Source organism: Cetorhinus maximus, chromosome 21, assembly GCF_964194155.1.
Source record: "Cetorhinus maximus chromosome 21, sCetMax3.hap1.1, whole genome shotgun sequence".
Classification (NCBI taxonomy): domain Eukaryota; kingdom Metazoa; phylum Chordata; class Chondrichthyes; order Lamniformes; family Cetorhinidae; genus Cetorhinus; species Cetorhinus maximus.
Window position 1 is genome coordinate 75,811,940 of NC_135899.1, and position 144,179 is coordinate 75,956,118.

General features: G+C 42.7%; 3 protein-coding genes and 1 long non-coding RNA gene across 4 annotated transcripts in view; all 4 read right to left on the minus strand.

Moving 5' to 3' along the window:
- Nucleotides 1-19,938: 19,938 nt before the first annotated feature.
- On the minus strand, nucleotides 19,939-33,493 carry LOC144696008 (uncharacterized). Its single transcript, XR_013580055.1, has 4 exons — nucleotides 33,230-33,493; nucleotides 32,927-33,042; nucleotides 25,979-26,132; nucleotides 19,939-23,224 (listed from the first exon to the last, which is right to left on the minus strand). It is a non-coding gene; the product is annotated as an uncharacterized LOC144696008 (long non-coding RNA).
- An 11,227-nt stretch (nucleotides 33,494-44,720) lies between these two features.
- pdik1l (PDLIM1 interacting kinase 1 like) lies at nucleotides 44,721-66,049 on the minus strand. Its single transcript, XM_078567176.1, has 3 exons — nucleotides 65,968-66,049; nucleotides 48,614-48,919; nucleotides 44,721-47,135 (listed from the first exon to the last, which is right to left on the minus strand). The coding sequence occupies exons 2-3, from the start codon at nucleotides 48,896-48,898 to the stop codon at nucleotides 46,395-46,397; spliced, it is 1,026 nt and encodes a 341-aa protein (XP_078423302.1). The 5' UTR covers nucleotides 48,899-48,919; nucleotides 65,968-66,049; the 3' UTR covers nucleotides 44,721-46,394.
- Nucleotides 66,050-84,628: 18,579 nt separating this feature from the next.
- On the minus strand, nucleotides 84,629-115,224 carry LOC144696013 (uncharacterized). The gene is made up of 5 exons (XM_078567184.1): nucleotides 114,880-115,224; nucleotides 97,042-97,213; nucleotides 93,878-93,941; nucleotides 90,922-91,000; nucleotides 84,629-87,202 (listed from the first exon to the last, which is right to left on the minus strand). Exons 2-5 carry the CDS (start codon nucleotides 97,170-97,172, stop codon nucleotides 86,799-86,801), a joined length of 678 nt encoding a protein of 225 aa, XP_078423310.1. The 5' UTR covers nucleotides 97,173-97,213; nucleotides 114,880-115,224; the 3' UTR covers nucleotides 84,629-86,798.
- Nucleotides 115,225-135,114: 19,890 nt separating this feature from the next.
- paqr7b (progestin and adipoQ receptor family member VII, b) overlaps nucleotides 135,115-144,179 on the minus strand; it is a 9,793-nt gene continuing 728 nt past the window's right edge. Inside the window, exon 3 of the mRNA XM_078567177.1 lies at nucleotides 135,115-137,374. Within this exon, the coding sequence (XP_078423303.1) occupies nucleotides 136,284-137,342 (1,059 nt within the window). The 5' untranslated portion in view covers nucleotides 137,343-137,374 and the 3' untranslated portion in view covers nucleotides 135,115-136,283. The remainder of the gene's footprint in view (nucleotides 137,375-144,179) is intronic.

The following is a 144,179-nucleotide window of genomic DNA, read 5'->3' on the forward strand; positions in this document are numbered from 1 at the left end:
TTAAAAAAAAGTGTCATGTGGGAATTTTCAAGTGTGATACTAGGGCGAGAAAGATCTGAGCACAAACGAGCAATGGGAAAGTTTGCTCACCGGCCACAGGTATTAGGTGGCATTTTCGATGCCCACCGGCATCAGGCATGCTCGGCGGCAGGAACGGATAATATGCCGAGAAGGCCAAAAATCGGTTTCACGACGTCGTGAAACCAGCTTGCAATCGCCCGCTCAGCCCATCGATGAGGGGCTGCTTTTCCCGCCACCGGACGTTGGGCACCTCAATGTAATACATCTGCATATCATTAAGGCTAACCCACCGGACTCATCCCCCCACACTGGATCATCCTCCCACATCAGCATGATTGCATGCCAACGTGTTTCACAACTGCACATAAGCGACGTGCACCTGACAAGCTGCACTTCGCTCGGGACTTTGAGGTTTGTTTGCCTACCTTGCTTCGGGCAGCACTCGTAGTCATCAGTGCCAGGCTTCACAGGCAGCACCACAGCGCTTTTAGTGGGGTTCATGGGCAGGTCTCTACCTACCAGACCAGCCACAAAGCAGGGGTGGCTTTGTATGACTGCAGGGCTCGGGCTTGCTTGGGGAAGGGGGGAAAGTGGTCTCAGCCAAGGGGAGAGGCTGGTGGGTGATGGCCTGACTGAGGAAGGGAGGTATCCCAGGGTTTGTGGGGGGGCACAGGTTGATCTGTGCAAGTGGCCTCAAGATGGTGACGGCTGAGGAGGCAATCTCCAGAGGAGATGAGGCCAGATAGAGATGTGAGGGTATGTGTGAAAGAGAGTGAATGGTGATGCCCCTTGAGCGGGCAGTGAGTGAGATGCCAGTGAATGTATGATGGGCTTGAGTGTGTGAGTTTAGAGTGATGAGATGGTTGCCATACTCAGGCGGCATCTCAGGGTGAGATCATTCATCCTCTATCTGCATTGGATGGCCAACCTCTTCTGTGCAGCATTGGCACTGATCACCGCTGTCATCGCCTACCAAGCCGGAGTGGTAATGTAGCTGCCCCTCCTGCGGCCATAGCAGAGGTAAAGGCCATCACAGCAAGTGTCCAAAAGGCACTCAAGGGGCACTTCACTAAACTTGGGATCTGCAGTCTTCATGCCTTTCAGGGCCATGACTTATTTGCAGCCGTTCTGGGCTGGAAACACTGAGAGGTGCGCACGCGGCTGTACTTTAAATATGGCGCCCAGCGTGATGAAGTGACGAGGTGACAGCATGGCTGGCGAATCAGAGCCCGCCTGCCATCGAAATGGCATGTTTCCTGGGAAATGCATAAGAAATGCGGCGGCTTTGGGGCGGTACAGCTTGGGAAGCCGTCATTGCGGTCGGCAGGTAAAACGTCGTTTTACCCGCCTGCTACGGCACTTACTGAAAATCTGGGACAATTCCACCCATTGATCTTTCCTGCACTTACGGCAGCTGTACGCAAATGTGATATGTTTTTGAATCCTTAGTTTAAACAAAACCTGAAGATCTGTGTCCCTGAATGTGTTTTTTGAGCATTTTCAAGTGAAATGTCCCCTTCAAGAAGCTACTCATTCCAGTTTCCCACTTCTTTTCAAATCATTTGGAAAAACAAACAGAAATGTGGGATTAGTGTGAACATGCTGTTACTTTTTTTTTGCTAAGAAAAGTAAGTACGTCTTCAATAATTAATCATTGTTCTCAAATTTTCATATAAACAAGGTGAGTTTAAGTACTGTAATCACCTTACTGCTTCTGTCTTTTACACTTTATTGCTCTCATTTTCTCTGCCTATCTTTGCTTTCTGTAAACTAGCTTCTGTCTTGAAAGTAAAAAAAAATATTAAGGCAAATGGTTTAAATGTGAAATTTTACCTAAGCAAGAGTAACATCCTCTGACAGCTTATTTTCAAGTTAGTTGGAAAAGCAAAGAAACTCAGAAAAACCTGTAGCTGCAATGAGCTAAAACACAAAACACACTTGTAAAAATATATTTAGTAATGCATGCTAAGAAATTCTCCACACTACAAACACTCAGACTGTGGCACAGGAGTAGTTGACTCACTGAGCTACTGCTCTGGGAAAATAATATTTTGTTATGACCAACATCTTATTATGAACCCTGGATATTTGCACTTGTGAGAAAAGCGAAACGGAATGGGAAAGATGAGATCGGTGTAGAGGTAGGGGTTAGATAACACCAAAATCGGACTTTAAAACACCACAGATTGAGAAAAAGATCATTGGTGGAAGTAAGACATTGCACAGCTTAGAGGTCTAGGAGTGTGATGGTAGAAGATGGTGCCGTGAGTCTTGATTTGAACAAAGCCAAGTTGCAGGGAGAAGGAAGCTTCAAAGGATCGGAATGAAAGCAAAGTACCCCAGACGCTGGAAATCTGAAATAAAAGCAGAAAATGCTGGATATACCCAGCAGGTCAGATAGCAAGCTGAGTTAATGTTTCCGGTCGATGACCTCTTGTCAGATGACAGCTCATCAATGCAAAATGGTAACTCTGTTTTATTGTATCTCTCCACAGGGGTTGCCCTACCTGCTGCGTGTTTCCCGGCATTTTCTGTTTCTATAATACATTGAAATTTCATTAGTATAACTTTTAAATGGGGAGTGGGACTAGCTGAGTTGCTCTTGAAGAGGCAGTATGGATGCGACAGGCCAAATGGCCTCCTTCTGTGTTGTAATCACTCTATAGTTCTAGTCTATAAAATCCAATCAAGAGATGTCAGCCTGTTTATGAGAGATCTACTCAGAGAAGATGGGTTTCATAACTGGGAAGGCTCATCCCCAATCACAATCAATATAAACATAATCTAACTTGAACAAAGCCCACTGTTTGGAGTTAAAAGCTCTAGCATTTATAATTGATGATTTCTTTCCTTTCCTGATACGCGGTTTCAGTTACATGTGGTCTATTAAGCTGGGTCAGATCTGCTAATCTCAGTATCTACACAGGGAGAGCAGGCATTTGACTGCTCAAATAACACACATAATTGGATTGTGTAACAACTCCACCCCCCACCCCCCCATCACATATCAGGAATTCTGCTTGTGTATTTTTCTGCTTTATTTCTTGCACATGGACAGCATGGAAACATACAATAAAAAGCATACTTAAAGATATCACAAGGTCAGGCTGCTGTGGGGTCTCAGAGATCATAGTATCGACCACCTTTGCGCATGACATCTGGCCTTGTAATTGAAGACTTCGGCTGAGGAGGAAACCTGCACTTACACAACCCGATATAAATGGAGGCATCTGTCTCACAACGTAGTGACATTCAAACAACTGTAGCAGAGGACACTTCAATTACTGTGAGCCTTGTACTTAAAAACAATGTTGTTTTATCTGGTACAGTGGTGTTACAGTCTTGTTACTGGACGAATGTGATCCAAAGGCCTGGACTAATAATCCAGAGAGTTCAAATCCCACTGCTGGAGTTTGAGAATTTTGATTCAGTTTAAAACATCTAGAAATAAAAAGCTGCATCAGTAAAAGCGAGCAGGAATTATAGAATCATCCAGCAGAGGAGGAAAACATTGGGCCCAACATCCCTGTATCAGCTTCTTATAAGAGCTATCCAATTAGTCTCACTCCTCTTGCTCTTTCCCCATAGCCCTGCACTTTTCCTCCTTCAAGTATTTATTTAATTCCCTTTTAGAAGTTACTACTGTGTCTGCTTCCACCACTCTTCCATGCAGTGCATATTCCAGATTACAATAACTCACTGCATTAAAAAAAAACCTTTTTTTCATTTTGATTTTTGCAAATTACTTTAAATCTGTGTCCTCTGGTTATTGACCCTTCTTCACTAATCTCCTTTAAGCGTGGGAAATCTGCTGGCCTTACCCAGCCTGCTCCATAAGTGACTCCAGTCCCACACCAACATGGCTGAATCTTAATTGGCTTGGCAACTCATTCAGTTGCATTAAACCATTACCAGCAGTTTAGGAAGAACACCATCACTTTCTTTTCAGGACAACTAGGATTAGGACTAAATGTCAGCCTTGTCAGTGGTATAAATAAAATTTTTAAATCCATTCAGGTGTCAAATTGACCGGATCAGTTTGGGCTGGTAAACGGCCTGGCACTGATTTTTAACTGATAAAGCAAACAGAATACTGAGCTGTATTGTTAAATCAGTGGTGTCAGACTCTGAGGCCATCACCCTCAAAGGCCACACCTTGAACAGGCTCCTCCATGATCAGAACTGAACCAAAGTAAACAGATGCAGGAAAAGGGAACCAAGGCTGATCCCTCATTCAGAAGGCTAAGCTTGAAAATGTGGGCATGACCAGAACTAGTGGCCATAAATATAAAATTGTCATTAATAAATCCAACAGGGAATTTAGGAGAATCTTTACCTAGACAGTGCTGCGAATGAAGGAGTAGTTGAGGCAAATCGTTAGATGTTTAAGGAGATGCTAGATAAACACCCGAGGGAGAAGGGAATAGAAGAGTATGTTGATGGGATTTGATGAAGAAGGTATGGGAGGAGACTCATATGGATCATAAATAACAACATGGACTTGCTGGGTTGAATGTCCTGGCTCTGTGCTTTAAATTCTATGTAGGACTTTGTAGTCTAGGATAGGTTTGAAAAAGATGCTTCAGTTGTGAAAAGTGGGGAGTTGACAAGGGATTTTATAGAGGCATACAAGATACTAAATAGAATAGAAAATGTTAATCCTAAGCAATGTTTCAAATTAAACCATAACTACAGGACAAATGGGCATAGGTACAAACTGGTAATAGTCAGGTTCAGTACTGATGTCTGGATTGCTAAATGCAAGTTGTTTTTAAACATGTTTGATAGTTATTTTTGAAGAAGTGAACAATTAGGGTAATGAAGGGAATGCAGTAGATGTAGTCAATGCAGAATGTGGATTTTCAGAAGGCTTCCAATAATGTGTCTGAGGATAAGTCTTTCCTTTCTGGGTGCTATGTCAAACTGTGATTCCATTTTGTTTTGGTCTTAAAGCATCCGAGCTAATGAATATAGAAAGCAGAAGAAGATTACTGGCCTCACCCCAATTAAATTGTTTCATATTACAAAGTCCCAGAGCTGCACTGAACCAGTGAGTGTGGAAATGTTTATGTTATCCAGGAGGGACATCAGACCTCATTCATATTCAGGTCAGGAGAATTGTGGGATCAAAGGCCTCCCCCTCCCCCTGAAACATAGCTGCCCATATGTTTTTATGGCTTTTCAATTCAGGGGATCTCATAGTTGGTGTTTATTGCAAACTATCTCAAAATCCATATAAATTGCCATGGATGCTAGAGCAGGTCAGAAGCTGGGAATTCTGCAGCAAGTGGCTCATTTCCTGATTCCACCTACAAGGCACAAGCCAGGAATGTGATGGGACGCACTCCAGGGCCAGGATTTTATGTCCTGTGGCTGGGCACGTGCCCAACCCACCTGGCCACGAAGTAGCACAAAATGACGTCGGGCGAGCGTCCTGACGTCATCGCGCACTCGCGCAATATCTCGCTCGTCGGGCAGTAGGAAGCGCACCCGTTGACAATTAAGTGGGCAATTAAGCCCATTAAGGAGGCAATTGAAAGTGAAAATTTTCATGGCCAGTCAACTTTTACAGTTGGCGGACGGGCCAATTGGCCAGGCGGCCTTTACATTTTTGCTCAAGCCTCGATCCAGGGCGGGATGTAATCTCTGTGGGGAAATAAAATAAAAAGAGATATCTGGGGACTGTTTTTTTATGAGGGTATGCTTTCAGGTACTTGATTGTGCTGCATGGACATATTTTGCAGCATTTTTGTTGTTTTGTTTATTCTGTGAGGGTCTGCAGCTGCCTGGAGCAGCTGTCTGCTTTCCGGGAGCTCACTGGAAGCACTCACCAGCACCCGCGGTGACCACTCTCTTCCTGCCCCCACTGGCAGCCCTGAGCCTTTCTCAGCACGTGTTTCGTGCTGGCTGGATGTTAATCGGCCAGCCAGCGTGAAATTCGCAGTCGGGGGTCAATCGTGGTCAGGGGCCCATTTCGGGCCTGCTCCCGGGCCTGCCGATTGCGTGCGCCCAGCAAGCGAAAAATTCAGGCCCATGTGTCTGGTTGCATACAGCTGCAACAACACTAGAAACACAACACTATCCAGATAAAGCATCCCACTTGATCATCACCCCGCCCACCACCTTAAACATCCACCAACTCCGCCAACAGAACATCATAGCTGCTCTTTGTACTATCTACAGGTAGCACCTCCCTGACCTGCAAACTTCATCACTTAGAAGAACCAGGTGCAGCAGGCATGCAGGAACACCATCGCCCCCTAGTTTCCTTCCAAATCTCACACCATCCTGATTGGACAGAAATCAGCTATTCCTTCATATCTTCCTACCTAACAACATTGCAGTATTATATTTGGCACACTGACTGCAGCGGTTTAAGAAGGCAGCTCACCACTACTTTCTCGAGGGAAAGTAGGGATGGGCAATAATTTTCAGCAACTCCCACATTCCAGGAATGATAATTTTTTTTTAAAAAATCCCTGTTGGCCAAAATCTTCTTCAAAGCACAAGAAAACTTGGAAAAATGGGAAGGTCTTCAACCCATTGAGACTGACCTGTCAACACAGCATGTTCATTTTGTGATATCATAGACTCTCTATAGTTAATTGACTATCACAATGAAAAGGGTAATAATAGCATAATACTTCCTGAAGAAAATTACGATCTCTTTTTCCCATTCTGCTCATGGGGTCATCTAAGTAAAGCACCAGGATATCAAATTAAGCATTACAATCTACATATTCAAAACTGTGCTGCACAGATGATAATCCATATTCTCAGTTGGGCACTAGCCATGGTGCTCCTTAGACTACTTGAATCTCTTTACGCTTATCAGAGTAATGAAGGAACCTCGGATAAATCCTAAAGGCTGTCAATGCCTAGTTTTCAATTTGAGGTTGACTGGTGAAAGGATCTTTCACTGACGTTTTCAAAACTTCCATCTGTCTTTGCTGAGGATTCCTTTATTGAATTAGAGCATTGATACATGAAGATGAGGGCAATAAGAGAACTAAAGAAAACAGAACCCAAGATATCAAGGGGCTTGGGCCACCATGTTATGGTTGTTCTGATCAGGAGAACCTGTTGAGTTTAAGGTAGGTGATATTTTGTTTATCGTTTATCGGATGTGATTGAGAGTCGGGTCTGGAACATAAAAAATTCACAGCAGAGGAGGAGGCTATTTGGCCCCTCGTGTCTCTGCTAGACAAAAGATAGCTATCCAGCTTAATCCCACTTTCTAGTTCATGCTTGTAGTACTTCAGATGCATTTCCAAGTTTGTTTTTTTAAGTGTGGTGATGGTTTCTGTCTCTACCACCCTTTCAGGCAGAGTTCCAGACCTCCACTACACTCTGGGTGAAAAGTTACTCCTCAAATCCTATCTAATCTTCCTGCTATTTACTTTAAATCTATGTCCTGATTGCTGACCTACCTGCTAAGGGAAATAGATCCTTCATGGAGTGTTAATCAGAACTGGTCAAAAGTTTGGCATACTAGGAGCAAAAGTGTGTGTGGAAGAGAGGAAAGGACATATCTGACAAGTTTTCAAAATATATTTGTAAATGATGGGCGGAAATTTCCCAGAATTACACTAAGTGCGGTAGTGGGCGGGTAAAATGGAGTCCTACCAACCGATGAAAATGGCGGGTTTTCACACCATAGCATCCCGAGTCTGCCTCATTATTTATTCACTCCCACGAAACACACCATTTCCATGGTGAGCGGGCTCTCATTCGCCTGTCTGCCATCACATTGCTGCTGCATCACGCCGGCCGCCATCTTTAAAAGCCAGCAAAGCTCTCAATGTCACCAATTCACCACCACTGCCCCGGAGACATATCCAGCAAAGGAAAAAAGACTGCAGCCTTTCGCTTCAATGACAGGTCCCTCAAGCGACTGCTGGATGCCGTGGAGGCCCGCTGGTATGTGCTCTACCCCCGTTCTGACCGCAAGATGGGCAGCAAATTCACCAATCCAGCTTGGGAGGCGGTAGCAGCGGTGGTCAGTGCAAACGCCCTGCAGAGGAGGACAGCCACCCAGTGCCGCAAAAGGGTGAATGATCTCCTCCATTCTGCCAGGGTAAGTCACTCTTTTCATCACTCCCAACTCATACACTCACAAACCCATCACACATCCTCAGGGCCCTCACTCGCTGCCAGTTCAAGGGACATCACCATTCAGTCTTTGACACTCACTGTCATTGTCCCCATCCAATTCATGGGACCACTCACCACCCACACAGACCAGGCATACTTATCTGGCCTGGCAGGCGTCCTGCTTACACTTTTTCCATCTCTATCCATGCAGGACGAATGGGCACACAACAGAAGGGAAGATCGCAGGCCAGGTGAAGGGATGCCGGAGATCAAAGTTCTGACAGAATTCAAAAACAGAGCCATCCAGCTGGCTGGCGATGACCGGGACCGGTCCTGTGCTGACTGTGAGGTCAGCGCTGCTCTACCAAGTGAGGATCCAGCAGTGCAACAACCATCAGACAACCATTCCGTGAGTGATGTGTCCTCTTTCACGGGCCACTGTCATGCACTAATTATCTCCCCTTGCTTTCGCAGGCACATCTACCAAACAGCTGATAGAGTCCATGACCCAATCAAGCTCCAATGAAACCTCTGAAGAGGAATCTGAAGGCACCCTCCCAGAAGTCCCGTCACAGCACTCACCCACACCCTCCGCCAGCGCAGAGACACACACCTCAGTGGGACCTAGCTTTAGAGTAGCCTTGGGATCACAATCTGGTGAGCACATCGCACTGTCTGATCCACAGCAGGTGGAGGCAGGGACTTCCCAGGTGTCCAGCACTCGGAGGGTGGTTGGAGGCCAGACATTGCTGAGTCTGAGTCAGATGACGAGCCTCTGGACTTGGTCATGTCACAGTTGCTGGAGCTGCAAAGGCAAGCTCAGGAATATCAGGAAGGGATGTCCGCCGCACTCCTCAGATTGCAAGGCATGATGGAGGAGTCCGTCCATCTTCAGGCTGAGGTGATAGCGCCGGTATGCCAACGCACCGAGGTCAACACTGGCAGAATGGCGGCCACCATGGAGACCTTGGTCCAGGATGTCACTCCTGCACTGCTGCGCAGGCTTAACTCCATCGCTCATGCCACTGTTGACCTCCAACAGTATGTACGCGAGAGGGGTGCTGGGAAGCTCGATCTCACTCCAGCTACCCCTTCTGCTCAAGGAGTCAGCCAGGGGCCCTTGGGCCCTCATAGGGGGGAAGGATCAGCAGGTGCACACTCTGGGGCCATCCACCCAGGTGACTCTGGGAGTGAGCGGCCGATCTGAATCCCCTCTTCCTATGACCTCCGCAGCTCCAGCTTCACAGGCCGAGGAGGGTGCCACTGCCACACAGCAGGACCCCGAAAGCAGGCCTGGGCCCTCCAAGGCTCGGCCTTCCAGAGAATGCCCACCAAAGTCATCACACTCAGCAGGCTGCCTCCACCTCTGCTGTGGATATCTGGGGAGCGCCAAGATGTAGAGGCAGGGTTAGGAAAGTTAGGTAAAAGTAATTGCACAGCCTGGGCACAGGTGTTGATCACTTGTACATACTGTTCACTATTGTCAATAAACTCCTAAGAATGTCTCCCTGCCTGTGGCTCCTTGTTCTGAATAGCAGTGCTCGTGTCACTCAGATGTGAAACCTTTCTGTATAAGATAAAAGGCAGGTGTCTCAGTCCAGGGCCTCTTCCCTGTGCTCTGTGCAGCCTTCAGACCACAGTGATGGTCCAGCCTCACACTCCCTGGAAACATTACTGATGCCTGCACCTCAGCATTGCTATCATTGCTGCCAGAATGTAGTGAGCAGGCGCTACAGAGTTCTCTCATTCTCTCTGTGTGCTCTCAGCAGCTTTAAGGTGGGGCTGGCCCCCATCTCACCAGCATCTGTGATCAGTGATGCTGTGCACCAGCTCCTGAAGGGCTGAGATGCTGAAGGCAGACACAGCATCAGGTGCATCTAAAGTTTCTTAGCTGCTTCTTTGAGATGGCCCTGATCATGGAGCGCAAGCAAGCTGCCCTCAGCCAGAGAGGAGTCAGACATTCTCAGAGGCTATGTGAAGATTTATGGAGTGTCCTCACTGCATGCCATCATCATCCTCCTGTGATCGAGCGACTATTAGGGCCTCCACTGCATCGCCATGACAGGAGCATTCTCACAGAAGCCAGACTGGAGTCAAAGGTTCACAAATGTGATGTGAGAAACCATAGGGACACCCCACTGCATGTCCTCATCATCCTCCTCAAATCTGGCAGCCATGAGGGCATCCCGAGTGCGCCTGCCTTGCCTAGCCAGTGCGAGACCCTCATCCTCGTCACCGTCACCACCAGGAACCCCCCTCACCCTCATCCCCATCGGCGTCCACCTCATCTGAGGAGACATGTAGCTCCTCTAACTCCTCCTCAGCCAGCTTCTCTCCTCGTTGCAGCGCCAGGTTGTGAAGGGCGCAGCAGACGACAACGACGATGCGTGACACCCTTGTGCAGACTGTATTGCAGGAGCCCAGAACCACATCTTCAGCAACCCGATGGTCTACTCCATGAGCAGCGAGCTACTGCATGAGCTTCATTATAGCGTCGCTATGCTGCAGTCTGAGGCCACCGCACGGGTGTCATCAGCCATGGCCTCTGCGAGTAGCCGTTGCCCCCAAGGAGACAACCCTGCAGCCTCTGTGGACCCTTGAAGACTGCAGAGATATGCGAGCGACTCAGGATGTAGGGGTCGTGCACACTCCCTGGAAACCGTGTGCACACCTGCAGGATGCGTTTCTGGTGGTCGCATACCAGCTGCACGTTCAGGGAGTGGAAGCCCTTGTGGTTGATGAAGTCCACCATGTGTAGCGACAGAGAACTGAGTGCCACATGAGTGCAGTCAATCACACTCTGCACCTATGGAAATCCTGAAAACAGGACAAATCCAATAGCCCTTGCATCCTGGCTGTCCCAGTCCCGGGCAAAATGCACAAAGTTGTGTGCCAAGGAGAAGATGCATCCGTGACCTCATGGATGCATTTGTGGGTGGCGGATTGTGAACTCCCACAGAGGTCACCTGTGGAGCACTGAAGGGAGCCACTGGCATAGAAATTGAGCACCGCGGTCACTTTCACAGCCGCTGGCAGTGGATGCCCTCCATGTCTCCTTGGCGCCAATTCCTGGAGTAAGTAGCAGATGTGAGCCACCAGGTCCCTAGACATGTGCAGTCATCGGCGACGCTGGTTCTCAGTCATCTGCAAGAATGGCAGGTGACGTCTATAGACCCTGGGTGCCACGAGGTGCTGACCAGCCACGGCTCACTGTCGCTCCTGGGCAGTGTGTGTGGGAGCCCCTGCTGCCCTTCTTCATGAGGTTTCTGCTCCTGCCTTTGTGCAGCCAGGCGCCTCAGTCGCTCTGTTCTCCATCGTCTATGGCCTCTGTTGGCCATCAGGCATACAGCTAAGTTACCAGGATCCATGACCCTGATGTGGTCCTACTGCAGCAAGATAGAGAGAGAGAGACGTGGCTATCATGGGTGAACTTAGCACCTTTCCTGGCCCTGTGTGACCACCCATTAATGCTTCCCAGAGAGTGCTGGTCACCCCTCGGATGCCAGAGATGAGTGCGCTGCATGGCTGCCTTGTCAACACTGGTCCAAACTGGGATGCTGAGGCTGCAAGGGGCTGTGAGTACCTCCAGCAGTGACTGCTACATGGCCAGCATTGGAGAGGAGATTGTACAACATGTGCAGCCCAACTGTTCAGCGGTCCAACCAAGTGGTGGCAGACTCAAAGTCCGTGCTGGGGGTGGGGTAAGGTATGGAGCGCTTGGTGGCACTTTGGTGCCACCATGTTGCTTGCATGGGCGGGCAGGCTAGGAGCCCGACCCCAATCATATCACTGTGGCTGCGCCTGATCTATCTCAGTTGCAGAGGCATGGTCAGTTTATACAGGTGTCCCTAATGCGTGGCCACTTCCCTCGCCTACCCTGACTCCCACCTCAATTGCCTGTGTGCAGGATGCAGCACCAGGGCAGCACTTGACCACCACCGACAATGGTCACCTCCAAGGCTTGTGAGCACTTGCCCCTGGACAACTCCATCCCCCCCTCAGCAGTCGACTCTGGGGCCAGGCATCAGTTGCCCCCCACTCCCGGCGCCCCTGAGGCCTGCAAACAACAGGCGAGCTGCTGCTCACTCACCCCAGTTCCCCCAAAGTGAAGGCTGCCAAGTGCACGTCGCCTGTGTGCTGTTGTGAAACACGTGGGCGTGCTTTCCCTCTGACATGGACGGACGATATGGCGGGGGTTCCAAGAGCCTGCAGGGATGGCCTTTTAATTATATGCTGATGTATTACAATTAGCTCCCCGCCAATCGCCATCGTGAAGCAGCTCGCACCATATTTCCCGCGCACGCCACCTATCACTCCTGCCACCAGCGGGCGCGGGAAATTCCGCCCAATGTCTCAATTCTAGAAGATGCAAATAGGTTGAACTTTATCAAATACTTCAGGGGAACTTGGTGATTTGCATCTGATTTTGATGCTGAATTAGTGGCAAGCCATCAGTGCGCTTATAAAGGAGAGGGTATACCAGCACCGATAGGGATATACCCTCACATGGTCTACTGAAGTATAGACTTTCCATTATCCATGGTATTCTAGTAAATTGTTCATCGCTCTCAGGATAATATCCATCTCCTCCAACCATCACAACATCCCACTTCATCATCTGGAAACTTAAGCTTTTCTATTTATACAATTTTCCTCAATGAATAAATTTCCTCAATAAAAACAGAAAATGTTGGAAAAACTCAGCAGGTCCATCAGCATCTGTGGGGAGAGAAACAGAGTTAACATTTCAAGTCCGTATGGCTTCCTGGATTAATATTTTTTCAGTACAAATTCTTTCTGGTTCCTTTTATCATGATTGCTTAATGCCATAATTGCCTTCTGCTTTCTTCTTTCTGGCCAATTAGTAATCCAATTCACAACTTCCATTTCACATCCTAGGAGCTTTCATTTAGTGATACTAGTCTCCTGAGGGGGAGTATACAGCAACTATTAGGAGCTGTGCAAGAGATTAGGCATCAATGTTTTGGACTGACTAGGTGCGATGAGAAGAGAGTGTTCATTAGGGTCTGTAACAGTTGGTAGTGATATAAAACAGCAGTCACTAGAGATTAAAAACAAAAACAAAAATACCTGGAAAAACTCAGCAGGTCTGGCAGCATCTGCGGAGAGGAACACAGTTAACGTTTCGAGTCCGTATGACTCTTAAACTGGTTTAAGGGTGGGGGGTGGGGGTGGGGTGGGGGGGGGGGGGGGGGGGGGGGGTGGGCTGTGGGGGGTAGAGCTGGATAGAGGGTCAGTGATGCGTGGAAATAACCAAAAGATGTCACAGACAAAAGGTCAAAGAGGTGTTGAAGGTGGTGATATTATCTGAGGAATGTGCTAATTAAGGGTAGAAAGCAGGACAAGCAAGGTACAGATAGCCCTAGTGGGGGTGGGGTCGGGTGAAGGAATCGAAAAAATCTAAAAGGTAGAGATAAAACAATGGATGGAAATACATTTAAAAATAATGCAAATAGGTGGGAAAAGAAAACTCTAAATAAATTATTGGAAAAAAAGGGTGGGCGGGGGAATCGGAAAGGGGGTGGGGATGGAGGAGAGAGTTCATGATCTAAAATTGTTGAACTCAATATTCAGTCTGGAAGGCTGTAAAGTGCCTAGTCGGAAGATGAGGTGCTGTTCCTCCAGTTTGCGTTGAGCTTCACTGGAACAATGCAACAAGCCACGGACGGACATGTGGACATGAGAGCAGGGTGGAGTGTTGAAAAGGCAAGTGACAGGGAGGTCTGGGTCATGCTTGCGGACAGACCGAAGATGTTCTGCAAAGCAGTCACCCAGTCTGCGTTTGGTCTCTCCAATGTATAGGAAACCGCATTGGGAGCAACGAATGCAGTAGACTAAATTGAGGGAAGTGCAAGTGAAATGCTGCTTCACTTGAAAGGAGTGTTTGGGCCCTTGGACGGTGAGGAGAGGGGAAGTAAAGGGGCAGGTGTTGCACCTTCTGCGGTTGCATGGGAAGGTGCTGTGGGAGGGGGTTGAGGTGTAGGGGGTGATGGAGGAGTGGACCAGGGTGTCCCGGAGGGAACAATCCCTGCTGAATGCCGCCGGGGGGGTGAAGGGAAGATGTGTTTGGTGGTGGCATCATGCTGGAGTAGGCGGAAATGGCGGAGGATGATCCTTTGAATGCGGAGGCTGGTGGGGTGATAAGTGAGGACAAGGGAGACCCTATCATGTTTCTGGGAGGGAGAAGAAGGTGTGAGGGCGGATGTGTGGGAGATGGGCCGGACACGGTTAAGGGCCCTGTCAACCACCGTGGGTGGAAAACTTCGGTTAAGGAAAAAGGAGGTACATGTCAGAGGAACTGTTTTTGAAAGTGGCATCATCAGAACAGATGCGAAGGAGGCGAAGGAACTGAGAGAATGGGATGGACTCCTTACAGGAAGCGGGGTGTGAGGAGCTGTAGTCGAGGTAGCTGTGGGAGTCGGTAGGCTTGTAATGGATATTGGTGGACAGTCTATCACCAGAAATTGAGGCAGAGAGGTCAAGGAAGGGAAGGGAACTGTCAGAGATGGACCATGTGAAAATGACGGAGGGGTGGAAATTGGAAGCAAAATTAATGAATTTTTCCAGGTTCAGAGGAGAGCATGAAGCAGCACCAAAGTAATCATCGATGTACTGGAGAAAGAGTTGTGGGAGGGGGTCGGAGTAGGACTGGAACAAGGAATGTTCCACATACCCCATAAAGAGACAAGCATAGCTGGGGCCCATGCGGGTACCCATAGCCACACCTTTTATTTGGAGGAAGTGAGAGGAATTTAAGGAGAAATTGTTCAGTGTGAGAACAAGTTCAGCCAGATGGAGGAGAGTAGTGGTGGATGGGGATTGGTCGGGCCTCTGTTCGAGGAAGAAGCGGAGAGCCATCAGACCATCCCGGTGGGGGATGGAGGTGTAGAGGGATTGGACGTCCATGGTGAAGAGGCGGCGGTTGGGGCCAGGGAACTGGAAATTATTGATATGATGTAGGGTGTCAGAGAAATCACGGATGTAGGTGGGAAGGGACTGGACAAGGGGAGAGAGAATGGAGTCAAGATAGCAAGAAATGAGTTCCGTGGGGCAGGAACAGGTTGACACGATCGGTCTGCCGGGACAGTCCTGTTTGTGGATTTTGGGTAGGAGGTAGAAGCGGGCCGTCCGAGGTTGGGAGACTATCAGGTTGGAAGCTGTGGCAGTGCAAAACAAGACACAGGTATCGATGGTACGTTCAGTGATGGGCAAGAAAAGTGAATAATGATCATTGGGTTGGCATGCAGGAGCAGTTTCAGTGAGGTTGCAGCCATCAGTTGTGTAGCGGTAATAATTGTAGCAATCACGAGTTTCTGTGGTGACTGTGGGTAGCAAAGGGGAATGAAAATCACTAGGGAGTGTGCAACTGTGAATAATTGTTTTCTTTTTAAACTTATCAGTTCTTGGGATCTGGGTGTCACTGGCAACGGCAGTGTTTATCATCCATCCCTGTGCTCCCCATTTGTTCTCCTTAAGGAACATCAAACATTACTAAATAGGCGAGATGGGATTTGTGGCCATTTTGATGACTTGTATATGAATATTCCCTTGCCTTCGCCATAATAATTGCTATCTTGCAATTAAAAGTTACTGTTATTTAGCAGTTGAGAGAAATAGGAAATGGTGTTCCATTAAGCCTGTATAGCAGGTGGCAGTGATAGAAACGGCTGTCATTAGGGACTGTGTAACAACAGATAGGGAAACAAGATGGTTGTCATTGGGGAAGCTGGAACTCCATCCAGGGAGAAAACATGGCTGTCATAAGGGCCAGAGGTGACAGACAGCAGCGAGATAGTACTGAGGATAGCTATCTTAATTAATAGTGAGACTAGAGTTTTATATTGCACATTTGATTTTGGGGGAAAATGGGGAGATATTTTGAAATGTTTACAGTAAATGCAACCAAAGGTTAAGTAACCTACTTCAGAAAAATCTTTCTTGTTCCCAAAAATTCATTGTGGTAGAGATTTGTAGCCTCACAAGGACTGGTGCAGTGTCATAGTAGAAGCACATGTGTACACACATACACCACATACACACATCTGCTTAATGCCTAATCAGGAAAGACAAATATCTACCCCACAGTGTCTTATGCTGGGATCCAATTCTATATCGTAGTAAAATGTCCCTACATGCTTCACAGAGTTGTCAACTTAAAATTTCAAAACTTGAGATTTGGCAGGTTCTTGTTAGGCAAAATCATGAAAGGATGAGAAACAAAAAGGATGGAAATCAGCCATGATCTAATTAAATGGCTGCATACACTTAGTCATAGAGGTCTACAGCACAGGTAAAGGTCCTTCAATCCATCGAATCTGCGCCGGTCAAACAAGTACCTAACTACTCTAATCCCATTTTCCAGTACTAGGCCCATAGCCTTGTATTCCATGGCATCACAAGTGCACATCCAAATACTTCTTAAATGTTATGAGGGTTTCTGCCTCTATCACCCTTTCAGGCAGTGAGTTCCAGATTCCCACCACCCTCTGGGTGAAAAGATTCTTCCTCACATCCCCTCTAAACCTCCTGCCCCTTACCTTAAATCTATGCCCCCTGGTTATTGATTCCTCCACCAAGGGGAAAAGTTCCTTCCTGTCTACCCTATCTATGCCCCTCATAATTTTATACACCTCAATCATGTCCCCCCTCAATCTCCTCTGCTCCAAGGAAAATAACCCCAGTCTATCCAATCTCTCCTCATAACTAAAACTCTCCAGTCCAGGCAACATCCTGGTAAATCTCTCTGCACTCTCTCTAGTGCAATCACATCCTTCCTATAGTGCAGATTCCAGAGCTGCACACAATACAATAGCTGTGGCCTAACCAGCATTTTATACAGTTCCAGCATAACTTCCCTGCTCTTATATTCTGTGCCTCGGCTAATAAAGGCAAGTATCTCATATGCCTTCTTAACCACCTTATCTACCTGCCCTGCTACCTTAAGGGACCAGTGAACATGCACACCAAGGTCCCTCTGATCCTCGGTACTTCCCAGGGTCCTACCATTCATCGTGTATTCCCGTGCCTTGTTTGTCCTGCCCAAGTGCATCACCTCACACTTATCCAGATTAAATTCCATTTACCACTGATCAGCCCATCTGACCAGCCCGTCAATATCCTCCTGTAATCTAAGGCTATCTTCCTCACTATTTACCACTGCACCAATTTTCGTGTCTTCCGTGAACTTACTGATCAACCCTCCTACATTCAAGTCTAAATTGTTTATATATACCACAAACAGCAAGGGACCCAACACCAATCCTTGTGGAACCCCACTGGACACAGGCATCCAGTCACAAAAACACCTCACGACCATCGCCATCATTGCCACTCAGCCAATTCTGGATCCAATTTGCCAAATTGCCTTGGATCTCATGGGCCCTTACCTTCGTTATCAGTCTCCCATGCGGGACCTTACCAAAAGCCTTGCTGAAGTCCAAGTAGACTATATCAAATGCATTGCCCTCATCTACACACCTGGTCTCCTCTTCGAAAAATTCAATCAAATTGGTCAGACATGACCTCCCCTTAACAAAACCATGCCGACTGTCCTTGATTAACCCCTGCATCTCCAAGCGTAGATTAATTCTGTCCCTCAGAATTGCTTCCAATAGTTTCCCCACCACTGAGGTTGGACTGACTGGTCTGTAGTTCCCTGGTTTATCCCTGATTCTGCTGAAGGGTCATGAGGACTCGAAACGTCAACTCTTTTCTTCTCCGCCGATGCTGCCAGAACTGCTGAGTTTTTCCAGGTAATTCTGTTTTTATATCAATGAACAGGTTGTTTCTGAGTAAGTGCCACTTGATAGTGCTGTCGAAAACCTCTTCCATCACCCCTTCCTAACACCAGCTTGGATGTTTCCGCTGCACTACAATCTGGGCTTATTTCCCTCCCTTCCATCATAGTAACCAGAGCTGTGGTGAGGCGGAGATTAAATTGGTTTGGTGGGACGATTAGTTGAAAACTGCTTCCTTAGTTTTACTTAATCGGCATATTGATTAAAACTGTACTCAAGCAATGAAACTCTCTTTAATATTAAAGGATGTAGGAACTGACTTTTAAACCAGGCCAAATAACATTTCCTGCTGAAAGTGGCCATAAGGAGAGCTCTCTCTGGTCATAAATGGTCATAAGTCTGAGCTCTCCACAATCGTCACATAGATGATACCACCAGAGTTGGCCTCTCCATATTTTTCCTTTTTCTGGTTATGTTCCTGTATTGCTGCAGTTCTTCTGCCAATACCATGTACAGGATGCTACCGCTAAACACAGACTGCTTGAGGTACCACCCACCTCCATCCTTCTAGACTTCACATGAAACTAGGGCTTACTAACTCTCCAGGACTTCCCTGGTGTCTCCAGGGCACTACTGCAATATCCAGGAGAAAAATCATAGTGGCAATAAAAAATTGTTTTAATTTTACACTTTTTTTGAACACGAGTTATAAAAATATCAGATGTGGGATAAAAAGACTTTGACTGACAGTAATGGATCATCCAATCTGGTAATGCGATTTACTTTATGATTGGTGCAGGAAGACAGGGCACAGGTAATGGGCTTGTTGGGTAACCAATGGTGAAAGCGCTGGGGTAGGGTGGTGGGAGGTGAGAGATTGTGATGATATGACCAGGAATGTTGCCGATCCTAAAATGTAAGTGATGACATTCTTTTTTACTAAATGGCTACCAATTCAAAGAACAAAGAAAAGTACAGCACAGGAACAGGCCCTTCGGCCCTCCAAGCCTGCGCCGATCATATTGCCCGTCAACTAAAACATTCATTCAGTTTATGAGATGAAGTGAGAGAGAGATTGGTTGTACATCTCAGGGGGTTTGTTGAAATTTTCACTAATTGCCTGATAATGCCTTCAAATTCTGCCCAGGATTTACTATCCAAAATTCCACCTTCATTATTCATTGTAAGTAGAGCTGATCTTTCCACTGTTTTAATAGAACATTCTGCAACAGCGTTTGCACAGTAACCTATGCAACAGTGACCTATGGGTCACAACCTCAACTAAAACCCAGTTTAAGCAGCACCTTGGAATGGAATGAGAGAATATGAATTTATGCTGCAGTTTCCCGCAGTAAGCTCTTAACTTCAATCGTGTCACTGGAGGTCAGGCATTGCCCCAAAAAGAATTAATAGTTCTATTTCATTGGGGCATTTATTATAACAGAAGTTAGGTTAATCTCACAGTCTAAATAACAATAAGTTGCCTTTGTTGGCCAAAGACCATGAAAAGGAAGCAATGGCATAGGAATTCCAGCATGGTCAACATCCCATTGGCAAGTATGCTGTACATTCAAAGAGGAATTGGTAAATAGTTGAAGGGGAAACATTTACACGGCAATGGAGAAAAAGAAATGGCAAAGTGGGTTTAATTGGATAGCTCTTCAAAGAGTCAGCAAAGGCACAATGGGCCAAATTGCCTATTTTGTGACATTTCGTTCTGATTCTGTGAAATAACAATTCTGCCAAGGTCCACATAATACAGAGATAAAAACAAAAAACTACTGCAGATGCTGGAAATCCAAAACAAAAACAGAATTACGTGGAAAAACTCAGCAGGTCTGGCAGCATCGGTGGAGAAGAAAAGAGTCGACGTTTCGAGTCCACATGCATAATACAGAGGAGATATGAGCTGCTAATGGACACTGATCCATTAAGTTTGAAAGGCTACATACCTCAGTGTTCCAGCATTGTGAATTGTGCAGGAGCTGGTACACAGCACCAGACACTCCCATAGTAAACAGCACAGAGAAAGTACCTTAACAGAGCATAGCAAATAATTATGCAGTTTGGTTAAAGATGGCTTTATTCATAAGCAATATTACAATGACATTAAATTAGAGAGACTTCATCCCCGCAGGTGGGCTGTTAGGTCCATTCTTCAAGCAGTGAACATATTCCACACACAAATTATTGAAGAGTAGATTTTCCACATGGTTATCAATAGAAAAGCTTCTTGCTTGGGTGTGAACAATTGGTTTACAAAAGATTAACAATTTATCAGTCTTGATGTGGCTGGCAAAGAAAGATTGCAATTGGTGTAGCATTGATGAGAGGTGGATAAGAGGGGGCAGCCCACGTAGTCTCTATCTGCAATATATATATGTATATTATGTTATAATTCCATATAGTACAGATGTTATGCCCCAGTATATCAAATACTAAAATTCTTAAATTAACTTCACATTCCATAAGTGACCGATGCAAACATGTCTTATTCAAATTCCATCTAAAGTTTTCACACTTGTCTCTCATTGTATTCGTCATAAGACTTACTTGACAAATTGGTAATGCCACCACGCAGTGCAGTTATATTTTTTCCCGCACAAATAATCATGCTTTCTGAAAAACAATTGCTCACCAATTTTCCTCTAACTGAAATTTTTCCAAAATAGGATTCTAAAAAAATAAATGTAAATATTACATATTTCACAGTAACATGTTTATATTCAGATTTAAAGGTTTTTAAGTTGAAGGCCTCAGCCTCACGAAAATAGCCTGGGCTTCAATTTTGGGCAGAGCTGTGATCCTATCAGCTGAAAATGGATTGTGTAGACAAGCATGTGAAGCACAATCAATGTAAATATTTCACTGTCACACCTTGCTAATTAATTCAAAGTAAAACAGCAGCAAATCAAATCTAGAGGTCAGGAACTTATGAATCATAAACAGGGTAAGCAACCATAAAACTAGAATGGGAAATACCAACTGCCTGCATGATCAGCGCCACATATCCACCATCTTAAACATTCACTCCCTCCACCACCAACAGTGGCAGCAATGTATCCCTTTATAAGATGCGTTGCAGCAACTTACCAAGGCTCCTTCGACAGCATCTTCCAAACCCGTGACCTCTGCCACCTAGAAGGACAAGGGCAGCAGACGCATGGGAACACCAACACCTGCAGGTTCCTCTCCAAGCCACACCATCTTGACATGGAACTATATCACTTTTCATTCACTGTCGCTGGGTCAAAATCCTGGAACTTCCTAACAGCACTGGACCGCAGTGGTTCCAGGTGGCAGTTCTCAAGAGGTGGCAGTTCTCAAGGGCAATTAGGGTTGAGAAATAAATGCAGGCCTTGTTGGTGAAACTCAAATCACATGAAAAAAATAAAGCTGCAATGTGAAATCCCAAGTGCCAATATGATCGGCACCCCATATCCACCACCTTCAACATTCACTCCCTCCACCACCAACAGTGGCAGCAGTGTCCCCCTTATACAAGATGTGCTGCAGCAACAAAAACAAGCAATCCTGAATGACTATTTAGGGGAATCTACTAATAGGTTTTCTTTTAAAATAGTGAACCAGTTGAATGACAAAGCATTTGAAAAACTGTCTACAAAGTTTTCCTCAGTGTCTGAAATTTCTAATCTCTAAAATAAATAAATAAAATGGAAGACTGCACATTTCATATTTATCCAATGAACAGTTTAGGTGTCTTTGTCATATCTTCCTTAATGTCTTTAAGACCTCAGAAGACTCAGAACTCTAGGTTTTGATGGAATATTTTCTCTAAAACATTAGGAGAACTTTGAACACGTACAGTTTACAGGACCTCCTCGCTATCATGAATCTTTCATGACATTGGAATGTCTCAAAGCACTTTACCAGTGAAATGCTTCAGAAGTGTGATCACTGTTGTAATATCGGAACTATGACAGTAAACTTCTACAAACAGCATGAGATAATGATGAGATAATCCTTATGTGCTGCTGGTAAAAGGATAAACATTGATCAGGACACTGGGGAGAACTCCCCTGCTCTTCCATGAAATAGTGCCACGGGAGGTATTACATCCACCAGAGGGAGCAGACAGGGCCTTAGTTTAATGTTCCATTCAAAAGATGCCACTTCCAACTATACAACACTCCCTCGGTACTGCACAGAAGCGTCAGCCCAGATAATGTACCCCAAGTTCCTGGAGTGGGGCTTGAATTCATGAGCATTTCACTCAGAGGGAGGGTGCTATCTGCTGAATCGTGGCTGAGATTTATAGAGTTTGTAGAAATTTCCATAGTGAATCATTTCCAACTTGGATCACCCCAAGGAAATGTCTACTTCGTCTTTAGTAAGGATTTATGAGTTCCTTTGACTTATCCCAAAAGACCTTGAAATAATCTAGAGATTGAATTCTTAATGTTTTGTCTCAGTAAAAGAGTTTTGAACACACATCTTAGGCCAGCACTTTCTGTGCAGAACTAAGAGAGTGCAGCACCTTTTGGATGAGATGTTAAACTGAGACCCTGTCTGCCCTCTCATCCCATGGCGCTCTCCCAAAACAATTAAGGGAGTTATCCGCAGTGTCCCAGCCAACGTTGATCCTTCAACCAACATCACTAAAACAGATGATCTGGTGATTAGCACATTGCTGTTTGTGGGAGTTTGCTGTGTACAAATTGGCTACCATGTTTCCTACATTACATCAGCGACAACGCTCAAAAGCATTTAATTGACTGAAGTGATTTTGGATGTCCTGTGGTAAAAGGCAATATATAAATGCAACTCTGTTTTCAAGCGCCACAAGGAAGGATCATCAAGAAAGTAATACACTGATGAGGACAGCAGTCTGGAGTGCCCTTCAGTGGATGGGTAGGGAAATTGACAGGGAAGAACTTGTTTAGGGTGAGGCCCGTCAACTCTTGGCCCGAAAAGACCAAGGGTATTTCATGTCCCATTCCATAGGTCCTAACCTCCACCCTCAATCCTGTCACATCCAAACCTTTATCATTCATTCTCCTTGACAAGGAAGAATTTTTGTCTAGTTCTGGCTTTGACAGTTGTTCATTTAAACCCAATCACAGTAGATATGCAGTTGAAAAGTTCAGTTTCCCACATCAGGCTTATTTCCGCACAATGCCACAAGTTTGAACAGCAAGACAAATAAATTCAAATTAAATGAATGGAGTGTAATTAGATCAGTTAGTGTATCACTGCTTTTTCCTTTTCAAATTTGAGCAGTAGGGTTATTCGAAATCCAGGCAGTCTTTTCCAAAGTATATATAACTTAACATTCTGCTCAAATCAAAGAGTCCATTTGAAAATCTCAGAAGGAACCGATCACTGAAATCCTGCAAGAGAGAAAAATCGGTTTGAATTACCAAGAAACATTTCAGATTAATTAGGCTTCCAGCTGCAGTAAGCAATTAAAGGAAAACAAACACTATTTTTTTTTAACACGGTATTTTGAAAGCATTGGTTTGCTCTTAAGAGTTACGATCTTTGAATTTTTTTATACGTTGAAGTTAGATGAAAGGATGTTCGCTGTATAATATTGCTGTTATTTAGGTGCTTATTCCATCTTTTGTAAAGTAAACTCATTATTTTCAAGTTAAAACATGTGATGCTTTTGAACACAAGGAGTACAAGTGTATTAACAAAAAGTCTATCTGGATCTCAAGGTCTCAAAAGGTACAAGGTTTAGGACTCAACAGTGAGTGATACATAAGCACTGAAATCATATAATATAATAGGGTATAAAAGACCAGAAAGGTAATGCTCCCTATAAATTCACATCTCAGTCCTATTTGACTCCAGAAGTGGCCTCGCATTCCAAAACCGCCAGATGTCACATTCCCAATACTCTCTGCCCTCAGACCAAACCCCATTGTTGAGACAATGGGGTCTTCCTCCCAGTACTTCTCAGACCCAGAAACCTCATCCCAATGTATGCAGTCAACAAAACCTCCCCCTCACCACCACCTGTGCCCACCGCGCCCCCCCCCCCCCCCCACCCACTAAAAAACCCCCTTTAAAGTTTTGGAAGAGCTGTGACCTTATTCCAACACACTTAAGACCCGAGATCCTCTTCACAGACGTTCCAGATCCAAGAACCACTCATAATGCTGATAAATCTGTGTTCCTGATGGTTTAACACCACTGTTCTATAACCTCTAATTCACCACATGCAAAATCACAGAAGGTGCATTATTATATGAGGAGTCATATGTACATCCACAACCCTTGCCAAATAACACTTATTTTCCCCAGGACATCATAACATGCCTTGTCATGTGTCAGGGCTAAAGTCGGATCACAGGCACGGGGATGCGGAGTTGGGGTAGGTGAGGGAGCGCGGAAACGGGCAAGGAATAGTTTGGCACTGCTCAGGTATTCCTTCCAGCATTCTTCCCTTGTGCCTTGAGCATTTGTAACCTTCCCTCCATTTTGGGCTGTGGCCTTGCACCTCTGCCCTTCCTCTGCCACAATGTGAATAATTGTGTTTTTCTTCTCACAACTAACCCAAAGCCAGGAAAATTACCACATTTTACAAACATACGAAATTGGCAGACAGGAAAAGACCAGCCAGCCCATCAAGCTTGCTCCACACCATGATGGTTGGAGCATTGCCAAATTAATTCTTCCCTGCCCATCTCCTCTTCCCCCAGAATTTGGGCAACATCAACACTTTCAAGTAAAGTCTTCACCAAGGAGAAATGTGCAATCAGTATTGAATAGGGGATGTGCCAGGTGAAGAATAAAAATGTTAGAGGGAAAAAAGTAACCCCACCATCTCCCTCCTAAAATGAATTGTACACTGAGCACAAATTATTGTTACCCTCACCTTTCCCCCTACCCCACCCCTCCACCCTCAGTTTTTGGGTGAGTTTTCTGCTCACTAATACCAGAGATGTTAGCACTTAAAATTGGAAGTGTGTTCCATTTCTGTCTGTCAGAATCAAGCCCAACCTAGGTCTATCAGGAGCTGAGTTTGAGACTGCCAAAATCTGTTCACATAAAAACCTGCAGACAGCAGACAGGGAAGACATTAATCTCATCAGTCTGGGCTGGAAAAAAATCTCAGATCTCAAGGAGTGAAAGGCCAGTATATTTCTCACTGTACTGCTCATGTCCCCAATCCCCCTCTGAAAATTACACAGGATCATTTAAGATTTTTAAAATTCTGGAGTATTTCTAAAGTTGATAATAAGTAACTCTGCTGCAGTTGTGAAATCCCTCACAAAGGTTTATAATTGCCATGCAAAAAAACAGGTTTTCGAACGTGACATTGGCAGTTTTATCTCCCTTCTATCCTGCCGTGAAAAGTGTAATAACTAAGCTTGAAGTTATTCTTGCAAAATGTGCCTATGCTGACTAAGCAATATATCCCAAGATCCATTCACCTCAGGTGGAATGGCCACTCCTTATACAATCACACCAACTTTCAAATGGGGAACTATTGCTACAAGCCAACAGTGTCTGAGTAGCCTAGGCAACAAGACTCCCATTCTCCCTGCCCCCTCTCCCCCACCCCAGCACCACCCACCACCAAAAACAAAAAAAGTGGGGGGTTTATGGGAGGGAGTGGCGTTGGGAGAGGGGGAAGTACTTTAAATCTGAAGTACTCCCCTCAAAATATTGAAGTGGAAGACACAAAAGGATGTCTCTTTTTAGAGGAAATATTCTCCACTTTCGATTTGAGACAGCCTCAGACCCTGACAGCTGTTCAGTTTTACAGTTCTGTTCCAACATCAAGATTGGCTGCACATTCAGGAAGGATTAGAATGGGGCCAATCTAGTTTGAAAATGCCAAATGCAGATCTGCCATTAAGTCGTTCATTTCCAACACAACACAATCTCCTCTGTAAATGAAGACATTCTCCAAGAATTTCCCTCAGATTATTTCTTAATTTCCTTTCTCCATCCCTACACGCACTCCCCCACCCAAAGTATTTTATGTGCTTCACTGGGTTCTTAACTCTGTGATGCATCTTTAATCCCCAAATTTAGATTTTAAGAAAATCCAGCATCAGTAATGCAAGACAACAGGTTGTCCCAAAGTTGGAACAATATCGCAAAGTAATTCAGTCTCTCAAATCCCTCACCCCTTTATCTGCCAGCTAGCCAGTTTCCCTTTAGTTGCTGATCTAATTTCCACCTTGGCCAGCAAACTTTCTCAAATACAAAAACTGGCTCAGTAGTTTACACTGAGTGAGATTCAAATTGCTTTAAATGTTGAATCAACAAGTGGCGTGTGATCTACAGAAAGAAATTTGGTAATTAAATAGTTAACATTTTAGCACAATCATGCCCGACATTGACAATACTACAGTGATAAACGCTGATAACACTAGTTTAACAGAACATAAACATTGTGCTGTTATTTTTGAAAAAGGAGCATTAGTACTGCAGCCAACTGTCCTCAGTTTGTTATTTTTTTTTTAAATGTTGTAGTTTCACTTTGTGTGTGTGTGTGATTGGGCAGGAGTGAAAAAAATGCAACATTTAAAATGCCTTGGGTTCAGTAACTCCACCTATCCCCAAACTTCAGTTTACAGAAGTTTCACTATCACAGTAACAGGGAGCTGTGGTTTGAGCAGATTAAATTGAGGTGCAGCCAATATTTCCACCTACTGCCTTCGGGGTCCTTGGTGTAGCCAGAAAAGTTTTATATAAGAGATAAAAACAAAAAAACTACTGCGGATGCTGGAAATCCAAAACAAAAACAGAATTACCTGGAAAAACTCAGCAGGCCTGGCAGCATCGGTGGAGAAGAAAAGAGCCGACGTTTCGAGTCCTCATGACCCTTCAACAGAGTTCTGTTGAAGGGTCATGAGGACTCGAAACGTCGGCTCTTTTCTTCTCCACCGATGCTGCCAGGCCTGCTGAGTTTTTCCAGGTAATCCTGTTTTTGTTTTAAGTTTTATATAAGGTTGTGCTACATTCTACACTTCATGGAGCGACATTGCATCTCCAGCACAAAAACAGGCTGTTTGACCCAACAGGTCTATGCCAGTGTTTATGCTCCACACGAGCCTCCTCACTTCATCTAATCTTATCAGCACATCCTTCCATTCCTTCTTTTTTGTGTACTTATCTAGCTTTCCCTTACATGTATCTGTGCTATTTGTCTATTTAGATAACTCCCTGTTGTAGCATGTTCCATATTCTGAATAAAGAAGTTTCTGCTGAATTCCCTAGTGGATTTAGTGACTTTTATACTTACGACCCATAGGTTTGAACCTACCGTCCCCATCCCCCATTCCAACCCAATATCTTGCATTGCTCAATCATTGTTCCTGTTCTGTGGACTCTCAATAAAAATAAGTGTTCCGAGTGCACTTCAAATGCAGCCTTAGGCAGTTCTTTTAAACAAAAACAAGTCATTGAATTGCATTCAAACAGGACTTTGAATTAATTGCTTTACCAGAAGCTGTCATTGATCAATAAAACTCAACTTGATATAGAACCTGCATAAACTTCCCCCAGCTCTTTTTGTAATACTGGACTGAAAATCAACTCTGAAAGCAGGTTAACCTGAGTAGATTACATTCAGTTAACTTGGCATTAATAGACACATTATAACATGGCTATCCAACTGAATCCTTCAAATCTAACTATCCAATCAAATCAATTTCAGTTATCATATCAAGTTAACCTTTTACATAGTGCAAACAAATGCTTGTTTATTTTTTGTTTTTACACAGGAACATTTTGTCAGAATTGTAACCTGACAAACGGTATCACCAGTGAACTATTTCTTCCTGTCTAATTAAGGCTTTGCATTTAATCTGCCTTTTGTTAAATCTCCTCGTCCAGATCAGGTTGCATTGTAAATGGCTTTGAAAAAAAACTTGCAAAATTGCCAGTGCTTTCAGCCTTAAAATTACCTTGCAACTCATCCTGCTGACATGAAACATATTTTATTTAGCCTCTATCCACTAATTTAGTTACTCACTAACAAATAGACACAATAGGAGTTGTTAAATATTTACCTTGGTCAACAGAACTGAAAATATTGTTAACAAGAATATTCCATTATTAAAGGAAACAGTTTACCAGTTCTTACTAGATCAGATTAATACTGTTGCCAACTGCACAAACACTTGGCATGGTATTCCACAGATATACACACTGATGAGATGGTCTGATCAACTACAATCAGTGATTTTGACTCTTTTAGATATGGGTAGGGCAATGTGATGAAAGAAAATGGGGTTATCATTAGCATTATATTGTTTATTATTGTATTTTTCTAATCTAGAGCAAGCTTGGGGGACATTTAATTTGTCTGGTTGAAATTGCAGAACATTCACCCCAAGTAAGAAGTAGGATGTCAAGACTACTAGACTCTTAATTATTGATAGTAATTCTAGAATTTGACAGTGGAGCACAGAATCATTGAGTGATAAAGCATGGAAGGCCATTCAGTTCACTTTTTTTCATTCTTTCATGGGATGTGGGCATTGCTGACAGGCCAGCACTTAAAGCCCATCACCAATTGCCCTTGAGAAGGTAGCGGTGAGCTGCTTTCTTGAACCGCTGCATACCACATAGGTACATCCACAGTGCTATTAGGAATGGAATTCCAGGATTTTGACCTAGTGACAGTAAAGGAACGATGGCATAGTTCCAAATCAAGATTGGAGGAACTTGCAGGCGGTGGTGTTCCCATGCAATGCTGCCTTTGTCCTTCTTGGTGGTAGAGGTCGCAGGTTTGGAAGATGTTGTCGAAGGAGCTCGAGAATTGCTGCCTGTTCTGGCTCTTTGAAATAGCTATCTAAGTATTTGCTTCCCTGCACTTTCTCCATTGAACTGCAATTTTACCCCCTTCAATCATTTATTCAATTTGAAATGGAGAATCTCATCCACTATGTTAAAGTTGCTTACTAATCCTCAGAGATTTGAAGTATCAAGTCTCAGTAAGAAATTTCAGTATTTGTGTCCAAAGTTTGATATGTTATCTATCATGAAGACATGCTGTGTGCCAAATAATTATTTTTAATCCAGACTTTTTAAAAACACAGAGACTAAAGTGATTTGAACTCTTAGCCCAAGAAGGCTAACCTCAATTTGCATTACAATACATTCCATATTTCAATTCATTGGAGTGGAGTCTGTCTGCAAAACCCATCAAAAGAAATGACTTCAGGGGAGTGTGATGGACTCACATCTCCTATCTCATTAGCAAGCGTCTAGGGCAATCACCAGAGGTATTCAACTGTTAGAGATGGGCCATCAAGACTAATCACTTGGATAATGGGACGCTGACTAAGTTGGCTTCCAGACATAAACTAATCAAGTCACCTTTGGAATATTCAGACAATCTCTTTTGCTTCAATCCCCCGGCAATTGAAGGAGGAAGGTCATGTGACAAGCAAACCCTTTGTATGTTTTAAGCACATATTTCTTCAGCAGAACTGAGGACAAGCAATTTAGTGGAGAAGCCCTAAGTAGGGCTCACTCCTGCCTCCTTTTTCTGATAACCAACCTGGTAAGCTTTGAGCCCTGTTTGATGACTATGATCATCCAGGGACACCCTACTGTTGACAAGAGATTTCTTAAAAAACCCAAATCCAGCACAACCGTTTTCCGAAGAACAACCAACTCAGTCAACCAACATCTTAAAATCGGAAGAATTGAGACCAGTGAATTCAACTTAAAAGCAGCCAAGTCACCTAACTACAGACTATATGCTCTTACTTTTTATTATGGACTCTACACATTGCCACTCTAATCTGTGTGTGTGCTCGTATGTAGAACTTGTTGCATATTTTATTATTTAACTTAGATTGGTTTAAGTGTAATAAAGCTAACCTGCTTCTTTGTTAAATTCAAGAAAACTTGTCCTATTGGTTTTTTTAAGATCACAATGCGTAAATAGTTAAGTACTCAGTGAATTAACAAGAATAACCATTTCAAACAAAAAAAAAGCTTGTGGTCAAACAAGGAGAGGGCAAAAAGAGGGGAGCCATTCGATCCCTCCTCATCTGGTTATAACATTTTGTTTTATTCATTCATGGGATGTGAGCGTCACTGGCTAGGCCAGCATTTATTGCCCACCCCCAACTACTCATGAGGTGGTGGTGAGCTGCCTTCTTGAACTGCTGCAGTCCACATGGTATAGGTACACCCACAGTGCTGTTCGGGAGAGAGTTCCAGGATTTTGACCCAGCAACATTGAAGGAACAGCGATGTATTTCCAAGTCAGGATGGTGTGTGGCTTGGAAGGGAACTTCCAGGTAGTGGTGTTCCCATGCATCTGCTGCCCTTGTCCTTCTAGATGGTAGTGGTCGTGGGTTTGGCAGGTGCTGTCTAAGGAGCCATGGTGAGTTCCTGCAATGCATCTTGAAGATGGTACACACTGCTGCCATTGTGTGTCATTGGTGGAGGGAGTGAATGTTTGTGGAAGGGGTGCCAATCAAGCAGGCTGCTTTGTCCTGGATGGTGTCAAGCTTCTTGAGTGTTGTAGCTGCACTCATCCAGGCAAGTGGAGAGTATTCCATCAAACTTCTGACTTGTGTCTTGTAGATGGTGGATGGTCTTTCGGGGAGTCAGGTGGTGAGTTACTCGCTGCAGGATTCCTAGCTTCTGACCTGCTCTTGTAGCCACAATATTTAAATGGCTGCTCCAGTTCAATTTCTGGTCAATGGTAACCCCCAGGATGTTGATAGTGGAGGATTCAGCAATGGTAATGCCATTGAATGTCAAGGGGCGATGGTTAGATTCTCTCTTGTTGGAGATGGTCTTTGCTTGGCACTTGTGTGGCGTGAATGTTACTTGCCCCTGTCAGCCTAAGCCTGGATATTATCCTAGTCTTGCTGCATTTGGCCATGAACTGCTTCAGTATCTGAGGAAACATGAATGGTGCTCAACATTGTGCAATCATCAGTGAACATCCCCATCTCTGACCTTATGATGGAAGGAAGTGCGAAGCAGCTGAAGATGGTTGGGTCTAGGACACTACCCTGAGGAACATCAGCAATGATGTCCTGGAACTGAAATGAATGACCTCCAACAACCACAACCATCTTCATAGGTATGGCTCCACCCAGTGGAGAGTTTCTCTGATATCCATTGACCCGTTAGGCTAGGGCTCCCTGATGCCACACTCAAATATTGCCTTGATGTCAACCTCGCCTCGGATATCAGCTCTTTTGTCCTTGTTTAACCAAGGCTGTAATGAGATCAGGAGCAGAGTGTCAGCGAGATTATTGTTAAGCAAGTGCAGCTTGATAGCACTGTTGATGACCCTTTTCATCACTTTAGTGATGATCAATAGTAGACTGATGGGACAGTAATTAGCCAGGTTGAATTTGTCCTGCTTTTTGTGTAAAGAACATACCTGGGCAATTTTCCACATTTCCAGGTAGATGCCAGTGCTGTAGCTAGGGGCATGGAAAGTTCTGGAACACAAGTCTTCAGTACTATTGCTGGAATATTGTCAGGGCCCATAGCTAATTCCAGATGCCCACAGCAAATTCCAGATGCCCACCACCCCCTGGGTGAAAAAGATTTTCCTCATTTTGTCACAGACAGAATGTGTGCATTTTCTTACTGCCCATAAAGTATGCTTTGTATGTGAGGAGTGTGTATTTTTCTTACCCTCGGAGATTGTTCCAATTTAAATAATTCCAGCGGTCAGCTTTTTATGAAGTTTTAAAAATGGTTAGTATCACACACTTGCCCCAGAGGGTTAAAACTTGATATGTCTCAGTCAACTCATGCAAACTATCACTCGTACAAAGATTAGATATAGGTGAGCAAATGAAACAACACAATTACAATTTATGATCATCTCAGTCTCTCTTTCATAGCAGGCCTGTAGTTTCTTAGATGAGTTAATGCTTTGGTTAAAGTGAAGGTCGCGTAAAACAGAGGATTTTCAGTAAGCCGTGAGGTCTCTTGTGCTCGACTTTCCAGGAAGTCGGTTCTCAGGTGAACTTGAAGTTGGAACAGGTTGGGGAGAGCCTTCTCTCACCTTCAAGGTGTGGTCACTTATTACCGTGGCTGCTTAGTTGATGCAGCTGGTTCAATGGTTGTCAGATGGATTTTTTTCCCCCCCAGAATAGCTTCTTGCTGTTTTAAGAACAGGTGACAAACATGGCTGTCTCATCGTATGACCTGTTACAAGCCTAAAGCCCTTTCCCAAATGAAGTGGGTGGCTAAGGTCAATTATACATCCTGTGAGATGACTTTCACGCCTTGAGAGTTTGAGACAGTTAGTTTCTTTCTATATGAAAGACCCTTTCGATTTGAAATTACCTTTTTGAATTAGTTTCAGAAAAGCAATTGAGTCAACATCAGTCTAGAAAGTTCCTCTTGTTCCCTCTTGAGACAGGGAAGTATTTCAATCCACAAGATAAGTCATGTGATCTTCAGGCATCCATATTTTTGTGGTTTTTAAAAATATAAGTTATTGACAAAGTTTCTAATATACTGGAACAACATCATGTTTCTTTCATGAATATTTTAACATCTTGTCTACTTTCTCTTCTTACCAATGTCATATCAACTTTAGCTATTGATGCTGATTGTACTCTCTTATTTCACCCAAGGGTTATTTCTGTATTTATGAACTTACAGTAACCTTTCTTCTAACAAAGAAAGAACTGTGCATGGTGTGATTTTATTTACCTTTATTCATTGGTACAGGTAGCACATCCTAACTTTCCAATTTCTTTCCCCTTTCCTCAAAAATCCCTTCAGCTGAATTCAACGGAATTCATCAAAAATTAGCTGGATTAGCAGCTGGTAAATAAATTTTAAATTATATTTAGAAGCAGCATTTTAAAAAGTAAAACCTATCTTCAAGTACCACGTAGAGCAAAGCTAAGAAATGAACCTTTGAGAAGCAGTTGTGCCACCCAACATTGGGAGGTCTGAAAAGGTAAGTATGGTGGTAAGTATATACCAATCAATTAAAAGTAATACTCAGCCATTAATCCACTGCTAAAGTTGTGGCACAGGTGTGACAAAATTATGATACAGAAAGGGTATATTAGATACAGGACAGATATATAAGAGTACATGAAACTAAGTTTAGATCTTACCAGATCTCCAATTTCAAGTTATGCACATCAGCATGAGTGTCACAAATACAGAATATTTCTGTTCAGAAATTAAATCAAGTTTTCTTCTCTTGACCACAAGTAAAGGTTCCTGTTCTCTTTTAAACAAAGGAGATCAGATCAAAACCACTTAACGCATCTCTCACAAAGTTATCTTAAGAGTGTCAGAGATCAATGTCAGCTATTATCAGGAGACAGCAGGATTCATTTTTCAGGAAAGCTTCAACAAAAGATAAAATATTTAATTGCATATTTTCAATTGCTTGTAAAAGAGAGGTTACCTACCTATAGAGTCATCTTTGATTTTCAAGTAGAATCATAAAGCATAGTAGGAGGCTCTTTGACCCATCATGACTGCGTTAACTCTTTGAAACTGCTATCTAATTAGACCAGGGGACTGACACTTTCTCCCACAGTCCTGCAAATTTTCCCCTTTAAAGATTTCTCCAATTCCCCTTTGAAAGTTGCTATCAATTCTGTTTCTACCACCTTTCAGGCAGTGCGTTCCAGATCACAGCAACTCATTTCATAAAACAAATTCCCCTCTTCTTCACTCTGGAGCATATGGAAGTACCGAGTCAAGATCACCAATAAGGATGGGTACATTGCATGATATAACTGGCATTGAGCCTATCTCCTTCACCCAGGGAGGGAGGGCAGGAAAACAGACATTTGCCTTTTTATAACATCTTTCACATCCTCAAATCATTCCCTTCAAAAAATGTCTGGCGACTATTTTTAAGTGCAGGAGAGTTTTTTGCACAGTTTTGGCCAATATTTGTCCCTCAAACAGATTATCTGGTCATTATCGTTTGCAGAAACTTGCTGTGTGCAAATTGGCTGACACAGTTATGTGAAAGACATCTGCAGTAAGAAGAGGTTCTTCTTAGTGCCTCAGGACAGAATGCAAAAGGAATTAGCCTATTTAAGTCAAAAAAGACTACCCAGTTAAGTGGGCTGCTGAAGTGTCTTCATTATTTTTGTTAAATGGAGATAAGCTGCAACAAAGTGAAACTGATCAACACTATTGCTCTGTACATTCACCACACTGTGGAGTAAAGCAGCTTAACAATTTGAACCAAGCCTCACGTCAGCTAGTGTTTACTCAGCTATGGAGGTTGGAGAGATAAAAATGCAAAAGATCGATATCTTGTCAAATGACAAATTGTTACATCTCCAGGTCCCACTAACGTACAAATAGATATAGGACAGTCGGGGAGGGATCAATGCCCATAATAGTAGGGCATTTAATTCACTTACGAGAGGGACTAATGCCACTGAACTTAAAAGGTATCTATACCAGATAGCAAAGTCAACTCTGGCTGAGTGCGTTCTTGGCAGCTTTATTGCATGATCTCCCATTTCAACTTCCATTTGACAATTTTGAACCAGTGTCTTGGTCCTAATCTCCAATTCCTGAGGATGCCAGGAGAATTGTGGAGGGCTGGCAACACTAACGCCCGATTAGAATTCCTAAATACTTTATCTATGGCATCTTTCAAAAAAAGGACAGGGTTGGTCTGGTTGACAAGAAAATATGATATGGAGGGTGCTGTCATTTAAAGAATAAACCCTTACAAGGTAGGTCATCTTAGGTCACTTAAATGGGTTTTTATTTCAATATTAACCTTCATAAAGCAGGTCAGAGTTGTGTTAGCAACTAAGTAGAATTAATCTTTAGCATTTCTTAAAAGCTTTCTGCCAGCTAACTCATTACAGCATAGATTTTGGAATCACCCAGACCAAAAACCTCCAGATAATTAAAGATGTTTTATATACTAGTTGTTCTGCTGTAGCATTGCTCATAGGTAGTGTAGGACTGCTGCATGGTTATAACATTCAGTTACTAACCTATGGCTTGTGCCATTAAGGCCTCTGCTTCTGTAAAAGTGGTCAAAATGGGGCATCCTAAAAGGTCAATTGGAGGCTAATATTTTTTCCTGTTGATAATTGATTGGTAGTTATTTAGCTCCTCTCCTTTGAAAGCAGTCATATTGTTCAACTGTCTGGAGGTTTAGAAAAAAACTATATTTAATGTTGGATAAATCTGAAATCATCAAGATCAGTTGGTATCAGCAAGGTGACAGATGCAGATTAATGTAGTGTTAATTAATACCATTGATGCTATCCAAATGCAGATAGCTAATTGTAATTTCACACGTGGTTTCCCAATCAGGAAACTCTTCATCAGCTATGTGCCCCACCCCTTCATCCCTAAATAGCTGTTCTTTCTAAAAATAGCCTCTATCACCATCCAAGTATGCCCTGATCCATCAGCAGGACAGACCAACCAGAGGTGGTACCACTCCTGGAGTGCTCAAGTCCTCAACATTGAGTCTGAGCCCCATAAAGTCTCACAGGTCAAACATATGCAAGGAAACCTCCTGTTGATTACCATCTATCGCCCTCCCTCAGTTGATCTGTAATCTTCCATGCTGAACAAGGTAGCAAGAGCACAGAATGTTATCAGGAATATATAATAATTTTCATAATGTTATTGGAAATTATAGAGTAATAGTGGGATCTGTGTCTATGTCTGTGTATGTATGTGTGTGTGTGTGACTTAATTGAATTAAAGGCAGCTGGTCTGAAGGCTTTGATGTATCAAAAGATAAGCTAGGTTTGAAATGTTAAGTAGGTAGACATAGGTGTAAAGGGAACATTTGCATTTTAAATAAACCAGACTATCTTGAATTCAAAAGAGGGTGTGAAATGTTTCACCTAGCTAGGAGAAGTTAAGAAACTGTGTGTTTATTTTTCCCAAAGATTACTGGTAAGATTGGTACGAGATATTTTTATTATTATTATTTATTATTATTAGAGAGGTAAAGTCCAAAGACATAGTGAAACAATGGGAATTTGCATTCAAAGTGGAAAATATGTATAAAGAAGAGAAGGCTGTGTGTAAGGCCAGGCATTCTAAGATCAAAAACAAGTGTTAAAAACAGCCAGCATCTAAGCTTCAAGCTGCTGCCTACAAAGAACTGAAGTTAAGAAAACTCACTTTGAATTGGATTGTTCAGGGTATCGTGTTTCTTTGCCTGTGTCTTTTACAATCTATGTGCCTTAACAAAGGTGTCACTGGGAGTTAGATTACCTAGGGGATTTAGAAGTTATCATGGTAGTACTTTGTAGATCTATGTACTTAAAATAATTTCTTCTATTAATAAGGGTTTAATTTAGTTTTGTAAGAAACCTTATGACTTGGTGAACTTATTACTATTGAATTGAAGGCATAGCATCTCGAAATATCTACAAACTGCGAAACAGTTGTGGCAGTTGTTTCAAGTTTCCCTCTAGGATTTGAGCAGCTCAGCATTTACCATCAGCTGTGCCATATCAATGTATTCTGTGCAGGGATTTCAATGTCTATTACCAAGAGTGGCTTGGTAGCACCACAACTGACCAAGTCTTGAAGAACACAACTACCAGACTGAGCCTGCAGGAGGTGCTGAAAGAACTAACACAAAGGATAAAACTATTTGACCTCGTTCTCACCAATCTACCTATTGTAGATGCATCTAACCAGGTAGTAATGGCAGAAGTTACCTCCACAAGGGCAATGAAGTGGTCAATTCCTGTTTTCACACTAAGGACATGCTCTGTTGTATTGTGTGGCACTACCACCATGCTAAATGGGACAGATTCAGAACAGAACTAGCAACTCAAATTGGATATCTATGAGGCACTGTAGTCCATCACCAGCAAGCAGCAGAACTGCATTCCACCATAATTTGTAAACTCATGGTCCATCATATCTCTCACTTCTACCATTACCACAAGCCAGAGGACCAACCCTGGTAAAATGCAGAGTGTAGACTAAGCGTACCTCAAAACAAGCTGCCAACGTGTTGAAGTTACAACACAGGACTACATGTATGCTAAACAGCAGAACCAATAGATCAGGTCAAACCTCTGCAGTCCTGCCACATCCAATCATGAATGGTGATGGGTATGTAAACTAACAGGAGGAAGTTCAATGAATATCCCCATCCTCAATGATGGGAAGACCAGCACATCAGTGCATAAGTCAAGGCTGAAGCATTTGCAGCCATCTTCAGCCACAAGTGCCATGTGAACAATCCATCTCTGCCTCCTCCCGAGGTCTCTACTATCACAGGAGCCAGCCAGCCTTCAGCCAATTCGGTTCACTGCACATGATAAAGAATCAGCTGAGTGCACTGGACACAGCAAAGGTCATCAACCCAATAACATCCCAACTGTAGTGAAGATTTATGCTTCTAAACTAGCTGTGCCTCTGGCCAACCTGTTCCAGTACAGATACAACGTTAGCATCTACCAGACAATGTGGAAATTTGTCCAGGTAGGTCCTGCCTTAGAAAAGTGGGACAAATCCAATTTGTTTAACGACTGATACATCAGTCTGCTGACAATCAAAGTGATGGAAGGTGTTGTCGACGTTTAAAGCATCAAACATGCACACTTTTTGCAATGGCTTTTCTTCTTCTCCACTCCCCAACCCCTTCCAGGTCAAGGAATATTCAGCCAATTGCTGCATCCACAACTGCCATCCAGCTGAGATTACCTACCTCACTGGAGTTCATGAAATTTTTAGCTCTATTTCTTTCAGTTATAAGATGGCTTTAAAACTGCTCTGGGAGAATTTCCACTGTGTATAATTTAAATAGAAGTCAGAATCAAAATTAGAACTGCAACAACTGGGATGACAACAACAAAGACAAGCAGCTTTAACAGAAAAATCCCAAAGCACTTCAGAGACATAATCAGGCAACAATTGACTCCATGACAAAGAGATATTAGGAGGAGCTTGGTCAAAGACAAGTTTTAAAGGCGGGTCTTAAAAAGGAACATAGGGAGATGAAGAACTGCAAAACTCAAGGGACAGAATCCCAGAGTTGAGCACCTAGATAGTTGAAGACTCAGCTGCCAACGTGGGACAAAGAGAGTGATGGGGATGTGTAAGAGGTCAGAGTTAAAGGAACACAAGTTCTCAGAGAATTGTGTGTCTGGTGAACTTCAACATAGGAGTGAGGGCACAGTGAAGTTTAGACATGAGGATGAGTTTTAAATTTGACGCTTTGGGGAGGGGGGAATTGAGAGTCAACATAGATAGATCAGCAAGCACAGGGTTGTGGGTGAGCAAGACAAGATATAGGCAGCAGGGGTTTGGATGAGCTGAAGTTATGAGTGGTTGAGGATGGGAGGACAACCAGGAGTACTTCGGAATGAGAGAGTCTGGAGGTGAAAAGGCCATGGATGAGGGTTTCAGGAACAGATGGGCTGCAGCAATGGCAGAGCAGATGATGTTTTAGAGGTGGACATAGGCAGTCATTGTGTTCTAGAAAGAGAGTCAGAAGCTCAATTTGGGTCAATGTACCAATAAAAGAAAGGAATCCCCATGAAGCCAATGGAAAGAAAACCAATAGACAAGTTTTCATTTTACTGTAACAAACCAACTAAAATCAATTAAATCCAAACATTAACAGGCGAAGGATATTTCAAAAGATAAATTTTACTTTAAATATTAAATTCAAAGATATGCCTCATGTAGTTATAAGCTTTGTATTACTTTCCAGACAATGTGGGACTGTGTGCAATCTCTCAATCTTTTCAACTCGGCCTCCACCATGCAGGATCTCTCACTTCCCACTCAGTCGTTTCAGTAATCGAGCAGCCGTATTCCATCTGAGTTCCTGAACATGGTTACCATGGACAAAGCACATGTCTACAGACACTCTCTCACTCAAGTCACAACAGTCCTGAAGGCACAGAATCCCCAGAGATTCCCTTCTCTGATCCATTTAAAACAGTCTGGTGGACTCTAGCGACACTGAAGCAGCAGCAGTGGGTCTTGTCCAATCCACAATCACTTGCCCTTCCTGTCTTCCACTCCCTCCTCTTTCCAACTGTATAACACACATAGCATTATTTCTGCTCTATTCTCAGAGACCTGCTTCAAAAGGATCTGTTCAAAGACTGCCAAAGAGAAAACTGTTCCATTCTGGGAGAACTTTGTCTGTTTCCTCTTTACATTAGTTCTCAGTATGTTCCGAACCACCAAACAGGCTGGCCAACCCCACTGCAATTAGCTTATTTACCCTTTGCTTCTTAGCTGTTCACCCCCATGGCAACCCAAGGGTCACAAGGGCATTTCTTAGAACCTAATGATGTTGTAATCAGGAAAACAATAAACTCTCTTTCAGAATTGCCCCGAGCCCACTTTGGTTTTAAAGGGACATCAATAAAAAACAAGTGTTTCCCAAAGCACATGGGTCATACATTAAAACGTGACCATATTTCAAAGAGAAGTTTATTGACTGTAAAATGCTTTGGGATATCCTTATATTATGAGAGAGACTATATAAATGCAAGTCTTAATCTTTCAAATAAATTGCCAAGGTTGTAAACAGTCTGATTCAACCAAAAAGTGGCCATGGGGGGTGGGGGGTGGGAAGAAAATCAAAGCAGGAGATCGAAAGATCATCTCTGGCTTCAATCTCTTGTGAAGTAAACTCCATATGCAGATACTTTATGTATGAATGGAAATTTAAAGACAGTCCAGCCTTAGAGTGTGGTCGCCCAGAACAGATCATGATGATTAACGACTCCAGTGCCTGATTCCAGGTGAAGTGCCATCACAACAATATACGGTGCTATGTTAGAATCCCCATAGAGACCAATAACTTATAAAAAGATATTGGAATTTCCAGTGACTGACTGGAAGGATCACATGACAAGATTGCAAGTTTTAAGACTTTCACTGTAACAAAGGAGGTAAAAGCAACATTGTCTCAGCGGGTAAAATATAGTTTAAATTATAAAAAAAATCACCCATTTAACTTTTAAAATGAATAAAAATCCCACTCCATGTTATACTTTGCTCCGTCCCTTAAGTGGATAATTCCTTCTCCAGGAACTAGCCCAGAGCTATTTTCAGCTCCTAATGGCTTACTCCCTTTTTGCTTTACAAGCTGGAAAACTTCTAATCCAAGAACTGACTTTCATGGTGAGGGTTACCCTGGAGATTCCACCCTCTACCCAAAGCTAGACAAATTTTCCGGTCTCTTAAATCCTCACAAGCTTGGTCTCCTCAATCAGAATGTGAGCTCCAACCTGCATTCTGAGTGGTAAACAACAGAGGCTGGCTACCTCGATACCTCTGCGCTCTCTCACAGATTTTTGCAGGTTGACTTGTCTGTAAGGTTTAGGCATATCTGAAGAAAACTTTGTAAGCCTATAGCACACTGACATCCTATGGCTGGTTTCCTCCTCAAAGCCCATCTCCATGACAATGTGAATCACATGGGCCTTGTATCCAGGTGGAAATGCTGATTAGCTATCTTCTAAACCCCCAACTCCATTCTGTTTTGGAATAGACAGTTTAAATTATAACTGTTTAAAAAACCTGACATTCCTAATACCTGCCTGAGAGACTTGGAGACTAACAAACAGTCTACCCACAATCATCACAGATACCCTCACCTCACCTTCGTCCACAGGTGTTAGCATTTTGCACCTTTTTCTCCAATAAAACAACCTGACCACCACCCTTTAATCTTTAAGGAGCAAGCCACCCCAGCATTTTGTCAGGCAGAATTCAGTTCACTTGAACCCTTCATTCCACCATTTAATCCTAAATTAAAGACGGTCCCAAAACATCAATTTTATAAACTTTGTTTTTGTAACAGCTACTCCTGCCAGTATCTGGCTCAACCTGAATGTGATTCTTTCATGAAATGTCAGTGTTGCTGGCAGGGCCAGCATTTATTACCCATCTTCACTTGCCTTTGAGAAAATGGTGATGAGCCATCTTCTTGAATTGCTGCAGTCTATCTGGTGTAGGTACACCTACAGTGCTGTTAGGAAGGAAGTTCCAGGGCTTTGACCAGCAACAGTGAAGGAACAGCGATATAGTTCCAATTCAGGATGGTGTGTGGGCTTTAAGGGAACTTGCAGACAGTGGTGTCCCCACAAGTGTGCTACCCTTCCTCCTCTAGGTCATAGAGGTCATGGTTTTGGAAGGTGGTGTTACAGGAGGCTTGGCAAGTTGCTGCAGCGCATCTTGTATATAGTACTCACTGCTGTCACATTGTCGATAGTGGAGTGAATGGGGTGCCAATCAAGCAGGCTGCTTTGCCATGGATGTTGTTGAGATTTAGTGTCGTTGGAGCCTCACGCATCTAGGCAAACAGAGAGTATTCCATCACTCTGACTTACACTTTGTGGATGTTGGACAGGATTTGGGGAGTCAGGGGAATTACTCACCGTAGAGTTCTAGCCTCTGACCTGCTCTTATAGCCACAGTATTTATATGTCTGTCCCAGTTGAGTTTCTGGTCAATGGTAAACCCCAAGGATGTTGATAGTGGGGGATTCAGTCATGGTAATGCCACTGAATGTCAAGGGGAGATGGTTCGATTCTCTCTTGTTTCAGATTGTCATTCATGTCACACAAGGGCCAGGCAATGTTACTTACCAGCCCAAGTCAGAATGCTGTCCAGGTCTTGCTGCATGCAAGCATGTACTGTTTTAGTATGTAAAATTATGGCTGATGTAGAGCAATAACTACACGTGTGCGAGAGAACAAGCAGGGCCAGTTGCAAACATCATGAAAAATATGCAGAACTGAAATTACCACTTATATTATAACCTACAAATGTTGTTCTCTGAAATTTTGCAGCCACCTATCAGAATAAGCAACTCCAATTGCCCTGGATTAATTCAATGGCAGAAAATAAACCTTAAAGGGGGATAGGTTTATTGATGCCTATGCCAGTATGATGCTAAGTATGTAGGCCATACATCCTTAAGACTGGCGAATTGTATCCAACAGCATGTCCCTTTCGCTGTTCACAATGGGTAAGGTACCTAACCAGCTGTGCTTACAAAACTCAAATCAGTGTCCAATATTAGATGGGATTCCTTGATCGGACAACATTTGCTAAGTAATCCTCAGTGTGCTAAGAATTACGCTGATAACCAATTTAAGATTGTCAGTCGGACACATAGTTAGGTGCATTTGCGTGTACTGGAAGCTACATATATTAATGCACAGGGTCCTGTTCTTTGCAGACAGAAAGAACATGTACACACATTGCACCTGTTTCAGCTAAGCAAAATAAGTGACAGCCATTGGCAGGTTCACTCCTCAGGGCATTGCCTTGACCACAGTTAAGCCGCCTGGTTTAAATTTCAAACAACGCTTGGTAGTTAACAGTCAGTCATCACCAATTAGTGCATTCTCCATGGCAACACCTTTACCAGAGTCCACTTGCCAACCAATCAGCACTCATCTCATATAGTATAAATTGTTGTTCCCTTTACATTTGGTATTCTTGCTAATGATCCTGATGAGTTCAAGATGAAAAGCTTCAACCAAAAAAAATCCCTTTTTTTCAGCAATATGCATTTATCATTCTTGACAACTCAATTCCAAGACCTACTAAGTCACTTTGCTTATGACTTTTGTTTCAAGACTCATCCCTAGTATGCAGAGGGCATTAGTTCAACAGTGCTACCTTGGCCTCAAAAATGATTTAGGAGTATTGAGCAACTGCAGTATGTTGCCCTCTTCAAAAGGTATGGAATGGAGAAACCAAGATGAAGTGCTAGTGGCCAAAGTGCAGAGTACAATGATTGGAAGTATTAGGGTTGCTTCTGGTCAGTAAAATCCGAAAGATGAGGGTCCTGCTGTCAAAGCTCGAGGGTTTAAACATGACAAGGGCAAGATCAAATAGCTCCAAAGGAAAGAGAAAAATGCTAAAAATACAACCAGAGCACCACACTATAGAATACATTCTGCAAATTTTAAAAAAACAACTATGCTCAATAGAGGATGGAACTTGGCTAAAAATCCTTCACAAGACAGAGTCATTATACTTTCCTATGAATTCAAAAATGGGCCCATGTGACACACACACACAACTGAACCATGGATTAAGCATAAGAAATGTAAGATTTTTCAACAGAGGCCACCAAAAGTAATATCTCCACCTCCTCCCCACATCATCACACCCTTACAAGAGGGCAACTAATTCAGAACAGATCAGGGGTCAAACCTCACACTTCCCCAATTTACATGCCTTTTTTTATTATTCATTCAAAGGCTGTGGGCATCACTGGCTAGGCCAGCATTTATTGCCCATCCCCAATTGCTCTTGTCAGAGGGCAGATGCTCAGAGGGCATCTAAGAGTCAACCACATTGCTGTGGGTCTGGAGTCACATGTAGGCCAGACCAGGTAAGGTCAGATTTCCTTCCTTTAGTTTTTACAATCAGACTTTTAATTCCAGATTTTTATTGAATTCAAATTTCACCATTTGCCATGGTGGGATTTGAACTCAGGTCCCCAGAGCATTACCCTGGGTCTCTGGAATACTAGTGATAATACCACTGTGCCACCACCTCCCCCATAAGGTGGACTGATCAAGAAAGCTCCGAACAGCAACTTCATATGCAATTTCTCTAGCACCCAAACGTTAACTTATCATTGCTGAAAAAAGAAACATATCAAAGCTTTTCGTCTTGCACTCATCAGGACACTTCACAAGAACACCAGTATAAAGGAGGGAACAACAGTTTATACCATATGAGAAGAGGCGTTCTGCCTATCACACAAATGGGTAATGGAGTTTATGAATTTCAGTGCCGGTGAGAGGCTAGGTGTGTAGGCCATACTTCCCAAAGACTCGTGGATCATATCTAACAGCATATCCCTTCCACATGACAGGATACAGGCTGTACGCAACCTGTCTATGCTTGCAAAACTCACAACAGTGCCCAACATTCAACGTGATTCCACGATTGGACAACATTTGCTAATTAATCCTCAGCGTGCTAAGAATTACGCTGACAGCCAATTTAAGATGGTCAGTCGGGCTTGTAGTGGGGTGCATTTGCGTGTACTGAAAGCTACATATATTAATACACAGAGAGAGTTCTTTGCAGAGAGAGAACATGTACACGCATTGCGCCTGTTTCAGCTAAGCAAAATAAATGAGTGATTTGCTGACTCATTCCTCAGGACAATGCTTTGACCAATCAGGGTCAAGCTGCCAGTTTTAAATTTCAAGAAATGCTTGGCAGTTAACTGCCAGTCACCATCAATTGGTGCATTCTCCATGCAATGCCTCTACCAGAGTCCACTTGCCAACTAATCAGCACTCTTCTCATATAGTTTAAATTGTTGCTTTCCCTTTGTATTGGTATTCGAAGTGTCTTGATGAGTGCAAGATGAAAAGCTTCAACGTCTTTTTTTCCAAGCAATACTCAAATTCTGTACTACCAAAAATCTATTAACGCCCTGCCCCACCAAATGCACAAAGCTCCCTTTTAATTTAACAATTTTCAGCATCTCTTGTCCGAAAACTGTACATTGCAAAAAAAAAAATGCAGCAAAAGGAACTTTACCATCTGGGCTTATATTGATTGGAAAATCCCTTGAAATGACAGTACTTTGTTTTAAAAAGGAGAAAAAAGTACTTAAAATTTAAAGTACTTAAAATTAATCCTGTGTATTACGACACCTATCCTGATTTTTGTATATATTTTGTATGTAAAATTTATATATCGCTGATAACCAATGTATTACTTGAGCATGATGGACATAATCTGGAAAATTAGACAACAATCTCCTCGGTGTTTCTTTCCCATCATTAGCGATTGGGGATGCCATGAATAAGCTGATTAAATGCAAGCAATGTTTTAGAAACCAAGCTCTTACTAAAACTTTACCCAGCCAAAAACTTCTCAATCAAAAACCTGCACATGTTGATTAGCAAAAATTAAATACAGAAATAGGTTTTCATATAATTTTAATTATACATATTACATTTAAAATAAATTACACAATCTTACAAATTTCACAGTAAAGTTTACATATAGTTTAATACATTTTCTTGTTTCAGTAGAAAGGTAACCCACTTAACAAGGTAGTGCCTTGAATTTTTTTTAAAACAAGTTTTCCTACATTTTGTAGCTTTGTAATATTGCATTACATTACCACCACTTCCACCTTTTCTTTTGTAAATAGCTTCCATTTGATCTCATGGATTTTAGATGTGCAATACTCTTGATACAGCAACATGGCAATGACAGTAGTCAAAAAGGCATTGACTGAGTAGTCAGATGGTCTACAAAACACCTTTCATTCTCACAATCCATTCTAAATTTCATCTCCAAAAGGACACAAATATGGGATTACCCATCTGTACACTCTTCTCCTTCCCCACCAAGTTATGTTAATCCAAATAAAGTCAAACATGTCACGGTAAAGAAAGCCTCCATTTTAAAATACAGCCAAAGTAAAACCAATCTACCCAAAATTCACTTGAAAAGTTTTACACTTTTCTCCACGTTCAGGCAGGTGAAACCTACTTTTAAGTTAATTTCCCTGTTAACAATTACCTCAAAAATAATTGAAAGATGAGGGCAGATGTTTCATTTATATGTCCAAAAGGACAGGTATCACTACTAGCCTCTACTCCACAGAATTAGAATGTCAATTTCAGTAAACACATCCACAGAGAAAAGCAGCATTTAAAGCTCTTCAATCTAATTTCTAAGAATGGGATGGCAGGAAGGAAGAAATTATTTGTTTTCAAAAATTTTATATACTGTATAAAAAGTCACTCAAGAATCACACAAAGTTCAGGCACCATCTTGAAGTCACGTTTGTTTACATATTTTACTATTAAATAACATCCAATTTCAAAGTTACATTTGCCTTTACTAAAAGTGTCAGAACACAGCTCAATACAAGATCAAATTTGGTGGACTTCTCAATCAGGGTCAATTATTAACTTACCATCATTCTGCTCACTGCCAAAACATTACGCATGATAACATACAAAGTTGCATTAATGGCAATAAATTATGGTAAAGTTAATTGCTTGGTATTTCCAATAAAAATAAATTTTGGTGACTCAGGTGGCATCAAGCTTCAAATGTTTCTGAAAAGTTGAGAGGGCGAGGAAGAAATCAATAAGACATATTGGGTTGAGAGTTCTTTTGAGGTGGGGGTGGGCAAGGAGGGAGGAAGAAGAGAATGTGAACTTGCGAAAAAGTAATTAATGGATGATTAAACAAGTTCCACAAAAACCCAACAAATGCATTCCATCAGAACCATACAACAGATTATGCCTTTCAGCACCAAAAGAAATGTTTAACTACAGTCACAGTCAATAAAGGATATGCAAGCTACAGGATAAAAGGCTCAAAATTTGTCAACTGGGATCTGGTTAAGAACAGTACTGGATTTGGTTTCTGAGTTAGGATGTGGGTACCAATAAACAGCAGCACCTTAGAACTGCAGGTTAAATTTTGGGCTATGGATTTTAAAATTTACATCTTGGGAGACAAGGGTGGCACAAAAAAAAAAGGCTTGTCTGCAAATTAAAACCTTTGGCAAGCCTCAAAATTGGTCAGAGCCAGCCTGTATAACATTTCGTATTTTCACACACAAACTTAGACTTACGCAGTCCGGCTGCACTCTCTGCATGTTATTTTACATATCCTCAGTTCTAGTTCAAAAGCATCAGGCCTGTCCTGTGGATTTGCTGCTAACATTTCCTTAATTAGCTGTCTCATTCCTGCATTCATGGACTTTTTCTTAACAGGAATGTTAAGTTCCATCTTGGGGTTTTCCAAAAGTGCCTCACCGAGAGGCACAATCACTGTCCCCTGACGCACGTAGCTGCCCAATAGTTCTTTCTTAGTCTGCGAATCTATGAAAGTAATCCTTTCCAACATGGCCCAAATGATGACTCCCAGTGCAAAGATGTCTGCTTTAGCTGTATAATGGCCTTCCCAAACTTCAGGTGCCATGTAAAAATCTGACCCACAAGCTGTAGAAAGCCAGCATCTGTTCACATTAACTGGTTCCTTCTGGTCTGCTCCCAGCCCAGAGCAGACTTTACTCAGGCCAAAGTCTGCCACTTTTAGAACAGGACCTCCTCCTCCAGCTTCCGATCCAGTCTCGGTAATCAATATATTATCTGGCTTCAGGTCCCTGTGCACAATTTGGTTTTTGTGTAGAAAAGCCAAGGCACTACTGAGCTGCAGCATGAAACTAGTGTTGGTCCGACGGTTGGGTTTTCTCGATAGCAGATACTCATTCATGTCTCCACCATCACAGAAATCCATTACAAGCCAAAGGTAGTATGAGCTCCTAGAATCAAAGCTGAGTTCCCCTTTCAGTGAAGTTTCCACCAGCTTTAAAAGGAAATACAAATAAAAGTTTGGTGCTGTTAACATATAGAAACTGCAGCTTTCTAGCTGATGAACCAGTACTTTTCTCAGATTTAGACATTACTATCTTAGAATGTTGCATCTGATTTACTCATTATACATCAAAAATTACACATGTAATTATTATTTATTGAAGCTTGCACTTGCCCAGTGATCAGATAGTTCAAAGAAAAAGTTCTCAATATGTTTTAAAATTAATATATTTCCAGTAAGACACAAGTTAACAATAGCAGCAACTACCTGACCGCTATGGATCAAAACGTGACACCCAAAACACAAAATCCGCGGGGAGAGAGGCAGGAATGGGGATGAGGTTGCATTCAGAATTTGAAGTGACTGGTATTCTAGGGGGACTCTTTGTAGGTTGGGGCTAACACAACATGAACAGCCACATCTAATCCACATCTCCAAATTGATTTTAATTTGCCAGGCCACATTTTATTGGAGCACACAACTTTTTTGTTAAAATTGCCAGCACTATTTGGTGTCTCATTCAGTATGTGAAGCGGGCATCACCTAGTGACTATCTCAAAAAGCTAAACAAAAGTAGAGACAGAATATATATTGCCCAAACCAGCAACCAAACCCTTGCTAATCTCACTGTCTATGCACAAAATTCAGCTTGTAAAGAAAGCATTCTCTCCCACCCCGTTAGCTAAGCATTTATTACCTTCAAGTTTTTCAATAAAGATTAATCGAACAGAAAATTACTAAAGGATTTACAAAATATTGCTGCAATCAAGTACTTTGCATCAATTTTCCAGTAAAACTGTTTCAAGGAAGTGAAACATCTCAGCATAAATCCACACCACAAAGCTGCCCATCACTTGACTCTGAATTAGCAATCTCACTTTACAGTCACAATAAAAGATGGATCAAAAGAAAATCTATGCCAGTTGAGCTGAAAGTACATGTTGGCAAGGATGTAATCTGCATCTTACTCATGCTATCTACATATGACCTGGAAGTTCCTGATGCTGACATAAAATGTTCATTCTGCAGTATTAACATCCTTCACCATAATAAGTGTCAAATACAAAATAAGTTGGGGTATCCAGATTTCCTCAGAGCAGGCAATACAGTCATCACTATATTAACTAGACGAGATCATTTTAAAACATCATTGGATGTTAAGAAACTGCCTGCCATTTAACTTTGGTTATCTCATTATAGCAATATCATATGCAAATGTTTTACCCAACAAATAGATCTAAATAAAAAATGCTTCTCTTACCCTTCTACATTCAAAACACTATCTTAATTATGGGATTTTGCAACCTTTGAAGTTGAGATACATAAAATCAACCATTTTTGTAAAAAAATAGACAAACATGAAAAGCTAGGGTTATGTCAACAACTCTATTTGACCTTTATTTCCCCACCCATGTCAAAGAGAGTAACTATCAGTGATCTTTTGAAACAAAAAAAAGCTAAATGTTTACCTTTAAGTAATGGGAAGAGGATGATCCATGAGTCATCTTTTGCAGCATCCCATCTTTCTGCAGGATGCACTCCTCAAGGTGGATCACATTAGGATGAAGGCTCTTGATACTGCTTAATGCCCAAAACTCCCGCAAAGCCAGTTCCACATTCTCAGGTGCATGGCACCGAATCTTCTTCACTGCTACCCGTGCTCCAGTCTTTCTTACCATAGCTTCATATACTACACCATAACTGCCACGTCCCAACTCACGCACCAAGTTGTACTTCGGCTCCCTACTCGCCATGGACAATATTTTTTTTAAAAGCTGCAGGGAAAGACACAAAAAAAAATCAAGAAATACGGCTTCATAAAATATTAAAAAAAGCATCAAGAAATACAGCTGTGCTTCTAACACCCAGTAAAAAAGTATGCTAATGAAATATTAGAGATCCAAGCCATGAGTCTTTTTGAAAGCAGTTTTTAAAAAAAATAGATTTAAACAACTTTTGTTTAAACAGAATTACTTTGCATTAAGACTACAGGTTTTGGAATTTCTTCAGAGGGAAAACGAACTTGCATTAGTAACATGGTGTAGACATACAGCAATAAAATAAAATTCCTTCAGGATGCTAGTAAATTTTACATCTTTGTGACTACTCTAATTATTGAATGTTAAATTCTAATGTACATATATCAGTCGTTTAACTGCTCTAACTTATTTTGTTAGGCAATAAAATCTAAGGCTGAGCACTATGTACAGCTGGTTAATAGAAAGTGAATCTACAGAACAAAAAATATTCAGTAAGCGTACTTAAACCCATTTTGATGAATGCATTAAAGATCTAGTTCTGGGATCTTTCAAGTAACACGAGGCATTCTCATTGATATTTACATTACTTCAGAACAGTGAGTTTTAAAAAAATATATAAAGCAGTAGTGAGAAAATGCCAGTTGGTCACCAACAAATCCAAATATTAATCATCATGATTTTCATATCAAGTGTGCACTATCTGGTACAGTTAGAAAGGTTTATCGACCAGCTTCAATTGTTAGATTACAAATCATAACCAAAGTTCACATTTTGAATTTTAGGTTACAAGGAGCCTGTGCATTCTCTTTTCCTTTCGCCTCAGACTCAAGTGCACAGAGCAGAGTGCCTTCATCTACATAAAAGGAACCATACACATTTGCAGCACAAGTGCCTTTAAATTCATCAAGCCTGTGCTTTCTTTTTGCTAGGGGGATCTCAAACTAATCCAAGCCCAACTACATTTTTCATTACTTCAAAATATTTAAATAGAACCTGGTAAGTCTGATTTGCTGACCTACTTAAAAGTGAAAGGAGCACAAAATTGGAAATACTTCAGCATTAATAACAGTAATTGACTCCATTTCTAGCAAAGAAAAAAGGTTATATGACATATTAGATGTGGAACTCTACATGCCAGAACCTGTCACTCTAAAGCTGCTGACTGACTTGCTGTGTACTTACGCCTGAGTATTTACATCATTTTGCTTTTATTTCAGATTTTTCTGTTTTTATATTACTTTGTGCAAAGATTAAAGCTACAAGTAGTCACTACTGGGGTATTGAAAAAAAAATATTGAATTCAAATGAAAACAATGGTTCATAAGAATCAGAAATGTCAAAAGTCATATTCTCCCATTCTTTGAGTTGAAGTTGCGTTATTACTGTTGAATACTACAATACTTCCAGAAGAGTGAAGTAAGAATTTTTAAAGTTCAAAAAATTGGACTAAGACTAAAAATATGAGCCTAATGTATTACACATTGCCACCCGATGCAATATTCAATTCTGCAGAGCACTGATTACATTTAGTTAACTTTGCACAACTGTCAAAAAGTTTTTGGCAAGATACAACTATTACCTGTTCCCCAGGTTTGCTGATGTAACAATCTGAATTTGCCCATAATGTTATTGTACTTAAATGTACTTAATGTTAATGTACTTAAAAACTGAAGTCATTTTTTTTGCACAGGGCCAATTTAATCAAACAGCCCAATAATGTGCAAACATATACAAAATTGACTGTGGTACAGTAGTCTGCAAACACAATGGTCTCAAGGTTTCCCAAGATTGTGAAATTGTCAATGTGTATAACAATTTTTAAATTTACCAACTATACTGGAAGCAATATGAAAATTCCATATTCAAGACTGGTTCTATCAAACTAGAACTGGCCATGAGATCTATACAAACTAAACCACACATCAAATAGGATACTAAGTGCACAAATACAGAGCTTAAACAGCATATAGGCTATTGTAGCCAAAATAGTTACAGAAATCAGACCTCACTTATACAATACAGACTAAATGCACCACCAAGCTTTGGAACCCAAGCAATTACTTTTCTTTTAGTTAATACAAACATCTGGTACAGAGGGGTTGGGGGTGGGGATGTGAGGGAAATATAAAAACTCTTTGGTATAAAACTTTTGCTGCAATATTTTTAAACTCACATATTTGCATAAGCATTATAGCTGTTCAAATTACCACCAGGTTCATCACATGCTAAGACATTCTTGATTTATAAATCAGAACTAATGAAACTACTCGTACTACAACCAGGAAAATATTCTAAATTTCTATTTTCCATTTGCAGACTTCTGCGAATCATTGCTCATCTGCAAACTGACTGGAATAGAATATATTGAATACAATGGTAATACTAAAATATGGCACTTAAAAATGCATTCACATAATTAACATTTGTGCAGTGAAGAACAGGATTTTTGACTCAAATTAGGTAGTGGCTGTACACAAATAGCAAATACATGCCCATATTAAAATACCACTTAAGCAAAACCCTTTGTAATACCATTACAGGATTTGTCAGCAAGCCGCTAAAATAAACTACACAAACCTGTATCTTCTGGTCCAGTGTGCCAATCAATGGCACCAGATAGGAACACAATACAATAGGCCATTTTGCCCCTCAAGCCAGTTATGCCATTCAACGAGATCAATGCTGAAATGTAAACCAACTCCTGCCACTGTCCCATATCCCAACAACAAAAATATTTTAACATCAGATTTAAAATTTATAATTAATCCAGCATCAATTGTTGGTGGCGGAAGAGAGTTCCAAGCTTCTACCATTCTTTGTATGCAGAACTGTTACCTATTTTCAATCCCGAAAAGTCTGGTTCTAATTTTTAGACTACGATCACTAGCCTTAGTCAGCTCCAACCAGCAGAAATAGTTCCTCCCTATCTGCTCCCCTCAATGTCTTGAAAAAGAATAAGAGCACCTGCACCAGATGAAAAATGGCAAAAATTACCAGAGGGAAGAAATATACTTTGATTTAAAACCAAGTGGGGAAAATCGCAACAAATCATCCTGTCAAAGGATCACAAACGTTTGAGCTCCCTATGCTGTTGAATTCACAATTTCAGACTTTTACAAGTTCATTGCTATGACTACATACTCACTTAAAAAAATCCATTGTGCTGATCCACACAAATAAATGTAATGCAATAGAATAATAGGTTATTCCCACCACACTACGAATCCCAAATTGGACTATGATGAGGTGCCTAATAGTGTAACTATCACAAAATGGTAACAAATTACACGAATTTCATTTCTTTTAATTACCGTATATACTTGAACAATGGTTGAACTCGTATAAAAAGTCGACCCCCGACATTTGGCCAAAAAAATACCAAACTCTTTGTATTTACCACCTGCTCGCTGAAGTCAAACTCACCCTGGTGAAAACCTAATCATGGACAGAATCATAGTATAGCACAGCATCAAAAGCAGCTGTTCAGCTCCTCATGACTGAATACATCAACACACACTGTTAAGGCTACCACCTCACTAGTGCACGCTACATTCCCACAAGTCCCACCCTCTAATATGGCAACATGGTATCAAGGAGGAACGGCAGATACGCAGCCCAGTTCAAACTTAGAAGTTGCTGAAATTGCAGAGCAGACAAATAATTGTGCAGCAGCTAGAGAATTCAAGATATCAGAGAAGGACATGAAAGACTGGAAGAAGCTCTCTACACAGCTTAGGCAGATGCCCAAAAAAAATGTGCAAACAGAGGAAAGCCTAACATGTGGCTGCAGGTGGGAAACGAAGTTGCAAAATATGTCAACAAAAATCGCCTGAATAGACCCTCAGACTTCACAGCATCTCCAAGCATAACTTGTTGACAAAATATTGGATTTTAATGGTTCATAATCAAACATTGACAAAAGAATGGGTCCAGATTGGCCTGTGTTGGGAACATGGATGAGTCCCATGAATTTTGACATGCCAGCCAGTCAAACAGTGAGCAAAGTTGGAGAGAAAACAGCGCTAGTGAAGGCAAAAAAACCATGAAAAAAATTGAATGAAATTGTATAAGTTTGTATATATTTTATATTTGTTAAATTTAGTAAACACAAATTAATGCTGGTCTCCATGGATGTTATTTATATAGAAATTTTTTTAAAAATAATTAAAATACTTTTTGGTTCCTTTTATGCTACTTTTGGGGAAAAGGTTGGCAGGGACAGTCTCTGACCTGGCAACTCAGATCGCAAGATGATGGGAGTGTGTAGATTTCAAGGTCACCAACTCTGAGGCCCTGGAGCCAGCTAATTCCATCAGTATACAGTCATTACTAAATCAACATCTGCTCCAGTTCAGCTTTATTCATCTGATGGATGACAGGCCACATATATCCAAAGACCTTTCATATGGTGAACTGGCCATTGGATCACAGCCTGCTGGATGTCTATACCTCAGCTACACGGCCAGGTGCAAGCAAGATATGAAGATGAAGGATATCAATATAGACAACTGGCAGACAGTTGCTAATGGTCATGACCTCTGGAGCCTGATTGTTTGGAGGGCCATTGGAAAAGGCAAGAAGAAACAGCAAACTCAGCTGGCCAAAAAGAGGGCCCAGAGAAAACAGAGGCCAGCACAACCTATTCAGCCCACTATCTTCGTCTGCAGAAAATGCACAGCGGGGCTCCTGAGCCACACCAGGTGATGTTTAACACAGGTTTGACCATCAAGTTGCACACCATCATTTCAAGATGGAAGACTGCCAAAGAGAAATAGATTGTAATTTGGCCATTTAAATTATTTTCCCTGAAATGCAGTGTTTTAAAGCCACAAACAACAGAAAACATTAGAAAATAGAGGGTGGTTATCAAAAGAGGTGTTTTGAATAGGACAATAGGTTTCAATCTGTTCCTTATGATTGTGGTTCAATTATTTGCACACTCCCATTTTTGATTTTTGAATTTGGAGATTCCCAATTGGTTTTTCTTTCAACAAAAGTGGTAATGTCACATGTTAACCACAAAAAGAGGAAAAGTGGGGGTTGGAAATTTTCCCAGACTAATTATACAACATTACAGGGTCTAGTATACAGAAACTGAACAAGACTTTCCCTCATCTAACACTTTTTACGCATCATTGTAGATACCATTTTACCTTATTCTACCTACAACACAGGAATTATCCTACAGATACTCAAATTGTACTGCTCCAAGAGACAGAAACGTTTAACATTGTGCCTATACCTTACCTTTTAGCATCCACTCAAGTAAAAGGTAAACTAATGGATTACAGGTTTTCACTGCTGCAGTGTGTCTATCAGTGTTGTTATATTACTCTGGACATTGAAGTCCTTACAGCAATTTTACTTCATCACCTTTAAGTAGTGTATAGGCTACTGCACTAAAACATCAAAATTTGCAGTACCAAAAGTGGCACTGTTAATCCTGAGCAGCCACTAGCTGCATTTCAATCTAGTATGACATCACTTCATTATGACCATCAACCTGGCTCAAATTTAGTCAAAATCATCTAGAAAAGTACTGGTTAATTTTCATCAACAAATTTACAACCATTAGTAATATTTTATTAACAAAACTAAGGTTCCCATGTCCAACTTACCCAATTCTCTAGTGACTTCCAGTCAGATTATTGCAAATATTGGTCCAGATTTTGCAGTAGCAACGATGCCAAAAATGTCAGCAATAGCTATCGTTATTCTACTGGAACCAATAGCAACTGAGTCTGCACATGCACAGAATAACATGAAAATCCAGAAGTTGCTGTCACTGATTCTATCCTTCACCAGAGGATGCATTGAGGGGCCCTACCCACCCCAAATGCAATCATTGAAATGAATGGAGTCGATCAGAACTTCCAATCATACCGTTCACTTTTTTAAGGGTTTTTACCAGCTACATCACGTTGAACAAGCTGCAACTGGGGTTTTAACTGCATACTAGCTTCATGATTACTGTTAAGCTCCTTCACCAGTCCTGAAAATTTAATTTTACATTTGTGGAATGTCAAATTTCTACATAATGATGTACTTAAAAATGCAGAATTTTTATATTTTTGATAGAAGTTTCCTTATTTAGCTTTTCTCTTAATCCAATCATCTTTTCATAACCTGAAAATTTAAATTAAAACTGAAGGATTAAAGTGCTTCCTGGTTTGTTGTGTGTGAGTACTTTAAATGCAACTGGCTGTTTGCTGACATCACTATTGCCACACACCAAGAAATCTCCTTGACTTGCTAGATTTAAACTGCCATCGGAAGGTGGGGGCCATTATTCTGGTTTTCCAGCCAAAGACAAAATTCAGGTCACTACTAAAGTGACTTGCAAATTAGCACTATGTATTTACAAGTTGTTAAGCTATTGCCTTTTTACTAGTCTTGCTTTTGGGATTTCATTTTCTTTTGTCAGAGCTCTGTAACTGCTCTCCACACTTCTTCATTCATCGTGCATTTGGACAGTCCATAGTTGCTCTTGCATTGACTTATGTAGTGCTGCATCATAGCTTGCAGATTGTGGATGTTGCTGGCTTATTTGAAGATAAGCCTTTTCCATTAAGATTCCATTACCCTCCTTCAGACACTCAGTGGTATATTCTGGAGATACTTTAAATATTTCAGTTAAGTGCAACTGCAAGTGAGACTTTCGTCATATACTGAAACTGCAAAAATGCAGTCCATTATTTTTCACTCTGGAAAAGGTGTCCCAAAACACTCATTTGCTATCAGTCTGACCTGACATTACAACACTGATATCTGATCAACATTATCCCTAATTGATTTAATTTCATCATTGCCACTTGCATCCCTTCAGATCCTTCATTTCCCACCGCTACAATTTCCTCAGTAAACATCACTTTCGCTGCAAATCAACATGCTGCAGCTCAATCATACTTTGCATTCATCTGGTCTAGCTGTCAAGCAGCAGTTTTGTCTTGATCATCTTAAGTTGTAATGTCACTTCTCTTTAATCACAACACATACCATTCCAGAACATTACAGGCCACTAACAATTCCAAAATTAATTTCTCCACAATAATCATTCTTCAGAGATCGAGCCCTTGAAAAGACTCAAAATGCAAGGACCTCAAGGATTGGTACCCAAATTGAAATCCCTCCAATGATGCATCCACTGAGATCTGACCAAGCATGCCAATCTACCCACCAACAATTCTGCCAAACTCCAAGGGCATCCCATCTGCTCTCTGCTTAAATGTACCCCAACTTTCCTGTTCTCTTCAACAATCTCAGCTCACTCATCCTTGATAATTCCATCTAATTTCTAACAACCCCATTCCTCCAGACTTTCTCTCCAAGGCTCCACTACAATCCAAATACTATCATATCTCAAAATAAGTATCTTCAAAATAATGGACTATGTCACGTTACAGCAACACTTCCACCTCATCTTTAATTAATTCTGTGCTATTTAGTTTTCACTCAACCCACCATTAGCAGGATGACATTTGTGATTCTGACCAATGATAGTTTGCAGGGTGTCATGGAGCTGTTACATGCCAATTCTATGACAATTCTTGGCCTACAGGAAATGCAGTTCAACTTTTGGATTTAATTACTGCGTTTTACCTTCATGCAATCTGTGCATACACATGCAGATTTGCCGAACCTTTCACATTTCCCATAACTATACCAGACGTCAGACCTATTGGAGTTAGGAAGTGTAAAGCATCGAAAGCCATAAAGTGGGCCACATTTGATTACACAGCCATGTACAGCAGTGGCTCAGTTGGTAGCACTCCACCAACTGGTTGCAAGTTCCACTCCAGAAACTTGAGCACAAAAATCTAGGCCGAGACTCAAGTTCAGTACTGACGAGAGTACTGCACTGTTGGAGGTGCCTTTTGTTTGGATGAGACATTAAAATGGGGTCCCATCTTCTCTCTTGTACGAACGTAAAAGATCCCACAGCACTTTCAAAGTACAGCAAAGAGTTATTCTCAGTATCCTGGCAAACATTTATCCAACCCATCAAGATCACTGAACAAAAAGCGATTGTGATAACCACATTAGTGTTTATGGGAGTTTGCTTTGTACAAATTGGCAGCCACATTTTCCCACAATACAGCAGCAACTAAATTTCAAAAAGTATTTTATAAGTTTCAAGGTGCTTCGGGGTGCCATGGTCATGGAAGGCACTATATAAATGAAATTTGTTGCAAACAAGCCTCCAAACAGAATGCCAGCACCATACAAAAAATTCCCAAAACAAAAAGCTAGATCATGCAAGTTCCCCTTATCCTTCCCCCACCACTCTCCAACACCTCCCAAATTATGCTGCTGATCCCATATTTAGTTCTGTCATTTTTCTTTGCTGTCCTAAATACCTGACTATGAAAATTCACTTGAGAAGGGAATGACACACTGGTAGTGCAGGCTAAAAAAAATTCTTGGTTGCTTCATATTCAACTCGAGTTGAATTTGCCATTAACAGATTCTCTCTCTGCAGTTCTGCCTGCAATATCTTTCCTAATCTTCAAGTAAATTAGATCTTGCAGAATTCATCACTTTCAAAACTATTTTTGCTGCAGAGATTAAAAACCTTCAGAGTACTGTACAGATGATTCAAGATCATTTTGACATCAATGAATCCTGCACTCTATGTTCATCTGAATGCTCAAATCAAGTACAAAAGAGAAGAAAATGATTCAGCTCTGAAATTACTAGGGTTGATGCATTTAACGGTCAAGATCCTCTAGGACCATGAATCCTTTTAAAAATACCAGGATCCTTTAAGATAAATAGTTGCCAATAGGTTATGATAGAGTTAAAAATGAGGATATAGAATTACACTATTACAATTTTATATTAGTCATGTGATTAAGCATACGTGGCATTCAGACCATCTAACCGGTCAAATTATAAGCGTGTAACATAACTCCTGTGGCATTACAAATATAATAACAAACAGCAAAAAAAAAAGGCTTTCAAATGAAACGAAACAGGAAATGCTGGAAACACTAGCTGGTCAATCCACATCTGTACAGAACAGACAACATTTCAGTATTAAACCCCTGCCATAACAAGTCTAACATCTGGTGCTTCCAACATTCCCTGTTTTAGCTTTGATAAGATATACAAATCACTACAAGTGGTGATATAGATTAATAAAAAAGTAAACAAAACACTAGGGTTAATTTCTTGAAGGATAGAAGTGATTTTTTTTTTAAAATATAGAATCTAGGTAACAACACACTTGGACTCCTGTGAACAGTCCTGTCTCTATATTATTAAAAAGCTACAGGCACCAAGTTGCAAAATAGATTTACAAGGATGATATCAGAACTAAAGTGCTTTTACTTAATCAGGAAAGGCTGAACAGGTTGGGGTTCCTTTCTCTAGAAAAGAGAAGAACAAGGGGTGACCCAACAGCAGTTAAGATTATGAAAGGGTTTGATAGGATAGAGGTAGAGGATGTTTCCATTTGCATGCAAGACCAGAACTAGGAGGCCATAAATACAGTCATCAAAAAATCCAATAAAGGAATTCAGAAGAAACTTCTTTACTCAAGAGAGTGGTATAATGTGGAACCTGCTACCGCAGGTAGTTGAGGCAAATAATAGTGATGCATTAAGGGGAATCTAGATTATTCTTTTTGCTGTCATGCTAGCGTGATATGCTGATGGGGTTAAAAGTGTGGGAAGAGTCTCATGTGAAGCACAAACACTAGTATGGATCTACTAGGTCGAATGCTCTGCTGCTATGCTGTAAATACTCTGCAAGGTGACATACTGCTATAAATTTTGGGTATGCTGTAGATATCCTCTTGGGTCCAATATCATTGGTTCCTTTCATTGGCATTCTGCATAGCCCTTACAAACAGAAGTTTTCTATACCGTTCATTAACTAGTCACACAATAGCATAATGCTAGGGCTGTAACAATGAAAAATCCTTACAGAATCTACCTGTTGTAATCCTGCACGTGCCATACTTACTTTATTTTATTTCTCAAAAGATGGACTGGCAAACTTCAATGAGACAAGGCCAATTCAAAATTAATATTAAATTCCTATATATATGTGATTAGAATAGAACTGTGTAGATAATTTCAAATTATTTTGTAATGCTCTTTGAGTGAAAATGAAGTACAGTACACTAACCCCCAGTAACAGACCAAACACACCATTCAGACTTGCAATCGCCCCAAATCCAAGCACTAAGGATACAGCTAATCTCAAATCTAACTTCCTTACCTGCTCACCATGTGTGGGAATTGGTCAGCTAAGTTACTGATCAAAACACCTATGGCCCACTATGCTAAAAAATTGGTTTCTGTCTTTTAACTCGAGTTCACACGGATGTAGTCATTTCAACACATCGTGTGAATGTTTACCAAAATGCTTTTAACATTTCAAACTGATGTGGCTTGTCGGAAACACTATTTGCCCAACCAGTTGATCTAGTGCTAAACTTTAATCTCTATCCCAATAGCTGTTATAGGTTTAACCTCTAGAGCCAAGTTTAATTCAATAGCATTGTATTAATGCAACTTCATCCAAAATTATAAATAAAAACAGTATACCACATAATACACTATGAATTACTCAAATGAATCTGTGCCATTCTTGTACAGTATCAGACCAAGTACTCAACACTCTGCGATCATAGTCCTTAAATGGTCTGTACAGAGCAACTGTCAATCCTCTTCCAAACCTTGATTTCTCAAGTTAACTGCAAACAATTTCAGCAATCATATTCCAATAGTTATCAAATGAGAGTTCTTTTTCATGTTAACAGATTTAGCAATTAAATACATCTGCAAGCTCAAACTCTCAAATCACATGAACATTGTATTCTTCAGGTTACCCCATTGAATCCAATATTCTACATTCCTCCAAGTGTTGGCACATCAATTTATTCCCCTTTTTCAATTGAGAAAATATTAGTTCACTAAATATAAAATTTTTAAAAGTCAGATAAAGTTTCATCAGAAATATCCACTATTACTAAATTTAAACTGCTTCAGCAACCACCTCTCCTCTCCTCCCACCGTCCAAGTCTTTATGTAGCAGCTTTCAACTTTCCTTCTCAAAAATAGTGCTCAAGAAATCGTGTGCCAGGAAAGTAAAACTTTCAAACAACCACCAGGCTTTTAGGAAAACCCCAAGTAATTTTAGCACTAGAAATTTAATAGAATTACACAATTTATTCAGGGTTTTCCTCTCTGTCCATTTGACCATAACAAGAAATTACAGTTCTAAACAATCTATATTAACGACTTGGACGAAGGGACTGACTTGTGGTAGCCAAATTTGCTGGCGATTCGAAGATAGGTGGGAAAGCAAGTTGCAAGGAGGATGGAAGAGTCTGCAAAAGAGATATAGATAGGTTAATTAAATGGGCAAAAAATTGGCAGATGGGAAAAAGTGAGCTTGTCCACTTTGACAGAAAGAATAGAAAAGCAGAAGATTATGTAAATGGAGAGACTGCAGAATGTTGCAGTATAGAGGGATCTGGGTGTCCTTGTACATGAATCACAGGAAGTTAGCATGCAGGCACAGCAAGAATTAGGAAGACAAATGGAATGTTGGTTTTTATTACAAGGAAGATGGAGTATAAAAGTAGGGAAGCCTTGCTACAACTGTATAGGACACTGGCGACACTGCACCTAGACTGTGTTCATTTTTGATCACCTTACTTGAGGGACATACTTGCAATGGAAACAGTTCATAGAAGGTTCTCTAGGCTAATTCCTGGGGCGCGGGTTTGTCTGAAAAGGAAATTAAAGCAATTGGGGCCTAAACTCCCTGAAGTTTAGAAGGATGAGAGGTGATCTTATTGAAACAAAGATTCTGAGGGGGTTTGACAGGATAGATGCTCAGAGGATGTTTCCCCTCATTGGGGGAATCTAGAATCGGGGACAGTTCCAAATCAGGGTCAACAATTAATCGGGGACAGTTCCAAATCGGGGTCAACAATTTAATCAGAGATAAGGAGGAATTTCTTCTCTTAGGAGGATTAATCATCTTTGGAATTCTCTGCCCCAGAGAGCAGTGGCGGCCAGGTCATTGAATATATAATGCCGAGTTAGACAGATTTTTGATTAATAAGGGGGTCAAGGGTTATGCGGGGGTGGGAGCAGACAGGAAATTGAAGTTAAAGCCACCACAATGAGATAAGCCATCTTTGTATTGGATGACGAGCAGGTGCAAGGGGCATATTCTGCTCCTATTTCTTATGCTATGTACAGCACAATGCCCAAAATGGTACACTAGGCTTAAAAAAATTAAATAATTCACTTCAAAATATCACTCGGGTCATAAATTGTTTATAAACTGGGGAGGGATGAATTCATCGGCATTGAATATGGCGAGTCAATTCTCAAAGTTTTACTTACATATCTGTTGCAATACAGCATAGACACATACCAAAGTTGCAGTACCAGATAAAACAGAATCAATGAAAGGAAAGGTCTTTGTTTTCCCTTAAAGGGTGGCCATGGAGATGGAAGAGAGTTGGACAGATGGAAAACAATTAAACAAAATTTTCACTGCCCACAGCAAAGCAGCTAGAATAGGAACAACCGTATCCATTTAGCCCCTTAAATGTTCCAAATTTATTGAAAGTGCTGAAAAGGAAAAAGCTAATAATTAATCTATGGCCAGTTGATTTTTTTTTAAAGATTGTTTAAAAGCTGGCAATAGATTTAAGAGGGAGGCTTCATCAATTTGCTCCTGAAAACCATCTGCTATGTAGCAAAACTGAATGGGAAATATTGACATAACAACTTACAATGGTAAACAATGGAAAGACCAAAAATCACAACGGGGAAGGCTCAAAGTCAGGAAGTATTTACCTTGCACGAGGTTTTTTTTAATGTGCACACAAGTTTTAAAAATTTAGGGTTTTACTAAACTGAAAAGAAAAAGGTTATTTGCCCTGGTTGACTAAATCAGTGATGAGGAGCCATCAATTTAAAATCGTCATCAAGAGTGAGGGGTTAAGAGAAATGAATTCATACTGAATTGCCAAAGACGGTATAGATACATTCAAGTTTTCAAAGTTTAAAATAACTTTACAAACAAGGAATATATAATTTTAACCATTTAACGACTTAAAATCAATAATTTACCATTGGTCCCAATATCTGCCATTACCTAAGAAAATACAACCAGAAAAAATGTTTATTGCACAAGATATAGCTTCATGTGCTTTTTGAGGATGCATTACATTCCAGCAATTAGATCACACCAATATGTTACATGAGCTTTGTCATTGTACCTTATGACGCTATCTTAAATTGGAACAACATGCTTTGAGACTCTCAGGGGTTGAATAAGGCTTTGTAAGTACCAGTCTTTCTTCTTTGTAATTAAAAAACAGAAAATGCTGGAAAAACTCAGCAGGTCCGACAGCATCTGTGGAGAGAGAAACAGGGTTAACATTTTGAGTCGGTGTGACTCTTCTTCAGAGCTTTTCTTCTTTGTATTTGCTTTTACAGAACTTTCTCCCCAGGGGCACGTACACAACTTGACTAAAACCAAAGTGCTCTAATAAGAGATACACTTAAGTACTGTGGAAAATCCTGTCCGTTCTGCCATTAAAAAGATAAAAACATGGAAACAATCATGCTTACATGAAAGAATAAATGAATGATTGCAAGGCAATAATTTTGAAGGATATTAAACTACTCATGCTTTATTTTCATCGTTCATGATGTTTTCAGTTCAATGCCAGTTCTTTCCTTAATGCAAAGTAATCTGAAGCATTAGGGTCAATTACAATCACTGATTCTTCATAAAGTACTTCTGGTATATAACAAATACGTTATGGGAAGCTGTTAAGTGCAGAACATAAATCAACTTCACTTGAAACTAAAAAATCCATATCCAATACTGGAAAGTCAATTAACCCATATTTTATTTAGAATGCCAGCAGGCATAGTACTAACAGTACAAACATTTCAGATCTAGACTTGCATTAAAATTGTGAAACTAAAACCAAACCCTTCTAAAGCTGACGGGCAGCTACTTAAGAGGAAGATGAATTCAAATCTCAATTAGTATATTTCACTGGAATCAACACATTGATTAATAAAATGACTCACTTGGGTACACAATGTCCAAAAACTAAACATAGCTTCATTATTTACATCAATAAAAACAATTTATAATGTTAGTCTTGCTAATCAGTTTCATTCCTTACAGCTCCCTGAAGTTTTAGAAAAAAATATACATGCTGGAAACTAAAATAAAATATTACACTTGTTTTTGCTGGGAACCATCCTTTTCAGACTGAGATGTATTTTCAGAATTTCCCTACTATTGACAGATCTGATTTGGCAAAACTTAAATGCATCTCTAACTCAAGTGGGATCATTAGAAAAAAGCAAAATCCTGCAGATGCTGGAATTTTAAAGTAAAAGCAGAAAATGTTTTGTTGCAAGATCACTGACCTGAAACGTTAACTCTTTTTTCTGCTTCCACAGATGCTGCCTGATCTGCTGAGTACTTACAGCATTTTCTGTTTTTATTTCAGAATTGTTATAAGCTTATTTAGCATATTAATACCAATACACTACGGAGTGATGGGGGTAATCACTCGAGCCAAAGCACATGATCATTTAGTTGCAACTAATTTGAGGTACTGAATTATCACTAGTTTACCCTATTATACAATTCAAATGGTTTTTGAGCACAACCCAGTTATTCACAATTTAAATGGCTACAGGAGTTTACACATACATGTCAATATTAATAATGTATAGGAATCAAGCTCAGCTGCAAATACCCTCAGGCCTGTAAAGCCTGTCAACATTCAGAGTTCAATGAAAAAAAAATGGGCATTTGGGTGAGGTAACATGTAGCCATGTCCCAACAAGAGTCAGCATCTTCTGCAAAGGGGAGAAACCTCATTACAGCCTTGGTCCAAACATGGACAAAGGAGCTGAATTCCAGAAGTAAGTTGAGAGCGACAGCCCTTGACATCAAGGCAGCATTTGAGGCAGTGTGGCATCAAAGAGCCCTAGCAAAATTGAAGTCAATGGAAATCTGGGGAAAAACTGGCTGAGTGATACCTAGCACAAAAAGAAGCTGTTTGTTGCAGGCCAATCATCTCAGGCCTGGGACATCGTTGCGAGGGTTGGGTCTGATAACCTTCAGCTGCTTCGTCAACAACCATCCCGCTCATCATAAGGTCAGAAATGGAAATTCTCACAGATGATTGCAGTGTTCGGCACCATTCGCAATTCCTCAGATAGTGAAGCAGTCTGTGCTTACATGCAGCAAGACCTGGACAACATTCTGGCTTGGGCTGAAAGGTGGCAAGTAACATGTGCGCCACAGAAATACCAGGCAAAGACTATCTGCAACAAGAGAGAATCTATCCATCTCTCCTTGACATTCAATGGTATCACCATTACTAAATACCCCACCATCAACATTCTGGGGATTACCATTGGCCAGAAACTTGACTGGACCAGCCATATAGATTCAATAGGTACAAGTGCAGGTCAGAGGTTAGGAATCCTGCAGCAAGTAACTTACCTCTCGACTTCCCAAAGCCTGTCCACCATCTACAAGCCAGGAACATGACAGTTTACTGTGCAGTTGCCTGAATGAGTGCAATTCAAGCCATAACAAGAAGCGCAACAATATCCAAGGCAAAAGCCTGCTTGCTCAGTACCCCATCCACCACCTTAAACATTCACTCCCTCCACCGCCAGTGCACAATGGCAATCGTTTGTACTACCATCTACAAGATGCACTACAGCAACTTGTCAAAGCCCCTTTGACACACCTTCCAAACCTACAAGCTCTACCATCGAGAAGAACAAGGACAGCAGACACATGGGAACACCACCATCTCCAAATTCCCTTCCAAGTCACACATCATGGAACTACATTGTTACCGCTTCACTATTTGAGTTAACAACCTGGAACTCACTTTCTAACAGCACTGTGGCAGTTGAAGGAGGCAGCTCACCACCACCTTCAAGGGGATTATGGTGTAGGCAATAAATGCAGGCCTTGCTAACAATGTTTACATCCCATGAATGAATATAAAAAAATGGAGGCAGGGATGACAGGTATAGGAACTGGGGGCAGGGGGTGTCACACATCCACCATTACACGGTAGCAAAAGCCCAGTTGACAACAGCAAATGAGGTGTCAACTGTGTCTCAGTTGGTAGACCTCTCACCTCTGAATCAGGTTGTGGATTCACAGTACCACTCCAGAAACTTGAGCACATAATCCAAGTTGACACCAATGGAGTACTGAGGGAGTGCCACACTGTCGGGGGTGCCATCTTTCAAACAGTGTTAAACCGAGAGCCCATCTGTCCGCTGACAAACGATCCCATAGCGCTTTTCAAAGAGCAGGGGAGTTGTGTGTGCTGGCTTATCTCTCAAACAATACCTAAAACAGATATTATATGGTCATTTGTTTCATTGCAGCCTGAAGGACCTGGCTGTCACATTTCCTACAAAAATGACCACAATTCCAAAAGTACTTCATTGGCTATAAAGTGCCTTGAGACACCATGAGGCTGTGAAAGGAGCTATACAAATGCAAGACCTTTCGCTTAACAGTGCCAAGCAGATCTGCTTAGTACATTATCAACAGTTCAGGAGAACTGCTGGGGGGCGGGGGGTTGTGCAATATAGCTAGGTAGGAAAACAGCAACCGGGGAGATCTTTTCAACACCTTAGAAACACAAGAAGGGAAAGTGTGGCCTGGCTCCTCCTCCCCACCCTGCATCTCCCTCCTGTAAAGCGCCTGCAGATGGAAATGCGGCCAGAGGCTTGCGAACCGGCCCGAATCCACCCTGGGCCCGGACTGGGGACATGGAGGAACTCAAATCGTATACCATTAACAGACGACACAGGAGCTTGCAGGCCGCACCGAGACTTCAATCCCCCCTCCCCCGCCGATTGGGATTCACCTCAGGGATGAGCGGCCTGTGAGGGGGGCGGGGAGGCAGGCGACTCATTCCGACTGTCCGCCGCTCCCCGCACACCGGCTATTATTATTTATCAGTGTGTGTTATAATCTTTGTGGATGGACACATGTGTCCAGTATTTTTTTTCTACCTCAGTCGGTTGGTGCTCGCTGCTCTCCCACTCTGCTCTCGGCCATTGCCTCTCTGTTCCACTCCCGCGTTCCCGCTCGCTCACGCGAGCCGCCAATGCGCGAGCGCCGGCTTCAAATAACTGCCACTCACGCACGTGCTCCCGCCCCTTTCTCCACCGCGCCCCCTTCTGCTCCAGGGCCAATCGGGACCTTCGCTGCCCGTCACCGTTCCCTGTCAATCACCCTACAGCCCCGCCCTCCTCCCCCATACCCACTCAACCACCGCCAGCCATTTTCAACTAGTTGGGCGTGACGTTCCCTCCCGCCCTTCCACCCAGTTGCCTGTCAATCAGGTTTAAGCCCCGTCCAACCGCCCCGCCTCCCCGGCAAGCCCTTCTGACACGGGTTGTCGCATAGGCTCCGTCCTCCGCCAGCTACCCGGCCACGCTCCCGCCTCCCAGGCAAGCCCCGCCCCCTGATAGTCGTCATGGACACGCGCACGCGCGCGCCCTGCCTCAACGCGAGGGCAAATTCAAATGAGGTACGGCAACTGGAGGCGATTCAGTCACCCAGTCAGGTTTAGGGGAGAGAGGGGGTAGGGGATTATTCATTTAAAAACAAAGCCAAAATGTGGTGGTGGGTGGTTGTTTTTCACACTGGAGGAAGGTGGGGGGTGAGGGTTCCCTGGGGTCGGTACTAAGCTGCTTTTCCTGATTATATAAAAATGGCCAAGACTTGGTGTTCAGGGCACAATTTCCAGATTTGCAAATGATGCCAAACTTGTAACTGTTGTGAACTGTGAGGAGGATAGTTATAGACCTAAGAGGGCATAGGTTGGTGGAAGTTAATGAAACTTAATGCAGTGGGACGGGAAGTGATACCTTTTGGTCGGAAGAATGAGGAAAGTCAATATTAACTAAAGGGTACATTTCTAAATGGGGGGGGGGGGCTACAGGAACAGTGAAATCTGGGGTATATGTGCACAAGTCATTGCAGGTTGAGAAACTGGTTGAAAGACCATATGGGGATCTTGAACTTTATGAATAGAGGCATAAATACAAAAGCAAGGAAGTTATGGCGAAACTTTATAAAACACTGGTTCGGCCCCAACTGAAGTATTGTATTCAATTCTGGGCACTGCACCTTGCAAAGAATGTGAAGGATTTAGAGAGGGCGTAGAAAAGATTTGCAAGAATAGTTCCAAGGATGAGTGGCTTCAGTTAAGTGTACGAATTGGAGAAGCTGGGGTTGTTCTCCTCCGAGAATGTAAGGTTGAGAAGTGATTTGATAGAAGTGCTCAAAATCATGAGGGGTCTCTCGACAGAGTACAGAGAAATTGCTCCCTTTGGCAGAAGGAACAAAAACCAGAGGACACTGATTTAAGGTGAATTGCTAAAGAACCAACAATATGAGGTAAAACCATTTGATACAGTGATTGTTTAGGACCTGGAATCAACATGTGGTGGAAGCAAATACAATCAGGGCTTTCATAGGTGAATTGAATAAGCACCTGAAGAGGAAAAAATTGCAGGGACATGAAAAAGGGTGAGGGAGTGGGACTAGCTGAGTTGCTCTTGCAGAGTGCTGGCATGGTTATGACATAGCAACTGGCCTCCTGTGCTGTAATTTATTCAAGGCTGAGTTAGATAGAGTTTTAATAGACAAGGGAGTCAAGGGTTATGGGGGGCAGAAAGGAAAGTGGAGTTGAGACCACAACCAGATCAGCCATCTACTTATCAAATGGCGAGCAGACTCAAAGGGCCAAATGGCCTTATCCTGTTCCTAAGTCCTACGTTCCTAACCATTTTATGAGCATGCTGGAAATACTAAGCAGCTCTGACAGCATCTGAAACGTTAACTCTGTTTCTTTCTCCACAGATGCTGTCTATCCTGTTGCATCTTTCCAGCATTTTCTGTTTTTATTTTACAATTTATTGAATTGCTTTACTACTTAAAGCATTTATATCAGCAATACTTGATGATAAATTTAACAGACATGGCACTATGTTATGTTTTATCGGCCTCATTTTACTTTGAGGTTCATCAAAGGGGCACAAAGTTCACTCTAATTCCTCACCCACAGTGGTAAGACCCAGTTCAGAAGAGTAACCACTGGCAACAGATGTATACCTGGCAGCACCAGTTGGGTAAATGCCAATACTAGTTTTGTAACTGCCAGGCATAACCATCAGAACCAAGTGTGGAACAGCCATCAGCGTGTAACCACTAGCTCCAGGTATGTAGCTGCCAGCTGTAATTTGGCATGTGTAGGCACCAGCTTCAGACTTGTGCTCCAGAACTAGCTACTCCTCTAGCCAAGCATTTCCAGCACAGCCACAACATTGGTATCTAACTGACAAAGTGGATAATTGTCCAGATGTGTCCTATCCGCAACAAAAGGGACAGATCAAATCCAATCAATCACTACCCCATCAGCCTTTAATCATCAGCAAGTCATAACCAGTGCTATTAAGCAGCACTTAGCATCAGTGAGCAGGTTATTAATGACTAAATTTAAGTTCATGAGAACACCACCACCACCAAGTTCCCCTCCAAGTTGCACATCAACCTGACTTCATTCCTTTATCATCGTTGAGTCAAAATCCTGGAAACTTCCTCCCCAACAGCATTGTGTGAATAACATGGACTGTAGCGGTTCTAGAAGATAGTTCACCACCACCTTCACTCTGACAAAAGGGGTTGGGCAGTAAATGCAGGCTTTGGCAGTGATGCCCAAATCCCGTGGGTGAATAAATCAGTTTTTTTAAATGGTTCCCAAAGCTTTCCACCACGAGAGAGCATATTCATTAGATGGATCATTCACTGGTTCTGTGACTAAATTCTTTTTCTTACTTTCATGTACCATTTTATGTTGAGTCAGTAGCTCAAACCCAAATTCTAAGTTATACAAAAAGATTATAAATGACTTTTTCCACATAAAACATGGCTGCAAAGTGAGCACCAGGGTGACATGTATCTTATATGAGAATTTTGCTACATTAAAGGTGCTATATAAATGCAAGTTAATGCTAATGTTGTTATACTTTGGCATATGTGTTTAATTACCCAAATTTCAAATCTCCGAAAGTGATTATGAAAGTAGTAATTTGTTTGAAATAAATTAATTTCAAATGTTCAGATTTGTTACTGTAGGATTAAGTGACCAAATGTAATGATTGTTTCACAAAGGTGCAATAGCCAGAGACAAAGTAATGAGCTCCATCACAACAACAAAACCATTTTATAAAGTCCTCCCAGTTAATGTATTCATATCTTTGTACTTTTACTGTTGCCAAATCACCATTACCCAAAACAGCTGCCATCTTCTGTAGGTAAATCTGATCCAAATAAAGATTTTGAGATAAAAACAGAAAATGCTGGAAATACTCAGCAGGTCTGACAGCATCTGTGGAGAGAGAAACAGAGTTAATGTTTTGAGTCTGTATGTCCTTTCTTCAGAGCTAAAGAAAAGTAGAAATGGGTCATATGGACTCGAAACGTTAACTCTTGTTTCTCTCTCCGAGATGCTATCAGACCTGCTGAGTTTTTCCAGCATTTTCTGTTTTTATTTCAGATTTCCAACATCTGTAGTATTTTGCTTTTATGGTAAAGATTTTGAGATATTGAAAAAGATTCTTCAATCCCCCCACCCACTTCTAAATGACATGAAGATATGCTAAGAATAATCAGTCCTCTAATTGGTAAAGGAATACATCAAATTAAACACAGATACATTTTAGCAGACATTGATATGCTGCACATTAATGACAAAATGTCTTGCATTTATATCGCACCTTTCATAAACTCAGGATGTTCCAAAGTGCTTCTAGTATAGGAAACACAGTAACCAATTTGCACACAGCAAGATCCCATGAGCAGTAAAGTGATTTATTTAGTGAATGCAAATCCCCAAAGCCAAGCAATAGCGTCCTCCTTTGCTGGGTTTAAGTTGATTGGTCTGCCACTTAGTCTATAGAGGAGACACTCTTCGGTATTGTGCAGCATTGTTTGTGTCTCTCCATAAGTGCATAAGGGGTTTGTACAGAGGGTTCAGCAGTGAAGGTTTGCTGTACAGGGGCCTTGGCTTGACCTGTTTAGCAAGGACCACTCTTGCCATGGTCGTTCAAAGCCTGCCATTCGATAGATGGAGTTCGTCACAACTTGTTAGTGACTTCCCATGGTTCCTATTCTTTGATACAAAGGATGTCTGCTGCTAAATCTTGCTTAGGAAGTTTGCTGCATTTGGGCTGCTGAGATGGGAGGCTTGCAGTAGGTGGGTTGAACAGATCATCCTGGACTAATAAGTGAGGTGCAGCACAGATGGTTTCAACCAACTTGTGGGCTTTTGTTAGTCAGCAGATGTGTGGGGAGTATTGTTTGCGAGGACAGGAAGCCAGAGGAGGGTTGTTGAGCAGAGGGTTCCAGTTATAGTGCGCATTGCTGCATTTAACTGAATGTTCAAGAGATGTGCATGTGTGATGACCTTTGCCAGTTGTCTGCTGCAGTGTATGATAGGGCCAGTGCTGAGGTCAGAAGTGTTGTGGCAGCAGCACCCCATGTAGATCCAGCAAGTTTGTTTAATAGATTGTTTCTGATTTTGACCTTTGCTGCTGTTTCCTCCAGATATCCCAGAAGGATAAGATCCTAATTAAAATCACTCCCAAGTATGTTGGGTTGGGATCTTGTTTTAGTCGCTGACCATCCATGTAGATATGCAATTCTTTTTTGGCACTAGGATTGTGGAGATGGAATGTACTGGGTATGGTTTTAGAGGGATTCAGCATGAGTAATGTGATAACGTGATAAAATTGGCGGTACTCCAAACAGTGATGTGATAATGATCAGATCATTTATCTTTCTTTAGGGGGGAGGTGATGGCATACTGGAATTATCCAGAGAGCCAGGGTAATGCTCTGGGGATCTGAGTTTGAATCCCACCACGGCAGATGGTAGAATTTGAATTCAGGATCTAATGATGACCATGAAACCATTGTTGATTGTTGTAAAAACCCATCTGGTTCACTAATGTCCTTTGGGGAAGGAAATCTGTCGTGCTTACCTGGTCTTGCCTACATGTGGCTCTCAGCAAAGTGATTGACTCTTAAATGCCTCTGAAATGGCCTAGGAAGCCACTCAGTTGTAACAAACCACTACAAAGTCACAAAAAAGGAATGAAACCAACGGACCACCCAGCATCGACCTAGGCACCGGAAACGACAACGGCAGTCACAACCTGTCGACCCTGCAAAGTCCTCCTTACTAACATCGAGGGCTAGTGCCAAAATTGGGAGAGCTGTCTCACAGACTAGTCAAACAACAGCCTGACATAGTCATTCTCATGGCATCATATCTTACAGATAATGTCCTAGACTCCACCATCATCATCCCTGGGTATGTCCTGTCCCATTGGCAGGTCAGACCCAGCAGAGGTGGCGTACAGTGGTATACAGTCAGGAGGGATTTGCCCTCAACATCGGACCCCATGAAGTCTCATGGCATCAGGTCAAACATAGGCAAGGAAACTTCCTGCTGATTACCACGTACCGCCCTCCCTCAGCTGATGAATCAGTGCTCCTCATGTTGAAAATCACTTGGAGGAAACACTGAAGGTGGCAAGGGTGCAGAATGTACTCTGGGTGGGAGACTTCAATGTCCATCACCAAGAGTGACTCGGTCGCACCACTACTGACCAAGCTGGCTGAGTCCTAAATGACATAGCTGCTAGACTGGGTCTGTGGCAGGTGGTGAGGGAACCAACAAAAGGGTAAAACAAACTCATCCTCACCAAACTGCCTGCCGCAGATACATCTGTCCAGGACAGTATCGGTAGGAGTGACCACCACACAGTCATTATGGAGACAAAGTCCCGCCTTCACTTTGAGGATACCCTTCATTGTACTGTGTGGCACTATCGTCGTGCTAAATGGGATAGATTTCAAACAGATCTAGCAACTCAAGACTGGGCATCCATGAGGTGCTGTGAGCCATCAGCAGCAGCAGAATTGTACTCGAACACAATCTGTAACCTCATAGCCCGGCATATCCCCCACTCTACCATTACCATCAAGCCAGGGGATCAACCTTCGTTCAATGAAGAGTGCAGGAGGGCATGCCAGGAGCAGCACCAGGCATACCTAAAAATGAAGTGTCAACCTGGTGAAGCTATAACACAGGACTACTTGCGTGCCAAACAGCATAAGCAGCAAGTGATAGACAGAGATAAGCGACTCCACAACCAATGGATCAGATCTAAGCTCTGCAGTATTGCCACATCCAGTCATGAATGGTGGTGGACAATTAAACAACTCACTGGAGGAGGAGGCTCCACAAATATCCCTGTCCTCAATGATGGAGGAGCCCAGCACAGCAGTACAAAAGATAAGGCTGAAGCATTTGTAACAATCATCAGTCAGAAGTGCCGAGTGAATGATCCATCTCGGCCTCTTCCGGAGGTCTCCAGCATCACAGATGCCAGTCTTCAGCCAATTTGATTCACTCCACGTGATATCAAGAAACGGCACTTGATATTGCAAAGGCTAAAGGCCCTGACAATATTCCAGCAATAGTACTGAAGATTTGTGCTCCAGAACTTGCTGCGCCCCTAGCCAAGCTGTTCCGCTACAGCTACAACACTGGCATCTACCTGGCTATGTGGAAAATTGCCCAGGTATGTCCTGCACACAAAAAGCAGGACAAATCCAACCCGGCCAATTACCATCCCACCAGTCTACTCTCGATCATCAGTAAAATAACGGAAGGGGTCATCAACAGTGCTATTACGCGGCACTTGCTTAGCAATAACCTGCTCACTGATGCCCAGTTTGGGTTCTGACAGGGCCACTCAGCTCCTGACCTCATTTCAGCCTTGGTTCAAACATGGACAAAAGAGCTGAACTCCCGAGGTGAGGTGAGAGTGACTGCCCTTGACATCAAGGCCACATTTGACCATGTGTGGCATCAAGGATTCCTAGCAAAACTGGAGTCAATGGGAATCAGAGGAAAACTCTCTGCTGGTTAGAGTCATAGCTAGCATAAAGGAAGATGGTTGTGGTTGTTGGAGGTCTGTCATCTCAGCTCCAGGACATCACTGCAGGAGTTCCTCAGGGTAGTGTTCTAGGCCCAACCATCTTCAGCTGCTTCATCAATGACCTTCCTTCCATCATAAGGTCAGAAGTGTGGATGTTTGCTGAAGATTGCATAATGTCCAGCACCGTTCGCGACTCCTCAGATACTGAAGCAGTCCATGTCCAAATGTAGCAAGACCTGGACAATATCCAGGCTTGGGCTGACAAGTGGCCAGTAACATCCATGCCACACAAGTGCTAGGTATGACCATCACCAACAAGAGAGAATCTAACCACTGCTCCTTGACATTCAATGGCATAACCATCACTGAATCCCCCGCTATCAACATCCTTGGGATTACTATTGAGCAGAAATTGAACTGGACTAGCCATATAAATACTGTGGCTACAAGAGCAGGTCAGAGGCTAGGAATCGTGTGACAAATAACCCACCACCTGACTCCCCAAAGCCTGTCCACCATCTACAAGGCACAAGTCGGGAATGTGATGGAATACTCCCCACTTGCCTGAATGAGTGCAGCTCCCAGAACACTGAAGAAGCTGGACATCGTCCAGGACAAAGCAGCCCACTTGATTGGCACCACATCCAGAAACATTCACTCCCTCCACCACCGATGCACTGTAGCAGCAGTGTGTACCCTTTAGTGCAGGAATTCACCAAGGCTCCTTAGACAGGACCTTCCAAACCCATGACCACTATCTCCTAGAAGGAGAAGGGCAGCAGATAGATGGGAACACCACCACCACCTGTAGATTACCCCCCCACCCCCCAAATAACTCACCATCCTGACTTGGAAATATATCGCCGTTCCTTCGCTGTCGCTGGGTCAAAATCCTGGAACTCCCTTTCTAACAGCACTGTGGGCGTACCTACACCACATGGACTGCAGTGGTTCAAGAAGGCAACTCACCACCACTTTCTCAAGGGCAACTAGGGATGGGCAATAAATGCTGGCCCAGCCAGCAAAGCCTACATCCCATGAATGAATTTAAAAAAATCAACATCTCAAAAAACAGATTATCTGGTCATAATCACATTGCTGTTTGTGGAAGCTTGCTGTGCACATATTGGTTGCCGCATTTCCTAAATTACAACATTGATTACACTTTAAAAGTACTTCATCGGTAGTTAAGCATTTTGAGACATCTGGTGGTCATGAAAGGTGCTATATAAACGCAAGTTTTTCCTTAAATTTTTACACAATATTGCTTAAGAGATAAATATTGGCCAGGACACCAAGGAGAATTCCCATGTTCTGTTTCAAAATAGTGTATGGATTGACTACATAACCTGAGAGGGCGAAATGCACACCTGGTTTGACATCTCATTTGAAAGACAGCACTACTGACAGTGTAACACTCCCTTAGCATGAGTGTGCTATTCACTGAACCATGCTTGGCCTTCCATGGTATAATGTTTATGCCATTAAAAAAACTATTGCTTCATCTACATAGAATATGATGGGAATGCCATCAGTTTTATGGGAAGAACTGATTTCTGTAAGGTTATAGGCAATTTATGAAGTATAACTTTACATATAATATCAATATCATGTTCTAGGCAAGCAAGACTATTGGTACATTGAGCCTCCCTCTATATTATTAATGTGTAACTTTCTTACCTTTTTCACTTATTGTCTTTGATTACCAAGAAGTATGAGAGCAATTAATTCCACACAGCTCAGTCGAGAGATTCTCTTAAGCTAAACAAAAACAGTAATTATATTCAGAAACCAGAAGGGGTGTGAGAAAAGATTTTATAATTGTGTTTGAGGTACATTCACGCTGGGTTAGTTATTGGAGGAAGCAGTTTGGGAGACATAGTGTGTAAATTGAACATTAAGGCTCAGACTGACTCCCACAGGGAGCGTCATTCCATTTCTCTCCATTGGCAGCTTGTGCTCTGACTCAAGATTCAGGCAATGCTTATTCCATAACTGCACTTCTTCAGTTGTAGTATAAGTGTAGTATTCTTTCATAATCTGCAGTGAAATTGAAATTAGCATTACGGTTGTTTGAATTACGTCGTACAGCCCAAGCTCCATCATGCAGAAAGAGAAATTGCCACATGGAAGTGAATCTGTCATAACCAAAGCAAATTTCAAGTGATTTTTGGACAGCATCTTCAGCTTCTCAGTTTTCAAGTGGCTTAATGAGCGAAGGCACTTACCGTGTGTTCCTGAGCCATGCATGCTTGTAAGTCCCAGGTTCAATTCCCAGCCTTTCCATCAGCGTGACTCAGTAGCTAGTACACCCATCTCTGAGTTAGAAGTTGTAAATTCAAGTTCCATTCCAGAGATTTGAGCACATAAACTAGCACTCCAGTGTAGTACTGAGGGAGCACTGCACTCTTGGAGGCACCGTCTTTCAGTTGAGATATTAAACCGAGGTCCCATCTGCCCTCAAGTAAATGATCACATGGCAGGGGAGTTCTCCCTGCTGTCCAAGCTAACATCTCTCTCTCAATCAACATAATTAAAACAGATTATCTGGTCATTATCACATTGTTTTACTGGAACTTTGCCATGTGCAAATTGGCTCCATTGTTTCCTTTATTACAACAGTGACCACACCTCAAAAATACATTATTGGCTGTGAAGTGCTTTGGGATGACCTGTGGTTGTGAAAAATGCTATAGAAATGCAAGCCGTTCTTTCTTTACTGGTGCTACAATTGTCTTCACATATCACTGGAAGGAGAGAATAAATCAGCCAAAGTAACCACTAATCATTAGTGACGCCTGCTGGAAAGTGTTTTTCTGTGGCCTTCAGGATAGAACAGGCGCAACAACAACATCTTGCATTTATATAGTGCATTTAATGTAGTAAAATATTTTCACTGCAGTATTATTAAACAAATTTTAACACCAAGCAGCATAAGAGATTATCAGGACAGTTGATCAAAAGCTCCATAGAGGTAGGTTTTAAGGAGTATTAACAAGGAGCACAGAGAGGCTGAGAAGTGGAGATATTTATGGAGGGAATTCCAGAGCTTCGGGCCTTGGTTGCTAATGGTGGAGCAATGAAAATCGGGGATACACAAGAGGCCAGAACTGAGGCGTGCACAAATCTCAGCGGGTGGTAGAGTTAGGGAGGGGTGAGGCTATGGAAGGATTTGAAAATGAGGATAAGAATTTTAAAATGCTACCAGACTGGAAGTCAAAGTAGGTCAATGAGCACATGTGTGTCAGGAAATGATACATCGTGTGTGTCAGGATACAGGCAGCAGAATTATGAAGGGTGCAAGTAGGGAGGTCAGCCAGGAGAACATATTGAGTTTAACAAAAACATGGATAAGGGTTTCACCTGTGGATGTGCTGAGGCAGGAGCAGAGATGGGTTCATGCTCAGTTCATGTGTGTACCCAATTAATTATAGCCTGCCAGCATTCAGCATCTAAGCTCACATGAGCAGTGTGGTTCCTTGGACTGAGAACAGAAAGGTTGGCGGTTCGTGTGAAACCAGCATTAGTCAGTGTCTTCATGAAATGGTGTGGTTGAGGAAACAGAAAACAAACCCGTTACACTTTCCTACTTGGAAACAGTGCCTTTATAATATCGAGAAAAGAGACTTACCATTTGTTAGCGAATTAAACTTAGAGCCAACAGTAAAATGCTTAACCTGAACCAATACAAAATTGTGCATTAACCACATCCCCACATTGCTTGTGTGGATGAAAGAAAATAAAAATCGTTTCTCCACAGCAATGACATAACAGTGACAATACAACATCACAAAGCGGTTCTAACTGATCTTCTAGAACATTAAACTACAAAATTAATGTTCAGTCTAGAAACTATACCTATAGAATGCATTAACAGCCTGTTACTGCTGCATACTAGGAACATAGGGCCAGAGTAGGCCATTCATCCTCTACCCTATTCCAATATTCATAACTGATCTGTATCTTAATTCTAATTTGTGTCATGGATCTATAGCCTTGAATACCCTGAATCTGACAGTGATTGTACGGTGCATTCCAAGGATGCACAATATCCCCTTGTGAGTGAGAGTCCCTTGCAGCGTCTCTTTTAGGCTCGGAGCCGTACTCTGGACATAATAGGAATGAATGACTCAGTACCAAGTAATGTGTGAAAACAACAGCTTTTATTAAACAATTATTAATGATAAAAAGGAAAGATTACTTTATTTTAAAAAAGGAAAATATATACGAATATCATATATATTAAAAGAAAGGAAGAAAGACAACTTCATTGTAGCACAAATGGTAACCCCAAATTGGTCTGTTCAAGAAATTTCCCTAAAGTGGTACAGTTCCGCATGGTGTACACATCACCAAGTCTCCGAATAACCTTGCACAGGGATGGACTCTCTGGCCAGTCATTCTGTTGAAGCCCCTTCCTCCATATTCTTCAGTGGTTGACTATTCCACTCTGGCTGGAGCCCTGAACGCTGGACGCTGTGCCCCTTTATTCCAATTTCCATTCCAGCCTTCTGAGGCCTCCATCTGGACTTTCTCAAAACAACCTGACAACCATGAATCCTTATCATATTCTTCTCACAGGCACTCCGAGGCTTGCAGGACTTAGGCTGTTTGCACACCTTTTTGATAGTGTCTTCCATCTGCCATAAACCAAATTATTCTGTTCATCAATCTCCTGATTTCACACCATAGTTGATCACCCCACATGCAAGGTTGTCCATTGTTCTGGCTCATAGAATGCAGTAAGAATTGATACCTGTTAAACAATAGAAAACAACTTTTATTTTAGCAAATCTAGCCAGAAGAGGAAAAACAGTAGTTTAGACAAAACAATTATTGTGAACATGGCCTATTTTGACCAGCATGAAAACAAGCGAAGGAATCCTTGGGGGAAAAAAAGAACAAGTCCGCAGTTAATAATCACTACTGATTACTGTTGATTACAAAATTGCTTAGTTACTTCATTTATTCAAATCAAAATCACAATTTTAAATCAAGGTCTCCAAAGTGACTTTTAAGAATTCAATACAGGCTTAACACAAATTCTCTTAAAATCAAGAGCAAAGCAGAAATAAAATGCAAAAATATCAAATTGCAAAAATTAGTGATTGCAGGCTTTAGGCCTACTACAGGTCAGTATCGGAATTTCGAGTGGTCCAAAAATCTAGCTCCTATTACAATCAATAGACTAGCTTCAAACTCTAACCCCTAACCCCAAAGCCCAATTAGCATTCCAGCAAAAGGCAAATCTCCCTGACTGCCGCGAGGTAGGAGTTGGGGCCTGAGCAGGTCCCACATACCTCAGAGGGCAAAACCTCTATTATCGTCACAAGCATCACACTCCAACCACACAGCCTGTTCTCATGCTGTAGCCATTTACAAGATGTCCCAGATGCTGCTTTGGAACACAGTGGTGGCTATATCAATAGTGGGGTGATTCAATTTTGGGATGTGCAAGTATGTGCAACGATCAAGATAAATGTCTCAGAATGGTGTAGGGCTGGAGGAGGTTATAGGCATAGAGTGGAACAAGACTATGGAGGGATTTGAAAACCAGGAGGAGAATTTTGAAATTGAGGGGTTTCTTAATAGGTCAGCAAGCACAGAGCTGTCACCCAGTGCCAGTTAGGATGTGGATAACAGAATTTTGGATGCTCTTAAATTTATTGGGGGGAGGGGAGGGGATGGAAGTTGGGAAGCCAGCCAAGTCAGCATTGAAATAGTCAAATCTAGAGGTAATAAAGGCATGGATGAGGATTTCAGCTGCGGATGAGCTGAGGCAGGAGTGATTGTACAGAGATGAAAATAGGCGGTCTTACTATTGGCGCAGATATATGGTTGGAAGCTCATCTCAAGAGTCAAAGACGACACCGAAGTTGTGAACAATCTGGTTCAACCTGAGATAGTTGCCAGGGGAGGGATGGAATTGGTGGCTAGAGAATGGAGTTTATGGCATGGACCAAAGACAATGGCTTCGGCCTTCCTAATATTTAGTTGGAGGAAATTTCTGCTCATCCAGCACTGACACATAGGAATTGCTAGACAACAAAGACCAAAATTCATCTAGTTCACCTCTACCATTCTGGTAGTTGCATGGTACAGTACAATAATAATGGAGTTATTGATCAATTACGGCAATCAATCTCTCTCAATTAACCTACAAAATATACAAATAACCAAGAAAATATTTTCAAAGTGTAGCCACTGTTGTAATATAGGGAAACTACATATCGTTATTGCTCTGTGATGCTACTTCCTTCCCTAAATAGGTGTCATCTGATGAACTACTCTCCCTTGTGGCCAAGAATACAATTGCAGCTATGCCGATAACTGTCTCCTGCCAAATGTAAGCCTGTGCACAATGGAGGCACAGAGATTATCCAAACATAATGTGAGGAAAACACCTAGTGTTAAGAGAGCTTTAGGAACTGAAGGCCTAAAGTCGACATTTCCTCACAAGCACACCACACTTACCACATCATGTCTCAAATTACTGACAGTGTATTCCTAAAATGTTATTTTTAAAACAATATGCCATCAAATCCTCTCTCTCTCTCTCTCCCCCCCCCCCCCTCCACTTTCCTTCTATCCAAGCTGTGTAAGAATCCCTATTGTCTTTCACATGTTTGGTTATACACCTTTCTGTAAAACTGCAATTTTTGCGAGAAACCCCTAGAGGAAATTCAGTACTCTGCCATATTGATAAAAGAATAACACACAATATCAGCAATAAACACTAAAAGGATTTTCCCCAAAGAATAATGCTCCTGTTCCATTCAACAATATCTATTCTGATCTGTGACTTTGTGGAGTTTAGAAGTTTTGTGCTATTATTGACTTGTAAAGAAAGAATTTATATAATCTATATATAATTTATATTTCACAGTCTCAGGATGTCTGAAAGAAAACACTTTAAAGCCAAGAAAGTATTTTTGAAGTGTAGTCACAGTTGTAATATAGGGAAACTACACAGTTATTGCTCTGTAATGCTACTTCCTTCCCTAAATAGCTGTCATCTGATGAAGTACTCTCCCTTGTGGCCAAGAATATAATTACAGCTACGCCCATAACAGTCTCCTACCAAATGTAAGCCTGTGCACAATGGAGGTTCAGAGATTATCTAATTATCACTTTTTGTAGACCCTCCATGCCACCTCAATGAAGAGACACCTGATCGGTTGCCTTTCGTTTAACATCTCCCCAATGTACCAGTTGTGATTAGGGATTCAGCACATCCAGTTCCAAAGCAGTAGGGTTGGCATGTGTGTTGCCACTCCTTACAACTCCAATACACTACAACCCTGCTCATGATTGATTATGTGGATCTTTAAGACATTCAATCCCCCTAACACACAAAGGACTGTTCCACCTCATACGTTTAGTACTAATGATGTATTAAGCACAAATCACAATGAGCAGGGTACAAGTCATGCAGCACCATGATAAAAGCATCAGGGGGAAGGATTACAACAATGGAGGCTAATGAGTTCATGATAATCCGTAACTTTTAGTCTTAATACAGGCTAATGGACTCAAGCGATGGAGATTCTTGGATTCTCTGGATGAGTGGTCAGCAAGCAGAATAGTTGTTCACCATCTGGATTGGTGTTGCCTCATATGTGATGTTAAACCAAATCTCAGTTTGCAAATCTGATTGCAAATATTACATATGAAGTCAGTGTTGGAGGGGTGGATGAAAGCACTGGCTTTGTGATGTGCTCACTTGTCCTGTAGAGATCTGACTCTTCTCCCCAAATGCTGAAATAGAGAAACGTCTGATTTATAACCTTTATTGATAAACACACTAATACAGTAGCAGGTATATTCACATGAATGCAATTTGCCAATTATACACAATGGGTAGTATAATGGGGTGAAGTTATTTCAGCAAAAATAATATTCCTTCAGCGTAGCAGTATTTAAGCTATAAAGTCAATTTACAAACTGCAAGCCCACACCGATTAGAACGGTTTTAAGTGCACAATAGAGAAATTAACATTAACATTTAACAACATTTTGCATTCAGTGAACCCTAATGAGACGCATACTGGTGAGTCAGCACAGCAGTCTCTGCCCGAAATACTCGGAGCCCTTAAGATCCAATAACTGGCAACTTTGAAATTGAAGTTTATGCAAATGAATAATGGATAATTGCTTTTTGGCTGATATAAGTGACTGCTAGTTTTAAACATTAACATTGTAAGTGGTGAAGACTTTCCTATCCATTACATGCAGTGCTCAGGAGATCAATGCAAATTAAGCTCACGTGCAGATTACTCATCGGAGGTTCGCAAGCTCTGCCCTCACACTGGCCCTATACAAGACTAGGTAGAGTTCCAACAGTGCACTGGTGTGAGGTACTTTCATCATACAGGCAAGCATGAGATTAGTACGTAAGTGCATTCCCATTAAGCATGGTTAGTGTGTAAGTACATAGGAGAAAAAGTAGTCGAGTTAGTAAGTATTGTAAAGCACCTCCAACTCTCAAGTAAATGCATTCGTGTAACCTGCTGTTTATTGTTCTCCAGACATTTATCATAGGCGAATGATACAAATATGTCTAGCGGATTTCACTTCCTTAACTTCTTTAAATATTTGTTAGAGAGAGACATGTTCCCCTTTCGCATTCCCCACCTATTGCCAGCCATTCGTCTAGCAATTTTCACCTACTGAAAGGAATAAAATAGACAAGAAAGATTGTATAGAAGCAGACACTGGAATATCTTCTCTAAATTTACAAAAGGCTTTATTAATATGTTGCATAATCCTGTTACAAACTGACTGGCTGCACCAGTGAACAATATATTTATATACAGGACAACAAATGAATGGATTCAACCACACCATTCAGCAAAACACTCACCATTCCCCCATACTCTTTCCTAGATGTTTGAATTCCTGCTGGGGTACCATTTCACATGCATTGCCCAGAGATCATATTCCCAAGCCTCAGCCTGGGCAATGAACATTGGTAGACAATTCAAGCATGAAAGGCATTACATCTGATCCTGTCCATATCCAGTTTCCATACACATTATCAGGAGCAAGAGCTCTGTTCCCTTTAAACCAGAGATAGTGAGGCCATGGGTGGCACTCCTACTTCTGATCAGCCAACCAAACACAGGCCAGGGAGCAAATCCAGAATAATCCGAATCTTCACCAGTTGATATACACATAACAGAATATGAGTTTGTGTATGTTATCTTCCATTCGCATACATACATGTATGCACACACTCTGCAGTTAAGCATATAAAGTATTTTCATTCAAATAGCACACATTTCCAACATATATACAACAAATTACATTAAAATGCAATGACTTTAGTATGTAAGCAAATACAGCAACCATTTCGCATGCAGCTAGATCTCAAACAGCATTGATTTGAAGAATAAGACACTTCTTTCTTGTATAGGTGAGGAAGGAACATTGATATCAGTAGAACTCCCAGCTCTTTTTTAAATCTGGACATACAACCTTCAAAATCCGAAGCAAGGTGCCTCCAACAATGCAGCACTCCTTGGAGAATCAGCCTGGATTATTTTATCGAGTCCTTCTGACTCAAGAGTGAGTGTCCACCAAACTGAGCCATGTTGTGATGGAAAGTATATGCAAAAAGCCTGTACAGTGACTCACTATCAGCCTATGAAACAGTGCTCAAAATATTGTTTATAGTGAACCATAGAGCGGAGTTTACTGTGATTTACTCCAGTAGTGAAATGTTCTGATTGTTCAGTGTCACAGTATTTTCATTATGAGGTTGCAATGCTCTCAACTAAAAGTAACTACAAGCAGTTTTATCCATTCTTCAGTTGGGAGTGTGACTCTGGAAAAAGCAGAAAGCACAATTAGTTTCACAAGGCCTACACGGAAGGATGTGGTAGCAATCACAGCATTTCTCCCCAATTCCCCAGCTTTGATACCACATCAAGGTTAGGGTTGCCACCTTCCCAGGATTACCCTGGGTTCTCCATGAATTTGCAAGCCGGGGAAAATTCATTGGGGCATTAAAAGAAAGTGCTCCCCCCCCCACCACTTTTTCTTTGGATATTTTCTTTTTTTTATTCATTCACGGGATGTGGGCTTTGTTGGTTGGGCCAGCATTTATTGCCCATCCCTAGTTGCCCTTGAGAAGGTGGTGGTGAGCTGTCTTCTTGAACCGCTGCAGTCCATGTGGTGTAGATACACCCACAGTGCTGTTAGGAAGGGAGTTCCAGAATTTTGACCCAGCGTCAGTGAAGGAACGGCGATATATTTCCAAGTCAGGATGGTGAGTGACTTGGAGGGGAACTTCCAGCTGGTGGTGTTCCCATCTATTTGCTGCCCTTCTAGGTGGTAGTGGTTGTGGGTTTGGAACGTCCTGTCTAAGGAGCCTTGGTAAATTCCTGCAGTGCACCTTGTAGATGGTACACACTGCTGCTGCTGTGTGTCGGTGGTGGAAGGAATGAATGTTTGTTGATGTGGTGCCAATCAAGCGGACTGCCTTGTCCTGGACGGTGTCCAGCTTCTTCAGTGGTGCAGGGGCTGCACTCATCCAGGCAAGTGGGGAGTATTCCATCACATTCCTGACTTGTGCCTTGTAGATGGTGGACAGGCTTTGGGGAGTCAGGAGGTGAGTTACTCGTCACACGATTTTTAGCCTCTGACCTGCTCTTGTAGCCACAGTATTTATATGGCTAGTCCAGTTCAATTTCTGATCAATGGTAACCCCCAGGATGTTGATAGTGGGGTATTCAGTGATGGTAATGCCATTGAACATCAAGTGGCGATGGTTGGATTCTCTCTTGTTGGAGATGGTCATTATCTGACACTTGTGTGGCGTGAATGTTACTTGCCACTTGACAGCCCAAGCTTGGATATTGTCCAGGTCTTGCTACATGTGGACATGAACTGCTTCAGTATCTGAGGAGTTGCAAATGGTGCTGAACATTGTGTAATCATCAGCGAACATCCCCACTTCTGACCTTATGATGAAAGGAAGGTCATTGATGAAGCAGCTGAAGACATTTGGGCCTAGGACACTACCCTGAGGAACTCCTGCAGTTTATAAAAATGTTGGAGATGAGGCAGAAGTGGAAACGTGGGACAATGCAAGGATAGATGTGTCAGACAACCAATGGCAGAATTGAGGGGGTGGAGTGATTGAAGGCAGGAGGTCATGTGATAGAATCCCCAGGAACACATCCAACCAGAGTTGGCAGTACCAACACATCACGAGATTCCTCTTCCCAATCCATCCCTAGCTACAAAACCAAAGGTTTTGAGATTGCAAACTCAAGCCAAAGAGTTGCTCAAAAAGTTGAACTTTCTTAAAATGTTATATAGTGAGTGCAAATTTTCAGTGCAACACACCCTTCATCTCCTGTGTGTTACACCTCTCAACCCCAGTCATGTTTTGTGCCTTTCTATTCCAAGCTGCTAAAAACAGATAATATATTCACTTACTTTTTTTTATATTCGTTCATGGGATGTGGGCATCATTGGCTAGGCCAGCATTTATTTCCCATACCTAATTGCCCTTGTTCAGAGGGCATTTTAAGAGTTAACCACATTGCTGTGGGTCTGGAGTCACATGTGGCCAGACCAAGTAGAGACAGCAGATTTCCTTCCCTAAAGGGCAATAGTGAACCAATGGGTTTTTACAACAATCAACGTGGTTATCATCAGTCTTTAATATCTGGATGTAACATCTTCAGAAATTTCTTAATAGCAAAAGTACAATGTCTGAATCAAGCTGAAGCTGTGGATTTGGCCACTGCATCTCAGGAAGGATATGTTTCCTCTGACAGATGTTAAGCTAAGTGCCTGGAGTTTCTTTCTTTCTGTCCCCCCCTTCCTTTCTTAAATAGAGGAGTCACATTCACTATTTTTTAATCCGATGGGACCTTTCCAGAATTTAGGGAATTTTGTAAAATTAAAACCAATGTCACTACTATCTCAGCTGCCACTTCTTTTAAGACTCTAGGGTGAAGTCCAACAGGACCTGGAACTTATCGGCTTTTAGTTCTAATAATTTTCTCACTACTCCTTCCCTGGTGATTCTAATTGTTTTAAGTTCCTCCCTCCTTTTCACCTCTTGATGCACAATTATTTCTGGGATGTTATTTGTATCCTCCAATGTGAAGACAGATGAAAAATATCTATTCAATGCATCCGCCATTTCCTTATTTCCAACATTAACTCCCCAGACTCACTCTGCAGAAGACCAAAATTCGCTTTATTCTTTTCCTTTTTAGATAACTGTAGAAATTCTTACTATATGTTTTTCTTTATTTCTAGCTAGTTTTCTCTCATACTCTAATTTCTTCCTCCTTTTTTTAGTCATTCTTTGCAGTTTTTCATATTCTATCCAATCTTCCAACTTGCCATTAATCTTCGTGGAATTGTAAGCTTTTTCTTTCAATTTGGTACTTTTCCTTCTCATTGGAATGTATCTTTGCTGAGTGTCTCAAAACATCTCCTTAAATGTCTGCCTTAACCAAATTTCCCTGTTTACTTTAGCATTCCAATTCGGACATAAATCATTGTTCATTGTTACTGGGTCTAAATCCTGGATCACCCTACCTAACAACACAGAGTATCTTCACCACGTGGACTGCAACAATTAAAGAAGGCAGCCCACAACTCCTTCTATATGGGCAACTATTGATTTTACAAATATTAGGTTTATGAGATTATTATATTTTGGCACTGTAGCTTTAAATTTAGGGTAAATGAAGGAGGTCCTGTTACCTGTTCTGCAGTCTGTCTGACAGTAAGCATGGGTGATTTGATTGTTAGGGATCAATGGAAGGCTTAGATTGTTTTACTGAGAAGAAGGTGCAAGGAATTGACGCTTGGAGACAATGACAGCGGTTTTTGAGTTTACAATCAGTAGGCCCTGAGTCTTCCAAAGTCCCAAGAGGTGTGGAAAGTACCAAGTTGTAAACAGTTGTGCCGTAAGCTGTCCATTTACTTCTAAAATGAAGGAGAATTGGGGTCAAGCTTAGCTAATCAGCATTTCAACCTAGATACAAGGCTAATGTGTTTCACATTGCACTGGAGATGAGTGCAAAGGAAGCCATTTTTGAGATCGCATTACAGGCTTCCTTACAAATCAATGAATATCTCAGAAGGGCAGCAGTTTCTGTGTGGTCTGCAGAGAGAAGAGGCTGCTTGGCTTTGAGAGCTACCACAGACGGATGCGGGAGGAAGACGGTCTCTAGTCAAAGAGACACATTCTGCAACCTTCTAGGGATTCTGGGATATTTTTCCTGGTCTGGCCAGGGGAAAGAAGAATCACTGGAACAGGCTTTACTGCTGTTGGTGGTTTTAAAGAACTCTCCAAAAACTGAGAGAAGTGCCTGGATACACTTAAAAGTTACTACTTGGTGAAACAGGGATATGGGAACCCATTGGAAGCTGGGTGTAACTATGGACTGTTTGCACTTCCCACAGAATTAGTCCTTTTAGCAATGTGTAATAAGCATAAAAGGGGAATGTCTCGGTAGTTTAAAATATAAGTTGCCTACTAAAAGAAAATAGCATTCAGTCGCTAATGTTTTTAGACATTTATACAGTAAAAGTTTTAAAACGTGAAATCTTGCCATTTCATTCTTTCAGCTAGTAACTAGAAGTTTGAATCTCTTTTTAAAAGTTATCGGTCTTTACGGAGATTGCAACAATGGGCAAAAAATGCCAGCCTTGGAGGGAAATTTGGAAGTACTGGTGTTCCCATGCACCTGTTGCCTTTGTTCCACTGGGTGGTAGATATAACAGTTAATAAACTGACTTCCATCTGTGTAGTTTCTTTATCTGATATCTTCAGCACTGTGCTGAATCTTCTTAATCTAAGTGCTTGTCTGGGACAGGTGGGGGCTTTTCCTCTTCCACTTCATTTTTAGCTTCAAGTTTCTCCTGAACCAGAGATTGGTATTCTCTGTTTCTCGGTTTTACTATTTTTGCATAAATTGATGCTGGTGTCTGTCCTTCTACTGGATCCATGTTCTCGTTGCCACACCCATCTATCTGCCTTGGGTCTGTTGAAGACATTTCCTTGCATGGTGTCATGTACTTCAGGCTCTGTGGCCCTGGACATGCCTGCTCTGGCTGCCATGCATCTAGCTGGATGTCTCTCACAACTTCATACAAACTGTCATCATTGCTTTCTTCAATCTGTGCAAGACTGGTCAAAGGAATACTTGGGATAGGTTGGAGAGATATTTTGTCCACATTTCCTGTCTGCTGATCTGTGGGAGCAGAGGGTCAGTATTCAGTCAATAGTCATTCACATGATTCAGAAATGGACACATACAAGTTATGAGAATGGTTACCAAGGTTGTTGTTCCTTTGGTGCTGGAAATCATTTCCCTGACCTTTGTCATCAGCACACATACAGCCATCAGGGGAATCTTTGGGAGGCATTCTAGATGCCTTTAAATGCAGAAGGTACCAGGAGAATATTTGTAATCTAGATGTAACATCTTCAGAAATTTCTTAATAGCAAAAGTACAATGTCTGAATCAAAGTTAAGCTGTGGATTTGGCCACTGCATCTCAGGAAGGATATGTTAGCCTTGGAGGTGACATAGCTCTGATTTACGAGTGATACCTGAGCTAAAGGGTTAACTTGCAAAGACAGGGCTTATGCTCCCTTGAGCATAGAAGATTATGGGGTAATCTAATTGAGTTGGTTAAGATGATTGAAGGATTTGATTGAGTGAACAGCGAGAAACTATTTCTGCTGATAGGGAGCCCAGAACAAGGGGCATGATATTAAAATTAGAGCTAGGTTCATTCAGGGGTGGTCATGAAGCACTTCTTTGCACAAAGGGTAGCGGATATGAAACACTCTCCTTAAAAAACTGTTGAGGTTGGCCAGGGTGGGGCGGGGTGGCCAATTGATAATTTCAAAATTAAGATTTATGGATTTTTATTAGGTAAGGGATATGGAACTAAGTAGATAAATGGAATTAAGGTAGAGATCAGCCATGATCTAATTGAATGGTGGAGCAGATTTGATGTGTGAAATGACATACTCCTGTTCCTATGAATCAAATTTAACATTAGACGGAGTAGTGCATAGCCTTCAAAGTCAGATGTCTCAAGGTAACCTTTCCTCCACTGAAAGACTTGCTTGCAACTGTTAGGAAAGATTGAGGTTGTTTCTCTGGAACAAAGAAGACTAAAAGGTTAGAGGTCTTAAGAATTATGAAGGAGTTCAGCAGCATGCTGGTTCCACTTGTGTCTGAGTCCAGAACCAGAAAACATAAATATAAAATAGTTAATAATAGATCAAAAATAATTTGAGAAATTTCTTTACTCTTTATTGGTGAGAATGTCGAACTCACTGCAACATAGGGTGGTTAAAGAAAAGAGTTTTGTATGCATCAAAACTCCCCTAAATACAAGAGGTAAAAGATAAGGGACAGTGTGGGTAGAGGTAGTTGAGAGTGGTTGGAGGTTCATGTGGAGTATAGATACTGGCATAGATCTGTTGGATCAAATGGCCTGTTTCTGCACCACGAACATTTCTTTTCCCCGAGGACACCAGTCCTTGCCAGGATACAATTTCGGTGGCCCCTGCCTCGCCCAAGTTGTTGATTTACACATGAGCCAAGGTGTGAATGACAAGCTTTCTGATCACGGAGGGAGTTATAGCCAATCTCTAGTCCTCTGCGCACCCAATATCCATACTTCCCAACAGGATTCCCTGGATAGATATCAGGCATGAGAATAATGGCTGATCTTTTTTTCCTTCCGTGTCTCAGACACAGGAGTAGCAAGACCCCTCATTGTACTGTTGAATGCTGCTGTTGCTCAGCATGGACTGTATTGCCCAGTGTTCTACATTGAGAGACAGACTTGACTCAGTGAATAGCAACTCCAGAAATTTGAGCACAAATTCCAGTCAGTGCTGCATTATCAGAGATGCCGTCTTTCACATGAGGCCCTCTATGCCCCCTCAGGAAGACATAAATGATCCCATAGCACCATTAAAAGATAATGCGATGGGTCGTGTCTCAATCCTAGGCCAATATTTATCACTGAACCAACATTACTAGAACAGATTGTCATTTATCACATGGCTGTTTGGGGGAGCTTGCTGTGCACAAATTGGCTGCTGCATTTCCTACATTACAACAGTTAGCTACACTTCAAAAGTATTCTGAATGGACTGTTCCCTCTGCGACACCCTGGTCCACTCTTCAATCATCCCTCAGCACCTTCCTGTTTCAGTTCAAATGATGTAACACTTGTCTTTTTACCTCCTGCCTTTCCACCATCCAGGACCCCAGGTGACACAGCAATTTACTTATACTTCTCTCAATTTGGTATACTGTATTAGCTGCCCACTATGGGGTCTTTTCTACATTGGGGAGACCAAATGCGGACCAATGACCACTTTACAGAACACTTCCATTCCGTCCGCAAGCATGACCTCGAGTTTCTGTCATTCTAATTCTCCACTTTGCTCCCATGCTGACCTTCCTGCCCCTGGCCTGCTACAGTGTTCCAGTGAAGCTCAACACTCCCTCGAGGAACAGCACCTCATCTTTCGACTCAGCACTGTACAGTCTTCTGGACTCAACAACCTCTGCCTCTCGAAATGTGATTTTTGTTTTTTGTTTTGCTGGGTTGATCTTGACTTGTTTCTTTCTTTATCTTTTCATGTTGCATTAAGATGGTTTTTATGTAGCAATTCACTACATTGCTTTACATACAATCCTGTACATTGGGGAGACCAAACACAGATTTGGTGATTACTTTGCTAGACACCTCCATTCAGTTTTCAAGCAAGACCCCAAGCCTCTGGTCATTTGTCTTTTGACTTCTGTGCCCTTTGCGGGAAGTCCAAATCTCCCTCTGATCTCTTTCCTGGGTCTCCTACACTGCTCTAATGAAGCTGGGTGGAAGCTCAAGGAACAGCACTTTAAGGCTTTCCTTAAGTCTCAGGATATGGGGCAGGCCATTTAGGACTGAGATGAGGAAAAATTTCGTCACTCAGAGGGTGGTCAACCTATGGAATTCTCTACCACAGAAGGCTAGGTCACTGAGTATAGTCAAGAAAGAAATTGATAAATTTTTGGGATACTAGGGGCATCAAGGGGTATGGAGAGAAAGCGGAAATATGGCGATGAGATAAGAGGATCAGCCATGATCATATTGAATGGCGGAGCATGCTTGAAGGACCAAATGGCCTACTCCCACTCCTAGTTTCTATGTTCCTGACCCAACATTGAGTTCAACAATTTCAGGTCATAATCATTGTTCCCACTTTTTCAGCAGTTGCTGGTAATGATTCTGCTTTTATCATTTTCAGCACGGCTGGACTCATCTTTTGTTTCTTTTATTTTTCCAATACTATTCTCTTTTGACTTACACTATCATTGCTTTTGTCAATTAATCTCTACTGCCTCTCACTCTAAAACAGACTTTTCCTCTTGTTCTCTCCCTCCTTCCACTTTGCCTGCTTCGAAACTTGTTTAATATCTATTACATCTCTAACATTTCCAGTTCTGATGAAAGCTCATCATCCTGAAACGTAAACTCTGTTTCTCATTCCACAGATGCTGCCAGACATATTGAGTATTTCCAGCATTTTCTGTTTTTATTTCATATTTCCAGCACCCAGAATATTTTGCTTTAAAAGTAATTTATTGGCTCTAAAGCATTTTGGGACGTCCTGAAGTTGTGAAAGGCACTATATAAATGCAAGTTTTCTATTTCTTTATTCAGTGAGCCAGCAGAGGGCACTGCAACTAAAGCTTATGGCAAAAGCAACTGCACACAGATGTACTTAGAGACTGAACTAATATTTAAGTGAATACCTAATACCAGCGGTGAATACCGCTGACCTTCCCCATTGTGTCTGCTGCAGTTCAGTACCTTTATCAAGATACAAGTGACTCTTTAGCCAGCAGCAGCAAGAGATTTTAATTCTTTAAAACACTACAGCCATTACATACCAATTATTGTTGGAATCACTTCATTAGCATTTGTAAGTTTTAGTTCATCTTTGGGTTGAACAGGAACATTACCCTCCTTCTGCAGAGTAAACAGAATGATATACAGGATGAGAGTGTTATATCAGATTTTATCTGTCAATGATCAACATCGCTCTGGTCTTTACTCATTCTTCCCCACCAGGTCAAAATTGTCAACGCCCGACTTCCCTCAGCACTGTGGGTGTACCTGCATCACATGAACTCCAGTGGTTCAAAGGCGTGGCTCACCACCACCTTCCAAAGGGCAATTAGGGAATGGGCAATAAATGCTGGCTTAGCCAGCGACTCCCACACCCTGTAGACAAATACATCTTTTAAAAGTTCTCATATCCTCCAACAATTCAATGATTTTCAGAAGTTCTAATCACTACTTCCTGATTTACTTCATTCACGATAATCTTAAATTTTTTGCACTTTAAGCTTAGAACTGTCATCTATATTTCTCAATTCAGAAAAGCCAAATAACTAAATTAATCCAACTGTTGAAATTGGCCATTAGATCTCAAGAAATGCACAAAGTCAATTACTTTTAAAAATTAACATAAATGGTGTCAGTCATGGCTCAATGGTAGCACTCTTGCATCTGGGTTAGAAAGTTGAGTTTACTAGCACCGGTTCTTGGGATATTACACTTCAGTACATTTATCCCAGCAGTGATTCCTAGGATCCTTCATTCAATCCATCTCACTATCACCAATTGCTGAGTCAGTGCATCTCCCCCCAGTACTGATAGCGGAATGCGGAGTGAAATTTCCAAAATGTTACCAATCTTGGAGGTGTGGCAGACAGTAAGAATGATACCAACTGACTGCACCAAGCCGTAAATAGGCTAGCAGAAAGGGGAGACAATTGACAGATGGAATTTAATACATAAAAGTGTGAGATTATGCATTTTGGGAGGAGGGATAAGGAGAGGCGATACAGACTTAATGGCATAGTTCTAAACAATGTGTAGGGACGGAGGTACCTGGCAGTTCATGTGCATGGATCTTTGAAGGTGGCAGGACATATTGAGAGAGTAATTAGCAAAGCATATGGGATCTTAGGCTTCCTAAATAGAAGAATTGAGAACAAAAGCAGCAAAGCTATGTTGGATTTTTATAAAGCTCTGGCTAGGCCTAGAGTATTGTGTCCTGCTCCCGTATCACACTGAGAAGGATGTGACGGTCCTTGAGAGCGTTCAGAAGAGATTCACCAGAATGGTTCCAGGGATGAGGGAATTTAGCGATTAAGTTAGGTTGGAGCAGCTGGGGTTGTTCTCCTTGGAGCAAAGGAGGTTGAGAAGAGATAGAGTTGTACATGATTGTGACAGGTTTAGATAAGGTAGACAAAGAAAAGCTGTTCTTATTGGTTGATGGTACAAGAACTAGGGACATACTAAAGGTTTGGGCAAGAGATATAGGCAGATGTGAGGAAGAACCATTTTACACAGCAAATGGTAATGAGGGTGGCAGAAGCAGAGATAATCCATTTCAAAAGGAAATTAGATGGGCACTCAAGAGAAATAAACTTGCAGTGCTACAGGAATAGAGCATGGTAATGAGACTAACAGGATTGCTCTACAGAGAGAGAGTATAGACTCAAAGATCCAAATGGCCTCCTCTGTGTCATTATGTCTGGGTCTATGGGCTAGATTTTCACACAGTAGGGAAGAATCTGCGAGCCTTTAAAAATGGCAGGTGGGACCCAGATGTGGAAGTCCTGCCCCCATTTCTAACAGATCCAATTTTTACCAGGAGGAGAAAGAGAGCAGGGTGCAATTCACACAGGCGGAGAACCCTGAACTCAGCACAGCCATTTGAACTCAGTGCTGAGTTCAAACTGACCTCATTTTGGCTATAGCTAGGGCCTTAACCAGCAATGTGGGAGTCACGGGTTAATGGAGTAGATGTAAACAATCTAAGTGGGAGGATGATGTCTGTTTAAGAATCATTATCTGATGATTTTTAAATCCCTGGCTCTTAAAACATGAAAAACAGGCTGAAGCTGTTAGTAAATGTTAAAAAATAGCTGGAAAAACTCAGCAGGTCTGACAGCATCTGCGGAGAGGAACACAGTTAACGTTTCCAGTCCATATGACTCTTCATCAGAACCTGCGGTCTGCCCATGGTGGACACTGGGTGACTGGCTATTGAGGTGGCATGAGAATATGAGGGGGTTTTTGGGGGTGGGTGGGGGAGATGAGGGGGTGTTATTGGTGAGTGCCATAGGGCCTATGGCTTCTAAAATATCTGGAACAAAGTTCCAGAGAACTGAGGCAGGCTTTCTAACCAGCCTGCCTCAGCACTTGGCTGCCTCCATGGTCATCTAGGATCTAATTCTGAGGTTGGCAGGCCCAATTCAATCCTGCCTCCCCAGAGTGAAAGTGGGTCTAATGGGGCTTTTTCAACCAAGGTGTGTCTGTTGAGTTGGGAAATCTCCAGACCCTAGTTACCTACCTTGCTAGCAAAAATCTGACCCTATGACTCCAGAGACTTGAGCACATAATCTAGTCTGATACTTCCACCATAGCACCAAGGGAGTGCAGGAAAGTCGAAAGTGCCATATTTTCGATGAAGTGTTAAATGGAGGTCCTGTCTGCTCTTGGGTGATTGCAAAAGATCCCCAACACTATTCGGAGATGAGCAAAGGAATTTTCCCTGGTGCCTCGGCCAAGGGATCTCTCTTAACCACAAATTATCTGTTCATTGCTTCCTGTTTGTTTGTAGGAGCTTGCTGTGCGCAAACTGGTTGCTGTGTTTCCTAGTGATACTTCAAAACTACTTTGTTTACTATAGAGCAGTTTGGGACACCCTGGGATTATGAAAGGTGCTACATGTATGCAAGTCCTTTCTTTCTCAACCCCAGATAATCTACTGAATCAAAGGTCTGAATGCAATTGCACTGGGCATGTGTGCTTGAAGTGTGTTTTACTCACCATAGACACCGCTTTATGTTGTCCTTCACGACTTCTAATTCCTTTTCTTATTCTTTCAGGAAGGCTAGTAAGCAAAAAAAGAGAGTGGATGCTATGTTAATACAAAGTAGCAGCACCACCATTAAGCTGCAATCTTTAGTGGCAGGCCAATGCACTGTGTGTGGGGCTCAATTCACTGTTACCCACCAACCGGGAGCTATTGGGAGCTACAAGCCCAACTGATCTTTTACTTGAGGCCCCAGTTAGGATTGCCAATCCTCCAGGAATTAAAGGTTAATCTCTAGAACACTGTTGCAAGCAAAATCCTGGGAGAAAAAAAATCATTGGGGTATTAAAAAAACAATTTCTTGTGATTTTCAATTTATAAAATATATTGGAGATGGAATGAAAAAATGTCTATGTCTGACAGTTAAATATCATCCTATTGGTAATGAAGAGTTGGTTTGCTTTCTGATTGGCTATGGGAAAGCGGAGGACCATGGGAATAGACATCTGGGGCAACTAATAGCAGAGTATGTGGGGGATGGGGTGGTTGAAGTAGGCAAAGGTCATGTGCTAAAACCTCCAGGAATACGCCCAATCAGCACTGGAAACCTCATCCATGATGTGCTGCTTTGGGGAATGATGGAACACAGTTTGCCATACAGCAAACCCCTCTTGTGGGTAGTTGCTAGTGTAGACCAGACACTCCCCACACCTCTTTATACTCAATTACCAGCCATTTACAGCCGGTTTCCATCCCTCTCCCCCATCAACCTGTGGAGCTCATATCTATCGAGGGAGGTGAGTCGCACTCTGCAGGTAAAATCCCGCACACACAGGAGTCCAGTGACATCTGAGAGCCCGGTAGGTTCTGACACAAGTATCAATGCTACAAATGTGACAGCTGTTGGTGTAAAATGAAGAGTACTGTGATCAGTTCTGGTGTCCATGTTATGAAAATGATAGTGAGGCACTGGAGAAGGTGCAAGAAAGAGTTACTAGGATGATACCAGGACTGATAAGTAATGACCATCAGGAAAAATTGAACAAACTGGGTGACTCTTTTCTCTAGAAAAAGGACTGAGGAGTGACCTGATAGAGATCTTCACAATTATGAAAGGATATGACAGGGTGGACATAGTGTACGTGTTTCCATTTGAAGGAGGATCCTAAATTAGGGGCCATAAATCCAGTAAGGAATTTAGGAAAAACCTCTCTATCCAGAAAGTGGTTAGAATGTGGCAGTCGCTATGACATTGAGGTGAATAGCCTAGAGGCTTTTAAGAGGAAACTAGATAAATGCATAAATGTGAAAGGAATGGAAGAATATGCTGTTAGGGTGAAATGAAGGAGGTTGGAAGGAGGCTCATGTGGCTCAAAAACCATGGACCAGTTAGGCCAAAAGGCCGATTTCTATGTTGTACATCCAAGGTAATTCTATGTAAATTCTCAGGATTCCTGTCAGACACTGTGGGACTGGCCATGCACTGTTTAGATTGAATTTAGAAATTATAGTTGGACAATCGGCGTGGTGCCAAGACTCATCTGCCTGCACAGTGAAGCTGCCAGAAGGAAAAAGCAGCAAGCCATTTTGTGGCAATGCTTGGGGCTGGAGTGAGTTTTGGGGCCAAAGGCTGCCAGTTGTGCCAATTTGAGTGGGACTCAGTTGCTTACCCATCAGGTCTAGAGATCTAAATATAGAAAGGTTTCCAGGAGGGGTTGAGTTTGAGTACAGGAAGGATCAAGTTTTTCTCCCAGTTCAGTTCCACAGCCATCAACAACCCTGTACAAAGCTGTAACTCAGTGGTAGATAGCACCCTTGCCTCTGAGTTAGGAGTTTGTGGGTTCAAGTCCCTCTCCAGAAATTTGAGCACAAAATCTCAATTGTCATTCCAGTGCAGTACTGAGGGGATGCTGCACTGTTGGAGATGCTCACTCAGACTTTGGAAAGAGCATGCAGTTTGTCTCAGAACAAAGGCAGTTGTTCTTACATCACTTCTTTATGGATGCGAGGTTTGGACAACCTACCGGCATCACATAAATCAACTAGAAATATTCTATGCTGTCTGAGATCAATTCGCAACATTAGCTTGCAGGACAAAGTCATCAGCACCGAGGTTCTTGCAAAGTGCTGCATTCCGGCATTGAGAGCATGCTCATCAGAGCTCAGCTTCGCTGGGTCAGTTACATGGTTCACATGGAGGATTCCCACATACCAAAAGCAGTACTCTACAGCCAGCTGAACACGGGAAACCGCACACCACAGGGCATCACAAACTTAGATATAAGGACAATTGGAAAGCCAACCTGAGAGCTTGCAAGCTGGATCCCAATACATGGGAAAAAGTAACTTTGGACAGACCCAAATGGAGAAGTCTCTGTCATCAAGTGATTTTGACATTTGACGAGAATAGAGTCAAGTGCCTTCAAGACAAGCAAGTGTGATGCAAAGCCAATGCCTCAATCCACCCCTTCAACACTGATTTCATATGCAGTATTTGCAATCAGTTATGGAAATCCAGACTTGGCCTAACATTACACATGAAATTACATTAACCTAGACTGTAAACTGGTCTTTTTTTACTAGGGTATTCATCCGTCAAAGCAATGGCTTAATCTGTTAAGGAGACGCTGTCTTTTGGATGAGACTAAACTGAAGCCCCTTTGGCTCTCTCGGGTGGACATAAAAGATCCCATGGCACTATTGTGAAGAAGAGTAGGGGATTTCTACGTTGTTTTTTGGGTCAATATTTATTCCCAACAAACAAAGAAAAAGATCAGATTATCTGCTCATTATCACATTGTTGATTGTAGGATATTGCTGCATGCTTGTGGGCTGCTATGTTTCTTACATTACAGTATTTGTACTTCAAAAGTGTGAGTTGTAAAATGCTTTTGTCCACAGGACCCAAAAGGTGCTAACAAACGCCTCTTTCCCTCGTATTTTTTACTTCACATTCATTTTAACATGGGCAAGCCTAAAAGATAAAGTTGACAAATTTCTGATTCCATTGTTTGCTAATGGTTACCAACTTTTTTTCCCCCACTTAAATATTTTAAGAGGACAATTTATATATTGAAGGCTATTTCAGTACTCTGCTCACACAAATACAGATATGTACATAGATTTTTGAGAGACCTATTAACGTGGACTGTCCCCAAAAAGAACTCCAAGATCCTACCTCCAACAGGAAATGCAGGCATTCACGAGCAGGATGAGTAACAGTAGGAAAACAATGGACACAGCCAAGAACAACTGAGGAAAGTACAACAGACCAGAGGCAATCGCCAAACTTTGAGAAGCTGGAGCCATGAAGAACCCGGGCTGCAGTGTCGTCCAAACATGCGAGACCCCTAAGAGAAATCAAAGTATCAGCTCCATAAGTTAGCGTTCCGTGTAAGAAAATGGAATTATCATCACTGAGTCTCCCACCATCAAAATCCTGGTAGTCACCACTGATCACAGATCTCAAATCTACTAGTCACATAAGTACTGCGGCTATAAGAGCAGGCCAGAGGTGGAATCTTCTGTGGCAATTGACTCCCCAAAGTCTCACCATCACCTACAAGGGACAAGTCAAGAATGTGATTGGATCGTTTCCACTTGCCTGGATGAGTGCAGTTGCAACAACACTCAAGTTGCTCAACAACATCCATGGCTTGATTGGCAGTCCATCCACCACCTTGAACATTCACTCCCTCCACTTCTTGCAGTGTTTAAATTACTGCCAGCCAGGCAGAATGATTTATATAAGCACCTACACCTCTACAAATACCCCATACTTCATATGTGAGCCTATACAGTGGGTACTGGTAGGCTATTTAACTTTGGTGGGCATCACAGCTGAATCCATCTGCTTTCCAGCAAGGATCACTGGACGACAACCAGAAGCAGGCTCAATTTGTTTCCACCCTCTGTCCTAATCCAGAGCATAGGATCGTTCTGAGTGAGTGAAGGAAGGTGGAAAGAATGAATTTCCTCATCTGCAAGTGTCCAATTCAAAGTAATACAGTTAAGCACTAGTCAGAGCCAGCTGCCATTGTAAAAACAGCAAACACAAAAGTGGCCATTTCAGAATAAGGAGTGATTAAAAACAAACGTATAGAATTGCAAAACCCAACTGGTTCTGCACTTTTGGCAACTCCCCACTCTCCCTCTGTGTATACTAGAGGGATCCCTGTAATATAAAACTGTCAGAACACTGCTTCAAAAAACTTAAGCTAAATTGATATAAAGATTATGAGGAGCATGTCCAACCTCACCAACACTTACCCGATCTCCACATACTTTATAGATCATTGCACCCTACTGGGTCTCTACAAAAGTGGGCAGGCAGAATACAATATTTTTGAACAAACTTCAGCAGGTTACTTATGGAAGCATATTCTGTTTGCCCAGATTCTTCTAGTAGACAGTCCTGTTTTCTAGAGGGCTCTGACAATTTCTAGAACATAACACAAAAAAAGCCATAACAGAAATTCATTTCCTCCCTCCACTTCTGTGTCTAAAGACATGGGCACATAGTTAAAGGGGTTTTTATAAAGAAACAGAACTCACTGATCCCAGTAAATTCATAAACAGGCATATCAATTTAACTTTCAGTTAGTCTAAAATAACACACACTTACCACATGGGGTAAGGACAAACTAGAGTTTTAATTAGATTTCCAGCAACTCTGACATGATCATTAATCCTACTCCTCTCCTTTAAAACCAGACACACAAAACCTGTATTAAAACTCAGTCTGGCCCCTATATTTTCCTTTACTATCTCAGAACCCATTTATTCTCTCCCCCCTCTAGAGTTTCTGCTGATTTGGCAAGGTTGCTTATCTTGGTCCATATAGAGAAATCTACACCAAACAGAGGTGGGAAAAAATGAGTTAGACTGGTCAAACAGACACAATCAATCCAATGAGCAGACAGACCCAAACAATTAATTATCAACCCAGACAATTGCATACCTGGGAATTGCCAAGGTGAGTTTTAGTGGCAATGTAATTGAGTGAGTTGGCCAAGAGAGGGACTCAACCTGATCTCAATTAAAAGAGCCCCATCCCTCTCAACGACCACGCTTACCAAATCCCCACTCCCTGTTCTCATGGTTACCAACACCCCACTCCTACCCGGTCCCACGGTCAACGTGCTCCTTTTCAGAAGAGTTGGCACCTAGGGTAGTAAATTTAACTAGACGAACTAGTCAAGCTTGTTCCAGTTGTGACGAGTTAACTGAAAATAATTCAATTGGGAGTAGCTCAACTGGATCAGTTCCAACTCCATTGAAAACTGGACCTGTTGATAACTGATTTTTCTTCCTGGGCCCAGAAGGGCAAGTTCAGCAGTTGCATGGGTATACCACTGGTTCCAAGTTCCCCTCCAAGTCACACACTGACTTGGAAAAATATTGCTGGTCCTTTGTTGTTGCTGGATCAGAATACTGGAAATTCCTATCCTATAGCACTGTGGGTGTACCTACAGTACATGGGCTGTAGTAGTTCAAGACGACAGTCAAGGGCAATCAGGGGATAGGCAATAAGTGCTGACCTTGCTCACATCCCATGACCAAAGTTAGGAAAGAAGTCTGCCTCTCTGAGTTTGAAATCTACATGCCTTTCAAATGTACACTTTGCATTTTAATCATTGTAACCTAGAAAGATTTAGAACTTTAAAACATAAGGGATCTAGAATGAGTAACTCATGAGCGAATAAAATTATGCATTTTGTTTATAAACGGCATGTCTTGAGGTTTCTTTAAAAATCACATTCCAACCTTGTTAAATACAAATAAATTATTATGAATGTTGTTAGATTTCTGGTTTCAATACTGTTCTGCTTAGTTTCCTGAAAAAGAGCCAAGTTACACCAGTGTTATATGCGGATACCTTTCAGTACCTCACCCAAGTGACCCTGCGTTGAGGTGACAGGAGGTTATAGTGCCATTAGGAACAGGAGGAAGTTACTCAGCTACTCACAACTGCTCTGGCAATCTATTAGATTTTGGTTGATTTGTACCTCAGCTCCATTTACTTGCCATTGTTCCAAAATCCTTGAGGTTCTTACCCATCAAAATCTATCAATCCCAGTCTTGAATACTGTACTTAATCTGAGGGTGCATTGGTTGTCACGTGTGCAGTCCAAGACCCCCTATACCACCCATTGCAGAAAACCCAAGGACCCTCTCTTTCTGACTGACCTTATCAGCAGCAAAAGTGGGTGTAGATGATGGTTCTGGCAAACAGCCACCTGTGGGCAGCAGTTGGAGAGATACTAAAGATGTCACCAGCAGATCCCTGGAAGGAGGTGACAAAATTCAGGGCTGTGGTGACCTCAACTGCCACTGGCAATTCATGCCTACCTGGTCCACTGGGAAGGAGGTCTTGTTCTAGGAAGCTGCAGATGTCAGCAATGACCTGCCAGGAAACTCTGAGCCTCCTCAGCCATGTCCAAAATGGTGATCCTCTGCCTGTATACCCTTGTGTTGGGGGTAACACTTCCTGTGAGTTGGAGCTCCTCTCTCTCCTGTGGAGCAGCGGGATACTGCTTCCTGATACCAGGCATTTTTGATGTTTTAACCCTCTGCATGCACCAATACATGTCACCCTCTTTGCTAGCCAATTAGTCCCACTCTGTTGCTGTTTCCTGATAGCCATGCAATTTTTTTTCCCCCTTCAAGTAATTAGCCAATTGTCTTCTGATAGTTCCAGTTGAATCTACGTCCATCACCCTTTCAGACAGTGCATTCTAGATCACGACAACTCACTATATAAAAAAATTCTCATTTCCTTCTCTGGTTCTTTTGTCAATTACCTAAAATCTGTCTCCTCACTTTCAGATACTGGTTGACTCACTGTATACAGGTTGTGTAATCTAACTAAAACATGCTAACCGGATGATCATCACAGTGCTGTTTGTGGAATGTCACTACGTGTAAATTGACTACCACATTTCCCTACATAACAATTACTGCGGTCCAAAAGTAATAGGAGAAATAATAATGAGATACATATTAGAAAAGATATTTCCACTTGCAGACATGAAAAAAATAGGTAATCACCAATAAATTCAATAAGGAATTAAGGACAAACCTCTTTACCCAAGAGTGATTAGGATGTGGAACTCACTACCACTGAGAGTAGTTGAAACAAATAGCCCAGATGCATTCAAGAAGAAGTTACAATGATCTACTTCTGTGCTGTAAATAATTGATGAACCAAGGCTCTGCCTGTCCTTATGGGCCTATGTAGAAGATCTAATGGCATGGTTTTGAAGAAGAGAAGGGAGGTTCTTCCCACTGTCCTGGCTGATATTCATTCCTCAACCTACACCTAAAAGAGATCATATAGTAATTATTGTATCTCCAACAGTGAATCACAACCCTACACTACATTGGAATGATATACTAGTTTGCTCATATCCTAGTTTGCACCTATATCTCATTCACTTGTCATCCCTGTGTTCGGTGATTTACATTGGGTCCCAGTCCAGCAACACCTCAATTTTAAAATTCTCATCCTTATTTTCAAATCGCTTCGTGGCCTCATCCCTCCTTATTTCTGCTAGCTCTGCCAGCCCTACACTCCTTTGAGATATCTGCATTCCTCCAATTCCGGCCTCTTGAGCAAGTCCAATTTTAATCTACCATTGGTGGCCATGCCTTCAGTTGCCTAAATTCTGGAATCCTCCGTAATCCTCTCTACCTCTCTCTCCTCTTTCAAGATGCTCCTTTCAGCCTACTTCTTTGACCAAGCTTTTGGTCATCTTTTCTAACACCACCTAATGTGGCTCATGTCAAATTTTGATCATGCTCCTGTGAAGCATCTTAGGATCTTTTACAGCATTAAAGGCAAGAAAGGAATGTCCGTTGGCTGTTGTTGATTTAGGCTGTGCATTTCGGTGAGAGTTGAGCCTGCAATTTTCTGACTCAGTGATGTGGCTGAGCCAAACTGACAACCAGTATTCCTTGCAGTACTTCTTTTGCTTCTGGAGGATAAGTTGGCTGCTTTTGACACTATTTAAGGTACTAAATAGGCACTCAACTCTATATATCCTGCTTGCAGAGAGAGCATACCTATAAAGTTCCTTCAGATAATGTGACTTCAGCAAAAAGGATGTTTGCAAGTGTGATGGCAGTTTTCACTTTACAAGCTGAAGCATAAGAGGCTGCATACTTGAAAATTGTATCACTCTTTCTTCCTCCTCAAGTAAGGCCATTTACACCTTCAGTAAAAGCTACTTTTATCTTCATGGAACTAGGGGATCCATTGATCAGAGAGTAATATCTGGGGAATGAAAGCACTGAGTGAATTAACCAACTGTGAAGCCAAGGTCATATGGTGAACAGTATTTTTATTGTTGTTGGGAAACCAGGTGAAGGTCATGGGGTGCATTAACATGGTTGAAGGAAATGGGTCTGATGAGATAAACCAACAAGTGGAGGTTAAATTCAGTCAGTGGAGGGATCTCCCTCAAGAGAAGTGACAAAGCAATGCCCTTGTTATGGGAATGAAGGCAGACTGAATTGAATCCTCCTTGTACTGTGTGCTTCATTGGTGCTGGTGTGGCTGAGTGAGACAATGTGATGTGCAAGCCTTTGGCCAACTGGAATTCAGACTGATGATCACAAATGTGGATAATGGAGGTATCTGTTTCAGAGTTGTAGAATTCAAATTCCACTCCAGGGACTTGGACACAAAATCTTGGTGGACCCTCCCACTGCAGTACTGAGGGAGTTGCTGCGCTGCCAAAGGTGATGTCTTTTAAATGAGTCATTAAGCCCAAATCTGACCTCTTGGGTGGATGTAAAAGATCTCATAACATTATTCAAAGAAGAGCAGGGGAGTTCTTCCTGGTGTTCTGACCAATATTTATTCCTCAAATATCTTCCCAAAAAACAGATTTTCATCTCATCTCATTACTGTTTGTGGGACCTTGCTGTATATAAATCGGTTGTTACATTTCCTACATTACAATAGTGACTATACCTCATAAGCATTTAACTGGTTGTAAAGCACTTTGGGACATCGAGGTTGTAATAATGCTGTCTAAACGTAAGTCTGTCTTTCTTGTATTATTTGTGTTAAAATATTTTGTCACAACTAGAACAGCCCCATGTCCCAGCTTGGATCCCTCTATGCTCCCAAATCTAGCGCATGCTCCACTCTTTCCATTGAAGATAGAGCCTATAGCCGTCATGCCCCATAATCTGGAATTCTCTTGCTAAGTCACTCTGCCATTTTCCAATATGTTTTCAGATCCTTTCTCTTCTAATGCCTTCATTCACGTCCCCAACTTTTCTCCAGTTGCTGCTCAGCATCCGTTCCTTCCACCTTCTTTGAAAAGTACTTCCAGGACACCTTGATAAGTTATGGGCGCAATGTACGTGTAAGTTGTTGGTGTTATAATGCTTATTCAGTATCATATCACTATTTATTCAATGCTAATTAAGCTGATAATTAAATATTTTCACATGCTCCTTTTTGATTCTGATATGGGGGAAAAGTTCCTGTGGGCATTAAGTTAGCCACACTGTGGTCATTGCAGGAAAACTTGCTGTCTTTGCAATTTCTAATTAAATGCCCCAAAAACAGACACAATTTTACTCCAAATTGTAAGAAAGGCAATCTTGTCTATCTCCCTCCTTATATTCAGCATTCATGTAAAATAGAGTGAGTTAATCTTTTGATTCGACCCTTTAGCAGAGACTTGTAGTTCTTTTGTTTTTGAGATCAGGTTAAAAAGCCACAGATACATGGTTTATGTTGGAACTACTATGCACAGAAGTGTTGGCTGCTGGAGATTTCTGACAAGCCACAGGGTGAGGCAATAGTGATGCCATTTTAAACAGGTACTCAAATGTTGGTAGAAAATGCCTTGCACACAATACAGGCCAATGTACTTCACATGTGTACACTTAACAAATGTCTAGCACCTCTCATCAGCAAAGGGAGTAAAACAATCACAGTGATCAAAAAACACAGTATGCTTTTTTTGTCTTAGCAAAAAATGCCCACAAAGGTTAAAGTTCACCTGCATATGCTGTGCAAATAAGTATTAAGACTACATGCCTGCCAATGTTATCTATTATCCATTTTTGTTTACTGATCATATATGTAATTAGCCACATGTGATTAGTAGTTAATGTATTGGACAACATTGGTACAGAAGCAAACTGCTTACTTAATGGCAGAGCACACTGGAAACACTCAGCAGGCAGGCAGCATCTGTGGAGAGAGCACTAAAGAGTTGACACTTCAGTTCAATGACCTGTCATCAGAACTGTTAATCATGTTAATAATCGTAGAAATACCTGGAAAAACTCAGCAGGTCTGGCAGCATTGGCGGAGAAGAGCAAAGTTGACGTTTCGAGTCCTCATGACCCTTCAACAGAACTAAGTAAAAATAGGAAAGGGGTGAAATATAAGCTGGTTTAAGGAGTGGGGGGGTGGTGGTTGTTGGGACAAGCAAGCAGTGATGGGAGGAGATAACCAAAAGATGTCACAGACAAAAGAACAAAGAGGTGTTGAAGGTGGTGATATTATCTAAAAGAATGTGCTAATTAAGAGTGGAGAGCAGGACAAGCAAGGTAGCTCAGCTTCTTCTTCGAACAGAGGCCCGAACAATCCCCATTCACCACTACTCCCCGTCTGGCTGAACTTGTTCTCACACTGAACAATTTCTCCTTTAACTCCTCTCACTTCCTCCAAATAAAAGGTGTGGCTATGGGTACCTGCATGGGCCCCAGCTATGCCTGTCTCTTTATGGGGTATGTGGAACATTCCTTGTTCCAGTCCTACTCCGGCCCCCTCCCTTGACTCTTTCTCCGGTACATCGATGATTACTTCGGTGCTGCTTCATGCTCTCGTCGGGACCTGGAAAAATTTATTAATTTTGCTTCTAATCTCCGCCCCTCCATCATTTTCACATGGTCCATCTCTGACACTTCCCTTCCCTTCCTTGACCTCTCTGTCTCAATTTCTGGTGATAGACTGTCCACCAATATCCATTACAAGCCTACTGACTCTCACTGCTACCTCGACTACAGCTCCTCACACCCCGCTTCCTGTAAGGGACTCCATCCCATTCTCTCAGTTCCTTCGCCTCCGTCGCATCTGTTCTGATGATGCTACCTTCAAAAACAGTTCCTCTGACATGTCCTCCTCCTTCCTTAACCGAGGTTTTCCACCCACGGTGGTTGACAGGGCCCTTAACCGTGTCCGACCCATCTCCCGCGCATCCGCCCTCACGCCTTCTCCTCCCTCCCAGAAACATGATAGGGTCCCCCTTGTCCTCACTTATCACCCCACCAGCCTCTGCATTCAAAGGATCATCCTCCGCCATTTCCGCCAACTCCAGCATGATGCCACCACCAAACACATCTTCCCTTCACCCCCCCCAGCGGCATTCCGTAGGGATTGTACCCTCCGGGACACCCTGGTCCACTCCTCCATCACCCCCTACTCCTCAACCCCTACCTACGGCACCTCCCCATGCAAACGCAAAATATGCAACACCTGCCCCTTCACTTCCTCTCTCCTCACCGTCCAAGGGCCCAAACACTCCTTTCAAGTGAAGCAGCATTTCACTTGCATTTCCCCCAACTTAGTCTACTGCATTCGTTGCTCCCAATGAGGTTTCCTCTATATTGGAGAGACCAAACGCAGACTGGGTGACCGCTTTGCAGAACACCTTCAGTCTGTCCGCAAGCATAACCCAGACCTCCCTGTCGCTTGCCATTTTAACACTCCACCCTGCTCTCCTGTCCACATGCCTGTCCTTGGTTTGCTGCATTGTTCCAGTGAAGCTCAACGCAAACTGGAGGAACAGCACCTCATCTTCCAACTAGGCACTTTACAGCCTTCCGGACTGAATATTGAGTTCAACAACTTTAGATCTTGAACTCCCTCCTCCATCCCCACCCCCTTTCCGTTTCTTCCCCCTCCCTCTTGTTTTTTCCAATAATTTATATAGATTTTTCTTTTCCCACCTATTTCCATTATTTTTAAATGTATTCCACCCATGGTTTATTTCACCCCACCCCCACTAGAGCTACCTTGCTTGTCCTGCTCTCCACTCTTAATTAGCACATTCTTTTAGATAATATCACCACCTTCAACATCTCTTTGCTCTTTTGTCTGTGAAATCATTTGGTTATCTCCTCCTATCACTGCTTGCTTGTCCCAACAACCACCCCCCCCTCCCCCAAACACCTTAAACCAGCTTATATTTCACCCCTTTCCTATTTCTACTTAGTTCTGTTGAAGGGTCATGAGGACTCGAAATGTCAACTTTGCTCTTCTCCACCGATGCTGCCAGACCTGCTGAGTTTTTCCAGGTATTTCGGTTTTTGTTTTGGATTTCCAGCATCCGCAGTTTTTTGTTTTTGTTTTTATGTTTTTAATCGTGTTCAAAGCCCTGTAAGGAGATGGCTTCATACTCAGTGAAGGAAATATGTAGCCTAGTGCGAAGCCAAGTTCAAAAAATTCTCACAGGACAGGTGCTTGATGGCTGACATGGACACGATGGGCCGAAGGGCCTGTTTTTTTGCTGTATAACTCTATATGTTGAGAATATAGGAAATAGGAGGATGAGTAGGCCACATGGCCCCTGCCGTGTCCCACCATTCAATAAGACCATGACTGACCTTATCGCAGCCTCAACTCCATTTCCTGCTAGCCTCCGGGACCCTTGACTCCTTTATAGTTCAAGAATATGTCTATCACAGCTTTAAATATAGTCAATGACTCAACCTCCAAAGCTCTCTGAGGTAGAGAATTCTAAAGATTTACATCGCTCTGGGAGAAGAAATTCCTCATCTCTGTCTTAAATGGGAGACCCCTAATTCTAGGTTCCCCCATGAGATGAAACATCCTCTTAGCATCTACCCAGTCAAGCCCCCTTGGAATCTTAAACATTTCAATAAAATCACCTCTTATTCTTCTAAACTCCAGTATAAGCCCAACTTGCTCACCCTTTCCTCATAAAACAATCCCTTCATCCCAGGAATCAACCTAGTTAACCTTTTTAAACTGCTTCTAATGCAAGTATATTCTTCCTTAAATAAGGGGTCCAAAACTGTACGCAGTACTCTAGGTGTGTTCTCATCAACGTTGGATGATGTGGTAAGGTGTCACATAAATGCATACACTTCATTCTTTCTTTTCCTGTTTTTATTTCAGTGCGAGAAATCTCTTATTCTTACTTTGCAGTGAGTTAAAAGTTTCTTTTTGTGCCTAGCATCTATTTAAGCTGTGATGAGGATGCAAAGAAGCTGCAAAAGAATATAGAGTGAGCAAAACCATGGCAGATGGAATATAATATTTGAAGTTATCCACTTTGGTAGAAAAAAATAGAAAAGCAGAATATTTTTTCAATGGCAAGAAACTGTAACTGTCATATTCAGAGGGACCTTAACACACACAACTCAAAGTTAACATGCAGGTACAGCAAGCAATTAGGTGCATTTATTACAAAGGAATTGGAGTATAAGAAATCTTACTACAATTATATAGGGCCTTGATAAGCCCACATCTGGTGAACTGTTTACAGTTTTGTTCTCCTTACTGAAGGAAGGGTATACTTCTCTTAGAAGGAGTGCAACAAAGGTTCACTAGATTGATTTCTGGGATGAGAACATTGTCCTATAAGGAGAGAATGAATAGATTAGATTTATATTTCCTAGAATTTAGAAGAATGAGAGGGAATCTAATTAAATCATATAAAATTGTTAAGCATAATAACCGAGGACATCAGACTTCTGAGGAATTGGGACCAGTTCTGGGGCAGATGGGACCTGTAAAAGTTGGATAGGTTACACCTTAAAAGGACCAGGACTAATATCCTCGCAGGGAGATTTGCTAGTGCTGTTGGGGAGGGTTTAAACTAGCTTGTTAGGAGGATGGGAACCTAAGGGGTACAGGATCCTGAGGGGTACCTCAAATTGGAAGGAAGTAAAACTGGTAACAGGAAGTAGAAAAGCAGCAAGCGAAATTAGAAGGCAGGTGAAACGAAGGCAAGCATCAACTTGTCTTAGAATGTGAAATAATGTTAAAAAGACAAAGTTAAGGGCACTCAACCTGAATGCACATGGCATTCTCAACAAGGTAGATGATTCACAGGCACAAATAGATGTAAATGGGTATGATCTAATTGCCATTATGGAAACATGGCTACAGGATGACCAAGACTGGGAACTGAATATTCAAGGATATTCGAAGTTTAGGAAGGACAGGCAAAAAGGAAAAGGATGTGGTGTTGCACTGATAATAAGGGATGGGATCAGTTCATTAGTAAGGAGGGATCTCAAATCGGAAGAACAAAATGCGGAATCTGTTTGGGTGGAGCTAAGAAACAGCAAAGGGCAGCAAACATTGATAGGAGTTGTTTATAGGCCAAACAGTAGTGGTAGTGTGGGGCATGGTATTGATCAGGAGATTAGAGAAGCATGTAGCATGGGTAATACAGTAATCATGGGTGACTTCAATCTGAATATAGACTGGGTAAATCTAATGATCACTAATATTGTGGAGGATGAGTTTCTGCAGTGTGTTAGGGATGGTTTTCTAGAGCAGTATGTTGAGGAGCTGACTAGAGACCAGGCTATTTTAGATCTAATATTATGTAATAAGAAAGGGCTAATTAATAATCTTGTTGGAAAAGAACCTTTAGGGATGAGTGACCACAATATCATAGAATTTTACATTATGTTTGAAAGTGAGATAGTTCAATCTGAAGCCAGGGTATTAAATTTGAACAAAAGAAATTATGAAGGTATGAGGGGCAAATTGGCTGAGGTGGATTGGTAAAATATATTAAAAGGTATAATGGTACACAGGCAATGGATAGTCTTTAAATAATTATTACATAGTTTACAGTAATTATACATTCCTTCAAGGCACAAAACCCCCCGAAAAAAGTCAGTCAACCTGGCTAACAGAGGTGGTTAAGAATTGAATAAGATTTTAAAAAGGCCTATGAAGTTGCCAGAAATAATAGTAAACCCGAGGATTGGGAGCATTTTAGAATACAGCAAAGGAGGATCAAGAAACTGATAACAAAAGGGAGCAGAATATGAATATAAACTAACCAAAAATATAAAAATAGACTGTAAAAGCTTCTATACATATATAAAAAGGAAACATTTGGCTAAGACAAATGTGGGTCCATTACAGGAAGAGTCAGCAGAATTTATAATGGGGAAATAGAGAAATGGCAGAGAAGCTAAATGATTACTTTGTGTCTGTCTTTACTGAGGAAGATACAATAACTCTCCCAGAATTAGAGATCCAAGGGAATGGGGAGAATGAGGAATTAAACAAAATTAGTAAGAAGGTTGTATTCAAGAAATTAATGGGACTGAAGGTTGATAAGTCCCTGGGACCTGATATTCTACATCCCAGAGTGTTAAAAGAGGTAGCAATGGAGATAGTGGATGCATTGGTGATCATCTTCCAAAATTCTACAGATTCTAGAATGGTTCCTACAGTATGGAAGGTAGCAAATGTCACCCCACTATTTAAGAAAGGAGAGAGAGAAAATAGGGAACTACAAACCTGTTAGCCTTACATCTGTAACAGGGAAAATGCTGGAATTTGTCATAAATGGACACTTTGATAATAACAATCTGATTGTGCACAGTCAACATGGATTTATGAATGGAAAATCATGTTTGACGAACATGTTAGAGGTCTTTGTGGATGTTACTAACAGAATTGATAAAGGGGAGTTGGTGGATGTTGTGTGCTTGGATTTTCAGAAAGCTTTTGATAAAGTCCCCCACAGGAGGTTTGTTAACAAAGTTAAAGCACATGGGATAGGAGGTAATATACTGGCATGGATTAATGATTGATTAACAGGCAGAAAGCAGATTAGGAGTAAACAGGTCATTCTCGCATTGGCAGGCTGTGACAAATGGGGTACCGCAAGGATCAACACTTGGACCACAGCTGTTCACAATATATATCAATGATTTGGATGTTGGGACCAAATGTATTATTTCCAAGTTTGCGGATGACACAAAGCTAGGTGGGAATGTGTGTTGTGAGGAAGATACGAAGTGGCTTCAAGTGGATTTGCATTCATTTAGTGAGCAGGCAACAACATGGCAGATGGAATATAATGTGGAAAATTTGTTAGGAGGAACAGGCATGCAGAGTATTTCTTAAAATGGAGAGAGATTAGAAAGTTTAGATGTACAAAGGGACCTGGACGTCCTTGTCAATAAGTCACTAAAAGCTAGCATGCAGGCGCAGCAAGCAATTAGGAAGGCTAATGGTATGCTAGGCTTTATCTCAAGAGGATTTGGATACAGGAGTAGTCATAGAGTCAGAGGTCTACAGCACAGAGAAAGGCCCTGTGGCCCATCGAGTCTGCGCCAGTCAAACAAGCACCTAACTATTCTAATCCCAGATTCGAGCACCAGGCCCATAGCCTTGTATGCCATGGCATCGCAAGTGCACATCCAAATACTTCTTAAATGTTATGATGAGTAGTGAAGTCTTGCTTCAATTGTATAGAACCTTGGTTAGACCTGGAATATAGTGTGCAGTTTTAGTCCCCTTACCTTAGGATGGATATTGTTGCCACAGAGGGAGTGCAACAAAGCTTCACCAGACTTGTTCCCGGGATGGCAGGACTGTCATATGACAAGAGATTGAGAAAACTGGGCCTGTATCCCTTAGAGTTTCAAAGAACGAGAGGTGATCTCATTGAAACCTAGAAAATACTTGAAGGGATAGACAGAATAGATGCAGGTAAGATGTTTCCCCTGGTTGGGGAGTCTAAAACCAGGGGACATAATTTCAAATTAAGGAGGAAGTCACTTAGGACCTAGATGAGGAGAAATTCTTTTACTCAGAGGAGTGTGAATCTTTGGAATTTTCTACCGCAGAGAACTGTGGAAGCTCAGTCAATGAGTATGCTTAAAGCAGAGATTGACATATTTCTAAATACCAATGACAAAGGATATGGGGACAGTGTGGGAAAAAAGCATTGAAGTAGATGATCAGCCATGACTGTATTGAATGAGGGAGCAAGTTCGACAAGCTGAATGGCCTACTCCTGCTCAACTTCTGACCTCATTACAGCCTTGGTTCAAAGATGGACAAAAAAGAGTTGAAATCCAGAGATGAGGTGAGAGTTACTGCCCTTGACATCAAGGCAGCATTTGACCGAGTGTGGCATCAAGAGCCCTGGAGCCCTTGGATCAAGAGCAAAACCGGAGTCAATGGGAATCAGAGGGGAACCTTTCCGCTGGTTGGATTCATAGCTAGCACAGATGATGGTTTTGGTTTTTGGAGGTCAATCATCTCAGTTCCAGGACATTACTGCAGGTATTCCTCAGGGTAGTGTCCTAGGCCCAACCGCTGCTTCATCAATGATCTTCCTTCCTCATAAGGTCAGAAGTGGGATGTTTGCTGATGATTGCACAATGTTCAGCACCATCCACTACTCCTCAGATACTGAAGCAGTCCATGTCCAAATGCAGCAAGACCTGGACAATATCCAGGTTTGGGTTGACCAGTAGCAAGTAACATTCATGCCACACAAGTGCCAGGCAATGACCATATCCAACAAGAGAGAATCTAACTATCATCCCTTGACTTTCAATGGCATTACCATCGCTGAATCTCCCACTATCAACATCCTGGGGGTTAACATTGAGCGGAAACTGATCGGGACTAGCCATATAAATACTGCGGCTACAAGAGCAGATCAGAGGCTAGGAATCCTGTGGCAAGATACTCCTGACTCCCCAAAGCCTGACCATCATCTACAAGGCACAAGTCAGGAGTGTGATTAAATACTTGCCACTTGCTGGGATGAGTGCAGCTCCAACAACACTCAAGAAGTTCGACACCATCCAGGACAAAACAGCCCACTTGATTGGCACCACATCCACAAACATTCACTCCCTCCACCACTGAAGAATAGTGGCAGCAGTACCATTTAAAAGATGCATTGCAGGAACTCACCAAAGCACCTTCCAAACCCATGACCACTATCATCTAGAAGGACAAGGGCAGCAACTACATGGGAACGCCACCATCTGGAAATTCCCCTCCAAACCACTCACCATCCTGACTCGAAATATATCGCCGTTCCTTCACTGTCACTGGGTCAAAATCCTGGAATTCCCTCCCTAACAGCACTGTGGGTGTACCTGCACTATATGGACTGCCGTGGTTCAAGAAGGCAGCTCACAACCACTTTCTCAAGGACAATTAGGGATGGGCAGTAAATACTGGCCTAGCCAATGACACCCTCATCCTGTAAATGAATAAAAAAAATATTCCTATGAACTTGACAGGGTAAATGCTTGGAGAATGTTTACCTTGGCTGGGCGTCTAGAACTGGATGTCACAGCCTCCAAATAAGAGGTCAGACATTTCTTCATTCAAAGCGTTGTGAATCTTTGGAATTCTCTACCCCAGAGAGTGTTGGTTGCTCAGTTGATGACTATATTCATGACAGAGAGTGATAGATTTTGTGGTATAAAGGGAATGAATGAAGGGATGTGGGGATAGTGTGGGAAGGTGGAGTTGAGGGAGAAGATCGACCATGACCTTATTGAATGGCGGAGTAGGTTCGAAGGGCCAGAAGGCCAACTGCTTATTTTTTTAATGTTTCATCTGGTCACCATGGAGATTAGGGGAAGCAAAAACAGAGATTCCTTCAATCACTAACAGTAAATTTGTTTTTTTCTTTCAATATTTAATTTTTGCTATAAAAAAATCACTTTAAGGGGTGGTATTTGAAAGGAGATTCTGTATCCCCTTGTAACATAGCCCAAACTTGCCAATAGCTACATGTGGCTAACTGGAAATCCAGATGGGACAACATTTAAATAGTCTCATTCACAGGGCACATGCAGGTGAAATTTCTCCTTGGGTGTTGTTAAAATTATGACAAAAGCACAGATTGCTAAGTATTTTTGAACATCCTGACTGCTTTATGTCTTTTGTTACTGAATTATGTTGGATACTTATTCAGTAAATATACACATGAAGTATATTTACAAGTATTGTGGGTAAGGATAAATATTGAAGTAAACAAATTAGCAGGACCTAGGGGAAAGAAGCGGGGCAAATGGGACTATTTGGATAGCTCTTTCAATTACCTCCTCCTGTGCTATATCATTCTATGAGTATCACATACTTGCTCACTAAAGCCTCACAGGAGCTTCACCAGGTAAAACATGAAGTATCTTAATTAAAAATCTGAAAGTGGAAGCTGTCAAATATTTTTGAGATAAAATAATATCGCCTTGGTCACATTGGAGGCTAGTCAACGATTGCTCTTGGATGAGACTATTCTGGCAGAATGATACTCACTCGCCTCACAACTGGAACCAAATACTTTAGTGGACCACCTCCTCCACCAGGTTAATTTAAACAGCCAGGTCTTAGACATAAAACATTAAGAGTTTCACAATCAGCTAAAAGAACAGGACATCAAAACCCACTGCTTATCCCTACCTCCCCCTCACCCTCCCCCCTCCACACAGCCTGATCGATAAAGGCATCACCCAACGTAGCACAGAGCCATAGATACCAGATAGAAAAAAAACTTGCATTTCTATAACACCTTTCACAAGACACCGCAAAGTGTTTCACCATAAAGGAATTTACATTTGAATTGTAGTCACTGTTATGATGCACACAACAAAGAGATAAATAATCAGTTAATGGGGGTGTTGGTTGAGGGATGAATTTTGGCCTGGCCACAGAGAATTTACCTGCTCTTTTTCGCAAAAATGCTTTGGGGTATTTTATGTCCAGTTGAACAGACAGAGAAGGCCTCAGTTTAATTTCTCATCCAAATGATAGTTTTAATTCAGCATGTCATCAGTGATATCCCTCCAACAATGCCTCCACCCATCCCACCCCCCCACCACACCTAGCGAAGCCTTTACAATAGTGCAACATTCCATTAGCACTACCCCCCGCCCCGACAGTGCAACGCTCCCTCAGTTCTGTCTCCCTGACAGCGCAGCACTCCCTCACTATTGCCCCTCCAACAGTGCAACACTCCCTCACTCTGCTCTCCTGACAATGCAGGGCTCCCTTGGAACTGCCTCTGACATTGTAGCACCCCCAAGGTGCTGCTCCACCAACAGTGTAAAGTTTCCCCAATACTTGTCCTCCAACAGTTCAATGATCCCTCAGTTCTAATTCTTCAACACTACAGCACTCTTTCAGTACTCCCAATCTAACAGTACAGCATGTCCTCAGCCTTGCCCCTCTGACAGTCCAGTACTCATTCAGTGCTGCCTATCCAACAACGAAAACTCTGTCAGCACTGTGTGTCTGAAGGTGCAGCACTCCTGTGTTCCCCTTCAGATAGTGCAGCGCTTCCTGCCCCTCTAACACACTCTAAATTATGCACTCAAGTCCTATAGTGGGACCTGAACACACAACTCAGTGAGCCTGTTACCGACTAAGGCATGGCTGATATAAGAATACCCTAGATTCAACTAACCACCTATACCAAGTAAGCTTATCTTTATTGGTGCAGTACAACATTCTTAACATCCGTGTATTGAGATAATATCAGCCTCAGTGTATGGCTGTGTGGCATTTGGGTGGGGACAGGATGGAGCTCAGCCATGATAACTATCAAATTTCTTTACACGCTAGGATTGCATATGACAAATGGTCACTTTGGTGAAATATCCAGGGCATTTGGATTTCAGTGAGAGGAGCCTGGACTCTGGCGGAGTCAATGTTTTCAGAACACAGAGCCAGATTGACAATTTAACCTTTTAAACATACTCACCCAAATGCTACACACTCCACTCACGCTCAATTACAAAGCAGCTATAAAGGGAGTAAAACCGTGAGTTACCTTTACAAGTCGACCCACTTGATGTTGTTTGCAACTTGGAGCAGGTGATGACTAAAATCAGAGAATTTGCTGAGGTCGAGTTTTTGCCAATGAGCTCTAGTGAGCTGTCTACAGTGTCTAAGAGCTAACATGATTACTGCAGTTTGTCTTTCATTCTGTGTACAGTAATTTACACTTACCTTGACCTCTGCAAGCAAACTGTCGTCTGACTCTATACAGTAACAACAACTCTCTCCTCCTCTGCTGACTCCTAGCCACAGCCAAGCAATGGCCAAAACCAGAATCAGAGGTATGATTTATTTTAGAGCTGGGAGGAAGTGCTTATCTGTTGCTAGTTAATGCACCTTTAGTCAACAATTCAGAACAAGGAGAAGTTAATTTAACAGGTAGGAATGTTTCAGTTCTCGTGTCTTTTCAAACTTGAGAGAACGCGTAAAACACCAGCTCTTTAAGAGACAAAAAGGCAACAAGGAAGAGGAACTTTGTGTGGCTATTTATGGGGAGTGACTGTACACAAAGGTAAAATTGAGTGCCTGAGTATTTTAAACTAAAAGGAATGTTGGATTTAACAGAGATTTATGTGTGGGTGGGGCGCTTAGCGGTTTTGGCACAAAGCTATGTTAAACATTGACTTCATGATGTTAGAAAAGAAATATCCAAACCACACAAACTATTTCACTGTCAATACCATGGGATCACAGGTTTATCTAGGAATGTAGCTGGTGAATAGTCCTTTGTACCCAGTGAAGTCAATTTGAAAGTGGACACTTTCTACCACTGTTTAAAATAAACTAGTGATAGCATCTGTTTAATTTTATTTTATCATGTTTTAGACTTTGCTGTATTTCTTGGAACAGGGGGAAGCCACTTAGCCCCTCAAAGCTGTTCCACTATTCAATTGGATCATGGACACAGAAATATTTACAACATAGAAAGAGACCATTCAGCTCATTGCCAACTGAGAAAGAGCTATCCAGTCTAATCCTGCCTTCCAGCTCTTGGTCTGTAGCCCTGTAGGTTTACAGCAACTCAAGTACATATCCAAGTATTTTTTCTAATGTATTGAAGCAATGAAATGTGTTTTAGACAGCAAATTCCATTCACCCATCACCCCCAGATGAAAAAAATTACTCCTCTCCTCTAAACCTTTCTGCAAAAAGTCCTTCCTATCTACTCTGACCAGGTTGCTCATAATTTTATATACATCAATTAAATCTCCCCTCAGCCTCCTCTGTTCTAAAAACAAACCCAGCCTATCCAATCTTTCCCCATAACTAAAACTCCCCATTCCTAGCAATATCCTCGTAAATCTCTTCTGTACCCTCCCTAGTATGATCACATCCTTCCTGTTATGCGGTGACCAGAACGATAGGCAGTACTCAATCTGAGATCTAACTAGTATTTTATGCAGTATTATCATAACCTCCATGCTCTTAAGCTCCAGGCCGCGACCAATAAATAAACTATCCCATATTCCTTCTTGAGCACCTTATCGTTCTGTTCTGCTAACTTCGAGAATCTGTAGAAACACGCTCCAAGGCCTTGCTATAGTTCTATATTTTTCAGAATCCTACCATTTTTATGTATTCCTTTAGCTTGTTTGTCCTCCCCAAATGCATTACCTTACACTTTTCCAAATTAAATTACATTTTCCACTTTTCTGCTCACCTGACCAAATCGCTGATATCTTGCTGCAGTTTACAGCTTTCTTCCTCGCTATCAACCACATGGCCAATTTTCACATATGTCCCTATTTCTTCTTCTTGAGTTCTCTACCTGAAGGCCAGCCAATTTATAAATTTGGTGAAGCTACAACACAGGACGAGCCAAACAGCCTAAGCAGCAAGTGATAGAGCTAAGCAATTCCACAACCAACGGAGCAGATTTAAGCTGTACAGTCCTGCCTTATCCAGTCGTGAATGGCGGTGGACAATCAAACAATCCATTGGAGGAGGAGGCTCCACAAATATCCCCATCCTCAATGATGGGGGAGCCCAGCACATCAGTGCAAAAGATCAGTCAGAAGCATTTGCAACAATCTTCAGCTAGAAGTGCTGAGTGGATGATCCATCTCTGCCTCCTCCAGAGGTCCCCAGCATCACAGATGGTCTTCAGCCAATTCGATTCACTCCATGTGATATCAAGCAACAGCTGAAGGCACTGGATGCTGCAAAGACTATGGGCCCTGACAGTATTCCAGCAATAGTATTGACAACATGTGCTCCAGAACTTGCCATGCCCTAGCCAAGCTGTCCCAGGACAGCTACAACACTCGCATCTACCCGGCTATGTGGAAAATTGCCCAGGTATGTCCTGTACACAAAAAGCAGGACAAATCCAACCCAGCCAATTACTACCCCATCAGTCTACTCTCCATCATCAGTAAAGTAATGGAAGGCGTCATCAACAGTGCTATCAGGCGGCACTTGCTTAGCAATAATCTGCTCACTGATGCCCAGTTTTGGTTCCATCAGGGTCACCCTGCTCCTGACCTCATTGCAGCCTTGGTTCAAACATGGATAAAAGAGCTGAACTCCCGAGGTGAGGTGAGAGTGACTGCCCTTGACATCAAGGCAGCATTTGACAGAGTGTGGCATCAAGGAGCCCTAGCAAAACTGAGGTCAATGGGAATCAGGGGGGAAACTCTCCACTGGTTGGAGTCATATCTAGCACAAAGGAAGATAGTTGTGGTTATTGGGTCAAACATTTCAGTTCAAGGACATAATTGCAGGAGTTCCTCAGGATAGCATCCTAGGCCCAACCATCTTCAGCTGCTTCATCGATGACCTTCCTTCCATCATAAGTTCAGAAGTGGGGATGTTTGGGGATAATTACACAATGTTCAGCACCATTCATGACTCCTCAGATACTGAAGCAATCCATGTCCAAATGCAGCAAGACCTGGACAATATCCAGGCTTGGGTTGACAAGTGGCCAGTAACATCCATGCCACACAAGTGCCAGGCATGACCATCTCCAACGAGAGAATCTAACCATCGCTCCTTGACATTCAATGGCATTACCATCACTGAATCCCCCGCTATCAACATCCTGGGGGTTACCATTGACCAGAAACTGAACTGGACTAGTATTATAAATACTGTGGCTACAAGAGCAGGTCAGAGGCTAGGAATCATGTGGCAAGTAACTCACCTCCTGACTCCCCAAAGCCTGTCCATCATCTACAAGGTACAAGTCAGGAGTGTGATGGAATGCTCTCCACTTGCCTGGATGAGTGCAGCTCCAAAACACTCAAGCAGCTTGACAACGTCCAGGACAAAGCAGCCCACTTGATTGGCACCACACCCACAAACGTTCACTCGCTCCACCACCGACGCACAGTGGCAGCAGTGTGTACCATTTACAAGATGCACTGCTTCCTTAGTGAGCATCTTCCAAACCCATGACCATCTAGCAGGACAAGGGCAGCAGATATATGGGAACACCACCACCTGGAAGTTCCCCTCCAAGCCACACACTACCTGGACTTGGAACTATATCCTTGTTCTTTCAGTGTTACTAGGTCAAAATCCTGAAACTCCCTCCCTAACAGCACTATGGGTGTTCCTACACCTCATGGAGTGCAACAGTTCAAGGCAGCAGCTCAGCACCACCTTCTCAAGGGCAATTTGGAATCGGCAATAAATGCTGGCCTTGCCAGTGATGCCCACGTCCAATGAATGAATAAAAAAAAGTCAATGTGTGAGATAGCATGATGCCAGTGAACAGCTTAAGTGTCCCATCCACTCTTTTACATGTTCTCTCAAGTTTGAAAGGGCAACAGAAGTAAAACATTCATTCTTGTTAAATGAACTTCTCCTTGCTCTGAATTGTTGACTATAGGTGCATCAGCACTTCCTCCCGGCTCTGCAATAAATCACCCCTCTGATTCTGGTGTTGGGTGGTTACTTGGCCGTGGCTGGGAGTCAGTAGAGGAGGAGAGAGCTGTTGTTATGTAGAGACAACAGTTGCAGAGATCAAGGTGATTGTAAATTCTGACTGTACCCAAAATGAGGCCAGCTGCAATAACCGTGCTAGCTCTCGGGTACTGTATAGACAGCCCACTAGAGACTCCTGGCAAGCACTGGACCTCAGCAAATTCTCTGATTTTAGGCCTACAACTCAAATTTTCACAGTCTCACCCAAGACAACTTGTGAAGGTTTTACTTTTTATATATATATATAGCTGCATGTGCGTGAGTATGAGGGTGTGTGTGGGAGGGTGAGTAGGTTCAGATTCAGCATTCCTGGGCTAGTCTGGTGAGGGCAGCGTTGGGAGTGTTTAAAATGAGCTTGGTTCTTGCTTCCAATCTCCACCCCTCCATCATTTTCACATGGTCCGTCTCTGACACTTCTCTTCCCTTCCTTGACCTCTCTGTCTCGATTTCTGATGATAGACTGTCCACCAATATCCATTACAAGCCTACCGACTCCCACAGCTACCTCGACTACAGCTCCCCACACCCCGCTTCCTGTAAGGACTCCATCCCATTCTCTCAGTTCCTTCGCCTCCATCGCATCTGTTCTGATGATGCTACCTTCAAAAACAGTTCCTCTGACATGTCCTCCTTCTTCCTTAACCGAGGTTTTCCACCCATGGTCGTTGACAGGCCCTCAACCGTGTCCAGCCCATCTCCCGCGCATCCACCCTCACGCCTTCTCCTCCATCCCAGAAACATGATAGGGTCCCCATTGTCCTCACTTATCACCCCACCAGCCTCTGCATTCAAAGGATCATCCTCCGCCATTTCCGCCAACTCCAGCATGATGCCACCACCAAACACATCTTCCCTTCAGCCCTCCTGGCGGCATTCCTTAGGGATCGTTCCCTCCGGGACACCCTGGTCCACTCCTCCATCACCCCCTACTCCTCAACCCCCACCTATGGCACCTCCCCATGCCCACGCAGAAGATGCAACACCTGCCCCTTCACTTCCTCTCTCCTCACCGTCCAAGGGCCCAAACACTCCTTTCAAGTGAAGCAGCATTTCACTTGCATTTCCCCTAACTTAGTCTACTGCATTCGTTGCTCCCAATGCGGTCTCCTCTACATTGGAGAGACCAAACGCAAACTGGGCGACTGCTTTGCAGAACACCTGCGGTCTGTCCGCATGAAAGACCCAAACCTCCCTGTCGCTTGCCATTTTAACACTCCACCCTGCTCTCTTGCCCACATGTCTGTCCTTGGCTTGCTGCATTGTTCCAGTGAAGCCCAACGCAAACTGGAGGAACAGCACCTCATCTTCCGACTAGGCACTTTACAGCCTTCCGGACTGAATATTGAATTCAACAACTTTAGATCTTAAACTCCCCCTCCCCCCCATCCCCACCCCGTTTCCTCCCCCTCCCTTTTTTTCCCCAATAATTTATATAGATTTTCTTTTCCCACCTATTTCCATTACTTTTAAATCTACAACTAATACCTTGTCAGTCTTTCCACCCCACCCCCACTAGAGCTGTACCTTGAGTGTCCTGCCATCCATTCTTAATTAACACTTTTCTTAGATAATATCACCACCTTCAACACCTCTTTGATCCTTTGTCTGTGACATCTTTTGATTATCTGCTCCTATCACTGCTTGCTTGTCCCTACAACCACCCACCCTCAACTTCTCTCCCCCCGCCCCCCCACCTTAAACCAGCTTATATTTCACCCCTCTCCTAACTATACTTCAGTTCTGTTGAAGGGTCGTGTGGACCCGAAACGTCGACTCTTCTTCTCCACCGATGCTGCCAGACCTGCTGAGTTTTTCCACGTAATTCTGTTTTTGTTTTGGTTCTTGCTGTTGATCGTGATGCAGTGATTCCACCCACCCCCCACCTCCACCCCCGCCTTGGGCAGTGTGTTAGAATTTTCAGGCACACAGTCAAATTTCCTGTAAATGCCCGCTGTTTCTGGTTCAGGTTAAGAATGTTCAGTGAAAGGCAAACAAGCGCCTGCAGAATATTTATCTGGCAGCAGTCAAGAGAGAAGGAAGGGACTCAGACAATTATCAAACATGCAGGCTGGTATGAACTGATGCAAAGTGCACGCAGGATATAACACACAACTTTTGTTTAATATTAACACAGAATCTGTCAGCTGGTACAATGCTTTAAAAGACTTGTCACTGTTTTGTGGAGATCTCTCAGCAACAATTGTTACAATAATGTCGAGGGACAAGGTATTTGTCCAACACTGTAACTAGGCAACAGACTAGGAACTCGGATTCTCTGAAACACATTAGTTTTTAGTCCTGAGGTAAGTTTAACCTAGTAATTTCCAATAGGAATTGCTGACCAGACCAGCAATTACTGTAACTCCATTTAGCCCCACACACTAATGAACCACAGTGTCACATTGGACCATGAGATGAGCTTCTGATATTTGTGCCATCACTAAGATCACCTATTTCCGCCCCTGTAACATTGCCTAACTTTGCTCCAGCTCAGCTCATCTGCTGACAGAAGCTTCATTCATGTCTTTGCTACCTCTAGACTTGATTATTGCAATGCACTCCTGGCTGTTCTCCCATATTCTACCCTCCGTAAACTTAAGGTTGTCCAAAAACCTGCACCAAGTCCCATTCCTCTGTAATCCCTGTGCTCACTGACCTATTTTTTTTTTGTAAAAATATACTTTATTCATAAAATATCTTCAATCACATTCCAAACCATTTCAAAAACAACATTACATGGGTACAATCCAGGTTAAACTTTTACAAAATGTATCACCAGGTGCATCAGTACAAACAATATTACAATCATTTACAGCCTTTCATTTTGATCTGTACAGCCCGAGGGGCTCTAAACAGTTCCCAGTCTCTCGGTGCGCTGTGGTAGAAAGGTCTTAGACAGCGACCCTTCCCCATTGCGCCTTTGCGGCAGCTGCCCCAAGCTTTAGTGCGTCCCTCAGCACGTAGTCCTGGACTTTGGATTGTGCCAGTCCGCAACAATCGGTCGGGGACAACTCTTTGCGCTGGAAGACCAACAAGTTTCGGGCAGACCAAAGCGCCTCTTTCACCGAGTTGATGATCCTCCAGCTGCAGTTGATGTTTGTCTCGGTGTGTGTCCCTGGGAACAGCCCGTAGAGCACAGAGTCCTGTGTCACAGAACTGCTCGGGATGAACCTCGACAGCAACCACTGCATCTCTCTCCAGACTTTCTTTGCAAAGGCACAATCCACAAGGAGGTGAACAACGGTCTCTTCCCCACCACAGCCACCTCGAGGGCAACGTGCAGAGGGGGTGAGCCTCCTGGCGTGTATGAAGGATCTGACGGGGAGGGCCTTTCTCACCACCAGCCAAGCTACGTCTTGGTGCTTGTTGGAAAGTTCTGGCGATGAGGCATTCTGCCAAATGACTTTGACAGTCTGCTCGGGGAACCATCCCACAGGGTCCACCCTCTCCTTTTCCCTCAGGGCCTCTAGGACGTTACGTGCTGACCACTGCCTGATGGACTTGTGGTCAAAGGTGTTTTTCTGCATAAATTTTTCCACCAGGGACAGGTGTTACGGCACGGTCCAACTACTTGGAGCGTTCCGCGGCAGCGTGGCCAGACCCATCCTTCGCAACACCGGGGACAGGTAGAACCTCAGCACGTAGTGACACTTGGTGTTTGCGTACTGAGGGTCTACGCACTGCTTGATGCAGCCACACACAAAGGTGGCCATCAGTATGAGGGCGATGTTGGGCACGTTTTTTCCCCCTTTATCTAGAGGCTTGTACATCGCGTCCCTGCGGACACGATCCATTTTCGACCTCCAGATAAAGCGGAAGATGGCTCGAGTGATCGCCGTCGCGCAGGAGTCTGGAATGGGCCAGACCTGCGCCACGTACAGCAACAGCGAGAGTACCTCACACCTGATGACCAGGTTCTTACCCGCAATGGAGAGGGAGCGTCGCTCCCACATGCCCAGTTTCCTTTTCACCATAGCCACTCGCTCCTTCCAGTTTCTAACGCATGCCCCGGTCCCTCCGAACCATATCCCCAGCACCTTCAGGCCGTCAGCCCTGACAGTGAAGGGGACAAAGGATCGGTCAGCCCAGTTCCCAAAGAACATGGCCTCGCTCTTCCCACGATTTACCTTGGCTCCCGAGGCCAGTTCGAACTGGTCGCAGATGTGCATCAGTCTGCGCACCGACAGCGGATCCGAGCAGAAGACGGCGACGTCGTCCATGTACAGGGAGGCTTTTACCTGAGTGCCTCCACTGCCTGGGATCGTCACTCCTCTTATGCCCGGATCCTTCCTGATGGACTCGGCAAAGGGTTCTATGCAGCACACGAAAAGGACAGGCGAGAGAGGACAGCCCTGCCTGACTCCAGATTTAATCGGAAAGCTATCTGTTTCCCACCCATTGATTGAGACTGCGCTACTGATGTTAGTGTAGAGCAGTTGGATCCAATTTCGAATTCCCTCCCCAAACCCCATTTTGGAGAGCACATCCCCCATGTAGGTGTGCGATATTCTGTCAAAGGCCTTCTCCTGATCCAAGCTGATGAGGCAGGTATCCACACCCCTGTCCTGTACATAGGCAATCGTATCCCTGAGCAGCGCCAGGCTGTCAGAGATCTTCCTGCCTGGCACAGAGCAGGTCTGGTCAGGGTGAATCACCAATTCCAGAGCGGATTTGACCCGATTGGCGATGACCTTGGACAGAATCTTATAGTCCATATTCAACAGTGAAATGGGTCGCCAATTTCTAATTTCCTCCCTTTCCCCCTTGTGCTTGTAGATGAGGGTGATGATGCCTTTCCTCATGGATTCTGACATACTACCGGCCAGGAGCATACTCTCGTACACTCCTAGCAGGTCTGGGCCGATCAAGTCCCACAGAGCCGAATACAACTCCGCCGGCAAGCCGTCGCTTCCGGGAGTTTTACTCTTCTCGAAGGACTCAAGGGCCTTAGTCAGTTCATCAGGAGTTAGCGGTTTGTCTAGGCTCTCCCGCGTACTGTGGTCTAAGACCTCCGTGATAGAGGACAGGAAGGACTGGGAGGCCGTGCTGTCCGTGGGCTTCACGTCATACAGTCCGGCATAAAAGGATTTGCTGATCCTCAGAATGTCGGACCGTGATGACTTTACTGAGCCGTCTTCTTCCTTCAGGCTGCTGATCACAGAGCGCTCTCTGTGTACCTTTTGGAAGAAGAAACGTGAGCACGTCTCATCCTGCTCCACGGAGCGGACCCTGGAACGGAAGATGATCTTGGAGGCCTCCGAGGCAAAGTGCGAGGCTTGCTGGCCCTTCACCTCTTGGAGCTCCTCCTTGACATCGACCCCCATCGACTGCAGCCGGAGCAGATTCTGCATCTTTTTCTGGAGTCGGGACATTTCCCTCTGTTCCTTTCTAGCTTTCTGGGTGCCTTTGCGGATGAAAAACCTCTTGATGCTTCCCTTGATCACTTCCCACCAGTGTGTCAGGGACTCAAAGAGGGGTTTCACGGTTCTCCAACCTTTGTAATCCCTCTTGAGCTTCTCAATGTTCTCTGGGGTCAGCAGTTGCACATTTAGCTTCCATGCCCCCCTGCCCACCCTCAGGTCCTTCTCCAAGTGGCAGTCCGCCAGTAGGAGGCAGTGGTCAGAGAAGAACATCGGCTTGACCTCGGTGGATCTGACTGTGAATGCACGGGACACAAACAGGAAGTCTATCCTGGAACGAATGGACCCGTCTGGCCGCGACCAGGTGTATCTACGCTGCGCTCCGTCTGCAGGGTTGCTGAAGACGTCGTGCAGCTTGGCATCCTTAACTGTTTCCATCAGGGATCTGGACGTAGCGTCCAATCTGCTTCCGGCCCTGCCGGATCGTCCAGCCGCATCGATGATGCAGTTGAAGTCCCCGCCCAGAATGACCGGCCTGGAGGTCGCCAGCAGCAGTGGGAGCTGCTGAAAAACCTCCAGCCGCTCAGCCCCTTGTGCCGGGCCATACACGTTAATTAACCGGAGTGGAGCGTTCTTATACATTACGTCTGCTACAAGGAGTCGCCCGCCCACCACCTCCTTGACCTCGGAGACGGTGAAGTTGCCTCCCCGCAGCAGAATACCCAGGCCGGAGGAACGAGAGTCGTTTCCGCCCGACCAGATCGATGGCCCGTGGGACCACCATCGTGACCATTGCCTGTAGGAGCTGAGGTGCGGTATCGCACACTCCTGCAGAAACAACAGGTCAGCTTTGACCTTGGCTAGGTAGTCCAAGGTCGCAACACATCGCGTAGTAGATTTAATGCTACGCACATTTATGGATACAATCTTTAAACCCATTTTAAAGCATTTATTCTCCTACCAAACCCACTGTCTCTGAGAGTCCCAGACCTTTAGTCTGCTCCTTCATACCCGTAGTGAGCTCAAATTCCTTCACTTTGGATGGGCTGAGGTAGATCTTCTTGGCCGTGTTCTGCTCCAGTGGCATCTGGAGGTTCACGTAGAGAGCGGGTTTTGAGATGACCTTTGCTGGAGAAGCTTCTCCAAAACTCACCCCCTCTGGGGTGTTGCTGTTCCCGGCTTCCTGGAGCTGGGGTGCGATGATTGCCTCACTGCTCCCAGATTCCAGGGGCTGTGGTGCACTGGCCTCCTCAGGTTGCAGGCAAAGTTGGGGTGCGCTGGTCTCCTTGTTGTCTCCAATTTTCTGGAGCTCGGGTGTCTCGTCCTCCAACGCCCTGGAGCTTTGCCGCCTCTTCTGTCGGTGCCGCTCTGGCACTTCATCATCCGAAGAGCTGCTGCCCTTGTCATCCGTGTTGGATGGGAGACGCCTCTTGCCGCTTCTCTGGGAAACGCCTTTGCTTCTTCTTCGCTCCCTCTTACTTTTCTTGTTCTTCACCGTCCGCCACTCCCCCTGCTGCTTTTCCACTGCTGCCTCCTCCTCCATTGATTCGCTGTCCTGAGGACTGGGAGGTTCAGGGGGTAGTGCTGTTGATTGGCTCTCTGTTGCCTCAATCTCTTTCTCCACCTTGTCTCTCTCTGTGTCCTCCTTTGTCCCGTTGAGCTCCCTGGGGGCCTTGGTGGTTGGAGTGACACGAAACATTTCTTCTGCTTCCCCCTGGTCGGCTTTGGCTGCCTGTGCGTAAGTACGGCAGCGTTTGGGGCAGGTCCTGTAGAGGTGACTTGCCTCGCCACACAGGTTGCAGCACTTGGCCTGTTTGCAGTCTTTTGTCTGGTGCCCTTCCTGTTTGCAGATCTTGCAGAGGGAGGCGCTGCAGTTGGCCGCCACATGACCAGCCTTGCCGCATGAGCGACAATGCTTGGGTTGCCCAGCGTAGACCAGGTAGCCCCGGTTTCCCCCGATAGCGAAACTGGAGGGAGGGTGGAAAATGGCTCCCTTACCATCGGTCTTTAGCGTGACCTTAAACAGGCGTTTGCCTGTCCAGATCCCCAAGTCGTCTCGAATCTCGGTGCCGCTCCCCACCTTATCGAAGTACCTGGTGAGGAAGGTGACCACGTCGGCGACAGGGACGAAGGGGTTGTACACATGCACCATCACCTCACGTTCCCGTTGCAACGGCAGAGAAAAGTGCGGCTCCGCCGTCAGGATCTTCATCTCCGGCAGGTCTCTCTTCTCCTCGAACACCCTCAGGAGCCGGACGCAGTCTGCCACCCGCTTGAACGTCACGTCAAAATAACCGCCTTTGCGGGAGTCATGCAGGGTGAAGATCTCCGTAGCTTGGAAGCCGCACGCCTTCAACAGGATCCTCTTGGTGAAGAAGCCCCGATCCATAGGTGATCCTCCTTCGCTGTGGTTTACCGTGACTCGGACGGTGATAGGTAACCCACGGTATGGATTTGGATTGCGATTGGTTATCGCCCTTCCATCCCGACCTTGCCTTGGCAGGACCATGGTGTCGCCCCTGCAACACTTGTTCCCAGTCAAGCAACGACTTGATTTTCAAATTCTCATCCTTGTTCTCAAATTCCTTTGTGGCCTTGGCCGCCCTACCTCTTCACATATGGTATGGGGACATGAGTATCAGGATCACATGACCAACTACTGTGTTTATTACTCAACTATTTTATATTTACTATTTGCCGCATTTGGCTTTCCAATTATCCAGATGTGGCTAGTGGATAAACACTGGTTTAACCGCCTAACTCAAAGATCATGCAGCAGATACAGAGGCAGTGTCTGCTAATGACAATTTCCGACCTGCCTGTGTCCTAACAAGTCTTTTTGCCATCCACTCTGCCATCTTTAAAATTAAAATCAAACTGGCAAACGTATGCGGATTAGACTGACAAAAAGAGCCATCTTACCCACTCCAAAAGCTACTATCCAGATGTGACAGGAAGACTTAATGCACAAACCAGCATTTTACCTGGCACACTTACATCATCCAAATTTTGCACATTTGCTGAATTTCCATTTGGCATTTTCTTTTTCTCTCCATTTAAGACAGTAACTGTCTCTCCAAGGTCTGGTTTTGTGCGTTTCTCTCTAGCATCTCTTTACGTCTGAACTTTTTCTCTAGCATCTCTATGTCTGAACCTAGACAGTAAGAAATGGCAGATAACTGTTCTCTCATTCATCCTCAAGCTGTGGGTGTGGCCAGCATTTGCATCAAATTACATAGTATATTCAGAAACAGGCCAGCAATGTGGGGAAAAATTTTCCCCCCGTTGGGGGGGGGGGGGGCGCAAACCCGATCTGGGGGGAGGGGGGGGGGGGCGGGGGGGAGAGTCGCCGCCATTTTATGTGGGCAGGCCAATTAAGCCCCACCCAGCATGACGCTCCCTGTGCGGGTGGGGGGGGATTCCCTCAGTAGGGACCTGTGCTCTTTCGTGCATATGCGCAAAAGAGCACAGAAATCTCCGAGGCACAGAGGTGCCTCGGAGATCAGTTTGATATTTAAAAACTGAAATAAAGTAATTAAAAACTTTTAAAACGTGCCCCCTCAAGTAACACTGGTCTGGGACATGTCAAAGAATTATTTTTAAAATTTTTACTGAATTTTAAAACACTTCATGAAACCTCATCCCGCTCGTGGTTGAGGTTTCATGAAGAATGCGAAGGCCGCCTGGGCTCTTCACCTGCCCGTCAAACCTTAAGGTTGGATGGGCAGCTTATTTAATTGCTTAAATTAGTCTTTACAGACCTTAATAGGCCTTTGACAGTTTGGCTGGCACGCAGCCGACTCGACTGTGCGCCCGCTGAACTAAAATCTAAATGACGTGCGGTGGCGTCAGGATGCCTGCCCGACATCACCGCACGTCATTTTACACTTAAGCGAACGGGGCCCACCCCCACTCGCCGATTGGAGAATTCAGCCCACGGGTCTATCTATGCTGATGTTTGTGCTCCACATGCACCTAATCCCACTCTACTACATGTTAACCTATCTGCATAACCTTCTATTCATTTATCCTTCACATGTTTATCTAGTTTTCCTTCAAATGCAATTATGCTGTAAGATGGCTGGTTTAAAATGCTGAGGTTCATTTCAGTCCTGTCAGGTGGGTGTAAAAGACCCCATGGCAGTATTTCAAAGAAGCTCCATTGTAAAGCTGATTATAAGGGATCTGCCAGATTTTTGGCAACTCACTCAACCTATCTATATCCGTCTGCAACCTTCTTTTGTCCTCTTCACAACATACTTTCCTTTATATTTGTGTTATCTGCAAATTTAACTTCCATGCCTCCACTCCCCTCATCTAAGTCATTGATATAAAGTGTAAAAAGTTGAGGCCCAGCACAGGTCCTTCTGGGACTCCATTCGTCACATCCTGCCAATCAGAAAAAGACCCATTTATGCATACTGTTTTCTGCCAGCCAGCCAATCTTCTATCCATTACCCTCTACACCATGAGCCTTAATTTTCCGCAATAACCTTTGACATGGCATCTTATCAAGTGCCTTCTAGAAATGCAAGTACAGTATGTCTCCAGGCTCCCCTTCATCCACAGCGCATGTTACTCCTTCAAAGAACTCCAATAAATTGGTCAAACATGGTTTCCCTTTCACAAAACCATGTTGACTCTTCCCAATTACCTTGAGCTTCTCTAAGTGCCCAGTTATAACCTCCTTAATGATCGAATCCAACACCTTCTCCACTACAGGCGTCAAGCTAACTGGCCTATAGTCTCCTGTTTTCTGCCTCCCTCCCTTGAATAGAGGGGTTATATTTGCTACTCTCCAGAATCTAGGCAATTTTGGAAAATTAACATCAATGCATCTACTACCTCATTAGCCATCTCTTTTAAGACCCTAGGATGAAGTCCTTCAAGATCCAGAGACTTGTCAGCCTGCAGCTCCATCAGTTTGCTCAGTACTGCTTCCCTAGTGGTTGTAATTTCACCAAGTTCCCCTCTCCCTTCCACCCCTTGATTTACAGCTATTACTGAAATGTTTTTTATATCCTCTATAGTGAAGACAGAAGCAAAATATTTGTTCACTTCATCCACCATTTCCTTATTATCTGCTATTAACTCCCCATCGTTACACTCTAGAGGACTAACACTCACTTTACCTATTTTTTTTTAAACTTGTAGTAACTCTTGCTATCCTTTTTTTACATTTCTAGCTAGCTTCCTCTCATACTCTAATTTCTTTCTCCTAATTAACCTTTGAGTCATTCTCTGCCATTCTTTATATTTTGTGACCAATCATCTAATCTGCCATTCATCTTTACAGTTATATAATTTTTTCCTCAAGTTTGATGCTTTCTTAACTTCTTTATTTAACCACAGATGGTAGGTCCTCCCCTTAGAAGTTTTATTTATAGTAAGAATATACTTAATCTGAGTATTCTAAAATATCCCCTAAAGTATCTACCATTGCTTCTCTATTGGTCTATCCCCTAGCCTAGTATCCCAGTTCACTTCAGCTAGCTCAACTTTCATGCTCACATAGTTGCCCTTATTTAAGTTTAAAATACTAGTCTTAGGCTCATTCTTCTCCCTTTCAAACTGGATGTAAAATTCAATCATATTGTGATCGCTGCTACCTAGGGGTGTCTTTACTCTGAAGTCATTAATTAATCCTGTCACATTACATAACATCAAGTCTAATATAACCTGCTCTCTGGTTGGTTCCAGAGCGTACTGCTCTAAAAAAAAACCCTCAATAGCTTTCTATGAACTCCACATCCAGGCTACTACTGCCAGTCTGATTTTTCCAGTTTATATGTAGGTTAAAACCACCCATGATTATTATTGTCCCCTTATCACATGCACCCAATATTTCTTCTTGCATACTTTGTCCTACATCGTGGTTACTGTTAGGGGGCCTGTAGACCACTCCCACTAGTGACTTATTTCTTCTGCTATTCCTCATTTTCATCTAAACCGATTCTACATCCTGATCTCCTGAACCAAGGTCATCTCTAACTATTGTACCAATACTATCCTTGATCAACAGTGCTACCCCCTTCTTCACCCAGGTTCTTATTCTTCTTGAATGTCATATACCCCTCAATATTTGTGACCCAATCCTCATCATCCTGCAGCCATGTCTCTGTAATCGCTATTAGACCATATTTATTTAATTCAGTGTGTGCTATTAATTCATTTACTTAGTTATGAATGCTCCGCATAGGCACAGAGCCTTTAGTATTGTCCTTTTGTTATCTTTGTAACACGTAGTCTTCACTATTGGTGTATTCTTAGGTTTTCTCTCTCTGTTCCTTCCTGCTATTCTATTTATGGTCTCCTGCCTTGAATCTATCCCTTGATCTAGCCAAGCTCGATCCCTCCCCCCCGCCCCTGTTTAGTTTAAAGCCCTCTCTACTTCCCTAGTTTTGTGATTTACAAGATTCACAAGAACACTCATCCCAGCATGGTTCATGTGTAAACCGTCCCAATGGTACAGCCCCCACCTTCCCCAGTACTGGTGCCAGTGCCCCACGAACTGGAACACACTTTTCCCACACCAGTCTTTGAGCCACACATTCATCTCTCTAAATCTTATTTGCCCTGTGCCAATTTGCACATGGGTCAGGTAATTATTACCTTTGAGGTTCTGTTTCTTAATTTGGTACCTAGCTTCTCATACTGACTATGCAGAACCTCGCTCCTTGTCCTGCCTATGTCGTTGGTACCTACATGGAACACGACAACTGGATCCTCATTTTAAAAAGTCATTTGGCCCATTATGACACTATGAAAGATCTATCCAATTAGTTCCGCTTCCCCCAGCTATTTCCCCATTAGCCCCTCAAATGTTTCTCAAGCATTCACCATTTTTCTCCAAGCTTCCACCACCCTTTCAGGCAGCATATTCCAGATCATAACAACTCTCTGTGTGAATGACATTCTCAACTCCTCCACCGCCCCTGCCCCCACACCTCTCCCCAGAATCCATTTGTCAATCATATATCTGTGCCCTCTGGTTATTGACCCTCTGGACAGTGGAAACAGTTTCTCCTTTCCTTAATCAAAACCCTTCATAATTTTGAATGGCTCTATGAAATCTCTCGTTACCTTTCTCTGCACTAAGGACATTAATCCTAGCTTCACCAGTCACTGCACATAACTCAAGTCTTGTATCCCTAATATCATTCTGCTAAATACTGGACCTTGTAAAACAACATTAACTTGTATTTGCATAGTCTCTTTAGCACAGTAAAAGCATCACAATGCACTTCACAGAAGCATTATCAGATAAATTTTAAAACCAAGTCACAAAGATATTAGGGCAGATGACCAATGTTGTTCAAATAGGCAGGTTTTAAGGAGCATCTTAAAAGGCAAGAGAGGTAGAAAAGCAGAGACTTTTTAGGATTGAATTCCAGACCTTGGGATCTAGGCAGCTGAAGGCATGGCTGCTAATCATGCAGCGATGAAAATCAGAGATTTTTTTTTTAATTAATTCATGGGATGTGGGCTTGACTACAAGATCAGCATTTATTAAAAACAAAACAAAAAACTGCAGATGCTGGAAATCCAAAACAAAAACAGAATTACCTGGAAAAACTCAGCAGGTCTGGCAGCATCGGCAGAGAAAAGAGTTGACATTTCGAGTCCTCATGACCCTTCAACTTATTGCCAATTCCTAATTGCGCTCGAGGTGGTGGTGGTGAGCCACCTTCTTGAACCTCTGCAGTCCATGTGTTGTTAGAAAGAGAGTGAGTGCTAGGGTTTTGACCCAGTGACAAAGGAACAGCAGTGATTTATTTCCAAGTAGGGATGCTGTGACTTAGAGGGGAACTTGCAGGTGGTGGTATTTCCATGTGCCTGTTGCCCTTGCTGTTCGAGGTGATAGAGGCATGGAGTTAGGAGGCTGAAGAATCCTTGGCAAGTTATTGCAGCATCTTGTGGATGTTGTACATGGCTGGCATTGTGTGCCAGTGGTGGAAGGAGTTTAGGTTTCAGTTGGTGGATAGGATACCAATCATGTTTTGTTTTGATTTGCTTTGTCCTGGATAACGTCACCTTTCTTGGAGTGTTGTTGGATCTGCACTCATCCAGGAAAAGGGAAGAGTATTCTATCACATTGCTACCTTGAAGATGGAGGAAGGCTTTGGGGAGTCAAGAGGTGAGCTACACAACACAGATGTGCAAGAGGCCAGCATTGGAGGGACACAGGTATCTCAAATGCTATTGGAGATTAGAGTTGGGATGTACCAGGTCACGCATAGATTTGAAAACCAGGAATAGAATTTTTAAAATGAAGAATTAGTGGATCAGGAGTCAATGTAGTTTATCAAGCATAAGCAATGATGTGTGAATGGTACATGGAGAGAGTTAAGAAACATACAGCAGAGATTTATACAAGCTGAAATTTACAAAAGGTGAAAAGTGGGAAAGGGGCCAGGAGAACGTTGGAATTTAAAGAGTTCAGCTAAAGGGTAAGGGCTGCTGCATATTCACCCTTTCTTTTTAAGCTCATTGCTAGAACCTTCCAATGTGAATGGAACACTTCTCACTTCAAACTCCTAGTGCCAGTATCCAACATACCGAGTGCCCACAGTAGGCAAGAGCCATTGGGTCAGTACCACACCTGGTGGTGTGTTTGCCCTGTGAGTCTTCAGCAGGTGATTGGTTTACAGCCTCCATTAATGTACAGTACGGAAAATGAGCTCATCTCAGGCTCCAGCCTAAACAAGAACTTTTACATTGTATGTTTTTTTTGGTAAAATGTTGGCAATAGAAATGAAAACGGAATAATCAAAGGGCTAAATGCTTAACAGGAATGTAAACACCAAAGTCAGTCCTATTTTATGGGATAGCTGTTTATGTCGGTGTCATTCGCTTGCCCACCCCCTCTCACAATCTGGTGTTAAAAAAATGTTTTTTTAAAGAGACACTGCACGTCATCACATGTGCCAGAATTTTCAACTCCAGCGGGGTGTAAACAGATAGTATTAAACCATTAACCTGTTGTACCACTCTCACGATATACACCTGCCTTATTTTACTTTTTGTTGAAGTCAATACAAATGAATTGTCAGGTTAGTTATATAATCTGTGCAGCAAATAGCAATTGGCCGATTACCTTGCAGCCATTTTACATCACATCAAAGTTCCACCCATAATGTCATATGTATTTACATCTCATTACTCTTTCAATGTTACCTACTTCATCCTGTGACCACTAGGACTGGTACAGCCACTGGGAAATGATGCAAGACGTTAGAAAGATACTGAATGCTGGTTCAGTCCATTTTATCTTCCAGCAGCATGGGCAGTTGAGGAAAGGGGTGTACAAGTTTAAACCATCAAACTGGATCTTTTACTTCTGAAGAGAGCAGTGTTTAATATGGTCTGACTCTTTCGAACTGCTGCTCAAGTACTCTCCCTGGCAACCAGTCCACGTAGGGTGAGCCTAAGCACACTTAGAGATCAATTGTTGGGGGAAATTTCGGTGGCTTGGTGGCTGCTTTTAAAACTGACCCTTAGTGAGGCCAAGTTATGAGAATCAGCAGAAAATGAATGTCAGTGGGGTTTTGAAATACATATTTTTGACACTTCAATGAGTGACCGGTGCAATCAAAATATCCAGGTCAAAGTTAGCTGATCTGCTGTGGCACTTAGAACGATGTAGTGTCTGCAACACTTATTCTAACAGTTAGCTGACAAGGTATAGCGTATGGCAAAATGGTTTAAATAGATCCTCACATCCAACAGAGGCAAATTACTGTTGATGTTGGACAGTTCACTAGATTGGAGTCTGCTTAGTCCCACACTGGATCTCACTATCTTAGTCAGGTTATCTTGAGGTCAGGAAAAGCCATAGAAATTAATTTTTCTTCCCCCCAAAGACTTTTCGGTGCCAATAGTTCTTTTACAAAAAGGGTAACTTACAGATGCACAAGAGACTTTTACAAAATGTTTATAGACTGAAAGAGAAATTATCCCATTTTTATTTTAGGGTGATATGTACAGACTGAAAAAAAAAAACTCCACTTCATCAAAACTGTCTCCATCTGTGTCTCCACTGCCCCCACCACCTTCTCTCCCTCAAGTGCCCATTAGAGGAAGAGTCTAACCACACAAATAGTGGCCTAGCCAGCGACACCAACATCCCATGAATGAAAAAAATTTCACCTTACTCTCCAAGAGCAGCAGGGGTGTGGATCCAGCACAAAAAAAATGCATTGAGGAAGAAGGAACTGATAAGGAGCATTTCAGCTTTAAGTTGCCACTCGTCTCACTGAAGACAATATCAACTAGATTGATTTCCCCTAGAAAACTCATCAACACTCAACACAAATGACAGTTCATGCTCAGTCAATAAAGGGTCCATTTGCTGTAGCCACCCTGGCCAGTAGCCATAATTTCTTCTTTACGATCACCCACTCACTTTCATTCATGTGTACGCTTCCCAAAGCCAGGTTCTTGGCTCATTGTCTGCTGATGCTTCATCCCAAGCCTGTTGATGCTTCACCCTGAACCAGTTTTTGTCAGTGGTGGTTTGCCACTTACCTCCCACTCCCAGAGGCAGGACCAAGAGGCAGGCCCCAAGTCTAGTTCAGCCAGAATGCTGTTGTTGTTACTCTGAACCACATGCTAACCACCTAGCCTATTGAGCTAACTGGCCTCCCTCTCTCATTCTATTTGTCCAGTAACAAGCGTAATTTATCCGGTGTGGGGTTTTCTGACTGCAACGCTGTTAGATCTTCAACCTCCTCACAGGCTGCCCTCATCACCAGAGGCTCAGTGGGTACCACTTTTGCTAGGGTCATGAGACCATAGGTTCATGCCCTATCCCAGAGACTTAAGCACAACATTTAAATCAACACTCCCAATTCCGTATTGAAATAGTGTTGTACTGTCGAGATATCATCTTTCAGTTGAGATGTTAAACCAAGACCCTGTCTGCCCTCTCAGGCTGTCATAATAGATCCCATCGCACTATTTCAAAGTGGAGAAAAGAGCTCTCCCCAGTGTCTTGGCTATTATTAATCCCTCAACGAACATCACCAAAGCAGATTATCTGGTCATTATAATATTTCTTGTGTGGTACACAAGTTGGGTGCTGTGTTTGCTAATTTATTAGTTACTACACAGTTACTACACTTCACTAAAATATTTTATTGGATGCAATGGGATATCATGGGATAATGACAGGTACTATATAAATGCAAGTTTGTTCTTCCTCCTTCCCCAAAGCGGCTCAAATATTGTAGCAGTGCAATCAAACAATATGTTTTGTAAAAGATACCAATGGCAGAAAACAGCATCTAAATAACACCTAGCAAACTGCACACCTACTTTTGGAGGATTTTCAAATCAATTGTGTAGAAATTTAATGACTCATACCAGGAAATCTCCTTTCTTCCCTTGGTGCTGATGTTACATCAGCTGAGCTTGCAATGACGTCAATATAGTGGACAACTCCACTGAGAAGTCTCCATTCAGCTGATGAGGGGCTGAATGGGATGTACTGGTATGGAGTTGAAACGTCAGAAACGTCTGGGAAGAGAAATGAGATGCACTGATTTTGTCAGGCTGTTTTGCTGCAATACTTCATTTCCACCACTAAAATGGTACCATTGAGCAGTGGACAGGAATTATCACACACAGGTCAGCACAAGCTCCATGACAGTATAATGTACTGCATTCCTGCCCAATCTGAAGGGTTAGCTTTTGGTACATGTTATGAATCAGACAACCAGTAACAGCCAAATAGTACAGTATAGGAATATTTAGCTTTGGACTATTGAAAATTGTGAACACTACACTGCAAAAGGAGGAAACAAATTAAGTGAACAGGCGAAGGAATGGTTGATGAGTTAAATGGTCAATTTAGGTCCATTGTTTTCTATATTCAGGTTTAAGCATTGGCACATTGAATAATCCCAAAGCCAAGAGGCAATCATCTAAACTCTACTCAGCAACACCTGTTGAGCAAATCTGTTTACTATGGAAAATGTAGCTTGAACCAGTGCTATCCAAATGAATTCACAACACCTGAAGTTGAGTGTACTGCACAAGATACAAGATCATCAGCATTTACATTGACAATTCTGTGCACGTGCTTGATGTTTTCCAAAATTGCTGCCTGTCCCACTGCAAAAAACATTGATGCCAAGTTCAAACCATGATTAAAAATCCTGGCCATGCTGCCAAGTGAAAGGTATGGCCATCTTTCCCCTTCTGTCCACCCCCCAACCACACGGAACCCCCAAATAGATGGTGCATTGAAGACGAAGATTATACAAGATTGAGAAGCGGCAGACTTCATTTCTCCTTGTGGCCAAGTTTGATTTTGACGAGGTGCCTCATGTAAACCGCTGTGGCAATGCTGGAGGAGATGATCAGTGCAAAACTGGTGACCACAGACCATGTGGAGTCCCTGTGAAAAACCTGGTAGAAGTGCTGCCTGTGTTTGTAATCCAAATGGATAGCCTCCAGTTGGGCCAGGGTGCACAAGACCATGAACACATGGAAAATCTGGTGCCCCTGCAGGAAAATGTCACACTTTCCCGAGAACCACTTCTCAGGGTGAGGGCAAGAGAAGAAATGAGCACTTATGAGGAAGAAGATGATCTGGCTTGCATGATACCAAATGGTGGGGTCAGTGCAACCAGAGGAATAGCAATTGTACATCCGGTGTACCACAGGGCTAATGTCCAGCACATAGGCCAGCGCTGCTGGTACTACCTGATAGAGTTTGCGTGTCCTGGGGTGCAATACTTTGGCATTGGATTTTGAGTAGCAGCATCCTATACAGGACATCCAAGCCAATGTAGTAGCCATCGGGAGGTAGAATGTTTTGATGATGTGGTACCACTCCTCTTCAGCAGAGTAGTAGTAATGGACCAAAGCACTACCATACTGATAGATGGCCACACCAACATAGTCCAGGAAAAAGAAGGAGTAGTGGGCAAATTCTGAGCGAGAATGTAATAGATGGGCCAAGGAGCTGAAAGTCAAATAAGTGAAGGCAGACAGGAAGAGGATCAATAGTGGTAGTGCATGGGGGTCAGAGAAGAAGTCCACTGTCTGGGAGAGCTCCTGGAGTTTCAGGACAATGACCAGTGCAGCAATCAGGTGGGTCCAAACATTGACAGATTCATTGTGCCGCTGGAACAAAGTGAAGAAGTAGTAACGCCAGCTCTGCTCCACGGGCCTGTACCCCGAGCAGATATAGGGCTCCCGGAATATCTGCGGCACTTCACAATCCTTCACTGTGCATGGCAGGCTGGGAATGGACTGCTCCACCAGGCTCGGGATCTGACGGATCTGCTGGATATTAATGAAGAGTCTGCCAATCTGTTCCATCACAACTGTTGCCATGGTAACACTGGGGTTGTTACAAGATCTGGTACCTATATACAATTTTAAAAACAAAAAAAAATCCAGTTAATAGGGTCAGTAAGGAATAATGTCAATGCAATTCAATTGAAAACAATAGGTGCTCATCTTAAGGCTGAACACCAACCCCATTTTAGGGGGAATATGTAGCACCTTTCATGACCTCAGAAGATCCCAAAGTGCTTCACAGCCAATAACATACTTTTGAAGTGCAGGAACTGTGGTAATGTAGGAAACACAGCCAATTTGGGCTCAGCAAACTCCCACAAACAGCAATCGTATAGGGAATTCAGGAGACACATCTTTACATAGAGAAAGGGGAGAATGTGGAACTCACTAGAACAGGAGTAGTTGAAGCAAATAATATAAATGCATTTAAGGGGAAGCTAAATAAGTACAAGTACATGAACGGGAAAGGGAGAGAAGGTTATGCAGAAAATTAGACAAGGAAAGACAGGAGGAGACACAAGTTATGCATAAATATCAGCGCAAAATGGCAGGACCCAATGGCCTGTTTCTGCACTGTATGTTTTAAGCAATTCTGTTTAAGTGTTCAACTAGTTAACCGCATTAGATTTGAGAGAGAATCAATTATATTATGTTGTCAGTTATATAACAGGACCTCCCCATCAGGGGTCCCTTTAAAAAAAAGTTACCAATCATGGAATGTTTTTGTCTGTTTTTTTTCTCTGTAAGGGCAGGCTGCAGGGGAAAGAAGAGAGGGAAACCTGGAATCTAACAGAGGGCTACAGGTGGTTTGAGGTAATCAAGAGATTTTACAGCAGCGAAGGTTTCAGAGTACCCTGTCCTGTGCCAGAAATGGCACATAGTTACGGCACACCCCACACCTCCAAACAAAGTGCTCAGCCCCAGAAACATATTTCCTTCAGGACTGTGGAAATCTCGATTTCCACATCAATGCAGTGATGTTTAATGGAAGCCTCCCCATCAGGGCTTCTTTTGAAGATGAATAAGTTACAGTAACAACACAAACATCCCTTTTGTGTTTGTTTTCTGTCTGTGTTTAAACAGCGAGGCTGGATGACACCATACTAGCTCTGGTTAAAGCCACTGATCAAGATTGCTGCAGAGCCAAATTATCAGATACATCTCCAGGAATGAATCAGCACAATTTGCATGTGATAATTCATCCCTCTCACACTATCCACCTAATTAACATTTTGAAACCAATATCCCTATTTGTATTAGCATTCACCGCTTAAACACAAAGAAAAAGAATGTAATTCTGTGTGACTACCATGATATTGAAAATGTTTATTTGCATGTTTACAGAGAAAATGCCCCCTTTAATTTTTGAAGTAAAGAAAATAAGGCTTAGAGGATTTAGTGAAGCAAGATCTGAGCACTTAACAGATAGAAGACCCCAGGTTTAATGGTTCTACATTAAGTAAGTTTGCAGAGTCTCAATTCAGATCCTACTGGGAATGGCTCAAGTTCATAGCTCTGAACTACCCCAACTTAGCAAACTCAAGACTGCAGAATAGCTGATATGGGAAGTGGACAAATAGCACATTAGTGAAAATGGAAGCACTTTTCATCATTTGGGTCTTAGGCAGTGTTTGGGGTGTGGGGTAGGGGTCAGTGGTGGTGGGGAAGTATGGAGAGAATTCTACTCTGTATTAAACCTATGTTGTGCTTGCCCCGGGAATGTTTCATGTCACAGTGTAGAGGGAGTTTTACTCAGTATCTAAAATGACAAGAGAACTTTATCAGACCTTTCACATGGTCCAGATATCCCAAACTGCTTCAGTCAATTCAGCTGTGGGCACTTATTCAGATAAACATGCACATTGCAACAGTGAACAGTAATGTTCTTAGTGGTGGAATGTTTGTCAGGACATCAGAACTCTCCAGATCTTATTTGAAAACTTGTGCTCAACTTGGGTACTTTTTGGTGCGTTGAAGTGTTTCACAGCTTAACACGTGGATGCCTCAAGTATATCCAATATTTTAAAAGCAGACAAACATATTATAGTTGAGGACAGTTTAAGCAGTTTGCATCTCCTGAAGCAGGGTTTGTTTGTGTCAGCAAGCAGGTTGTTGCTGCGTAAGTGCCGTTTGATAGCACTGTTGATGACCCCTTCCATCACTTTATTGATGGAGAGTAGACTGATGGGGCAGTAGTTGACCACATTGGATTTGTCCTGCTGTGTGTACAGGACATACCAGGACAATTTTCCACATTGCTGGGTAGACGCTAGTGTTGTAGCTGTACTGGAACAGTTTGGTTAGGGGCGCAGCATGATCTGGAGCACAAGTTTCAGTACTATTGCTGGAATAGTGTCAGGGCCCATAGCCTTTGCAGTATGCAGTGTCTTCAGCCGTTTCTTGATGTCATATGTAGTGAACTGAATTGGCTAAAGATTGGCACCTGTGATGCTGAGAATTGAGGATAGGGATATTTCTGGAGCCTCCTCCTCCAGTGGGTTGTGTAACCATTTACAACTGGATGTGGCAGGACTGCAGAGATTAGATCTGATCTGTTGGTTGTGGAATCGCTTAGCCCTGTCTATCTTGCTGCTTATGCTGTTTGGCATGCAAGTAGTCTGCGTTGTAGCTTCACCAGGTTGACACCTGATGTTTTGGTAAGCCTGGCACTGCTCCTGACTTGCCCTCCTGCACTCTTCATTGAACCAGGGTTGATCCCTTGGCTTGATGGTAATGGTAGAGTGGGGGATGTGCCAGGCCGTCTGGTTACAGATTGTAGTCAAATACAATTCTGCAGCTGCCCCACATGCCTCATGGCTGCCCAGTCTCGACTTGCTAGGTCTGGTCGAAATCTATCCCATTTAGCACAGTGGTATTTCCACACAACATGGAGGGTATCCTTAAAGTGAAGGTGGGACTTCATCTCCACAGTGACTGTGCGGTGGTCACTCCTACCGATACTGTCATGGACAGATGCATCTGTGGCAGGCAGACTGGTGGCGATGAGGTCAATATTCTTCCCTCTTGTTGGTTCCCTCACCACCTGCCGCAGACCCAGTCTACCAGCTATGTCCTTTAGGAATCGGCCAGTTCGGTCTGTAGTTGTGCTACCGAGCCACTCTTGATAATGGACATTGAAGTCCTCCACCCAGATCACATTCTGCATCCTTGCCACCCTCAGTGCTTCCTCCAAGTGGTGTTCAACATGGAGAAGCACTGATTCATCAGTTGAGGTGGGTGCAGTACATGGTAATCAGCAGGAGGCTCCCTTTCCCATGTTTGACCAGATGACATGAGACCTCATGGGAACCGGAGTCAATGTTGAGGACTTCCAGTGCAACTCCCTCCCGGCTGTATACCACTGTGCCGCCAACTCTGCTAGTTCTGTCCTGCCGGTGGGACAGGATATACCAAAGAATAGTGATGGTGGTGTCCGAGACATTATCTGCAAGGCATGATTCCTCGAGTATTCCGGGACTACCCCCCACAATGTTAGTACGGAGGACTTTGCAGGTCGATAGAGCCGAGTTTGCCATTGGCAGGTCCAGTGCCTCTTTCGATGCTGAGTGGTCTGTCCGGTTTCATTTCTTTTAGACTTTTTAGCGGTATGATACATCCGGGTGGCTTGCTAGGCCATTTCAGAGGGTAGTTAAGAGGCAACCACATTGTTGTGGGTCTGGAGTCACATGTCAGCCAGACCGGGTAGAGCAGCAAATTTCCTTCCCCAAAGGATATTAGTGAACCAGATGGGTTTTAACTACAACTGACAATGGTTTCATGGTCATTATTAGATTTTTAAATTCCAGATTTTTATTGAATTCAAATTTCACCATCTGCCGTAGTGGGCTTCAGACCCAGGGTCTCTGGATCACTAGTCTAGTGACAATGCCACTATGCCACCACCTCCCCTTATATTGCAGCATGAGGGAAGGAGTTTGGTAGCCGAGGGACGATAGAGAGAATTGCAATCAGAGGCAGGAATATAGTCTTATTTCCCCATTCCTATTACACTAAGTTCATGTGTAGTACCAAACAAGAGATTAACAAACACCCCAAATCAGTGACCAAATATGGCACCTTGATGTTCTGGATGTCCTACTAGTACACTACAATGCATTGCTCAAATGAGCCAGAGATTTGTGGGGTGGAGAACTGCGAGAGCAAGAACGAGAGGTGTAGGGAAATGACATGAAAGCAAGAGAGGAGGTGGGGGACAGCAGAGAAAGACCGGAGGCAGGGAAAGGAAAATCCTAATTTTCAATTTCAAACACTAGACCCATCAAACCTAACAAGTAGTCACATTTCATAACAAACTAATTAGCATGGGTAAGGCATAAATGCCAGATTTTTCATATTTTAATGCAAAATGCTGTAGTCTATCAAACTTTGCTACTTTGCTTCATTATTTAGTTTAACCAATGTCAGAATATATATTGGCGCAAAAGAAATGACAAGCAATTCAAAGGAGACCAGACTGAAACAAAGTTCATGCCAGAGAATGATGACAGGATACACAGAATCTATCAAGACAAATATTTAATTTTTGTCTCCAAAGTCACAAAACTGTGTTTACTGTATATAAATGCTCTGGCTACAGGGGCATGTAAATAATGTGTTTACTGAAGGCTACATATACTGTGTGTTTATTAAAATGAAAACTCAGGATCTCTTATCTAACCCTAACCGAGCTTAAAAAAAACTAACAGCACACAGATAGCAGTTTGCATCTTATCTCCTCTGTATCCTCCACCTGCCAACTTTCTTACCCTAATAGAATAATACAGCACAGGAGGCAGCCATTCACCCACTGAGTCTACGCTGGCTTTTCCCCAAGAGCAAACCAGCTCATCCCACTTCCCCACTCTAATCACACATCCATGCAATATTTTTCTCCTTCAAGTATTATCCAATTAACTTTTGAAGGAAGCTACTATTCATGACCCTGTCAGGTAATTCATCCCAAATCCTAGCCACTCACTGTATAAGAAAGTTTTTCCTCATGTCACCTCTGGTCCTTTACTGAATCACTGCAAATGTGCCCTCTGGTTACCAACCTTCAGCCATTTGAAGCAGTTTCTCTTTGTTTAGTCTTCTCCCCATTAGAGGCTGAGCCTTCAGCTCTCTATGTCCTACACTCTCAAATTTCCTCCTTAAAATATTAAAACTCCACTATTCCAAAACCTTATCAAGTTTTGACTAGATTTCCATTTCTAACATCAATTTTAAATTTACTTTGTTCATGCCCTTGTAGCCCAAGTTACCTGGCTTCATCTAATCTGTGCATGTCATGGAGATATTAATGTCTTTAATGTTATTTGAAATTATTTTTAAATTGGACTTGTAGCAGGGTCTGCGTCTGTGTGCATCTTAATTGGATTAAAGCCAGCTAGTCTGGGTGCTTTGATGTTTGCTGTATAGTAGTTTGAGATGTTAATTGGGTAAACAGTAAGTAAGGATAGAAGGTAAAGAGTACATTTGCATTTGTTGAATAAATCATTCAAAAGAATGGGTGAAATCTTGCACCTAGCTAGAAGACACCAAACAATGTGTTTATTTTTTCAGCTTACTAGTAAAATTGGTGGAATGAAAGGGTTTTTTGTTAGAAGAGGTAAAATTGAAAAACCTAGTAAGACAATGGAAAATTTACATTCAAAGGGGAAGGTAGGTATAAACAGAAAGGAGTTTGTGTGCGAGTCAGAGGCATGTAATATCTAACCAGCCTGTAAGCCTACAACTGTGCAAAGGAGCCAAATTGCAAGGGATCTCATTTTGAATTTGTAAGGTCAAATGTGCTTTGCCTGGTGTCTATTTAAAGTCTATGGGTTATTGTTGCCTTGGTGAAGATTTACTCAGGAGTGATTAATTTGGGGATTTGTTTAAAAGTTATTATAGTAGTAATTTGTAGACAGGCGTATGTGTTTAATTAGTTGTTAAATTAATAAATGTTTAATTTAGTTGTATATAAAAAACTTCTTGAGACTTGGTGGTTTTATTCCTGATTTCAGAGCTGCATCTCAAATATATCAATTAAAAATATAGGTTATGACAGTTGTTCAAGCTTCCCTCTGGGATTTAAACAACTCAGCCTTTACCAACTGCTGTGTCATAACATTGCAATTTAATACAAAAAATGAGAAGCAATAGGAAAAAAGTAGGGGAGTAAAAATATTTAGACGGCTCTCAAACAGCCAACATGGGGACAATGGGCCAAATGGTCTCCTTCAGGGCTATCAGATTCTGTGACGGAACCACCAGGAGAGCTCAACCCGCCCCCTCCCTCCCTCCCTCCCTCCCTCTAGGACTCTGAAACAATAGTTTCGAGAGGGTGGGAATGGTTCAACTCTTGCCAGAGGGCCAAATGATGTACCTTAAAGAATACAACCATCCAGACTGCTCACGAAATAGGCAGAGGGAACTCCATACTATTGAGTCAGCCACCTATTTCTTAAAGAGGAAGATGCATCCAGAAGTATAGTTCACTTCAGCCCATTTTAGCTCAACCATCTAAAAAACAAAACACTGTACTCTTCACCCCCACCTCAGCTTCCAACTGGTTGTGCTGTATGACCAGCACTCATGCCCATAAAATCCTCGATTTTAAAATTCTCATCCTCCCTCAGGGTCCCACAGCAGTGTTCAAAAAGGTGCGCTCTTTAGTGTTCCGTACCGACATCACAAACCATGTAGACATTTATCTAATTGCTGTTCGTGGAAGCTTGCTGCGCACAAATTGGCTGTCACGTTTCCTTCCTTACACAAGTGCCTACCCTTTCATAAAAAATAGTTTATTGTCTTTAAAGTTCTGACGTCGTGAAAGCAAAATGTAAGTTCTTTTAACTCTGGTCGCATTTCTGGAAGTTTCATCAGATT

Excerpts from the sequence above, each read along its gene's own strand:
- pdik1l (XM_078567176.1), bottom strand. The coding sequence starts at position 48,898 with ATGGCGAGTAGGGAGCCGAAGTACAACTTGGTGCGTGAGTTGGGACGT. Across the intron at positions 47,136-48,613 it reads CCTCTTCCCATTACTTAAAG|CTGGTGGAAACTTCACTGAA; the intron begins GTAAACATTTAG and ends TTCCTTTTAAAG.
- LOC144696013 (XM_078567184.1), bottom strand. The coding sequence starts at position 97,172 with ATGGCTCCAGCTTCTCAAAGTTTGGCGATTGCCTCTGGTCTGTTGTAC. Across the intron at positions 93,942-97,041 it reads GCCTGCATTTCCTGTTGGAG|CCTTCCTGAAAGAATAAGAA; the intron begins GTAGGATCTTGG and ends TTTGCTTACTAG. Across the intron at positions 91,001-93,877 it reads AACATAAAGCGGTGTCTATG|AAGGAGGGTAATGTTCCTGT; the intron begins GTGAGTAAAACA and ends TTTACTCTGCAG.